This window comes from Zonotrichia leucophrys, chromosome Z (genome assembly GCF_028769735.1).
Source record: "Zonotrichia leucophrys gambelii isolate GWCS_2022_RI chromosome Z, RI_Zleu_2.0, whole genome shotgun sequence".
Taxonomy (NCBI): domain Eukaryota; kingdom Metazoa; phylum Chordata; class Aves; order Passeriformes; family Passerellidae; genus Zonotrichia; species Zonotrichia leucophrys.
The window spans coordinates 67,117,200-67,231,344 of NC_088200.1; the positions used below are offsets into that span (position 1 = coordinate 67,117,200).

Sequence of the window (114,145 nt, forward strand, 5' to 3'; positions counted from 1 at the left end):
TAGTTGGGCTCTTTCCTCTACTTCGTCACATTTTTCTAGCGAGAAACGAATTTTTCAGATTGCTACCACCAAAAGAAATTCACTATTTTAGAAAGAAGTCCAATAAGGAAGACAACCATAGCACAGATGTGCGCGCAAAGGTAAAATAAAAGTAAATTAAAGAGTCAGATGGGGGGGAATAAAATTGTGGCCAGGAGGGAGGTGGGTAGGAACGAGACGTTGTTTTAATGCAGTGAAAACGGAGCAAACCAAGCGCGCCCGCTGCCAGCGCGCCCAACACTGACCGCCAGCGACGGTGCGAACAGACCGGCAGCCCCACCTCTGTCCCCGGGCTGAGCGGCAGCGCCGCGGAACTACAGAAAGAGCATTGAGAGAGCGAGAGGGATGAAAATTATTACATATTGCATCATAGAATTGATCAAAGACTTAAAGAAGGTTTTTATACCCAACTTTATAACCCCTAAAAATGGGTGCTGGGGGTGCTCCTACTCGTGCTTGCCTTTAATTTAGGTGTTATCAATCTATACAGCAGATGACGGATGACCTTGTCAAAATAACTCCAGTCAAAACATTTTTTGCCCGAGCCGTGTTCAAATTTGTGTTAAAATGTCCTGCCTTAGACACAGACAAAGTCTAAACAGCAGCAGCTTTCCCAGGCTCTGCGAGAATGAAGGGTGGGAAAGAAACAAACTGGAACCACGGTGGGGAGAAGGGTGAAAACACATTACACGCTCACAAGTTACTTTTGTAGGCAACTGTGCATTCAGTGTGCGTGTAACACCTGTCTACGAGGGCTCTTCTGGCACTAGAGAGATGTTTTGGTAAGATAAACAGTTCGTGCATTTTGTTCTCAATGCAAGGCACAATATGTACGAACCATATACCTGAGAGATTATAGTTCTTGTCTGTTTTTTCACATGGTCTAGGAAAGAAACTGGAAAAAAGCCCCAAACTTGTAAATACTCACTGATATGTGAGCTCAACAACTGAGCAGCGGGGAGGGAAACCCAAGTTTCTAAGCAGAGTGGGGACGGAAAGTCACTAGAGATGAGAAGTTTCTCGCCACAGGTTGCATCTCCCTCATGAGTGCTTCTTGCACTGCGCTGTAACCCGGTACAAAGAGCAGGAGTGGGGCGTGCTGGTGGTGCTCGGGGATGCAGGGTCTGAGCAAGGAGAAGCTCTGGGGCGGGGGGTTCCCTCATCTGCGCTGGGACCGGTCTCAGGCAGTCGAGGGGAAAAGGAGGCATGTCACCCCGCACACAGCGTCAACTATCTGAGACAGCACCGGGACAGGTCGGGGAGGTGCCTAAAATCCGCCCCAGCCCCCGAGGGGCCAAAAGCAAGTGAAGCAAGAGCCTCGCAGCTGACGGGACGTGGCCGGGCGCGGGGCGCTGCGGCCGGCGGGGCCGGGAGTTCCCGCTCGGCTCCGGGCTGGGCGCAGCGGATCCCGCTCGGGACGGGGCCGGTCCCCCGCTCCCCTCCGCCAAGGTAAAAGCCAAAATCCCCAAATCCCAGCAGCTCTTTGGCTTTTTTCGGGGCCACTGTACTTCGGAGCTGGGGGAGGGGGAGGGGAGGGGGGAGAGGAAAAAAGAGAGGATGGGAAGGAAACTGGAGGGAGGGAAACAGCAGAGAGGGAAAGAGGTCGAAGGCTGGGGGTGGGAGGGAGGGAAGGAGGAGGGAAGGGAAGAAAGGGGCACTTTAAAAGTTGAGCCAGGAACAAAGTGGGGGAAGTTGCCAAAAAAAGAGCTCTGCATCCAGACTCGCTGGTAACTTCCCGATCCCTCCCCTCCTTCTCGTACACACCACACACACTTGTATTTTGCGCTGTCGTAAAACCCACGTGTCTCGCCCAGAGCCTGCCAGAGCCGAGCCGAGCGCCCGGCCGCGACTGCGATGCGCAGCCACAGCAGAGGGAGCCCGGTGGCTCTCAGCTAGCCGTCCCTCCGGTCCTCGGAACCTGGAGAAGGATCAGTCCCCTCCCGCGTGGACAAAGATCGGAGAAGGCTTTGCTCCCGGCCGCTGTCCGGCTCGGAGGTTCCCGGAGCAGCCGGCCCCTCCGCACGCCCCCCGAGCAGCAGCAGCAGCAGCAGCAGCGCTAGCCCCGCTCAGGTAAGGCAGGCGCGGCCCGGGCCACTCCGAGCTGCCTGCACAGCGCGGCCCCCGAGCCCGGGCAGGGTAACGCCGGCCGTGCCCTGCGCCCGGGAGCGCCCGAGTGGGGAACAGCCGCGGAGATACCCGCGTGTGTGTGCGTGTGCCTGAACTTTCCTCCGCCTCCGCCTCCTCCTCCCTGTTGTCAGCGGACAGTCGTTTGCTTCCGCGGAGAGAGGGAAGGAGTGGAAAGGAAAGGCAGTGCGTGCGAAGGGGACGGGGTGAGCGGGGGCTCTCGGGCCGAGGGCGGCGTGAGGGGCTGCCCGCCACCGCCCGCCTCCTGCTCGTGCTCCGCCGTGTCGCCCCGGCCACCGCGTTTCTCGTCCTGGGGCTTTTCGGGACGGGGCTTTCTCCTCACGGATCTGGCCACGGGCAGGAGAAGCGACGGGCGCACGGTCCCCCACGGCCGCGGCGCAGAGCCCAAGCTTGGCACAGCGTGTCTGAGCGTCTGTCCGACCGCGGGTCCCACCGCGGGGCCGGGCGGCCCTGCCAGGGCGGGGCGGGGGTCTCACGTCTTCTGTCCCCTTCCTCCCTGCTCCACAGGCAGAGCGATGCTGAAGCCAGGAGATCCCGGCGGATCCGCGTTCCTGAAGGTGGATCCCGCCTATCTGCAGCACTGGCAGCAGCTTTTCCCGCAGAGCAGCCAGCTCAAAAGCAGCGGGGCCCTCGCCCAGCTCCAGCCACCCGAAAGAGCCGAGCCCCCGGCTGACAGCCTCCGCCAGCGCCCGACCTCCCTCTCCTCCGCCTCCTCCTCCTCTTCCTCGTCCACTCCGTCTTCCTCCTCCACCTCGTCCTGCGTCGCTGCAGCCGCCGCTTCTCTGGCCGGCCTGACCTCCCTGCCCGTGACCCAGGTCCCGGTGTTCGGCCCGCTGCAGAGCTCGGAGCTCCCGGCCGGGGCAGCTCCCGCTCCCCTGCAGGGCAAGGATTTGTGCGGGGCCGGCGGCGGCAAATGCGGCGAGCGTGGCGCCGCTCGGTACCGCTGCACGGCCGAGGAGCTGGACTACTACCTGTACGGGCAGCAGCGCATGGAGATCATCCCCCTGAACCAGCACACCAGCGACCCCAACAACCGTACGTACCGTGCCCTTCTCGCCCTCCTCCGCCGCTTCCCCTCCGCGCCTGGGGCCAGCCCGGGGACGCTCCAGGCTGCTGTCGGTGCCTGCACCGCTCTCACTCCACCAGGAGCATCCTCCGTCTCGCCCTTCCCTCCCTTTAGTTTTTGCCTTGGTACCAGTTGTTTCAGGAGACGGGCTGCAGCCCTTCAGCAGCAGTTTTTCTGGTCTGAAAGCCATGTTTTTCCCTGGAAGGCACGCTTCGCCCGAAAGGCTGTGGCGGGGGTAGATTTCTTTCGGTGGGCTGCTTAGGAAAATGGATTCAGCAAAGGTTCAGGGCTACTAGCTACAAAGCTGGTCCTTTCTCGCCTTGTATGTCCCACTCCATTCCTGCCCGGAAAGCCCGGGCTTCGCTGAATATCCAGAAATCAATTACTCCTCCGAGCTGGGCAGGGGAAAAGTTGCAGTTTTCATCAGATGATCTAGGGCAAAGTTTTCCTCTTTCTTATCTCGGCGTATCGTTTCCTTTCAGACCTCGTTAACACCTCGTTGGTTTTAGTTTCCACCCCTACGGAAAAGCATGACATGGTCATTTAAAGAGAAAAGCCGATTTTCTAGACGAAAAAGTCTGCACGAGTCAATTAATTTAGGACTTGGAGGTTCTAAAGTGTTTTATACTGCTGTTGCCTATTCTACAGCTGGGAGGGTTTTTTGGGGGGGAGGGGGCTCCCCTATCATTATACATCTGTACGGATGAAAGGTTTGTCATTTTAGAAATTTCTGTCTTTTTTTTACCCTCTATCTATCAACACGATGCGACCGAGGAAATTCACTACACGAAAAGAACTATATGAGCTCCTAATAGTTCTTCAGTTTTATAACTAACATTCAAAGCACACGGATCTGGATCTGTCCCTCTTAAAACACATGGTCTCGACCCATGCACTTAAAAAAAAATATTATTGTTTCAAACACTCTCTTTTATCCTAAGATTTCTTAAAACTCTTTTTTTTTTTCGTTGTCCTTCTCAATCACCACTCCCCAAATGTCGGTTTAAGGAAGGCTGTTGAACAGAAAAACGATACCCCAAACCAGCAATCCTGAAACACATGCCCAAGCAAAACGCGGATTCGTTTAATTCAATTTCAGACAAGGAGCTTGTTTTGAAAGTTTCCATGACATCCTGCTATGTATTAATTAAACTGGGTGGGTTCTAGCACAGTCTTCAGCGCTGCGCATATGTTAGGGGGGGAAAGTTGAATCGGAGTTTGGTGGAGATTTTTCCCGCCTTCTTAACATTTCAAATGCTTCTATATTGGTTGTCGACTTTATTTTGAGCGACTTCCTCATGCTTAGTCTTACCTTGTAGTGAAACTTGTTCGTGTATTTTGTGTTCTTGGGTGAAGAAAACGTGTTATTATAAATTACATGCAGAAAATGGAATCCGAAATGCACTTCTAATCGACAACCGAACGGTTCAAACAATCCATGTTTTACTTCCCGGAGCCGCTCTGTAAACCTAAAGGGTAAAGGTTGTAAAAGGAGAAAGGAATATTACAAAGCGTTTGCGACGGGTGGGGGGGGGGATATTTTTAAGGACTGAGTGGAATAAGAGCACCCCGCAGAGTCGGAGGCGAAGCCTGAATAATTTCTTTCGAGCGCGGTATAAAAGGTGGAAGCTTCGGGGAAGCAAAGGGATCGATCGCGGAAAGGACGTTTGTGAATCGAGTCCGGCTCTGGCGGGGCAGCCGTCGCCGTGGGAAGGACGGGCAGGGGGCAGCCAGCGCCATCTCGACTTCTTTTTATGTTTGTTTTTCTCCAGCTAGATGTAAACATTCCTATAATTTACTTGTTTACTGGGCGGCTTTCGCTCTAGCGGTTATTAGCTGCCTCCGAGCGAAACTCGCAGCCCGAGTGTTTCGGTTTTCTGGGACCAAGCGCAGTTGCTTTGGGCAACTCGTGCTTCAAAAAAAAAAAAACAAAGAAAAAAGTAAACTGTCAGTGAGGAAGGAGTGCCGCAGCTACAGCCCGTGCCGTGCCACGCACTCCCAGCACTATCAGGGAACAAGCTGCAGGACACGGCCTGGCTGCCCGAGCGCGGCTGGGGTCACGCTAGCGGTGCGTGGGCAACGGGGTTTCTACAGCCTTGACTCCCACCCTCACTCCCGTTTCGCATCATTCCCACCCTCACTGCCCGCTTGAGGGGAAGGAGATGGGGGCTGTGGGTGGGATGAGGCGTCGTCTACTTTAGTTTGAGTAGTACTTGCTTGCTGCACTTCCATGTGCGGACAGCCCCAAGGGCAGCCCGGGACGGGCGGGCTCTCCCCAGCCCGGCACAGTCACCCGCCCGCCGGGATCCACGCCCTGCCCGGAGCGGGGGCGCCGCTCTGCTCCTTTGCCGGGCCCCGCAGGCTCCGTCTGTGCCTCGGACTCTAATCCCAGCTGTACCTCCTTCACCAACCGAGCGGGTGCCCTGTCTCCCTCACTTTCCCAAATAACACCCCTCTCTCCATGCCGACCATCCCCTCCTTTTGCGGCGCTCCCCGCGTGTCCCCGCTCCCCGGCCGGTCCCACCCACTCCACAGAGGCGCCGGCAGATTCCGCGTGTGCCCCGCTGGTTCTGCGGGGCCGGGGCGGCGGCCGGGCCCGCCGGGGGAGCCCGAGCTGCCGCCGAGGCTGTCCCGGCTGCTGAGGATGTCTGTCTGTCCATCCCATCCCGTCCCGTCCCTTCCAGGCTGCCGAGGCTGTCTGTCCATCCCGTCCCGGCCTCCCCGCCAGTTCCCGCTCCCCAGCGCTCGGCCCGGCCCGGCGCCGGGCGGCCGCCGCGGGAAGATGGATGGGCGGCGGTTTCCCAGTAGACACACGCCTTGATCGTCAAATATCAATGAATATGGCACGGTCTTGGGCGAGGGAAGGGGGCGGGGGCCGCCTAGGAGCTGTGGGTTTTAAATTGAGAGGGGATAAGCTAGGGAAAAGTAATAATAATGATAATAAAAAAGAAGCAATTAAGAGGCAAAACCCTGACTAGAGCCCAGCAGTCTTTACCCGCAGAGAAGTAAAGGGGATTATGCTGAAGCCCCGATAAAGTGGCAGGCGGCTGGGGACCGTTTGCTTTCCAGCCTCCAATCTGGAAGGACGAGGATATTTCTGCGCTCTGGGGCGGCAGGAGCGATCTCCTCGGGTGTGCCCGGGGCTGCGGGACCGGCTGTTCCCCCGGAGGCTCGCCCCGAGCTCCTGGGGAGGCGCTTCCGCACCGAGAGCTCTGAGACTCCTCCACCTTCGCCGGCAAGCACCAACCTGCCGCCGTAATAAATACGCCGTGTAAAACTGAAGTGTCACGCCACCAAGCACTTTGCACGCCTTTTCCCATTCAATTTATGGGGAGACAGAGTATATGTAACATGCTGTGAAGTGGATCGGTGTGGAAAATATTCGGACTTTTTTTTTTCCTTTGGACTGCTGGTAACCTGTATGATTTAGCTATTTTACATCATTAGTTACCCAGCACCCTTAAACATAGCAGATAGCCATACATTAGATTGAGGTTAGAGAAGGTGGTGACTGTTTATTTAGGGTGATAAAATGGTCCATCAGCAGTAATCTCCATCGATATGTGCCACCAGGAGATGAAGGATGAGGGGACAAGCCACAATTAATTGCCCTATAGTTTTGTAGGAGAGAGTGGAGCCGGTGCGGGCTGAACTTCGATCTCCTCTCCTGGCGCCTATTCATCATCTCTACATTGTATATGGGGGTCTCTCAGGGGCAGAGGGTGGCAAGGTTTATCTACACACAATATTCTCCTACCCTTCTCATACCTGACACGGAAATTTAATTCATTCATACCTGCAGTAGAAGGCAGGGAAAAACAAACCCACCTCCCTCAACCCACCCCACACTCGCCTATTAAAAAAAACCCGAAAGCACCTCTGAAGGCGCCCCTGACCCGCTCCGGGGCGCTCTGGGGAAGGAGGAACAACCCTGGGGTGTGCCTGAGACCCGGCCGGGAGAACGGGCAGCGAGGCACGGCCCGGGGCCACAGTCCTACCAGAGGGGACGGGGACAGCCCTGGGACAGTGGGCCGGGCTCCGTCCCGCTCTCGGCAGAGAGCTGTTAGAGTTAATAACTGAATAAATAGAGGGCACCCGAAGGGAAAACGCATCCCTGTTTCGTGGCCCCGAAAGCCTGCCTCCGGTGAGGCAGTCTGATAGAAACTGCCAATAATTTGGTGAAAGGACTTGGATGCCAGCTCACCGATGAGGAAACTGAAGTACGAGAGAGGCTGAGCTTCCCTGGAAAACTCCAGCCATCAGGAAAGGAAGGGAAACCGTCCCTTCCAGCCCTGCCTCCTGCTTAGCTGGGTACCCGGGCCCTGACAGGGATGCAGGGCCAGCCATGGTGATTTATACTTGCAAGTGAGTAATACCATGTGAAATGATGGCCACTTACACTGGATACCTGCATGCTTGCGGTGAATTATGGAGCAAAGGGTCAGAGGCCACCCTTCTTTAATACCAGCAAACTGCAGGTATCCAGTCTAACTGCACCTTTGAAGCATATTATTGCTGAGGAAAAAATGTATTTCTCTCATTTATTGTTACAGCTGGTTTGCTGGTAAAAACACTGTGTTAAACCCTAGTTTCACTGACGAAAGGTTTTTCCTTTCAGATTTGCTTTAAAGTGTGCAGTAGTAGTGTTATTTATGTTGGTGTGTGTTTAAAATTACATTTTGGGGGCAATGATGTGTCCTTTTGCCTAGGTTTAATACTTTTAAGTATACTCACATGGAGTTATTGTATTGGCGTTACACTGTGTTCATTTTTCTGGAGGCACATAAACAGTAACATCTTCCAATCCTTCCATAAGAACCATGCCAAACAGCTCCTCTAGGAAATCCTTTAATTTTCTTTTTCTTGTATCTTCCTTTCCTTAATCCTCCTTATCTATAGAATACGAAGGTATAAAGAAGGAAACTGATCTCCTTCCAAAGTGTTTGGCTGTATCTGGGCTTGCAATGCAGTATTCCCACTGACTTTACCTTCTACATCTCTAGATTTTATCAGGACATACTCTGCTCTGGCTGCAGTCCTCCTTTATTTTTCCATTTTCAGCAAGTCCTCCAATTTTCTTACATTTCTTGCATCTTCTCGACTTGATTTGGGGCTTGACTGATGCTATTGCAGAAAGCAGAATTATCCATTTCAGCCATTCTCAGTGAAGCCCTGCGCTCACACTCAGCTGCTCTCCGAGGCCAAAACTGGAGGAAGGGCGCAGGACAGCTCTCCTTGACACCCTGTCTGGCCATGCTCTAGGAAGTTCACACTTTTAGAAGCATCATTTTCGTGTGAACCCCTCCACAGCAGTGTGGGTGATAATGGCCACTCTGGTGATGTCAGGGGACCTCAACACTGCCCCTCTCAAAGCCCCGCTTCTTTTCCATGTCTTATTAAGCATGTTGGTGCAGCGTGACACGTTGTACTCTGCAGCACTCACAAAAATGATGCCATTCATCCTGCTGTGAGGCAGGATAGCATGCAAGTCTTGGAGCTCTTGATTTTTTCCCCAAAATGATATGAAGGAAATCCTTCCGTTGTCCTCTGAGGCAAAGGAATACATTGCCTACAGTGGTGGTCTTTAAATGGATGCTTTCATGTATTACACTATTACACAAAAGTTAGTTTACAGGACAGGAAAAGATGCACAGTAGCTTTTTACTCCAGGCATGGTAAAATATAGCTAGGATGGCTTCCATTCCTTATAACATTTATGAGAATTTTTAAAGATTTTATTTGCACTATTACATAGCAACTAAGGCTAAATGTATGAAGCATGAAACTAAGAAGAATTTCAGTACTGCTTAGTATTAAAGACAGATTCCTTCCTTCTCATCAACAAGACATTAGCCAAAACAGTTTCAAAAGATGTTCCATTTTCCAAATTTTCAGCATTGGCAGGACAAAGGGGAAAGGAACACAGCGGGGGATCAGATACTGTGACTGCCAAGCATTAAGACATTACCACTGTTTTTGGACACTGGAAAATAAATATCACCATGTGTGACTTTCTGTAAGGGTAAATGACAGTGACACGGGGTTTGTTTGTACTCCTTGACAATTTCTTAGTTTCTTTTTCTTGGAAATGTAGAAATAAAATGTTTAATCCAAATCCACGCACACATATTGTCAGAATTAAGTTAAGGAATTATTGTTCTAGGCAGGTACTGAAATTTTCGTGCATGAAAAGTTATGTATATCTGGCTGCCGTATGTAGGAACTCGACACTGAGGTTGTCTGACTGGAGTAAGGAAGATATTGAGCAGGTTTAATGTAAATTTCTCCAGAGATACAATTCCTCTAAGAAAGCCATTGTAATCAGCTAGTTATGAGGAGGGTTGCATATCCAGAAAATATTAAAGCAGCGCAAAGAATTAAAATTCAAGGGCCTACCCTGGTGCTAACTGTCATCGTGGTTAGATATAATTTCTTTAAGCTGTCAGTTTTCCTGTAAGATGTTTTCTTTTTGATTTGCATGAGTAGATTGAAATAAATTGATTTCATAGAGTCATAGAACAATTTGTGTTGGAAAAGATCTGTGAAGTCATCAAGTCCAACTGTAGATTGTAGAGTTCAGCCATAATCTGTTTAGAGTGTATCACATGCCAAACTGTTTTGGGTTGTGGGCTCACTTTTTCATTGTTTGAGGTTTTTTCTTCCCTTTTCCTATTTGGGATCCTTTCCTATGTGACCTCCAGTGCCAAACTGCAATGCTGCCCCTAATATCTTTGGATAGGCCAAAACCACAGGGTTTCTTGATGACTGGTTTTGAAGAGGAAAGGAAAGAAAAGATGCTGTGGTGATACCTCACTTTCCAAACTAGCTGTGGAAATAATAACAAAAAAACCCCAACCGCCCTGCCACCCCATTTCCTCCCTCTCCAGCATATACTTGATGCCTTTTATTCATCATGCCTCAGAATGGTTGTAGGAATATCTGCTGCATTCTTTTAGGACTCGCCAGAAATATCTTCCCTGGGCTCCTGCAAATCCCGCCCACCATCCACCCCCAGTTGACGTGGCTGGGAGAGCAAAACTCCTCTGCCATGGTGTTTCAGCCCAAAGGAAGTCGTTTTATGGCGGGGAAGATGTCCCTAAGGCAGGAGGAGCTGCACCCGCTTTGTGGCGGCGTGAGGGCCGTCCCCGCTGGGCGGATTTGTCCTGCCGTGCCTCTGCCTGGACCTGCTGGGGATGGATGGATGGAGGGATGGATGGATGGGTGGAAGGATGGAAGGATGGGTGGATGGATGGATGGGTGGAAGGATGGATGGATGGATGGATGATGGGTGGAAGAATGGATGGATGGATGGATGGATGGATGGATGGATGGATGGATGGATGGATGGATGAGTGGATGGATGGATGGATGGATGGATGGATGGATGGATGGGTGAAGGTGGATAGGATGGATGGATGGATGGATGGATGGATGGATGGATGGATGGATGGAAGGATGGATGGATGGATGGATGGATGGATGGATGGATGGATGGATGGATGGATGGATGGATGGAAGGATGGGTGGATGGATGGATGGATGGATGGATGGATGGATGGATGGATGGATGGATGGAAGGATGGATGGATGGATGGATGGATGGATGGATGGATGGATGGATGGATGGATGGAAGGATGGATGGATGGATGGATGGATGGATGGATGGATGGATGGATGGAAGGATGGATGGATGGATGGATGGATGGATGGATGGATGGATGGATGGATGGATGGATGGAAGGATGGGTGAGTGGATGGATGGATGGATGGATGGATGGATGGATGGATGGATGGATGGATGGATGGATGGATGGATGGAAGGATGGATGGATGGATGGATGGATGGATGGATGGATGGATGGATGGATGGAAGGATGGATGGAAGGAAGGATGGACGGAAGGATGGACGGATGGATGGATGGACGGATGCCCGGCCTGGGGCCCGTTTGCCCTGCAGCCCCTCTGCAGGGGCACCCGCCGGAGCGATGCACGGCTCAGGGCTTGTCTCCTTGCCTTCTGCTGGGATCTGTGAGCCATGCTGCGGGTAGGGAGCTCAGACAGAAGAGCACCAGGTGGAGGCAGGTGTTTTCTGCAAAACTCAAAGGTGTAATGATCTTGATGGAAATTATCTTCCACACGTGACTTAGTAATAATTTCTTGTTGCTGAATGCACCACTTTTTTAATGGTAAAATTTAAAAGACAGGAAAAAGTGTTTATGCAGTGTGTCTAAAACTGCAGAATACACATAGAAGCCATAATTTCAAGATGCATCTTTTACTGTCCTTTAGCAGCTTTTGATGAAATGAAGGGAGGGTTTTCCTTTGAAGGATCTGTAGGAAAGAGACCTACTTAATACACAGTACATCCAGTTTGGAAAGAAGAACATCTGAGTCAGGGCCCCTGAGAATTGAGGCTGTGGTTGCAGGCAGTTTAGCAAGTCTAAATCTGTGGCATAGACCAAGAAACTCCTACTTCTGTAGTGAATGCTGTGCTCTGTTTTTATAAGGAGTGGTATATGAAATTATTAAGGGAAAGATGTAGGACATGCTACAAGAATACTACGCCATAATTATTGGTTTTTCTTTGTACTTCTGGAATAAATTTGTATGAAAACATTTATTGTGTTACAAAACTGAAATGTGAAGAAGACAGCAATTTATTTCAAGAGATTCATTGTTATGTTAACTCGGCATATCTCCAGAGAAATTAATTTCTTGAACATGAAACATTTTCCTGGAAGATGTACATTTGTGGCATGTGGAATAGTGTGCAGTGGAAACACTTAACCAAAATTTTCTTTGCTCAGAAAAGAAAAGCCATGGTAGGATCTTCCCAAAATAGAGACACATCATTCATTATAAACAACAAGTTAGGGAAATCAACAGTTTTACAAACTGATCTTTTTCACAGGAATTGCTCATGAACTCAGATATGCTGTTTTGGTCTTTTCCTAGCTTCATTTACATTGTACAGGCAAAGAGCATGCATTCTCATTCAATAAATAAAATTTCAAGTGTGTGCCCAGAAATATTTGCTGCATAATTTCAGTTTTAAGATTAGATTTGTCTTTAGTAAAGTAAATGTGCATGCAGGCTCCAATTTGTCACTCATGAGGTTCTGGTTTATTTATTTTATTTTCCAAACAGACAGACATGCACACACACATGTTAATGTAAAAACCAGAGTGAATGTTCATTTAAAATAAGGATAAAATTAAATCTTGTTCCAATTAAGCCCTTGGGCTGAGCTGTCGTAAGGCAGTTGAGAGGGACTTGTGACACGCTATGACTCCGTTTTAAAATGTCTCTCTGAAACACACTGGGATGGTTTAACTGCATTATTTGCATTAGTCAAAAAATTCATCTTTAAAAACATTGTTAAAGTAAATGAATCTTGCAGGTTTGTGAATACACAAGGCTTGCAAATTGTCTGCAGGATTTCTGCTCAGCCTTTGGAATTTTTTACTGAAGGCTTTGGCGAGATCTGGGAGAGAGCCCAAGCAGCGCTCAGAAGGGCACGGCGTGCAGGGGCACCGGCTGCGCTGCCCTGGAACGGCAGTGCAGGCACAGGGATCGGCGTGGCACGGCCGTGGCGGTGGTGGTGGCCGGCAGCAGGGCACTGACAGCTTTTCCCTCTCTGTCCCCCAGGATGCGACATGTGCGCGGATAACCGGAACGGCGAGTGCCCGATGCACGGGCCCCTGCACTCCCTGCGCCGGCTGGTGGGCACCAGCAGCGCCGCCGCCGCCGCTCCGCCGCCCGAGATCCCCGAGTGGCTGCGGGACCTGCCCCGCGAGGTGTGCCTGTGCACCAGCACCGTGCCCGGCCTGGCCTACGGCATCTGCGCCGCGCAGCGCATCCAGCAGGGCACCTGGATCGGGCCCTTCCAGGGAATCTTGCTCCTGCCGGAGAAGGTTCAAGCAGGTGCCATCAGGAACACTCAGCACCTCTGGGAAGTAAGTTATCATGTTTCCTTCCTTGTCAAATTTGATCTTTTTGAAGTAAACATGGAGTGAGATTGTATGCAGTACTAGCACCAGAACTAGCCGTGAAGATAAGCAAACAAACCCACAACTCAAATAAACCAAGTAAGCAGGTTTGAAAGTGTAGCCAGCGCAAGAAAAAGCCTTACTGTGATAAAGGTAGCCAGAAAACCAGTGGGCAGCACAGAGCTCCAATTGGTCTGCATGAGAAGAGCCGACTGTTGAAGGTGCTGTCGTGTGTAGAGTCTCGGTCAAAGAGATCTGAAGCTTTTACAACACCCAGTGCTTTCTATATTTCGAGGTACAAGAGCTGATGGAGCTCTCAGGTATGGAAATTATGGAGCTCTCAGAGCTCTCAGGAGCACCAGCTGTATTATGCTAGAGCAGTGCATGTGGGTTGAGATGGAGTGCTGCACCTCTGCTGTGGCCCTCAGCCAGTCCAGGTAAAGCTACTGAAATAAGCCCAGGATCCTACTCCTCAGTCTGACCCTTTGCAGTGTGACAGAGTTCGTTCTTGCTCAGTTTAGTTCAGCTCTGGTCCTGTACCTACTGTGCCTTCACCAAAGGAAGTTTCCAGTGCTTTATGAAAGCCACTTTCAGATATCTCAAAGCCATTGGTTTTTCTTTTTTAAATATTTGTTACTGTCTTAGAGAGTGACAGGTATCACTCAGGAAAAACCTATAATCTCTGTGTGTCTGAAAGAGCCTACTCTCTTCCTAGTCTTCTGCCATTAATTTCTTTGATTTGTACTGGAAGGTATAATTTTTTATTTCTGCTTAGTCCTCTGTAGCTGCAATCTCTGCTTGCCTCAAAACTAACTGCAACAGTCAGTAGAGACTGGCCCATAGATCTGTGGTATTTGCTCATCCACACCAGATCTAAATCTTCAGAATATAAGGAATCCATGAAGATGCAGTGTTTTTGCTGTCTTCAGCGTGTGTACAGGGAAAGTGAATAGATCTTTGAAAGATATTTGGGGGTATGGAAGGGTTGGAGCTCCTATGCTTTTCCTGCATGTAAATAAATAATAAACAACACACCAGGGTCTTTGTCTCAAGGTATTTATCCAAAAACATCATTATGGCAAGAAGATTTTCACATTGAAGAGATCATAACACACCTGAATGTGATCAGTAGAACTGGATGAATTGCAGTGACTGGGAATTTTGCTGCTGCCTCCAGTAGAGATGGAATTTCTCTTGTACAGCAGATATTGATAATTTGGATTTTAACCTGTTCGTATCGAAGCCCAGTAATTATAATGGCTGTATTTTGGGGTATTTATTAATCACATATTTTTTATAGACCACTTTATAATGATGTTGGAATTCAAATTGTGAAGAAGGGTATTGTGATTTAGACAATTCCAATTAACAGAATATATAATAGTGAAATGAGATTGTCAGATCCACATATTACAATAAGTACTGAAATTTAGATAAATTGAGGCAGATAATTTTTCCATAAATATTCACAGCATGAGTTTAATTTTTAAAAACATATGAATTAGTTTTATGCACGTAAACTTGCAAATACTGACAATACCTTTTTAAATAAGCAAGATTTTTATCATATTTCAGGTTATCTTAAAAATGGGTTTGAAGCAATGAAAGAAGCTAGGGCTTTAAAAAAAATTAAAAACAAAACCAAGAAAGATACTAAGGAAAAAAGACCTACCAGTACTATTGTGTGTACCAGATTCAGGCTGTAAGTGCTTGTCGGCTGAGTTTTTGTGTGGGATTACCCTTGTGCTCTTAACACACAACACAGATTTCCTGTTGGATAGCAAAAAGAATGCATGTATTTTAATAGAATTATCTTAAAAATAAGAATTCAATTTGATTTAATAATAACATGTTGCTCATGGTCTTGAATTATTTCTGTTAATGACAAAAACTGTTATCAAAGAAACACATACTCTAAGCTCTAGCCAAAATTTTGCTGTTTCTCATTTGTTTTGTCTTTCAATTTGGCATACTTTATCTGTCAGAAGACCAATGTTTAATAAAAAAAATGTATTAAAAGAAAGTAATCAGAAAGTCTAATTTTACAGAATCTGATCTATGAAAATACATAAAAGCAAATGGCAGTATATATCTAAATAGTCTGTATTCATTTAGTCTGCATGGTGTAGGAGTGTGGATTAAATCACTATGAATGATAAATAAATATTTCATCATAGTCCCTTTATAAAATTGTGGCCTTAGTCCATTCTCTTTCACTAATATTTCCCACACAGCTGCAAATGCAGATCTGTCTACAGATCAGCTGTTCAGCATTAGGTCTTGATAGACCTTATGGAGTGAATTTCACATTTTTAGTATCAGAAATTGCATTTTATTATTTTGCCCTCGGAACTGTAAAGTTGATAGATATTTGTTTTAGTTTACAGTTCTTTGTGTACACCAGGCAAACAGAAGGGCAATTGCGAACACTTTTAAGCATAGTTACGGCTTTGGTTGCTTTTTTCTTTGTGCTCTTTGTTGTGGGAAACATCAGAAGCACTGCATTTGATGTACAGTTCAGTGCCATGGAAATATGCTTCAGACTGTGTGCACAAGTGCTCCCACCACGCGCTCGGTGTTTGCTTTGTGTGCAATGTGTGGAGCGCAGCGGCTCAGAGCGAGTTACACCCCGCTCCACTGCAGCCCCGACACCTATGGGTGCTCATGGGAAACTGGAGAGCTCTCTCACAATCAGCCAAGACAATTTTTTGTAACTTACAGAAAGATCAGTCTTTCAGAAAGCCAAAAATATTAGTCATTTCAGTTGTACTGCCTTTCTTTTCCCTCGCTTTGGCCCACTTCTATAACCAGAGTTTGCTTGTATTTTAAAAAAATACAATAAACTCTGATTTGTTTAAAACAAAAACAGGACTGGGTGTATTAAATAAACATTCTCTTTGGTAATACAGGCGTTTATTCCAGCAGTGCTTCATAATGTTTCTGATTCCTTTTTTTTTCTATTTTGAAGTAGTGAGAATAATCCTTTTGTTATTGCAAAGAAACAGAGATTTTCTTAGCAATTAGGTCTTACTGATGAGAATGAGATAATTTTCCGCTAATGTGTTTTCTAATAAAGAAGTGGAAAGGCACGCTTGATTCCAACATATATGAAAACATTATCTCAATTATTAATGTGTCCTTACTCCCTGAAGATAAATTAATCTAGTTGCTCATGGTTTCCCCTTTCTGTTTAACATCAAAATTTAATAAGAGTAGACTTAAGGAATGTATACGATATACACTTAAATTCTATTAGAATAAAACACTGAGGTTTAAACATGCATACATTTTAGTAGTCAAAATTTTTCAGGCTCCCAACTTTCAACTGTGAATTCTGGAAACAGCTAATTTGTAAATGGTATTTTCCCCTGCAAATGCAGCTTAGATGAAAAAATTTTACTGACAGACATATCAAAGGATACAGTCTTATCGTTTCCTGTTCTTCATGCGGCTGATAAAGAGTTTGCTGTATCTTTTTTTTTTCTTTCATGTGTGGTCAAATAGCTATTTTTTTTCTTGCAACAGCCTAAAAATATCAAATATATGATTTTACTTCATTTTGACTTTACTTGACTGAAATTTAGCGTTTTTGGAAGTAATTTTTTTATTATATGTGACTTCTTTTTACATGGATGAGAAAAATTATATGTGTATATATATATAGATATATATAAATATATATATATATATGTATCAGGGTGTTCATTAGTAAACACAAATTGCTAAATCTGTGTAGCTGATTTTCCCCATTAAAAATTCCCCCTGTCCCCCTGCTTCCTTCCCCCCACCAAATTAACTGGCACAAGAAAGTGTGCATGTCATCTTAATAAAGTACCACATGGGTATTTTCTGCCCTTCTTGTCTTTTGCTTCAACTGAAGCAAAAGAAAACATTGCCTTTGCCTTCTGCTGGACCAAGAACAGGCTTTTTGCTGGGATGCACTCTGGCCAGGGCCCATGCAGCAATACTGGACATTTTGGAACAAATTAATATGCACAGAGAATCCTTGTGCTTGAAATGAAGCACTCATTGCATCTATGGTGATAGATTCTTATCCAGATTCTCAAGGCTGCAGTTTTGGACTAAATTTGCTGTTACAGAAAAGCACTGGGGGATAGAATTATGTGCATGCTGTCGTTCTATTAAAGTAAAAATTATGTTTCTCAGCAATTCGTCATCTAATATTCCAGCCTGCTTGTCAGCTCTGTTTTAAATTTGTCATGTGCATGAAATTCAAGTAATTTTGTCTTGAAAAACCTCCTTAGTTACTTTCCTATTGTGTCTTAACTTATTCAGAGTAACAGCTGGTGCCATTCTGTTATTTTTTTGTTTTGCCCTTTCTGAGGATTTTGTGTGATGTAGCACCCTTGCATTTATTTTCCATTGAAAAAGACCAATAATTTTTATTTTTACATGGATTTCAAATTCCCGTGCTGTGGGAAAATACCACTAATGTTGTGGTCAGCAACTTGCTAAACTGTAAGTGCAGTAAGAAGACTCATTTTTGTACCTCAGAAGAAAATTGTGCTAAGCATCTACAAAGCAGCCTTCTATCATTGGTATTTCTGGATCATCTACTAACACATTTTCCCAGATAACTTCTATAAGTTACAAACTCCTTTCTTAAGGTCCATAAAAAGTTAGTGAGATCACAAGTGTGGAAGGTATTTTATATTTAATAATTTTAGTTCTTAGAAGAGCTAAACAAAACCCTGATGTTTCTTTTAGAAGACCTGTGACTTTTATAAGACTTTCTTATGCATTATTTTAATGTATCTCCATGGTTTTGGTATGTTCTTTCTGTCTACAGAAAGTATGTATAGTATGCCTAAGCACATGAGCTACAAAATTAATCTAATTTGGCGTGGGGACAGATTCTCTTCCTATTGAACAAAGTGAAGTTTGGAATACACTTTGGTGTTTGGAGTTGGATACAGCCCCAGAATTTAAAGAGTGTTACTGAAAACAGGAATTCTGAGGACTGCATGGAACATGCACATGTCTGGACACACACTATTCCCAGAAAAAAAATATTTTCTAAATAGCTAGATCATGCAGGGACTATCTGTTTTTCCATGGCACATAATCTCACCTTGGAGATTTCATTATGTAATATGCAAAAATACTGAAGTGGAACACAAATAAACACAAAAGCTCAGTTCTGTCCTTATTTGACCACTACCTTTCTGCATTGCTGACTGGGCACCAGTGTAATGGAAACATTAGACCTTTTAATTTAATTAATTATAAAAGTGATTTCCACTGTTGTATGAGACTAGTTTGTAAGGCTTGAAATTACAATTAATTTATGATACTATTAAGAGGTAATTATTTCGACTGACTTTTGATTCAAAATTGGTAAATAAAGGCAATAGTTTAATGACCTATACAAGTGTCCAAAATGTGTTGTGAGCCTGATGTCAATAATGTATTTATTATAGATTTGACTAAGTGAAACAGTGAAATGTGCTTTTCCAGGTGGTGGTGACACTCACTATTCTGCAGAACTGCCTCAATCACTGCTCCACACACTTTGGTCCCCCAGATTCTGTGGCATCAAATGCGCGTAGACATTTAAGTGCAGACTTCTGAGTAAACCCTTAACATAAAAGCTGGAAAATTCAGCCCAGGCTATACCTTCCCTCTACGCACTTGGCACCTTTTCCAGATAAGTTACAGAATTCCATTATCCAAATTGTTACACATGTGTGACAGAGGTTGACCTTTAGTCATGTCAATCCTTTTTGCCTAGGCCTGGGGCTCCAGCCTAATGGCTCAAAGCCTGATTTACTCACTGTAATAGGGGCAGGAGGTCGAGCAATTGTCAGCTCTCCTGCTCATACTCGTCTCGGAGCCTGGTTGAAGGCTGTTAACACAAAGCTTTTCAAAGTGAATTTACAACCACCACCACTGACATAGGCCAATCAGTACACCATAAATGTCAGGTTAGTGAGATTGAGCAGTAAGTAAAGCACTGCCAGCCCACTATTGGCTGAAATCAATTGCTTAAGGTTTAACTGAGAATAGCAATGCATGTACAACTAAGTCTGCAGAGCCAGATTCAGGGTGGAGAGTGAGTTGGAGGGTGGTTTAGGTAGAATTACCCACCAGCAACAGCCATGGCATTATGTCCTACATTTGTCCTCCTTCTGTTTGAACAATGCCTGCCCTGACAGATTCTGTGGCCAAAAAGTTCTTAGATCAGCCTTTTAGTTATAGAAATAAGATTATTCTGTTATTTTACCTATGGGAAAAAAAAGTGTGTGGGGTAGAACAGTGGAAAGGATGCTAGGAATATTTTTATTTTTTTATTACTTATTTCAGTAATACTCAGCTGTTTTTACTCCTCAGCTCCTAGAAGGTTTTTTCATAAGGAAACTGTGGCCTTTTTTCCATTGGCTTGTAACTGGAAACTATCACAGTTTTCACTAATGAGTGATTATGTACCTGATGGTCTGAATATCCATGAGATGTAGTTACCCTCAAGACTGAATGTTTTTATCATTTTGTGTAGTGACAGCTTGGACAACAATTCATTTGGCTTTGAAAGCATCAGCATTAAAATGTAGAAATCCATTAAAATGCTGTATGCCAGGATTTATAAATTAGGCAATTTCCTTGATTATTGCAATCATTTACAAAATTGATTGTCCCAGTGTGGTATAGGCAGATTTCAGCAATGATCGTTGACAACAGGCACATCCTCTAATACCTATACTCATTGTTCTTTAAAAGAAAAGCTACTCTACTGTGAGGTTATTCTCCATCTCAAGGTCAATTATGCATTGAAAAAGTCTACTAATGTAGAAGATCACACATCTTTAAAGTAGAACCACATCAGCTATTTATAGCCTGTAACAATAGCCGGAATACTTATTTTTCCTTCTGTTTGTAATTTGTTTGTTAACAGCCAAGGCATTCACTTGAATCTGTAGCGCATATACTTTTTGTGATCTGTTATTGAAAGGTAAATAATTTTGGCAAATTGCAGCTGTAAATATTTATTTGATTGAAGATTTAAAAGTCGATAGTGTGTTTTATTTGTTGCATCTTAAAGTTCTAATTTACAAATAGATATGGAGTACAGTAACTTGATGTGGGTCAATTACTTCTGCAAGACACAATCAAGAAATGATGTCACAAAGCAAATATGCTCTAGAAGTTTTCCTATATTAGAACAAGTACAATAAAGCCACAAAATGCTAGCTACCAACCACAAAACCACAGTGCTTTCTACTTGCATGGACATAAGCAATGTTCATGTTAAAAACTCTAAAATGCAGGTGCTTTCAGGAGGCTCTTTTTGCAAACTGTACACAAGATCCAGTCGTAGCTGGCAAAAAGCTGTTTTGTATCATATGCATATCAAGACTGATATCCTGCAGTAGTTAATCAGTCCTTGCCTGGACAAGATAGCCATTGATGTCACTGTGAGCTTTGATTTAAGGAGGTCTTCAGGCATGACTGAATAACTCAGTACCAGTGTAATCACAATTTCTAAATCTTTTTTATTTTTAAGATAGGTGAGTAGCTTTTTCAGATTGGCAGAACCACCTGAATATTTTGTGCTGGTGTCTACAAACAACAGCATTGCAGTAAATGTAAAGGGACCTTTGTGTAAATGTATTCATTTGACATAACAACAATATTTTGCTGTGAAAAAGTGAGGTTTGCACTGCCAGGGGCTGTGTAGCAGTGCATTGTGTTTAGTTAGATGAATATTAGAATCAAAGAAAAACATTTTTTCCTGTATCTTGTGAAAAATGTGTAGCTCATAAATTTGTTGCTTGTGCTACACTGCATATTAGTTGCCTGGATTTAGCAAGATGTACATAAACAATTCTGTATTTTATCAGTAATTCAACCTGATACTTTTGGTGTGAAGACCAACTGGTGTATAAGAAAGCAAATTTATTGACCTGAGGGTATTTCTGAAGATGTTTTGATTTCATTTGCAGAACCACAAAGTAGAGAAAAGTGGCTTTATCACAACTACCAGTTCCTGTGAAATAGAGGCCAGTGGGAGGCTCTGTTTTTCATATTGTTCACCTGTAATGGAGCCCTGGATTTTCATTTAGGCATTTTCATTTTTTAGGCAAATAGAATAGTGGTCAGTGTTACAGTCCTAAACTAGTAATCCTGCATTAACTGAAGTGTCATCTAAAATGCATATGAAGTTAGCAAATCTAAGGTTCACTGTTTTCACCTAGACTAAACTTCTAGTTCTATAAAGATCACTATTTTTGTCTTTTAAACTATTTCATATATACTTATTGCTTTTGCCACATCAGCATTCACTGTGGAAAGCAGGGTATTAGTTTTTATCAATCTATGGAAGGAATTTTATATTAGTATGGCTGACTGACAACATTTTAAGACCACAATTTTGCAAAAAGAGCTCACCATTTCAGTAAAAGTAATTTTTAAGGAAGTAATTTTAAATTCTTAAAAATTAGAATTTTGATTCTAAAAATAGAATCTCTTTTCTAGATTCTATTTTTATTATCTATTTCTGTTTCTGTTTCTCTATTTCAATTCCTGTTTCTATTCTTATTCCTATTTCTATTTTAAGCTGTCTCGAATGGTCTCTCCATTTCCACTGCTCCAGTAAAAGGAGATGAAAGAGATACTCAATTACTTTGACAAAAGTGCGGAGAACTCAGAACAGGATTTTTTTGTATAATCAGTTTCTAATAAAGCACGACTTAATTTCCAATTAGAGAGGTGAAGAGAGAGTTGTAGATTTTAGCCTGGGTTTGTGTTGATTCATTTTATTGTGACCAGCAATATTTCAGTGACAGCTGCAGTAACAAAGCGACATTTTTCTGCCACTGAAAAAATAGTCTTTCAGAGCAAATAATATGACATATTGCATTTGATGAAAAAAAAAACCCAAAATACCATTTAGAAAAACGATTTTCATCCATGACATAAGGCCATGGCAGGAAGACTGGTAGGATTCTGAGATGGCAGACATTCAGAAAGTTCAGGAAGAGATAGGAACATTTAATGAACATAAACATGTTTCTTTTCAACTGATGCAAAAGTATCATCACAATACTTGCACAAAACATAGATTCCTGCAAAAAGGGTTGATTTAAATAAAGGTGTGGTTTTCATCCAGAAGTGCAAATTGCAGATTAGTTTGAGCAGTTCTAATAGAAATGCACAAAAAGTTACACAGAAACAGAACAGAAATTTCACTTGAAGGTGTTGTAATCCTTTGGGGCAGTTATTGAAGTGTACCAAGCTGAGACTTCAGCTGTGTTTTCAGCAGAGTTCTTCTTTCTATGGACCCAGACCTGTGCATTGTTTGGTACACACCCTGACTCTGGCATTTTTCTTCCTGATAACTTTAGGTCTTCTTTCTGTGTCGGGACCAAAGCTTTTCACCCAGGTGAATCTCTTCTGTTCATGGATCAACATTGTAGAGTTTAATTTGCTGCATATCTTTCAGCATGTTTAAAAACCAGAGTTTAGAAAGTTGTTTCTGCTAAAATTTTATCAAAAAGATAAGGAAAATGAAGATGAACACTGGCATTTCCTTAGACTGCATATTAAACATGAAAATGTATAGGAAAAAGATGGGTCCCAAATAGGTGATTAAATCTTCTCATCTGCGTTGCTTCGTCCGAGTTCCATTCTCTATTCTGATCAAACCTGGATCACACTCAGGTTACTTGGAATGAAAGGCTGTATTTTAGGAACATTAACTGTTCTGCTTGTTTCTCCTGGGTGGTGCTGACGTGGCCCCAGTCTCCCCATGAGTTTTGGGCATGGGGACCCTTGGGCAGCAGCCCCAGCCTGGGCTCAGGGGTGTCCCAGCCCAGGCCGTGGCAGAGCCTGCCTTAGAGGGAGCCATGAGCTGAGCCTGGGTGGGCTCAGACTGCAGCTCTGGCCGAGTGCTGTGTGACCTCGGGGTCTGCCATTCCCAACAAAAGATGGCCCAAGGTCAGGCTGGGGTCTGTAGCCTCCCTTTCCTCCAAAGTCCATATTTGTCTGCCTCTTTTCTTAACCTTTGTGAGTTTTTGTTTATTCAATGAGATGTTAATTTTCATGCCCAAATTACACAAAAGTGACATGACCCAGCAGCAATAGCATTGCAGAAGTTTTACCTCATTGTTTAAACTGATTTTGTTTTTACTTTTGAAAGGCTAATTTGTGTGCAATTTTATAGTTTGCTGCCAAGCCAAACCAGATGGTGTCTCATTCATAGATATGGTAACTGCCATTTTGGATCACTTTGAAGGCTTTGGTGAAGTCTTACTCTCCTTAATCCTTTATTCTTGATTTATATTTCTTCCAAATTATTACTTATCTCTTCTGAAATCTCACAGGTCCACATATTATACTTTACACTAGTCATTTACGTCCTGTGGCCTGCATGTTGTAGTGGCTGTATTTGTGATCAGAAGTAGTTAGCAATGCCTCTCGGGATGCTGTCAGTCACAATTGGGAATAACAAGGAGTGCCACTGAAGAAGTTTGGCACAGGGCCTCCTGCCCCCTCTGAAGGTGAGCAGAGCACTGCTCCTGTCTCGTGCCCAGCCACTGGTTGGTAAGCTGGTCAGGAGAAATGCTCCTCCCTCGGCCATGCTTGGCTTTCATTCATCTGTTTAAGGGATGAAAGAATCAAGAACTTAACACTGCTGCTGTATCTGCAGAGAAAACAGCTGGCTGCAGTGATAGTTAAGGCAAGGTTATTCACTGTCTTGGCAATTATGATTATAGACAACTCAGTGTCTATATGGACCACCACTGTGTGTGTGTTTAACTAATTTTTAACTTTTCTTACTTTTGTTTTTTATTATTTTTTAATTTCAGTTTAAAACTTTAAATTAAATTCCTATTTATTTTATTATTTGCTTCTGTAAAAATCTGACACGAAAATTATTCTTGTGATTTTTGTGCAAAAGAATATGCTTTTATTTTAGGACTTCCTACAAAGGGAACAAACATTTTGGCATTTCCTTCTGTCGTGATGGTGATTTGATTTATTTGAAGAATTAACTGTAAGTTTGATGTTGAGAGTGTCCATTCTAGCTGCCATCTGGCATTAAATGTGGAACAAAGATTTCTCTTTAAAAAGCAAAGTTGGTCTGGATGCACATTAATATTTCTACATTAATATTTTCTTTCCATTGCTTTATTAAAATAATGCTACAGCCATCCATTGCAACTTGATACAAACTTTCAGGTAAATATCTAACAGAATCAATGTTGAGAAATTTTGTACAAGAGAGCCTGTGTAGTTCAGCATCCAAGGATCAGATTGCCATAGACTGAAAGGCTGACTGAATTTCTCCCTCCTTCACACCCTTTAAAAGTCTCAATGTGAAAATCAGAGAGCTAGATATCTTTTTTTCAGCAAATTCAAGTATCTATATAGGCTGAAAAAGCAGGCCTTTAGATCACAGGAAAAATTGGTACAACAGAAAGATGCAGGCTCCTAAAAAGAAGTGTTTGAAGAAGATGAAGAATAAGACAGCAAGGCAGCGTAATGCCAATGACTTTGGAGAAAGAGACAGGGCTTTCTCTGACTATGAGTGTTGTAGAAGATTACTGCTGTTCTTTCTCTTTGTTCTCAAAGATTACAGGAAATTTTAGCACTCTCACAAACCAAGCTAGACTTGTCTCATGAGCATTGCACTGCTGATCTATTACTCAGTTTTTGTGCTGGTGCAGTCTGATGATAAGTCATGGATATCCCCCAGAAAGACGTGGGTGAAACATTAAAAAATGATAACATCCAGAATTATTAATTTTCATGCTCATGTTCTCCTCTGGACTTTCCCCATTCTCTTGCTGATGAATTGAAACATTTCATCTAGGTCAAGGTTTCAAAACCCTAAAGAATAGCTTCATTAATATATTTGCTCATGCAAGGTTTTCTTAAAAATCTTAGTGTCCTCAGCACTGTACTGGGAAAGGTGGTATCACACCAAGGGTGGGCCATGGGCAGGAGCACCTGGGCACCAGCTTGCTGTGTCTCTGGTCCAAGCTGACCAGGCAGAAGCTTGCTGTGGACTGTAAGCCATGTGGGTGTATGTCTGCTAGCACAGTGCCATGCCCAAGGGTGCAAATCCTGGCAAGTGTAATTGTTTTATGGGCTGACACCCCATTGTGCCCAGACCGTGTTGGTTGTGATCAGAGGGAGCCGGATCTCCATGCCTTCTGGCATGACTCTGCTCTGTTCCCTGTTGGGAAAAAAAATTGTAACTATTTGACCAGCACCTCGCTGGGATTTCTGAAAACTGAGAGATAATTTGAATCTTCCACTTATAGCTGCAGGTGATTTGTCCCACAGGAAACTCTGACTGCGCTACTCACTGGGATTCAGTTAATCAAGAGCAAAGGACACAACTGCAAATGCCAGAAGAGGTCTTATATTGTATGCTTTATATTTGGGCAGTTTTGCATATATACACAAGCTGAATCAGTTCTAACATTTGCTCAAAACGCTCACGAATCTTATGGGTGAAAGTAGAATATGGTAGAAATATTAAGGTTATGAAATATTAAGAAATATTAAGGTTATTAAGAATATGGTTTCATATTAAGTCTTGAGAGTTCCAAATAAACTTCAATATTTAAACCAAACTGAAAATTAGTTGCTGTGCCTAACTACAACCAGTTGGGTTAGAAGACTGTTCTCTTGAGTGTGTGACAACTGCAAATACTATGAATGGAGGCCTGGGTGTTTAAGCTCATATCAGAACATGGCTGCAAATCTCTGAGATTTCATTTATTTGATGGAAGCTTTGATGGAAAAGATTTCAACTTTGATGGAAGCTGGTGGTGTTGAGGGGCTTACAGAAAGTATGAAGTGGCTTCCAGAATCAGGACTTCCGAGCTTTACCCTGCTCTCAGACTGTAGGAGTTCTTTTTAGGCATTTTCATTCTGTTTCTCATGGTTGTTTGTACTTTGTAGTTAGTAAAAAAGACTTCAGTGTTATTTTCCATTCAAGCAAAACCAAAAATGCTAGGAGTTTCAAAGAGAGACAAATATTTAAAATTCATACATCAGTCTCTTAAACTTCTCATTCTGGAGGGAGTCTGTTGGAAAGGCACCAAGGGCCAAGGAGAGGGAAGCTGGCTTTGTGCATGAGCATAGGCATTTATGTTCGAGTTGCCCATGAGCATTACGGCATTTAACTCTCCAGCAGAGGGTCATGGTAGCTATAAATTGTGTAATATGACTAGTATCATATGAATGAAATGTCTTTGAAATGTTACCTTGTGTCTAGAGACCACAACCAGAGTACTGTGGTAAAAGAGTACAAGGTGGTTGTGGAGGTGATCAACTTCTGGAAAAAAAAGGCCTTTGAATATAGGTCTTAATGGAGTGTGATGTATTGCCTTCATTATGGAAGAGCTTAGAGTTGGTTTGACTTCTTGGTTTAGACTCTTACATATGTAAAAGAAAATCCAGCCTGGCAGAAGGGATTTTCTATTTAATGGATGAGATGTGATAAACAAAATACCATGGCTAGAACCTGAAGCTAGATGAAATGCATCTCAAAAGAGGAAGGTAAATATGTTTAGCAGTAAAATATAAGAATATCTTGCTAAAAGAGTCTGGCACCTTTGACTTTTAAAAGGTCATTAGATGTGTCAAGCTGCACATCTTTGTATTCAATGATCTCAGCCTTTGCCTTCTTGGCCTGTGAAACTCCAAAACCTTTACTTTACCTCCCGGGACCTACATGAGGAGAGCAGGACTGTCTGCATCTTCCTTGTAGTACTTTACATATGAATCTCATCTTTACTGGAGTGTTCTCTGAGAGTTTCTTCCCTCAGCTGCCCAGACAGATTCTGCCTTCTCTGTGTTTTTTTGGGAGCCAGAGAATTGCGGCAGGACCTTGAGTCAGGGGCAGTGGTGTTAGCCTTCCATTTCACAGGCAGCTTGTTTCTCCCCTAGGCTGACTGCCACTGTCCTTGCATGCATGTCACAATCTCTGCAGCTTCAGGGATGGCTGTCCTGGCTTTCTCAAGGACTCCCTTAACAATTCCCTGGCATTATAGGGGCACCAGGTACTCATGTCACTCAGTCCTCAAGCCTATACTGGTCCTCTCCCTTTTTTCTGTGTCTTTTCCTGTATAGAAGTTAATGGCCCATGAAGTATAGTCTGGAGCAAATGATCTAACAGTCCCTGCTAGCTTTGAAATTCATAAAGCTACAAAGCCAACCAAGAAAAGTTACTGTGTCTGTGTAAACCTTATCAAAAATGAGTTCTGTTCTTTCTCCAAAGTAAGAGTTTCTGTGCTTATAAATTCCTCTCAGCCTCCTTTTATGACAGAGTGCAGCACATCAGAGGAACTGTCTGATAAAGATGGGGGGAGAGGAGAGGGATTATTATAAAAGCTGTCCCCCCGGTTCTGCCCGGAAGTCTGCATATTTCTCTTATACATGAAGTGGAATATACAGACAGCAGCTTAACCCAGATTTCCAGAGAAATAATAATGTGGAAGAAATAGCAACAGTAGCTCTGAGTTTTCTTGCAATGATCCCATTGCAAGAACGCTGAATGGACATGCAACCACGTACTGCAACCCCCACAGCTGTCACTTTGGCCAACCTTTTGATGAATTGGATCTTGATATTTACAGAATCTATTAAAATACAGCCCATCATGTGTTTGTTTATATGTTGACAAGATGATGTACACCCTGCAGGTCAAGGGTGATGTGAACTGTTTTGGTGTTCTTGTCAAGGCAGCTAAAAAAAGAGCATTTAAATAATTTTTGTGGAATAATTGTCTAAGAATGTAAAAGCAACATACGAAATTCTTACTTTGAAAAAAAAAAATCTCTACTGATCTGACACAAAAATCTGAACTTGTTATCAATCAAAAAGACTTTCCTACTTCTACCCTAATATGTTAGAAAATTGGCAGCTCAGATAGAAAAACAAATAGCAAAATTAAACAGAAAGGAATTGATTTAACTACTTGGGTGGGTATCCAGTACTACATAAAAATTTTCATTTGGCCTTGTCACTTAGTTTTTTAAACTAATAAGTTTATGCAGCACATACAAAACCTTGCACTCTTTTGTTATAAATATTTTAAGTCAGAATTAGCTTCATAAATTTAACTTTATTTCTTTGAACATCATTCATTTATGTTTGATTTTTCCTTGCAGTTAAGAAGAAAAAATACTGTCTGAAATTCAATCATTTCAGGCTAGTAGTTCTCACAGATATGCCTTGCAACTCCAAATGTGGCTGTATTGATGGTGTTACTTGTGTGAAATTAGAACCCCAAACTCATATGCTGAAGGATTTCAGAGCAGTCTTTCAACTTCACTGCGTTGTTATTAGATTTTATTCTCATATAGCAGGCTAAGAACTAAGAACTAAGCCAAGTTACTACAGAAGAATCTCTTTCCATCTCATTTTCTTAATGCTTGCTTTTTTCAGCACCTTGGAGTCGCCTGCCTGATAAATATATAAATCATGTCCCAACAAAAGTCTAGCTTATCTTCATTTTGATGCCATAAAGGAAATAATGGAAGAGGGCAGATGAAGAGGATGAGTTTCAAGGCAACAAAAATACCCTGTTTTCTTGGGTTTGTTAGGTGCAAATTGATAGATTGTTGAGGTATTCAAATGCGCCACTGTTTTGGAAAGGAATATTGAAATCTATATATCTATATCTATCTACATTGGGAATGCAGAGTGGAGCTGGGATGAAAAGCCTGAGAAAGAAGATGGTGTGAAGGTGAAAAAGGTAGAATAGGTGGATAAAGGGAGCAGGTGGGCAAGGAATGAAGAAATGGATCTGGGTAGTGTGAGAAAGCAGGGATCAGCAGTATTGCCGATGAGAAACACGAGGTGACAGTGGGACATGAGCTGTCCTGAGATATTGTGCTGAAGGAGTGGTGGTGCTGGCCCTACTGCTCCCCTTGAGAAGAGGGATCTGAGAACAGCTTTTGATATCTTGGGATTTCCTCTGCCTAAAGGCAACAGGCTGTGCTGCTTCAGCTTTGGTTACAGATTATTCCTGGGCCCTGGGGTCCCTCACTAAGTTGCTTCTTGGATCATGTCTGGGAAAGGATGCAGAGCAGTCTCTCCTTTTATCCATAGTACAGAAAGGAGGTTCAGGATTTTTCTTTTCTTTCTTTTTAAGACTGTTCTGGCAAAGCAAAGTGCTTATAACTTTGTTTCGAAATGAAAGCCAAGGGACTCCTTCACATGTCTGGAACCTTCTTTCTTCCTCTTTATTCTTTCAACTTAACCTTGTACTAAAAGCATTACTGTAAACGTTTTCCTCTCTCTTTCCCTCCTCTCATGTTTTGGTTTTAAATTTATTTCCTGTTGTGTTGCCAACAATGAACCACTTAGAACCAGTTGTGGGATTGCTGTGTACAGACACACGCCTTGAGAGAGCTGAGCTGATAGCACCAAGCCAGAGGGCTGGTGCTCTTCACATGTTACTGCCCCTTGGCCATCAGGGGTATTTGTACCCTCTACAGTGAGGTGCTGAGCTGACTTATTTCTGAAGGAGCCATTGCACCTGCATAGCACAGAATATCTGAATTTTCTGTATTGCTAGCCTGGATGAATCCTTTTGGGGCGCCTGGGGGTGATGCACTAAACTACATTCACAGGTTAGCAGGGCTTGAGATTCTGGAAGCACCCAAATTAGTGATCAGGGCTCCGAGCAGAGCTGGGCAATTAAACTGAATACAAAATTTAAGTGCCCTAGGAAGACAAAAGGTGTTCTAATTTGCCTTCTGTTCTGAGCTATTATTATGATGCCAACTGGATTCCAAAGATGTTTCAGCCGCACGGTAAGTACAAATCTCAAGTAAGAAAATCTGAACAGGGATGACAATCCTTATAAAATTTTCTTGTGTGTGTGTGCATGTGTGTTAAACTCAATCTCAAGTATCAAGCTTACAGCGGAATCAGAAAAATTAACTATCAAACCAATGACAAAACTTTTTCTTAAATTTCTGGAATGTTACATTAGGTTTTGATGTATATCATTTAAAGCACTAGGCAGTACAGTGTAAAGCAAAAGAAGGAAGTGAATATGATTTGAAAATTAAAGTCTCTGCAAAAAAATCCAATCCACTTAAACTGCATTTATTATATTTTATTTTTATTTACAAAGGGGTAATAAAGATTGCAGTGCAGTTAATACCCCTGTAAACTGCAGCATGAATTATAGACAAACGTCACACTTGAATTACATTTTCCAGATTTTCCAAGTTTGTCAAAGTGAATGCTCTTTGGACAATGTTTCTGACAGTTTAATTAATTATAATGGAAATATAACAAAATGCTCATGCCTTTAACTGTATTCTTTGGCAAGCATTGCACTTTATGAAGAACTTCATAACTCTAAAAAGGAAGGAATCCAGTATATTTGTTAAGCTTTTTCATTTTTATTAATGGCCTTTGTTATGTGGTTGCTTGTGTGGGAAGCTGACTTTTAGGCAAGAAGAATGAAAAAAATGGAAAGCCAAAGAAACCACTCTCTAGTGTCATGCTAAAGGGCTCTCATGAGCCTTTTGGGCAGATTAGTTTGCATTCAGTGAATGTGCTTAGAAATAAGGATGTATGATAAGGGATTTAGTCACTGGTTGCTGATACATAATCATAGGATGGTCTGCTTTTGGAGGGACCTTAAAGAGCCTCTGGTTCCCACCCCTCTGCCATGGACAGGGACACCTCCCGGGTGACCAGATTCCTCAAAATCCCCATCCATCCCGGCCTTGAACACCCACAGGGTAAACCTTGGTGTTAGGGTCAGATAGTAGAAAGGAAAAAGAAGACAACCACGTTGCTTGCTTGTAGCACTGGCTGCTTTCACCACAGGCTGCTGAACTGCTGTCCACAGCTCCCTGGTGGTCTGCAGGACCTTGGGAAGTGTCCTGCAGATTACATGCAGGACTGAGTTCAAAGGAGTCTCACTAGGTGGTGTAATCACGGGCTGTATTTCAGCAGCACCATGACAGATGCTCTCCATGACACAAGACAGGACCTGTACCATGCCTAGCATTGGCATTCCACTCAGATTTCTACACATGGAATTAAGGATACCTGCACACTCACCAGACAGCTGTTTGCAAATGTCCTATTTGTGTGTGCATGCTCTCAGTTTGCTTGTGAAGCCTTGCCACAGCTGAATGCCAAGTGTCAGTAGAGGGTGTGGGCACAGCTCACTTCAGCAGGGTAAAAACCAGCCTCCCCTGTAGCTGGTTGCACTGTCAGGATAATAAGATTATGGCATGAGTCACTAGATGACACTGTTACATAGTTTCACAAAATAATTTTTCTTAGTGCCTGTGCTGATACACTGTACTCTCTCTTGTGTTTCAGCTCCTGTCAGCTTATACTAGTGTAAGCATGATGCCCATTTTCTCTCTAATTAACACTTTCCAATAAGACCTTGCTGGAAGACAGAGCTGGCATTTTATTTTGTACAAGGATGAGTATGTTTTGTGTCCCCAAGACCCAAATTTGACAGTGGCGATTTCTCCGCTGTTAAGAAAAAGCTCTGCAGAGACCTGAGCCTTTGGAGAGCTCACAGGAACGTCACGAGCACCAGGGGACAAGGCCACGTTTCCACAGGGTGACCTGGCGTGGTGTCCATGCAGAGAAAAGGTCAGCAAGGGCAGCCACAGCTGCTTTTCCAGAGTCCCACCTGCTCTCCCAGAGCTCTGATGGAGTGATGGGTCCTTTGGAGCCACTGCAACCTCCATGTGGAAACCATGTCTTCCCTTGGCCCTTCTCCCATTTGAGGAATTAGAGCCTCTGGTCCTCAGTAAAGGCTTTTTGCTCCTCCATTTCATAAGGATGCAATAGTTAGACTCACCAGGCTTTATTATTTTATGCTGCCATTTGTAATGTCAAGACTTTTTTGCAGCTCAAGCAGTGATATCCCATTCTTGTCATGCTCCAGACATTCTCGTATTCTTGCCACCACATATTATCTCAAAGATTCCATAAAATGACTTGAGATGTGCCAGCTTGTCAAGACTTGAAATTGAAATTGAGTGGAAGAGGAACGCTTTTATTTATTTGTTTATTTTAAGTTTTGAGCATGCATCTGAAAAGCTTCACCAACACAGTTTTGTGAGCAATATGACCAAAACACGTGGGTTTTCCTTTTGCTTTTTTTTGCTTTTGCCATGCTGTAATCATTTACTGGGTAGGAAAGGTCATTTTAGGGAAGCAGGTTTCAGCAGCCTTAGAAATCATAGCTCTCTTAAAAAGTGCTGCTTTTAAAAAGTGTTACTGCTGTGTGTTTAATAAAAAAAATAAGGGGAAAAAAAGAAAAAAAGGGAGAAGCATATTTTGGAAAGTATGCTGAAAAAATTAGAAAACCCCAATTTCCTGACTGGCTGACAGCACGCTTTCATAATCACAATGGTGGCTAACTGCTTTAAGACTGATATGATTCCATACATTTACTTATAAATGTATTTGTACAGAGAAGGTATTTTTGTTTTTCTAGTAAAAAGCGTACTACAAAAGCCACACTTCAATGCTGAGATGATAAAAATTGTTCACGCCCTTTCCTTCTAGAGCACGAGAAAACAACACAAAAAATGGCTGAATTCTTTGAGTAATAGTCTCAGAAGGAGACCAGGGTCCGCACCTAGGGTGTGACAATGGACAGCAGGCTGTGCTTGCAGCATCAGGCAGTAAAATTGGGTGTCAGTAAGTACCTGATGTGAGGGAGTTAACCTTGGCTACCCTGTGCTGCCCTCTGATCTCCCCTGCCTCTCTCTGCTGTCTCTACAACAATGTTGGGCAATAGAGGGATGTATTTAACCTTAGTTGTTTATGGCTGTGTGAAACCAATCCTACCCTCAAGTGAGTAAGAAGCTTCATTTTATGCTGCATTTGAACAAAAGAAATCACCAATAGTGGCCCAATATTTATTAACAGCTTTCCCCATTGGAAATTCTCTCAGAACTTATTGCATTGCCTCCAAGGATGTTTCTGCACCTCTAGGCAGACGCAAGCAAAATAATTTTAATCAGGGTAATTATTTCAGTCTTATGAGTGATGTAATTCCAGCAAAAATTAGCTTACCACAGGATAGCAAACTCTCAGTAAGGCACAGTAAGTAGCTGTAAGCACATCCTCTGCTGTCATGACCTAGGTAACTAATTTACACCCACAAAACAGACTGGTCTGTACCAGTCCCAGTCTCTTTGATTGCAGTGCAGATATGCTCTAAATCAGTAAGCCTTTTTATCTCTGATTATGACTGATATATATGAAAGACTGGTATATTTTCCTATACAATGCATCCAACACATCTACTAAAACAAAGGCTACTTAAATTAATTGTCCTATTTTTTGCAAATAAAAGGCTGCCAATGTATTTATTGGGTAACATTTGTTCCCAATTGTAGCCATCAGAAGGTCAGAAGAAGTTCAAAATTGCATTATAGAGTTTTTTTGTTTGTTAGAGATGGGATTTTTTATATGCCATATATAAAATGTATTTATAAAACATTTGAGCTTTGACTATTTTAGTTCAAATCTGTGCAGTTTTATAACAGAGACATTTGCAAATTTACAGTTAAAATTATTTTGTCAGGAACCAAGCAGAGATGCATTTTAAAAGGAAGACTTTGGATAATTGCATCATGATGGATCTTTTGAGTCCTGTTTATTTTTACTCTCAAGGATATTAAATCAATACAAATCTCAGAACTGACTCTATTCACTGTGTGAATGACATCTGTGATAAGGTTTGGATTTTTTTCTCATTTATGTGAACAGTATATGTAGATGTAGCATTGAAGTTGACAGACAGTTTAAGCAGAGTTGCAAAGTTAATGGTATGGTTTACATCTGGTGTAAAATGGGAATTGCAATACATATCTTTGTAATATTACAGGTGAAAAGTGCTGCAATCATTTGTTATAACTGTGGTAAGGTCTTCCTGCTCTTTTTCTCCCATCACCACTATAATTCGAAAATCTACTTCTGCTGGTTAATATTGTACTGAGTTTTAGAGGATTTACACTGCAATTAAAAGACTGAAATACAGATGCTCTGCACTGTGGAGCGTGACATCTTCTGACACTGTTTGTAGAACTTCCATGCAATTTTGTGTTAAGAGCTGCTCATAGTAGTACAATTTTGGGTCTCATTCAGAGCATACTTACAGTGTTCAAAACTCCATTAGAATCTGAGGGTTTGTTTTCGTCATTGTTGGTTTTGAACATTTTTGGACGAAATGCACTTTAGATTGAGAAAATGTCACAAAACATGACATTTAAATTTAATACTTACAGAAAGTATCTACAATTGAACTCTGTTATTGCTAATCATTTACCTGTAGAGATTGGAATGGATTTAATTAAGAGTCAGAACTATATTGGCAGGAATACAGTAATTGCTCCTGCATTTTCACTGATTCTGATATCATGAGTAAGAAGGTAAATCCCCTGAACTGTGGAAAAGCAGGGGGGAAAAAAAGAAGAAAACAGGAAATGTAGTTTTTGTCTTTTAGAAGTGCCAGACAGTGTGAATAATACAGGATATCCTGTATATATAGTGAAGTCAAATATGAAAAGTATACAGGGCACACTTTTTTGGTATTGTCATAACAACTGTACTTTTCCAAATATGCAGCAGCTTAAATTTCCAGAGACTGGGGAAAACAATACCTGCAATCTTGGTAAAACACATGAGGTTTGGTGAGCATGTGCAAACTGTACACCAGGACTTTTCTCTCCTGCAAGGTTCCAGATTTCACCTTCTTGCTACTTCACATTTCACAAAGTGACATCTAGAAGAAGTTACATGCTGTTGGGATGCTTTCAAGAAAAAAAACCCCTTTGGGGCTCAGCGAAGCTCCGTGACTCAGTCTAAATCTCACTGTTGAGCAAAAGCTACCGGGTATTTTTGGGAGCAATTTCAGTCACCACTACAGCTATCTCTACTTGCACATTGCAGAGCACAGTGCCCCAGGACACCGTTGCTCCTGCTCTCACAGGGACAGACTGCACTGAGCATTTGGATCTTCTGTGTGCTGAACCTCCAGTGATAGCAGCAGAACCAAGTGTGTAATAACTGAAAAGTATTTACATATCAGTGTATCATACACTGGAATCAGTATCAAAGCGGAGATTATTACCGCACTGAATGTTTTGGGGACAAAAGACACATCTGTGCTAAAAACAGGCCTCATTAGTCACACTCACTGCAAAACTACCCTTTAAAGTATGGAATGCTCCTGAATGTACCTCATTATTAAGACTCTGGTAAGTGTCTTTTCCTCTCAGTCAGTTTGTTTATTCGTCCTTGATTCCAAGGATTTGCTCAATTTTCTAGTAAGTATAATATATTTCCTATCCAGATGCCACATGGGATTACTAGACAATTTACTTATCTGGACAAAATAAATGTCTTTCCTTTGAAGCCTGGAGTAACTCAGATCCTTCTCTGCTCTCTAAAGGAGAATGAAAAGTATTTGAAAAAAAGAAGCAAAATCTGCCACAGTGACACACTATCATATTCTGTTGGAGGAGCCTCAGTATTTCTTGACAGAATGAGTCAGCTGAGGCTAGAATCACAGTGCATTAACCTCTCCTGTTTCACTCCTCCTATACTCCCGGTTTCTTGGAGAATTTTTAGACCAATTTGAGCAGGCTAAGACAACAGTCCTGGAATTGCAGCAGCTCCTTGGGCTGTCTCCATACAGTGTCTTATCTGAAGTTGGCAGTGATTCTGTAATAGTGACTCCCTAAAAGTGAAAGCACTTTTTCAGCTTTGCCTCTCACTTTTTACTTTGATTTTCTGCAAAAAACATTGGCCTCTTTAGCTTACTGTTGTTAGGTGGAGTGAGTTGAATATACTAAGCAACCAAGTTTGGGTTTAGGAATGTTTTCAGAATAACTATAAAATATTAAATTTACGTTATCCACAATATGTTGGAGGTCAGTTTGCCCTCAAAACATAACGTCTGACAATTGTGCTTTCTTAGTGTGGGTTAGAAAAAGAATATAGTAGACTTAGGAAAATATCATAATTTAAGAAGTGACACATTTCAACAAAGACATAAAACTGTAGGCAGTACAGAAAAGAAGCAAAACCTTAGGAAACCATTACTTCATTAGGACAAATATTTTATGTTTTTTAAAAGACTCCTTATTAAAAAGGGTGAGCTCTAGGATATTCATGCTTGCGTGAAATCGTAAATCTGTCATTCGAGAACAAGAAGTGCTTCTTTCTGTGGATAAATTGATTTTTATTACAGCTTCATCAAATTCTTTGAAAACAGTTAGTCTGAGGGTATTGCGAAGAATTGGCTCACAGTTATTTTTAATACACTCTCATCTTCCAAATATAATGGTCAGGCCAGCCTGGAAAGTCAACCACATACAGTAAGTACACGGTCTGTGAGGCATTAAAAAGAACTGACTCATTTGTTTACTATCAGCAAGGGGTTCTTTAGGAACCCCTTGCAAAAATACCTATTTTCTACATTGTTTAGTTTCTCTGCCCTTTCCTTAGTATGTACTCCCTTTGCCCTCAAATGCCTGGATAATGCACATTGGATACTGCCTGCTCCCCACCAGCTGGCCAGGAAAGGGCTCAGATTTTAACCTGCCTGCAGATACATCCAGGGTTTATTTTCCCCAGAAAAGGAGGGAGCTGGTAGAGATCTGTGCCCCACTGGGAACCCAAAGCTTTTCTATCAGGCAGAGGGGAAGCCGACCAGTTCCTGCTTAACTCAGGAAAACTGTGAAGTCGTACTCCCTATTATTCTTTTTGTGCTTAAGCAGAGAATTTTTGTAATTTTGCTTGAGGGAGAAAGATACAGGGAAGGAGTGGAGAAAGGTTACACTTTCATCACATTTTCTGGGTCTCTCAATTCATTTAGCCTTATCTGTGCCTTTTAGATTGCAAGCTCTTAGGTGCCATGACTGTTTTTATGTGTGTCTTTAACTGGGGTACAACAGATAACTGGTTACAAATTGTTGGAGTTTCCCAAGGAAACAATTTTTCGTTTTCACATGAATGCTCAGAAAATAAAACTTTTTGAAAAAAAATGTCAGTTTCATGGGAATTTCTCATGAATAAAACTTAGGGAAAAACAGTTCAAAATTATCTAAATACGAAGTTCCTACATTTTCTAAACAAAATATGTATTTCTCAGTTCCAAATTCCTTTAAGTTTTAAGGCACAGTAAGCTTATAATTAAACTTTATATTTTGGTTTATAAAATCTTGAAATAATCCAAATTGAAAAAAGCCCCCAAAAATAAAAACCCTTGTTCCAAAATATTTTGTTATTTTTATTGCTTTGCAACCATTATGATATTTTGAACAGATCCAGCAAAATAATTTTACAGGCAGCCTTGCTAAAAAATTATTAATTTCCCCTTTGCAATAAATTTTGAGGATGCCGGAAAATCATCAAAAGAATTTATTTATTTAAAATTTTTTTTAACTTTTAGTCTTGAGGAAAAATAAGACTTGCTTTGCATAAATAATTTTATTGCTAAAATATTCAAGATGGATTATAATCACTGGTTCTCTTGGTTTCAAATGATTTTATCTACCTTGAGTTTCTTTGTAAAAAAGTGGTCATTTAAGGCCAGCAGATTTGCTACACAAACCACTCAACTACTTCTTCCTCACCTGTGTTGGCCTATATAAGCCACCTACACATTTTCACTTACACCTGTTTGGGACAAAAATTTCCCTTTTACAGAAAAGTATTTTTGGCACAAAGAGGAGAGTTGAGAAAAGCTGGAAGGATAAAGGTAAGGCATATGCTTTTAAAGATGAAAGAGAATAATGCAGGATAAGTAATAGTGAAAGAGACCAACACAAGTCTTTGGAATCAGTCCTTTGTTTTCACTCTAATGAGATATTCTCGGGTGTTTTACTGCTGCCTGATAGATTGAGGGACAGAAAAAAGGAACACGATGAAACAGTGGTTGATGGGAGACTAGAGGCAAACAAAGAAAATGTTGGGTAACATTGCTTAGCTAAATAAGAGAAAGTTACAATTATCAGTAAGAAAATTATTTCTTTAATGATTTGGAAATAAGGATAGAGAAGGACCATAGCAGCATAAATTATATTCATATAACAAAGTCTCCTCTTTGGAACCAGAGTCATGGAACCAGCATACTGCAGAGATCCAAATGTACCATTTGTAGAGCATATATGTGCTGCTTGCAATTTTAGGAGTGGCAGTGATTGATTCATTCCAGGAACAAGCAAGCCTGCCTGCTGTTGAATTGCCAACACCGTTACAAGCCAGCGCCTCTGTGTTTCTTGGACATCTCCAGTCCCAGCACTGCCTTTGTTAGATACCAGACAGCTTTTCAGAACTGCCTGAAGCCCCTCAGAATGCAGCTTGGCTCGCTGATAGCCTTTTGGAGAGAGGCTAATTTATATCTATTTGTAAATCTGTATAATTCTAAATTTTTTAAAAAAAGTATCCATGAGTTACTTGTAGCCCAGATTAAGAGCATCTTTACTGGTTATTTCTAGATGAAATCTATCTAAATATACTCTTTCTTCACATGGATCTACAAAGTGATTACCTAAAGGGGAAGTATTTTATTTTTACCATTCGTGTAATTTCCAAATTAAGTGTTTCCATTCTCATCCTTTGAGGCTCTCAGTCTCAAATTTTCAGAGCATGAAGATGTCATGAGTACATGAGCAGTTATTCAGATTTGCTGGTCATAGCCTGAGATTAATTACAGAACACAGGTTTGTAATAATGACTTTGCCAAAATCCATCAAACATTGATAATTTTCTGTATCAGCAAATATGCAAATGAAAATGATTATGGAGAGCTTGAACTGAAGAATACTTGGAACCTGTTGCATTTCATCCACCTCAATGGATAGGCAAAATGTCGTAATGATGAGTTCACCCTTTATTTACTGTATACACAGTTGGTGACAGTGGTTTTTATAACTCTAAAAATTACACTTAATAAATATGAGGAGAGACAGATTTTCTTGATTACATAAACCTAAATATTTATTCAAGATTTCATGAGAAGTTTGTCTTAATTTAAACAGAGCCAGGGCTGCTGAATGGGTGCCATTTTTTTGATGTGGACACAAAACAAGTTTTAGTAATATCCACACTCATTTAACCAGTAAATGTTTTCTACTAAGGCTTTGCTTCGGCATGGTTTGCCTACTGCAATCAAAATGAAACTGAAGTCAGTTTTCCATAGATCATATTTAAGGGTTTTATCCTTCATTGCATGAAGGATCACTGGCTTTAATTAAAAAAATCAGAAGAGGCATGTAAATATTGCTGCTGTAGTTCAGAGAAATGCAGCATTACTTGTATTTTCCCTTTTGGTATTGATGTATGTAGAAGTTGGAGACACTAACACATTGTGGATACTGCTGCTGAGAAGGGAAAGGAAAAAGATAGGCTTGAAACACAGCCTGCGAGATGGCACAAAGCCAGTGCACTGAAAAATGGCAAACGTCACATTTAACAGCTGGACACAGAAATATTTCTCTTTAATTTGGAAGGAGAAAATTTTCTTCACAGCAGGGCACTCTCAAAAGAGTACAACATCAAAGAGGGTGGGTCTCCCCAGTCAAACATCATCTGGCTCCAGTGATGGAGCAAAATGAATGAACTGTCAGGACTTTTTTCCAGTGTGTATGTTTTTGCCAAGTGAAAAGTAAAAGGTTTAGTGGCTTGTTCTGATCACACACCAAATCCTGATAATGGAAAGCTGATTCCCTAAAGTCTTCCTCTGATCAGCTGACAGGCAATGTCTGAAGAAGACCCCATATTGATTGATGGTCCACTTTGTATTGATGGCCCCTGCCACCCTTAGAGATAAGCGAGATATGCCAAATGCTTGACAGCTCTGGAGGGCTCCTGTGATTGTGTCTCAGGCAATGTTCTAATCTAATGTTGTAATCCTCACAGAAACAAACACACTTCTAAAGAAACTTAGCATGATACTTACCAACACCAGACCTGCACTTGGGAATGAAAAAAACCCTTTTCACATTCTCCACTATGACATCCACTAGCAACATCAGTGCTACTCTTTACTGCACGCCTTTTGTTTGCTTCTTGACTCTGACTTCAGCCCCAAAGAGGCTGCAAACTAGCCATTCCTGTGCTATTTTTTTCTGACAATCCTATAGTTTAACAAATTTGAAGGAATAATAGACTGTAGGAATTTTTTGATATGAAAACATGGCAACACAGTTTGTACAGCCATTACTCATTTGTTTTATGAGAAATCTCAGGCACAGTTTATCATATACTTTATTACTTGACCTTTTAATCATCATCTGGGGAACTTGACATTCCAGACATTCCAAAATATTCCAAACTAAAAATATCACTGTGCCTCATTATTTAAAACTCACAAAGGAATTAAGTATATTTTCTAAGGTATGTAATTTTTACTGAAATTCCTCATTTATGGTAAGCCTTAATGAGAAGTTTAGAAAAGGATTGAAGGAATTATCTGTGGAGCCTGTATTGTAGTAGTAAATGGGTGTTCTGCTGTGATAGATGTTCTACACATACACTGTAAACACAGTCCCTATCCATATTTACTTACAAACTCAGAGTGGAGATAAGCAAATGGTGCAGAAAAAATGTTATCAAACTCCCTGTTTTCTGCAGCCGCAGGATCAAGACTTTAAGTACTTGCTGTAAGCCATGTGACAAACCATTTTCAGGTCAGGAGCTAAACCCAGGCATCTGCAGAGCAATTCAAGTGCCTGAATGGAGGTGTTTAGTGGAATTTTAAATCCCGGAAAGTATCTAAGACATGCAGACAGGCCTGACAAGTAATGCCCAGTACTTTAGGATAACTGCTTGTCTGCTGGAGCAGTCACTGGAGCTTCAGTGGAATACTTGAACTCACCAGAAACACTAGTCAACACACCTGAACTTAATTTTACACTCTTAACCTGAACTTAATTTTACACATCTGAATATAACTATATAGTATTTCCCTAGTCCAGGAACAAAGCCTTATCAGTGATCACAACTCTTACATGAGGCAGCAATATATGTTTAGAACATAGTAATGCTCTTGACATTTCTTGAAGAGGAGGCTACTTGTGGACAGGCTTTCTTTTCAGGGAGCATTTTCACATGTAATGCATTTCTGCCTTAGGGTTGGGATTTTTTATCTAAGGTTGGATGAGACCATTTGAGTCACATAGTCCAACCTCCCTGTTCAAGGAGGGCTTCTTAGAGCACGGTACTCAGGATTGTGTGCAGACAGCTTTTGAATATCTCCTTAGAAGGACACTCTGCAACCTCTTGTTTCTTCTCATTGCTCTAATGATCCTGGTAAAATTGCTCATGGTAAAATTTTTCTTCCTATTCATGTAGAACATCCTGTACCTCTGTTATGACCATTGTCTCTTGTCTTTCTGCTTGGCACCACCAAGAAGAGTGACTCCATCCTCTTGACACCCTCTCTGCAGATCTCTTAGAATCTCAAGCAGTTCTGTGCTTGAGAAGAGAAGCTCCTTTATAATCTAGTTCTTAAAATACTTAAAGGAAATGGTGTTGGAGCTTTTAAAAATCCTAAAGGTAAAGAAAATAATGAAAAGCCCCATGTGCTGCTAACTGAAACCAAAGTCAATTATAGAATGATAATTGTGCCATATGTTCTATGCACTGTATTTCAGTATTTCTGAAAATATCCCTAAGCACTGAGTCTGAGAATTTACATCTAAGATCTGCTGCCTCTCTAGAAGTACTGATCCATGTACAAAACTACAAAAACACAGTTTGGAACAGTGTTTTGAAAAAGTGCTTTACAGAAATTATAGGAATGAGGGACAAAAAGCTGTGCCATTCTTGGGCCATCGGCTTCCTCTTACAAGCAAGATAAGCATTGAATTTAAAGAACACTCTCCATAATTTTGTTCTTTCTTATGTGTAAGAATCAGGGCAAATGAGAATGATTTTCATTTATGAGTTTCTTTTGGTCCAGAGTGAATTCTCTGAGGATGACTCTGAGTCACCCCAGGAGTATACACATGCACACTTTTTTCAGCTGCATTGTCTACCTTGTTGCAGAATGATTAGATCTGCCAAAATCATTCTGGGATATTTGGTTATGTAAAGGAATGAAAAAGAAAATGAAACAAACACTTTTTAATTCCAGTTTTCAATGTCTAATAGTTTTGAGAACCTCCAAGAAAATGGCCTAAGCTCTGCCATTACCTTGCGAAGGAATCAGTGCTCTGTCTCCAGAGGCACTGGGAGCAAGAAAGAATCACTATAACTGTACTGATTCTCTGGCTCCCAATATAATTTTAAGAGCTTTATTACTGAGTAAGTTCATTGATTCTTTCCAGTCGAGTCAGAGTTTTCAGTTATTGGGCCCTTACTTGCAACTCCTTCCCTGTTATACTTACCAGGATTTGCATTTACCAGTCAACAGGTGTGAGAGTCTTTCTGGGTTATCTCAGCTTTGATAATTTGCCTCTCTGTTCTTAAACATCTTTTCATTTTTAGTGTGGTTTCTTTCACAGTCTTTCTGAAGAGTGACCAGAGAGCCTAGATTGGTAAATTTTTTCTCTTCATGCTTCATGTTCCACATAGAAAAGACTGGAGAAAACCACTTCAGTCTGTTGCCTCCACATGGTCTCCTGGTACCAGGGCTGCACAGAAAGCCAGGGTAGTGAGCAGGGAAATAACCACATTAAACAAAAATGTCTTCATTGCAGAATGGCTTGTGGCTGGAGTACCACACCTTTCTTTGTCCTGTCACTGGACCTGTCAGGAGAGTGCAAAATCACACTCAGGGAAGGCCCTGTGATGTCTGTAGGTACTGCAAGAGCACTGGTATTTTACAGATCTGTTTGCATGTGTTTCCCGCTTCATGCATGGTGTATTTTTCTGCTCTGTGTCTTCCTCTCATTGCCCTGCTGTTGAGTAACACTGTTGCATTACATTAAATTCTTTCCTATTCCAGGACCTCCACAGGCTAATGTCAAAACAAACCGCAGAGACTTGACTTAAAAAAAAGTAATTTTATGAAGTCCACATAATCAGCAGGGCATTGCTTTCATGACACTTTCTGGAATAAGGCCCCAATCGTCCGACTCCTTACACAGATGCTTGGTTTCACACACGAGTAGTCCCATTGAGATCAATGGGACTACAACATGTGCAAGAGTGTTTGCTGGACTGAGGTCTAAGTGAGAGATGAAGCCTTTCACCTAGCACAGACAGTTCAAACCAATGTTTATAGTTTCATATGCCATAATCCTTTGAGAAACATTAAAACTAAATTGCTTTTAATATTGTTTGGCAAGTATTCTCTTTTATAAAATTTGCTAGATGATGCCTGCTAGATTAAAGAGAAAAACATTGCGCAGATATTATAAGATGTATGCTCTGTATCAGATATGGTTAATTTTAGAAAATTGCGTTGCATTGTGTGAACAGCCAAAGAAGACCATTGGCTGTCAGGATATATTTCTGTGCTTTTTCATAGAGGGGTTGCATCCAGTTGGACAAAAATTTTCCTTTGACTTTAACTAGTGAGGCTTCCTGATATTTCCTCCTTGCTCATTTATTTAAGACTTTTTTTTTGTCAATTGCTTTGCGAAACTTGATGATAATTCTAAGTATAAACAAATTGCATGTGCCACAAATACTCCAACAAAGAAAAATCATACTTTGAGTGGACTGTTGCATTTTCTACATGGCAAGGAAATACCATCAATTGTTATTATAAAAATAGAAGCACTTCAAAACAAGTAACTAGTTATTGGCATGGATTTATTTCATATAGATGTAAAGATCACAGTAACTGGCTTTCATTTTCTACATAATAATAAACCAAAGCATTCTTATCTCCTCCTAAGACAACAAGCTTGAATGTTATCTGAAACATATTTATATTTTTGATTCTGCTATCTGCCTGTAAATAATCTGAAGACATACTTTAGCTGGTAAAGCAAATCAATTAGTCTTATCAAGAAACAGTGAAATGTATGAGAAGTATCTATAATTAATGTCTTTCTGAAATAATGACCATGCAATTGAGCAGGGAACCTGTCCAAACATTTCCACTTATAGCAGAATGAGGTTGATGACATACATACTACTATTGTTTCATACCAGTTTTACATGTATAGTTTAGCATAGTATAGTATAGTATAGTATACATTACAGATACAATAATATTTATTAGGCATCAAACCTGGATTTACCAGAATGTGATGAATATTGTCTTTATTTGGGCTGTTCAGCCTGTTTGCTGTATAGGCAATGTAAAAGATAGCGCATAATTTGCAACATATTTCAATGTCTGAGATGTGGTTTTTGCAAAGGATGTGATTATATAATATTACTATTGTCATAAATCAGCACCAGTTTTTCTTTTTATTAAACTGTTTGGAGTGTTTTCCATGCATTTTAGTTTGTGTCTGAGCTGCATTATATTTCATTTTTCTTTTATACAGTGGGACTAAAGAGTTCTTAGAAAGCTTGCTGAATACCCTTACTTGGTTATCAAGTTAGTGAAAGAAGTGAGAAAGAAGTTATGGTTATATGCATGATTGTTTCATTCAGTGTGTAACAAGGAGAAGACACATACTTAGAAGGGCGCTCCTGTCCTAAAGCAGATGTCCAGCACCTAATATTAAGGCATTAAAAGTCTAAAAGCATTCATTCTTTGAGCACTTGTTACTATCAATATGAACCCAGCTGTATTTTGATTTTCAGCCTAAACTATGCTCCTTAAATGTATTATTTTCAAGGAATTGTTTGTATCTTCTCTCTTTCAGTTCATGCAGCATCTTCTGAATGTTTCCAACTTTCTAGATAATGAGGTCCTTTGGCAGTGTGCTGATTTCAAAGCCAGCTGCTAGGCACCAGCACACTACACAAAGTCCAACCTAAATAAGTAAGTTATCAAGTCATGCATACAATCCAGTTTGCTTTCAGTTTGACATGATTAGAAGCTCTAACAAATAAATAATGTATCGTGTCAAAATAAACTCTGGAGTTCACTGGCATTTTGCTTAACAATGACTGCCTTAAGCAAGTCAAATCACTGAATTTTACTGTTCACTCATCTGAGTTTCAGGGCTTTTCAGGAAATAGACAGCTATTCCTTCAGCTGTATGGGAGAGGTAACCATCCTTGTAGTTTGTTCTGTTGGCTGTAGAGCTGTCTTCTACCAGTAAAGCCACTAACACTCTTCCCCCCTCTATGGCAGCACACGTGTATTCAGTTTTACTTGCAATACTAGTTCATTGCAGACAATGAGTAAAGTGCTGCAGAGTGAATTAAAAAAAACTTCAAAGAAGATATGGCAGTTTTCTTCAAAAGGAGATGATGTTAATGACAGGATTGAGTGTTTATGGGCAGGAACTAAGAAGAAGGCCAATATAGCAGATATTCTGGTGGAAGTCTGTTTTAGACCATGCCGCCAAGATGAAGAGGAAGGTGAAATATTCTGTAAGCAGCTGGGAGAAGTCTCATTATTACCAACCCTTGTTCTCCCTGGAGACCTCAATTTAGCCAATGTTTGTGAAAATGGAACAGTGTAGAGGGGAAAAAATCCAGGATGATTGTGGAGTGTGTGGAAGAGGACTTCCTGACACAGATGGTAAGGGAGTCAGCTATGGAATGTGCCATGCTGTTTGTGAACAAAGAAGTATTTACAGGTTATGTGGTGGTCAGAGGCTGTCATGAGCACCATGATCACAAAATGATTGAGTTTTCAAATCTCAGAGATGTAAGGAGGAAGATCAGCAGAGCTGCTGTCTTGGACTTCCAGAGGGCAGACTCTGGCCTGTTGAGGGGACTGACTGACAGAGTCCCTTGGGAGGCACTATTGGAAGGCAAGGAGTCCAGGAAGGTTGGATGTGCTTTGAGAAGGACATCTTAAAGGAACAGGGGCAGGCTGTCCACATATGCTAAAAGATGAATTGGTGGGGGAAGAAGATTAGCCTAGTCAAACAGAGAACTTTGGCTGGAAGTTAGGGGAAAAAAGAGAGTTTGTGACTTTTGGAAGAAAGGGGCAGGCAGCTTCAGAGGATGTCATGAAATTATGCAGGGAGACAATTAGAAGGGCCAATGCCCAAGTAGAACTTACCTACTGTAAAATAAAATAAGAAAGGTTTCTATAAAGTGTTGCAACTTAAGGAGAGCCAGGTAGAATCCCTTTGGTGGATACATGAGGAAACAGTGACAAAAGATGGGGAAAAAGCTGAGGTATCTTCTGTGCCCCAGACTTTAAAAGTAAGACCAGTTCTTCTCTGAATAACCAATCCTCTGAGCTGTAAGATAGGTGTGGGAAGCCAAATGAAGCCCCTGTAATCGAGGGAAAAATTGTAAGAGATCTGCTCCATTTGGATATACACAAGTCTGTGGGGTCAGATGGGATAGGCACAAGCCTTGAGGAGCTGGGGGAAGAGCTCACTAAGCTATTTTCAATCATTTATAAGTGGCCATGGCTCATCAGGGAGGTTCCGGCTGACCAAAGCAAAGTTACAAGAGGGTCAGGAAGAAGGATGCAGGGAACAGCAGGCCTGTAAGGATGGTCAGGGTGCCAGCGGAGGTCATAGAGCAAATCGTCTTGAGTGCCATCGTGCAATCAACCAGGATTGAGCACAGTCAGCAGGGATTTACAAAAGGCCTGCTTGAATGATCTGGTCTTCTTCTGTGAAAGTGTGACATACTTTACAGATGAGGGAGAGGCTGTGAGTATTATCTACCTGTTCATCAGTGAAGCCTTGACACCATTTCCCACAGAAGTCTGCTGGAAAAATTGGACATGATGGCCTGTACTCTTCAAGTAAAAAGCAGAAGCTGGCCACGTCCAGAGAACAGAGATGAGTGGTGGTAAATCCAGCTTGTGGCCAGCCACAAGTGCTATTCCCCAGGGCCCAGTGGTGGGGAACAGCCCTGTTCAATATCTTTATCCATGATATAGATGTGTAGATCAAGTATATCCTTTGCCAGTCTGCAGATGACACCAATTTACATGGCAGTGTTGATCTGCTGGAGGGTGGTGGATGGGCTCTGCAGAGAGGTCTGGACAGGCTGGATTGACCGGCTGAGGCCAAGTCTGTGAGGGCAAACAAGGGCAAGTACCAGGTCCTGCACTTTTGTGACAACAACCCCACATGATGGCACAGGCTGGGGGAAAGGAGACTGGAGAGATGTCCTGGTGGAAAAGGACCCGGTAGTGCTGTATGACAGCAGCTGAACATGAACATGAGCCAGCTGTGCCCAGGTGGCCAAGAAGGCCAATGGAATCCTGGCCTGTGTCTGCAGCAGTGTGGTCAGGAGGAACAGGGCAGGGATTGTCCCCCTGTACTGGGCACTGGTGACAGCACACAAGTCCTGTGTCCAGTCGAGAGTCCTTCACTACAAAAAAGACATTGAGGTGCTGCAGCAAGCGCAGAGAAGGGCAATGGAGAAAGGTAAGGGTCTGGAGCACAAGTCCTGTGAGGAGCAGCTGAGGGAGCTGGGGTTGTTGAGTCTGGAGAAAAGGAGGATTGGCGGGGGGAACCTTACTGCTCTCTGCAGCATCTGAAAGGAGGCTCCAGGGGTGCGCGAGCTGGGGTCTTATCCCAAGCAACAAGCAACAGGAAAAGAGTAAAAAAACCTCCAAATGTGTCAGAGGATACAGTTTAACTTGGATGTTAGGGAAGAGTTCTTCACCAAGAGGGTTGTCAAGCACTGGAACAGGCTGTTCAGGGAAGTGATAGAGTCACCTTCCCTGCAGGTATTTTAAAGAAGTGTAGCTGATGCACTTAGGGACTTAATGTGGGACTTCAACCCTGCTTGGCTTGGCTGTGCTGGGTTAAGGGTTGGATTCAATGATTTTAAAAGTGTTTTTGCAACCTAAGCAATTCTATGGTTCTATAATTGCACACCTTTTACAGACTGTCAGCTTAATAGCCAGGCTTGTAACCATTATCCTTTTCGGCATTGTTTTCAACTCCTGTTCAGGTTAGACACCTTTAGAAGATGTATTGTTTTCAGATCAAAAGCAGGGTCTCACAATAGTGAGATTTGCCTAATATAGAGCTTATTGAGTTCTGATGTCCAAGATAGCAAAGAAGAAGCTTCCAGTGTAACTGTGGCTTGTAGGCTCATACGCTGTTACAGAAAGGACATAACTTGTAAGGATGCTGCCACATCTAACATGTCTGGTTACAACTCTTTATACCATATTATCAGTAGTTTTGGGCACATATTTACTATCTTTGCATCTTGAAGGCAAGAGTAAATCTTCTTTAGAGAGGACAAGACTCATAGTAAATGATTTGAAAATTCTATGATTTTATGCATGTGATATCAATGAGAATAGCAGTGAACAGCAAAATGCCAGAGTCTCTGCAATGGTTAGAATAAACTCTTGCATATTCTTTCTTCACATTTCTTTTGATATCCTGCAACATAAAAAAAATATTCTAATAGCTACTTTTACAATATAAATGTGTCTCCAAAGAAACATTTTATTTTCAGGATCACTCCATTCCCTGACTGCCTGAAGTGAAAATGAGCAGCCAAATAATTATCTGGTAATACCTTTCTTACCTGACTAAATGGAAAAATAAATGCAAGAATTTCTAAAGATGTAATAGCAGGCCATGGAAAGAGAACAAGGGAAAGCAACAGATAGGGAGGGAAGAATTTAAAAAAATTGGTTTTTTGTGCTTGCTGTTGCTTCTGTGAAATAGTTTTTAATTGCTTCATAACTGAGCTTCCTCTGCAGCTGTGCTGCTACATTTGAACTTTTTTAATCTAAAATTTTGTGGCATCAATACCAGAAACTGGGGCAACAGTTTTAGCACTAGAATTAGATTTGCCCCAATGATCCAAGTAAGCAATACTGATTCTATCATTGAAGGTTCTCAGAAGTCTCTTTAGCACCCACCTTGTCTTTTATTACTGCTTAAATCTTAGATGGTTCATGTTTATATTACTTCTGTTATTTATGTTATGGCTGTTCAGAGATTTTAGAGCATCACTTATATGGCATGCAGTGTGCTTTTGAAGTTATGTTATTACTGCCATTGTGTGTTGCTCTTAGAATTATCATTAAAGTATCTATGTCCTCCAAATAATTATCCTCAACCAATCCAGCCATTGGAAAATGAACCTGACCTTTATTTATGTCTCAATTACTTAATAAAGGGGTGTTTGCAAGGAAGGGAACAGAAAATACTGAAAAGAGAGGACTTGTATTCTGATGACTATGCTTTGGACTTAATTTCTTGGAAAATGAAGCAGTTTCTGTTGTGTTCTGAAGTCAAAGGATGAAATTCACAGAGGAGAAGTATGTATCACATTCTGAGTCTCTTGATCTGCAACATACCAGTAAAATATCTGTAAACAGTCAAGAACCTATTAAGAAGATAATTAACTCTAAGGCAGCTGCTAAGGGGGACCATAATGCAAATCAGATGAAGTGAGTGCAGACTTCTTTTATCAAATTCCAGTCTGTTCCACAATGTGGTTCATTCCATTACAAAACAAACAGAAAAGCACAACAAAACCCAGACCCTTAATATCCAGCAAAACCAAGAGTTATCAGAGGCCAGTATGAAGCTTAGATAACACTTCCAAGTGCAATCAAAGTAGAAAAATGAAATAACTGTGCTTCTACTACTTGGATCAGTGACTATGTGAGATACAGAAAAAATAAATGCAGAGTCTGAAGGGACTTGGAGAAATGGTATTCTATTTTGCCATGAGGGTATTGCAATGTGTAAGAAATTTATGGCAGTGTGGATGGATGCAATGATCAAGCAGTCAAAGGCTTCCAGTAACATAAGTTTATCACAGGTTTCTGCAGTATTTTCTGTAATAGAAAGTATGGCTGTTTAAGGATGTATGCTTGTGTAATAGAGATGTGGGTAAATATGTATATCCATTGTTTAATGTAGTGCCTGTGTTCACAGCTTGGGCTACAGTTTTGTGTTTTCTCTGTTATGGCAGATTATGCTTTGCTCCCTCATGAGGGTTTCTTCAGGCAGTTATTTCTTCACTGGTTTCCTGATTTATATAACTGTAAAATGAATAAGAACTCCTGCATAATGGTGAAAAATACTAACCATGTCTGAGTTTTGGTTTTGTTTTTTTTTTTCCTGATTTTAACCTGTGTTGTGCAACTTGACAAATAGATTCAACACAGTATTGTTATTTACCTTCCAAGCCTAGGGCTTCTTCTTCTTTACAGATGGGTTTACAATCCTGTAAGAACAGGGCTAAGAATGCTGTTGGATAAATTATGACTATGCAGCAATGTCAGTAATATCCCAATATGCCCAAGGAGGGCAAAGTGTCACTTGATGCATCAATACTTGCAGAATAAAGTATTTGAAAATACTTAGTCTTACAGCACAGTCCTTCCAATTCCAGATCAAGGCCCAGGAAAGACCCAGTCCTATGTTATCATGACAGATTTTAATATTTCATATAATTTAATGACTGTCTATTTTATACAAAGCTCTGGGTAGAGCCCTGTGTGCTAAGACATGAGCGTCACTACTGATTATAGCAGACCTCTTTGTCTTTCCTGTTTCATATAATCTGGGAATTAGGAAGTTATCAGCTCTTTATTTATGGGAATTGTGTCTGCATCATGTTAAGTCATATATTGTTGTGTGAATAAGCAGCATGTAAATGGATAGGTAATGAACACTGCTGAGAATGGTTGCAGAGATATTGCCAAAATAGTTTCAGCCAAGTACTGTTAGTCATTAATTTTTCCTTCTCTTCCTTTTTATACGCTGATGTCCTGTAGAACTTTTCTGATTTCTTCACAGATTTATATAGTTTAGCATATTTTGCTCATATATTCAGCATACATTAAGATGTTTGCTTAAGAATAGGTCCTTGCTGATAACCAGCATGTTAGCATTTATGCAAAAATCAACTTAATCACTGGGATTAAAGTATTTGTTTACTTCTGAGGACCCCTGATTCTCTGACTTTATTCCACTCAGTGCATGTTGGGGTAGCATCTTGCTTACGCAACACAGGAGTATCTGGCCAGGTTGCGTCTGATCCTTGTCATAGACACTCAGGAAAAAAGGATAAGAATTGCCATAGATACTTGATTCCTGTGTCTCTCCTGCTCTTGCAATGGACATATTCCTCCTGATTACTCACAGTCCCTCTTGGCCAAAAGCAAAAGCAAGGCTGGTTCCTGAATTTGACACTCTCCTTTGGTGGAGGGAAAAAACCTAGGTTTTGATTCCTATGTATATTTTCGTGTGAACTACAGGAAACCCTCTTTTAAAGTATCAAATATAGTCACACAGTTTCTGAGATTATTCTCTTGATAATGAAATAGATATTCAAGGTTGTTAATCTGAATATGCTAGAAATGTTCAATTCAATGTAATAAATGTGCTTCCTCTTTAGTTAACAGAATTAATACTTTCAAGAAGATATCAATTTAGGCTCATACGATTTCAAGGGGAATAACATGGGGGGAAGGATGTTAAAGCAAATGGTGTTCATAGAGGAGCAAAAGGCATGAAAATGAGATTTACTTCAGATAGGCACCTAATTGTTCAGATGTATTTGTGAGGTTTGCCAAATTAATTGTGTAACAAGTAAAAACCTTTTGAGATCACACACTTTTAGTAGGATTAGACCTATCTAGATAATATTTTTAAGCAGTCAGGGGATAGGTATGCATGATACATTTATCTTTTAATTTCAGAATCTCCAGAGCAACTCTATTCTTGACTTCAGAGGGAGCATCCACTTTTGAATACAAACATATTACCTTTTTTTTTTAAAAATCAACATAACTGGCTCTCATGTCCTTAGCAGTGATGTCATGTTTAGGAAAACGATTCCCTCAGGACTGGTTTCTCATTTTGTACTTCAAAAAAATTGTGTCTCAAGGGAGATCCAAAAGGCATCATCAACTCCATTTTTCCTTCTAGTCTCATTTGTTTTGATATTATGAATCCTATAACTCTCTAACATGTCGTGTAAGGCTGCTGAAGTAAATACTCTTGCTGCAACTGAGATGTGAAGGAAGGGATCTTTGTTTAGGGATTGCTACTGCCCCTTGCTCAGATGTCCCAGCCATTTTATTGCACACTTTACATCCAGATTTTCTTGTTTATCTGGCAGTTCATTATTTAAGGCCAGCTTGTCAGAATCAGTTAAATATTCTTTGGGAAACATGGTCACATCTTTGAGACACCACAAATATTTTTAATACGAAAAGATTGGCTTGATAAGAGAAACAAGATAAACTTGCATCCCCTAAAAAATATTTTTCTTCTTTTTCATGTATATGTCTAAAAGTATCAGTACACGGATGACAAGCCTCACGGCAATAAAGTCCTGGAAAGAGAGACACCAGCAAAGCAGTGAAAATGATTGCTGATGATTTGTTCTAACTACATGACCTTGTGCCATCTCCCCCAGATATATGACCAAGACGGGACACTGCAGCACTTTATCGATGGTGGAGAACCCAGCAAGTCGAGCTGGATGAGGTACATCCGATGTGCCAGGCACTGTGGGGAGCAGAACTTAACCGTGGTTCAGTACAGGTAAAGTGAGTCTCGATTCACCCAGTGACACTAAATGAGGGTGTTTCATCAGGCTGTGATCATCGGGAGTACTGCTGCCTTTGGTTGCAAAGAGAGCATCCCAGCTGGGGAGGATGTGCTGGCGTGGGGCAGCACGCATGGGGCGAAGCTCCAGGGAGCGAGGGCAGCCCTGTGTCACTGGTGTGACACAAGAGAGATCTCTAAATCTCTCTCCAAACAGCCGCATCAGAGGCAGGCCAACACAAGCAGTGCTCCACCCTTAAGAGGGATGCATGTGATAGGGGAGGGGGAAAAGTGGCACCCAGAGGCATCCTGAGGGTCAGCCACGAGTTGTGCATGCACCTCGAGCTCTTTTGTTGAGCGCACCTGCTGGCCAAGGCCAATAGAGCTTGTGCCTCTTATGCTGCTGGCCAGAAAAAGTCAAAATGTGAAGAAAAATGTAAAGAAATTATGATACATTTTGCTTTGTACTTGCGAATATATCCAGAAAACCCAGACAACACATTACATAAATACATGACCTCAGCTATAAACAAACCTTTTGCCTTAGAATCAGAAGCGACTGCTTGGCCTTATTAAATGTGGTAGGAAGCACATCAAAGAATGCCCCAGGCTTGCCAGTTGCAGTGAGCAATGATTTTTGCTGGTTGCTTTAGAGAGCAGAGTTTCTTTTATTTAGGAAAAATCTTAAACTTATTTAAACTACCTTTAAAATTAAAAATAAAACATACAAAAGCAAGCTAAAATGAAATATATAAAGTTTGATTATCCCATAGGGATCCAATTTAACAATGGTAAAATTGTTCAACTGCATTTTCAGCTTTTTTATTCTCTGGCCAGTTGACTAAACAATGCTGCAGTTAAAAAATAATAATCCTATTTATACATTGCAAATCTTTTATTATATACTTAGGTATCTGCTATCTATAGCTTAAATACCGTAGGATTTTAAAGAAACACACTGGGTAATGAATAAAGATTGTTGTGATGAAAGAGTATTTTTGTAGGTATCTTGTGGACTATTTCTCTATGTGCTGATGTGTGCGTGCACATACATATATAAAAATAAGAAAAAATATATGCGTACACACATATATATATAGATGACAAAACTAAATGAAAAGTGAACATGAGAAAGTCATTACACATCTGTCAATATTAAGTGGATTTTACAACTCTCCTTTCATGATGGAGTTTTTACTTAGAGTTCCCTCTGTTGATCTGTTTTCGATTACTTCAGATCTTTATAAAATGAACTACAAAAACACAATTTAAAAAACTGGCATCCATCACCAGTGACTGCATCCAAGTGTAAGAAAATAGAAAAGTTGGACACTGAAAAACCAGCCTAATTTTTATTGTACATGGACGTCCTCCTCGCAGAAAGTCAGCTGGTTTAAATTCATTCTGTTATGATTTGTAATATCTAAATGGAATTTTCTTCAAAGTGCTCTTGATTGATTGACCCTTAGCTGAACGTTTTGTTTTTATTTTGAGGCTGACAATAATGTTTGTTGGCATGTGTTCTGCTTCAACTGCGTTGGGACGCCATGAAGCTATCTTTATGAGTCATCCAACCACAATACTAAATACATGTCAGCAAAGGAAATATTATCCGAAAAGAGAAAAATCCCTTTGATGTACTTCAGCATGCAGAGATTTCTGCGAGTTTTGGAAGCTCTGCACACTTGTAAGGGACGGTGTACACTTACACTTTTTTTTCCCTGCCTACTCCAAGCCCCACAGACCACCCATTGCTCAAAAACAGTTCTGCTCTTTCAGCGGCAAAGTGTGTCATTTGGTTTTAGCACATTCATTTGCTGGGCTGCTGTGTTTATGTTAAGGGAAGCCAAACTGAGAGATGAAATGTTACAAGGGTGAAGTACAAAGTAGACTCAATTTTTCTCAAGTTAAGAGATGCCGGTAATTTATAGCGCGGCTCTGATTTTCATTTTTATGTAACAGTGGAAAGAATTAACTAAATGCAAAGCTCTGTCAAGAAAGAGAGACAGAGAAGAAGAGGAGGAGAGGGAGGAGGAAAGATGAAGGGGAGACACAAAGAGGAGAGTTTTTGTCAGATATTCATAGAAGGCTAAGAAAACCGTTCTGCTTAGCTAGCAGTGCCCTCCTGAGACAGGGTGGCAGTAAGCGAGGAAAATAACAAGATAAATGAAATTTTTGCAGCTGCTAGTAAAATATTGAGAATCTGCACTTTTTTATTGATCTTTATGATCCTGTTGCCAAGAGCCACTTTGCGGTGACAAAATATGTTGACAAGTGCATATCTCACTGCCATGAAAAATGTGGTAGAAGATTCTCCTTATGTCTGCAGTGTTATACAAGGAACAAATTGCATTGCTACAGCCAATTCTTTATAGAAAGTCTAAATTTAAGGCCTACCAACCCTAAACACTTTTATCTTGAACTTCAGAATAATGTTTGTAGCAATTCTTCACTCAGAAAACTGGTTGAGGCCTAACTTTTTTTTTGGTCTGTAGATGTTTTTCTGCCTTACATAAGCGGTTATAAAAAATGTTCATTTCTTGGTACTTTGACTGTATCACTTTGGTATGTAATCCTTCAGCAAGAGTGGACTGTTCTTCTTGTATATATTGAATTTCTATCCATCTCAGAGGAGTGTGTTTTACTGTTCCATGTGAAGCATAAGGGAAAAGCCACTGCAAACTGATAACATTTGTCTTTTATCCTGTGTCTGATTCCAATCTAGCACAGTTTTTGCTGCCATGTAAATGTCTTAACTGCAGAAGTATCACTCTGAAGCTATTTACATCAGTGCAAGATCAGGACAAGGCTCTTGTTTTTATGCTAAAGACATAAGGATTTTTCCCTTTGCCCGCCACGTTCCCACTTCAGTGGTCTAGAAATACCCAGTGTTCTATCACAGGAACAATGAGATACACACTTATGGTAACACTCATTTACACATACTAAATTATTGGCACTGCCCTCACATTCCATGTAATGGAAGATTTTAATGCTGCATGATCCAATTAATCCCATTATTTAATTTCCCCCAAGTCAAAGTCTGTTTTTCTCAACAACCCAAGGTCTCTCTCTTAAAGGTATATTACTGCCGTGACAGGTCACTCCACACACTATCTCAAAGGTCTTGCTGAATGTATTTATTCGTTTAATTTCTCTTCACAGAAGAAATGTTGTCTACCCTAAAATATGTTAACTTTTGCAGGTGATAAATGCAAAGCTGTTTAAATGGCTGTACTTGCTGATCTGTGTACATCACTCAGATGATTATACCATGTAAGCAGAAAGTACCATTCTAAAATCCCCCTGAAACACACTTTGCAAGAAAATACCTGTATTTTAATGGTATCTTGGTCCTTCTGAAACCTTAGTGTTTAATATATGCTAGATACAACTTGTCTGTAATGTTGTTAGCCTGTGCTACAAGAACAAAGTCCTTCTCTAATGACAGATTTGGTTTTAACACAACCAGTAGGTTATTCATTTAGTTATCTGCAGAGATGCTTCCAAAACAATGAATTTCTACTGTAATAACATGTATTACAAGACGAGAATGCTCTATTCCTAAATTATGCCATGTTTTCTTTCTTCTTGATTAGGTCAAATATATTCTACCGGGCTTGTATAGATATCCCCAGGGGCACTGAGCTGTTAGTGTGGTACAATGACAGCTACACGTCTTTCTTTGGAATCCCCCTCCAGTGCATTGCACAAGATGAAAATTGTAAGTACTTTCTTGCATTTCTACCTGTGTAAGCCATAATTCCTCTTTCATGCCTAACCAGATACATCACAGAGCATTTTAGAGGGGGCTCTGTCCCAGGAACTTCAACACCTGTCTGGATGGAGCTTTGAGCAATCTGTTCTGGTGGTGTCCCTGCCCTTGGCAGGGGAGCTGGAACTAGATGATCTTTAACCATTCTATGATTCTCTGATTCTATGGCATTTAATGAAAGTTGCAGTATATTTAAGGTGAGGTGATACACTTACACTGCAAAATTGTGGTGTGGTTAGAATCACTGTTCTGCATCAGTGATTAATTAATGTATTGCAAACAAGTTTGTTTGGCTCTCTCAGTTGTTACTAGACCTATCACAAAACACTGTGTTGCCAAAAAAGTAATGCATTGCAAGCCCACAGGGCCTCTGTTGGTGATTCTTTTTTTCTATTACCTCTGAGCATGTTGAGAAAAGCTTTGACTGGCAGATTAAAGAGGTTAGATCCTTGTGGTTAAACATAAAACCCTACTTTTAAAAATACCAGCTGAATGTAAGCACACTGAAATGACAATAAATCTCTCTTCCATCCTGACCATTCCCATTTTCATCCATTCTTTTACCTGTTCTCAACATTTTATTTCTCATTTGCTAGGGATACTCATGAAACTAAGCATGAGTAGTTACTTTTAACACAGACAAAATCTAGTGCTGAATACCTATGTCTGTAATAAAAATGGGTGATCCAGACACATCCTTCAGTTCTACTGCTTGTGTGTGAGACTTGGTTAGAGCTTGCATCCATTCCAACTATATGTATCTATATAGTGGGAGAAAACAAGAAGGGACTGTTGACTTTGGTCTAAAATAACTCTGTGACTGCCCACACTCAGTAAATGCTGTATAAAGTGCATGTTTTTGGTCCTGGACTTGGACACTTTAACAGCCTGAACTGCTAGGAAGAACTAGTGTCTTGTAGCAACTTAAATACTGAATCATGCAGCAACTTAAACAGCAAGATAGCAGGGATTAAACTGTCGAAAATAAACATCCTTTCTCATCTTGAGTTTTCTGTTGAGTCTGTTGAGTTTGAGAAAAGTTTAAAAGAAATTTAGTTTCTGGCAGAAATATTTGCTGATAAAAGCCATGCTCTGGAGTGTACAATTTAGAAATATAATTTTTTCTTTCAGAAACTCAAGAATACAAAAATTTTATTTGAAAATCATTATGGATAATATCTATAAATATTGTCTCTTGAGATTTCTCTGTGAGACAAACCAGAGTTTCATCCATAGAGACACTGACATGAGTAGATGAAATTAATCTCTGACCTTGGAGCCATCTACAGACTGGTATAGGACTTCAGTCCCATCTAAACTCCCAGAATGTACCTTCTGCTTATCTTCTGCACAAGGGTATTGTCAGCAGCACAAGTTCTGCCTATATTCCTTAGATCTATAGTAGCCTGATCTCACTGCTTCTGTGGACTTTTATACCACAATTTAAATAAAATAAAATAAAATAAAAAGTTGATCTCCTTCTTCTGACTATATTGAGGCAAAATGATAGTATACAAGTTGCTCCTGATACTGAAGACACATAGAAGATGTATTCTGTGGCTGGAAACTTGAGATAGACAGATCCATGGATGCAAACCTACTTAGAAATGAGGTTCTCAGATACTACAAAGAAGAACTGATTAGGATGGACCTCAACTGACATAAATTAAATATCTTCTAATAATATAATATTTGAATTGTTATGATTGATCATAGATATTAGAACAGAACTCTAAAGCAACTGGCATGATTTAAAATATTACCAAATATTAAGTTGTGGTTGTTTTGGGGATTTTTTTGTTTGTTTGTATTTCTTTTACATTAAATAATATTGGCTGATTCCGGCTTAAAACAAATTGTCATGTTTGCTCTTAGAAATCATGATTTACTCATATTTGCTCTTATCATCATGATTTACCAAAACACAGTTGTAGTTTCTAATCATCAGTTTAATACATGCTATGTACCTATTTGTACATATAAACAGTTTGTAACCAAATTTGTGTAGAGACTCATATGTATATAACATATTTAATTTAAAAATTTCCATTAAAATAATAGCGCATGGGCCTGAGTCTGCCAAAATTAGAAAGCATTAGAAGTTACTCTGTGCAGTGGCCTAAATTATGTTTATTTTTGCATTGTGGTGCAAGCTTTTGTCAGCTGACTATTTTTCCACAGGAACAACCTTGCCTCATTCACTGTATGATCTACACGGCTCTCAAGGTGTGAGGCAGCTGTTCAATTTCTTCTGCTTGCTTGACCTCCTGCCTTTCTTATCACAAAACATTCAAATTCAGCACTAAATCACTTCTCTGCGAAAATCATATTGCATTTGTTGCTGAAATATCTGAGTGCCTCATAAGCCATAGTTAATTGATGATCATAAGATTAGAAACAATTTTCATGGGACTTTAAAACATTTTCATACCTGTTTTGTAGGTGGGAAACTGATGCACGAAGATCTCTCTGCCTCTACTTTGCAGAGTTTCATGGTGACCTACCTGCTATTAACCTCAGGCATGAGATACATGATGAAGTCCCTGACTTCTTACTGCATTGGCAGTGTGACCATCTGTGAGATGCAATGGTGTAATATCCTTAGAGGCCGCCCTCTTGTAGGACGAGGGAGCTATTGCTGCAGTGGATATTTAAGCCCTCTTGTATCTCAAGGAGGGTCCTGGCAGGGATTTTTTTCTCCATGCTCTCAAAATCCATGCTTGCCTGTGATATAGCAGTCAGACATGCTGACTGCAACATGCAGAGTCAGGGTATCACAAGAGGTGCAGCTTTTTCTTTCAGATGACAATCCCACTGTGTAATAGAAGTATAACACAGTCAGGCTTCTCTGGGTCCTTTCAGTCTGACACTCCCTTGCATGAATTTTCATTTCAGTGTCACAAAATCAGCACCATCCATTCAGATCACTGTCTCATTCAAGCCCTTCTTTTCTTTTTTTTTCCTTTTTTCCTTTTTTTTTTTTTTTTTGTACTTTGTAAAAATAAAACTGTTTCATTGTAGTGTCAAGAAAATGGATGTTGATTTTTTTGGTGTCCCAAAATTGTATTAGTTTTAAAAAGGCATAAAAAGGATCTTATTTACTTTTCTTGTTTTCTCCCAGTGAATGTCCCTTCGACTGTAATGGAGGCCATGTCCAGACAAGACACCCTACAGCCATTTAATAAAAGTAGCAAACTATCCCCTGCCACTCCACAGCGATCCATAGTATTTCCACAGACTCCGTGTAGCCGAAATTTTTCTCTCCTGGATAAGTCTGGGTCCATCGAGTCAGGATTTAACCAGATCAGTGTCAAAAACCAACGAGTTCTTGCAAGCCCAACTTCAACAAGCCAACTAAATTCTGAGTTCAGTGACTGGCATCTTTGGAAATGTGGGCAGTGCTTTAAGACTTTCACCCAGCGGATCCTCTTGCAGATGCATGTGTGTACGCAGAACCCTGACAGGTAAAGCCCAGGCTCTCTTTATTTCTGTATCTACTGATAGCCAGATCCACTGCTTTCTTCTTTTATCAAGCTGTTATCATTTTCAAAACCAAACCATTATTATGGGGAGCCTGTATGACATAATTCATCTGCAGCTGCGTGAAGTAAGCTGATAAAAACTATTGCTTACCTTCACTATTTGTAAAAACATTCAGTGCCTAAATGTGCAGATAAAAGGAAATAGCTAAGGATATAATCTTGTTTTTAGAATGGTTTGGTACATCTGATGGAGGCAACAAAATAGAATGAAAATTTATGAATATCATAGATGGAAGAAATGAGGTCAAGATAATTAAAAGTCTCTCTGTCTTCCAAAGATAATCTAACTTGCTGCTCAGTGGCTGTCACAGTCATTTCAGGGTTCACCTATAGTGTGCAATGCGTATGAACTTAATTAAGTACTAAGAGGTAATGAATTGGAATTTTTTGCTTAGTACTATTTTTCTTCATAGCATGCAAACCCATAAATCGTACAAAGCTGTCAAAAGGAAATACCTACTCCACCAGTGATGTGGAGGAAAACAGATGCCACTTATTCAATAAACTAATATCCACACAGAAGAAAAATGTTGACTAGATACCTCAGAGTCAAAGTTGGTTTGAAAGTTTGTCAATACAGAATTTTATGGCTGTGAACTGAGGATGAAATTTAGCTGAACAAGTGAATTAAAATTTCAGGTACTCTGACCGGTGGCACAGTAAATATAATGGAACCATTATTTATGAATCAAAGCTGGTTTATTTGACAATTTTGATAGCTGGCAGGACAAAAGACAAAAATCAAATTAATTCAATAAAAAAAGGCCACCCGTATTTTCTCTCTTCTTCAGCTGTGAAGATTTGAGCATAACAGCTAAATCCCTGAAAGGTGTTTCAAAAAGCAGCATTTAATTGTGAATTAGAGTTAAAAATACCACTACCAAAAAAGCAGCAAAGACTGAGTCTGTGTATGTGTTTGTGTGCATGTCTGTCTCCTCGTGTACTTTGTGTGCAATCTACATGTACACAAATGCTTGTGTGATTCTATGGGTATGGAGAGAATAAATCCATTTTTCCCGAAGAAATGTCAAGCATGTTAGGGACTAATTAGATTCTAAGCTAATATTAATAAAAATTAAAAATTGATAATATTGTGAATGTGAACAGGCTCTTTCAACACTTTTCTGGATTTCATGCTTGCCTCAGCAGAAGCAAATGCCTTGCTAGGGAAGCTGGTAATTTAGGTGTCACAATGTAGAATATGGGTCCTGAAAGGTCTGCTCTCCTACATTCCATGGGCTTTTGTGCTGCTGGTACTAAAGCATCCTAAGCATACTGTAAAGCATAAAATGGTGCATTCTGGAAGAGTCTAGACACTGGAAAAGGCATGTTGTGAGGTTCTCCACATACTTTTTCAGTGATTCACCTAGTCAGGTGTGACACCTAGATTTCATCCTTTGTTTGAACCAGTGACTTCCTTTGTGAAGAAGCAAGTTGCAGATAATAGTTAATGCAAGAAGGATCTCTCTTGATGGCACTATTCTCCACTCTAAGTGACAGCTAAATATTTATTTTGTCAGAGGAAGAAAATGAGAATAAATCTGTCTTACCATTAGATTTTTCATTGTGGAGGTGAGAGAATAATTTTTTTAAATTAATTTTATTCCTTTTTTATTTATTTCCTCCAGCAGCTTATGTCCTAAGCAGCTTATTTCCTAAGCAGCTTGTGTCAAATATTGTCTGAAACACAGACTGGGTTTCTGGTTCTCAGTCTTAAAAGTAGTCATTCTCATTAGTAGGGTACTGATTCATGGTGTATTACCTCTCAGTCCCTCCTGTGCCCACACAGCCAGCATCTTCCTCAGGAAGGTCTGGAGCATTGTCAGCTCAGAATACCCTAGGGCATAGTAGGAAATCATCTTGCTATGACTAAGGTCATTGCAATTCATTCCATGCTTGAAATTACCATAAATAACTGTCCTAGGATCTGGGTTATCATATCCTTGCTTGGAATCCTTTACAGAATGAGCTTACATCATAGGAAACTTTTTGTCTTTTAGTGGGTGCCAGTTATTTAGTGATACAGTGTGTAGAAAAAAGTGGCCTTTGGTTTCTTAAACACTTTGCATTTTTCTAGATGAAAAATTTTTACAGTGTTGCACAAAATTTCCAGGAGACATGAAGGTAAGGTATGATTTGTGAAAGAATACCTGCTTGCCAGCCCCAAGTACTGGATGCAGCTCTCTGGTTTTTATTTTCTCAATGACATCTGCAGCACTGCTCCAGCTGATAAACAACTCCTCATTTATTGTCAGCAATTTGTAAGCACACCAGCCACTGCATCTTTGATGTGACTGAAACAGCAGGGCCTATCATCTCTAGGAAATAGACTTTAGTCTTTCTGTTCTGGCTTGGTATTTGTTTTGCAACAGTGCTGTGCAGGGGAAAAAACCTTTGAATCTGTACAGGAGTCTAATTCATGGTCTGAAATACAAGAAAAGCAGACTACTTGAAGCTTGAGAAATCCAAACAAAGATAATACAACAACTGAGATTAAGAAAACATCTAAATGAGAGCAGACATAAATAGGCCATAATATCCGTAATTCCATGAAGTAGTAAGAAATAAATGATCCTATTTATCAGACAGATCACTTAATAAATAAAAATAATTTTAAAACATGATGAATCCCAAATAGGAGAAATTATTAAAATCTTCTGCTGTTCTTTTTGTTTTATTTAAAGATTAAGAATTTAATTTAAAATCACTTTTAATTTTTTACTGGTTTACTTATATACTTCTCTCCTTCCACCAAAAAATTTTAAGTCTGTTACATTTTTTAGGGCTTCTCTTTGAAATTAATGGTAATTGGGGTTGAAGTGTGTGTGAGAGGTGGAAATTTAAATTTGTAAAATCTTGAACTCGAGGACCTTCTGAGCCTTTGAGACTTGCTTAAGCCTTGACCAGACAGAGAGAGTTTGAGAAGATATTTCTGGAAGCAAGAGTTGGAAATCTTTTTTCGTAGGTTTTTTTGTTTATTTTGTTGGGGTGATTTTTCTTTGTTTGTTTGTTTGTTTTTTTTCTTTTTAAAGTTTTTTTAGGTTTTATTATTATTATTATTTCCTCCCTTCTTCTGCAGAAATTCCCAACAATCCTGTTTGGAAGGCTCAAAAACGGGGTTACCAAAACGCCTTATTACAATGAACAATTTTTATTTGGTTTTTTTAACAGCAACCACTTTTCTGATAATGACACAGTCTTTTTTAATGACAGCAGTCTTCCACATCACTCTGATCACCAGATTCAGGATACATTGGTGTTCAGGGAAGGTAGAAAGCTTCAGTTCTCAAGACATCTGTGTGGCATATTTTCATGTACAACCTGTACATCTGTATGATATATATTCTCATTGATTGCCAGGGATTCAAGCTGAGAATCTGAGGGAAAGCACACTCCATAAATGTGTTCATGGATGATAGATTATGGATGTGATCTGGCACTCACAATTCTTCTTTAGTCAGGAGATATTATACTCAGGTTTTGCAATATCACCTCAATATTAAATAGTAAGCATGTTGGGTTTTGTTTTGGTTTTTTTAACAGAAAGTTGAAGCTACCAGCTTAATAGATGCTTTTCTCTAATATCATGTCTTAGTCCATTTTGTGTTTATATTTTCTTTATAGGTTCTGTGTCTTTGACCTTGATGCCCTCCCCAAGTGCACTAATTGATTTGAACCTCTCCAAAACAGACTTCTAAAAAATAAGTGTTTTGAGCAAGAGTTGTCTATTTCGGTGTATTGAGTATTGCTCTGTTAAAGTGCTGAATTTAATGCTGGTTCTTGCATAATTCTTGCATAATCTTCTCATAAAGTGCCCAGTACTCAGAGCTAGTAACAATAACAGGTCTACAGAGCAGAAACTCTTCCTGACAGCCTCAGAAGCTTGCATATGCTCCAATGCTGGCTTTCTACTTTGGTTGGTTTCTTCCCAAGCATTTGTAACAGATGATTGCAGAACTCCCAGCAGGTCCAGCTCTGCCATCCCTGCTGCTGCATGGTACCTGAGGTGCTCAGGACAGCAGCTGTGCTGCTTGAGGGGAGCACCAACCTGGCAGGGGATGTGGAGTGCAGTGAGAGTAAACCCCATGGCTCTGCTGATGCTTGGGATGTTGCTGTGTGCAGGTTAGCAGTATCCTGAGGTGTCACTTTGCTCTCCAGCCTTAATTCCACTTGCTAGAAGAAGGCATTCCTCAAAAATACCTTCCTCTGAGAGCAACTGTGACCTAACTCCTCTGACTGCAGCTGTGCTCTTAAAAAGCTGTGCCTTGTATAAAGGCCAGACCCTGAAAGCTGATGCTGGCCCCACTTCAAACTGCGCTGCTTGTGGGGTTTGTGCAGAGGCTGTGGCATGGCATCCTCCCCCCTATACCAATGAGGAATGCTGTCCTGGATTCAAGGGAGCCTTGTGTCCCACTCTATGAGACTGTGAGATCAATCACTTTTTGAAGCTCAGGAGCAAAGAGGAAGTCAGGAAAAACCACCAGGACGCCTGCATGGATGAATGGGGAACTCCTGGATTAATTCAAAGACAGAAAGGAAGCCTCCAGAGAATGCAAGCACAGACAGGTAGCCTGGGAGATATACAGACAGGTTGTCTAAGGAGCCAGAAATCCCTTCAGGAAAGCTAAAGCCCTGATAGGATTAAATGTGGGCAGGGACGTCCAGGACAACAAAAGCTTCTATTGTTACATTAGTGATAAGAGGAAGACCAGGGGAAATGTGGGATCTCTCTAAAGGGAAGCAGGAGACCTGGCGACCTAGGACATAGCAAAGTCTGAGCCAGTCAGCAACTTAACTGGCAAATGTTCCAGTCACACCACCCATGTCACTGAAGGCAAAAGCAGGGACTGTGAGAATGAAGAGCTGCCAGTTGTAGAAGATCGGACTGAAGACCATCTAAAGAACCTGAAGATGTGCAAGCCCCTGGGGCCTGGTTAGAAGCATGTGCATGCCCTGAGAAAAATGGTGGATGAGGTGGCTAATCCACTATCTGTCATATTTGAGAGGCCATGGCAGTCTGGTGAAGTTCTGCTGATTCAAAAAGGGGTAACATAACCTCCACTGCTAAAAAGAAAGACCTGGACAACTACAGGGCAGTCAGTCTCACCTTGGTACTTGGCAAGAGCATGAAGCAAATCCCCCTGGCGACTAGGTTAAGGAACATGGAAAATAATGGTGTGATTGATGACAGCCAAGGTGATTTCACTAAGGGCAAATTTGTCATGCCTGACAAATTTGGTAATCTTCTACAGCAGTGTTTACAGAGTTGGTGAATAAGGAATAGAGACTGAGGTCATCTACCTGGACCTGTGCAAAGTGTTTGCACCCAGCAGCCTTGTCGGTGAAGTGAAGAGACAAGGATTTATTTGATGGTCAGATCTCTCAATGGATAAGGAATTGGCAGGAAAGTTGCACTCAAAAGAGTGCAATGGCTCCGTCTCCAAGTGGAGACTGGAGATATTCCTTAGAGGCTGCATTTGGGCTGATGCTATTCAGCACAGCAGTGAGTTTTGGTGACAGGGACAGAGGGATCGAGGGCACCCTCAGTGAGTTTCCTGATGACAGCAGGCTTTGCAGGGCAGGTGACATGCTGGATGGAAGGGATGCCACCCAGAGCGACCTTGGCAGGTTGGAAAGGTGGGACTGGGTGAGCATCATGAAATACAACAAGAGCAAGTGAAAGTGGTTCAGGGCAATCTCAAGCACAAATACAGACTGGGTGGAGAATGGAGTGAGCACATTCCTGAGGAGAAGGACTCAGATATGTTGGGGGATGAGAAGCTGGACATGGGCCAGGTGTGCACTTGCAACACAAAAGGCAACATGTCCTGGGCTGTGTCAAAAGCAGGATGTGATTCTCCCCCTCTATTCAACTCTTGTGAAACCCCACCTGGAGCATTGCATTCAGCTCTGGGGATTCCAGCATTAGAAGGATGTGGATCTCCTACAGAGAGTCCAGAGGACGATCCCAAAGATGATCAGGGGCATGAAGACAGGTTGAGAGATTTTGGGCTGTTCAGGGTAGAAAAAAGAAGGGCACAGAGACAACTTACATGAGCTTTCCAGTACACATAGGAGCCCACAAGAAATCTGGAGAGACTTTTTGTGATGGCATTTAGTGATAGAACAAGGGATAATGGCTTTAAACTGAAAGATGGTAAATTTTGATGGGATGTAAGAAAGAAATTCTTTAGTGTGAGGGTGATGAGGCAGACTTGAAATTTTCCCAAAGAAGCTGTCAATGCCCTGTCTTGGGAATGATCAAGGCCAAATAGGATGGGGTCTTGAGTGGAAGATGTCCTATAGGAATGTGCCCCCTCTTGACAGAGTGACAAAAATATCCTTTGTCCCCTTAAAAAGGAAATAAGCACAGAAGTTTCTCTCCTCAATTAGGTGAAAAGACACCTCATAGGACCCGGGGGTCTTCACCTCAAACTTAAGGATAGCTAATTGGGCAGGAGCCACAATTTACTAGAAAAAGAAGAGATAAAAGAAACTAACTGCTTTTGTGAGGTGTTTTACCGGGGGCAAGGACCTTTTGCACCTGGTTCAGTTTTTCTCTGCAAAGAGTTTTGTTTATTTTGCCTTTTATTAAAACCTTTTTGTTTCCAACACTGCCACAGAAGCCATCCTGCTGATTTTATGCCTTCTAAGGTAGCTGAGCCATCTTGGGTGTGAAATAGATCTCCAGGAGCTCATGAGACATGGCTTGAGGAGACTCATATTTCACCATGTCCCTGCCCATAGCAAGGGGTTGGAAACAAGATGGTCTTTAAGGCCTCTTTCAACACAGACCATTCTATAACTCTATGATCATGTTGGCTTTTTACTTCTTAGTCATCAACAGGGAGAAAAACACTTTCAATCACATGCCAGTCTCTCAGCCGGTGCTTTTCCAGCTCTTTCTGAGGAAAAAGAATACAGCGTTGTGCTATTTTGTCTCACTGGGCTGAGTTTCAATGACAAAGTTACAAGTATTCAGGAACTTGCCCTTACAAGAAATTTCTAAGATTACACTAGAATTCCATGTGCCCCTTGAAAAGGGCAAATTCACTTCTGACAAGGCCAGACTAAAAACATATTAATCATAAAGGAAATAGCTTGAAAATGCAGTGGAAAATAATGATTGGATTTTCTAAGGTTCTAATAATTCAAAGAGTTAATAGTTTATGATGTAGAAAATAAATTTATAACACTTAGATGCACTTAGGAGTCAGAATTTGGAAAATATATTCTTTTGACAGAGGAATAGTAAAAGACAAATAAAGCTATGTCAAGTTTGCTAAATGAAAATCTAGAAAGAATTAACCTAAATGTACACCTGTCTCTCAGTAGCTATTTCAGATGAAAGCATATGGATTTTTCTAGTCTCTTAATGTGCTTTGTACATATTAGGAGTTCTACATTCCTTGCCCAAAGCATGAGCTTTGGTGAAGTTCAGAAAGCCTTCTAGGGAAGCCTGACTTTTTTACTGATCCCATACATGATGTGGTTTCACCAGAAAAATAGCAGCTGCAAAGTAAGGAAATTTTAAGACAGGAAAAGTTCTCACCAAAGAGCAAAATCATTCAAGAGACTGTCTATCTTAGAGAGCAAAATTTATTCCATAGTGTTTTAATTTTGGAAAATGTGTTTGCACAGCTTGGAAAAGCTCAAATTATAAATTACCACAAAACCTGAAAACTATTACATTAGAATTGCTCTCAGAATTTCAGTTTGGATGGCCTATATTCCTATATGGGCCATCATAGAGTCAGAGACTGTAGGATTAAGGTTTCCAGAAAAAGCTGGTGGATTCTGAATGTCAGTAAACCTAGATAGCTTATCAATGATGCATGGGATTAATAACAATAGTGTAAAATTTTTCCAACAGGAAAATTTTATTCTGGTTAAGTAGATTTCCCTTCTTTAAGCTCAAAAAGAAAGATGTGAAGCTAAAAGCTCCTATGTAACTCGGTGTTCTATAAAAAATATTAGAACTGATTTGATGATTGTCGGAACATCACTCTCATCTGCACATGGCTGTAATCAGTTTAGCTGCCCTTAACTGTAACTTAAAATTACGATCTGGTAAGATTTTGATTCACGTGGATACTGTGAAGCTCAGGAAAGTACAATATGTGTATTGGTTATTCCAAGGAAATGAGTTTTTCTGAGCTGCCAGTGCATTCAGTCCAGCAGTGGATTTTTGAAAGCACGGCCCACGAGGACCAACATTTCTGTCCCTTTGTTGCTGTTCCTCCTTGTCTGCAGAGCTCTGTCATAGCGAGGTCACCATCTGAACTCATTGTCCCAGTGCAGGCAAAACTGATGGCAGAAGACGCAACTGCTGCATCAAAGGCAGGCATGCTCTGCCCATGTCAATGCACTCACTGAACCGAGCACAGCTCCTGCTCAGGTCTTCAGCACCACTTTCATTTTTTTGGAAAAATAACATATTGATTTTATCTTCTTCCAAGAAAAGAAAAAATTTCGAGCACAGGAAAATTGTTACCAGAGAACAGAACGATAACTTCTATACTTATTGAATGTAATGATATATTTTTTTTCTCTTTGAAAAATAGTAGCGTCCAAAAGTTGTCAGAAGTTGGCATATTTAAATCTGCAATTGTGCAAATTAGAGCATTTTTAAGATGTTACAGTATTTTAATGCATTCTCAGGCTCTCTTTTTAAAATTAATTTTGCCTAATGTATGTCATTTATCTAAGCTTTAAAAAAATTAGGCATTCTAGCATTAATTAGAATTACTTGTATATAAACTGGATAAATTCATCCTCTGCAAAGAGAAGGGTAACTTCTTTAACAGTTTTTCTCTCAAGATGTGGATCAATCAGAAAAATGGAGTCAAAGTGACCTAACAATTGGTGATCTTTTGCAGGGATGATTTACTTGAGTGTAAGCCAGTGAAATGTATTCCGAATATTTTGTAAAGAAGACATTTATTTTGAGGCAATGAACCCATATTGTTTGCCATGACAATGTTCACCTATATCTGGTTTGAAATTTTGACTGTTTACAGACAAGTTGCAGTGTGAATTTTCACTGCATTAAGTTAATAACATTGATTTATTTATCACTTTAAAAAATAAAAAGATTAATTTGCTTTATGTCGCATTGCATAATTTTTTGTGGTTGCTGTTAAAAACAGATAACCAGAGGCTAATAGATGTTAATGGTCTCCTTCACTATTAAAAAAAATCAATGTTTCTTGGATACAGAATATATTATTGCTTTATTTTGCTTAAAAGTGCTTGATTACTGCATTCACAAATTATCTTTGTTTTATCAACTCTTGAAATTTCTTACCAAATTTGATAAATATTTTCTGTGCAAATTAACTTTGGACTCCAAGAAAGGTGAAAACTGGACATGTTACTACTTGTCTTTCAATAAGAGAAACCGAAAAACATTTTCTTGGTTTTTGGTTTTTTTAAATATTATCTTACATATTTCTGTGTATCTTTAAGGGCCACATCATCTAAATTACCTTTCCACAGCTTTCATACCTTACATTCAAACTTGTTAGAGAGTAGTTAGATTTTCAAATGCAAGTAATTAAAATTGTAAGCTATTGAGTTATTGATGAATACTGAGCTATTAATCAAGCTAAAAAATTCTACAATCAGGGTTCAGTGCTCTGAAGCACTGTAAAATAATAGTATTTGTGTTCAGTGATGCAAGTAGCCACAATTAAGCAGTTCACTTGACAAATGAGATAGTTCACTTTATTTTGCACTTAATTGAATTGTACATGCCTGGTCACCATTGTCTCTTTCCCTTTAGTTTTGGTTTCTAGCCATTTAAACATATACATTTATTACGGAGAGAGCAATTAAGTTGTGTGGGCTATTGGCTCTGGAAACGCAGACACCAAGAATTAAAATGTTGTGTAGGGTAAAAATCATTATTATCCCTCCAGAAAAAAGATCTTAATTTTCTTAGCAAGCAGTCTGATAAGCACTTAGGACTCTGCTACTAACTTAAAACAAATGTGAAATAGAAAAAAAACCTAGTAGGGTGTTGATATAAAGCCACTTTTATTGAAGAGAAATATATAGACATGGTTTCTTGGCATTTTATTTTAGTTAGCATTTCAGAAGACCGGTCGCACATTGTTGTTGTGTATCCTTTTTTTTTTTGTGTTTGCAGTCTGCTTGTTATGATTCTGAATTTGTAACATATCAGTCAGTTTTTTATGTTTGTTTGTTATGTTTATTTTTAACATGACGTGTTGTTGAAAACCTGAGTTCTGTGTTTCCTTCCGAGATCCCCAAAACAGACATTTTCAATCTAGATGGGAGAAAAAATGTTAATGAAATGTAAAGATTTTCAACTGAAATAAGAAAATAGAAAGATAATTTTAATACAGCAGTCATTTTTTCCAAGTCTCTTATTGAAATAAGTGATCTCTAAAATCCTCCAAAGCAATATGCGGAGTTTAATTGTGAATAGCTACAGAATAACGACAGGATGTGCACATAACCATCAGATATGCATTTGCAAGTAAGGCTGTAGCTCATACTAGCAGACAGAGGATTACACGAGTCCCTCAGCTCCATGTGTGTGGATCTTTTTTTTTTTTGACTAAGGAGTACCGTCGAGTTTGAGAGAACTAAGGCAAGCAGATGTGTACTGCAGGCTCACTAGTTTGCTGATTTATGGCTTTTGGTCCCATAGACTCTCTTTTAATTCCTGCCCAAGAATTTCACATTTGCTAAAGAGGTTGTGAAGTTTTGGGTTTGTGCTTCCCAAGAAAGACCCAGAGAAGCGCGCCCGCTTTTCTCTCTGGAAGCCATGGGGAAGATCAGGAGCCCCCGTCCCGTGTGGTTTCCTGCTGGTGCCAACACACAGCACTGACGCTGCCGTTTCCCTTCCCACCGCAGGCCCTACCAGTGCGGCCACTGCTCGCAGTCCTTCTCGCAGCCCTCGGAGCTGCGCAACCACGTCGTGACGCACTCCAGCGACAGGCCCTTCAAGTGCGGCTACTGCGGGCGCGCCTTCGCCGGGGCCACCACGCTCAACAACCACATCCGCACGCACACCGGGGAAAAGCCCTTCAAGTAAGTACTTGAGGCCAGCGGCTTTTGCCGGCTGAGATTAGGGGGGGAAATGCCTTTCTGCTGCTCACCAGCATCGCCAGCACTCGGCTGACGATCCCTTGAAAGCCAAGGTCAGACCATGAGGTGCCACAGGGCTTGCAAGGGTTGCAGGATGAAGAGAGAGGCAAGAAATGTTGACTACATGTCCAGAAGGCTTGATTTATTATTTTATGATATATATTACATTATTACTATACTAAAAAGAATAGAGAGAAAGTTCTCAGAAGGTTAGCTAAGCTAAGAATAGAAAAGAATGAATAACAAAGGTCTGTGTCTCAGCAGAGAGCAAGAACAGCTCTGCTGTGAGTGGTCAGTAAATCCAAACATCCACGGGAGACCAATCACGGATCCACCTGTTGCATTCCACAGCAGCAGATAACCACTGTTTACACTTCGTTGCTGAAACTTCTCAGCTTCAGCAGGAAAAATCCTAACGAAAGGATTTTAATGAAAAGATGTCTGTGACAATGAGGTAAAACAGCTAGTGGTGCTGTTAAAATCAGAATTTATATGGCTTTGATTTTGAGTTCTGTTTTCTAATGATACCTTGATTATTTTAATTAAGTGAAAAGCTGCTGCCAGAGAACCACAGCTGAAAATATGATCAAGACTGAGACAGCCCATGTTGTAAGAACATTATTATGATTCTTTGATATCTATATGCTGAGGTAGATGGAGCTTCACTTAAAAGCTAATTTGGCTCTAGTTATATAGGGGGGGGAATATGCACCTTCTTTTAGTCTCAGAATCACTGAATAGAAAATGTAACTCTGTGGCATAAGTTTTGAAAGACCATAGTAATAAATTGAAAGTGTTCAGCTGTCCAAAGTATAAGAAAAAAATGTCACCTAATAAAGATGATTTTACATTAGACAAACTTTGTTAATTTCTGAAGTTTTCAATTACTGATATTAAAGCTAAGCACATACCAGTCTCAGAAATCTTCCAGAAGTGCTCATTTCCAGCAATAGTACAGCTGATCCTGATATTTTACCTTCTGTTGTGCAAGACTCTGCCTACTAAAGAGGAAGGGCTCTCCAAAGCAGAAGAAATATATCCCATGTTTGTGTCTTTGTCTTGGCTGAATTGACAGGCTCAGAGTACATATATGTGGTCACTGGAGCAATTCCACCTAATGTATCGATATCACTTCTTTTGGAAGCTTCCTGGATGTTCCTAGGAGGAAGGGGAATATGTGTAGAAGGTGTGTGTCTCTCCCAGTTCTCCGAGTACTGTCTGTTCTCTTTCTACTTTTCTTTGTTTGACTTTTTTTTTTTCCACTTTTGCCAGACAGTGCTTTTGATCTGGTTAGTGTAAGGGAGCTCGGCCTGTCAGAGCCCCTCATAACAGCCCCACAGAGATACTGGTGAGCACACTTTGCCTCCATATAAGGCTGGGAGGAAGCACAGCCTCCACACATGTCTCTGCTGGGGGCGAGGGGGCAGAGCCAGGAACAAAATGCTGCATATCCAGAACAGAAGAATTGGCATGTCAGGAATCATGGCTAGGATGTCGTGGAGGCCCAGAACATCTAAATATCGACTTCTCTTGAGCCAGTCTGTTGAACGCTCAGAGCCCACAGAAAGTGAGCCAAAAATGGTGTGAGCAAGTCAGATTGATTTTATCTAGTTGCTGTGTAAATAGATTTTAGTAATTAATGGAAGGGGTTTCCGGGTCAAAATGGAAAATAGATTTCGTTTAATGTTAAGGTGTTACTTATGTGTAACCTTGTTGACTCCACTTAATTTTTTTCCTTAACGTCCTCTTTTTGTCATGTTTCCAATAGATCTGCTATTTTGCCCAATTTAGAGTCATTATTTTTCCCCACTGGTATACTAATTTTTTACCCTTTTCAAAAATGGACTTGATTACAGCACAATTTCATTTGTGAAAGAGCTTAACATATGTAATGCAACTAACAAGAGGTCTGGGATTTGTTTTTTGTTTTGGTTAGTTTTTGTGGGGGTTTTTTGGGTTTTTTGATTTTTTGTTTTTTTGTTTGTTTGTTATGTTTTGCCCTGCTCAAGTGGAAGCATTTGAGTATTCCAGGATGTATCTGACTGTTCCTTAAGTTGCGGGACAGAGCAACAAAAAAAAAAAGTGTATACTTTATACTGGTTCTTTATGATGCATGGCATCATTTCAACTGTTCAAGGTGTTTCTTTAGTTTCTTCCTCAAGCACAAGAAACAGTAGCACCATTTTCTCTCTGGAAGTCTTGTTGAAGTATTTTCACTAAGCTGACTAGTAACTTGATGTGAAGCTGAAACTGGAGCTGCAGATTTTGCCATCCCTGCTAGTCAGATAAGAGGACACACGAGCCTTGATGCTGCAAGCTGTTCAAAAGGGCAGATTTGTCTTTCATGCAGGACTACTTGTATTTGAGAGAGGAGGAGCAGAAAATTATCCAGAAATCAATCTATCATCTCTGATGGAGAAAAAAGAAAGAGCTGCAACTCCTCTTGGTGTCTCATCACTGTTTGGATCCTCCTTTGGAAAAGGGTTGCACAAGATCTGTTAGTAAGAAAGTTTAGGAAAAGACCCTCAACAAATTCTATTAAGCAAGAACCATAAATAGAACAAACAAAATATCTGTCTCTTGATCATGCAATTCAGGTTTTAAATGTTTGTTTATGAAGAATTTTGAGTATACACTTACACACAAAAACAAAAAAAAAGACAGAAAAGCCAGCTGAAACAGTGTTTCTGTACCTCAGAGAAGTTTGTATTTGTGGTGATGTACACACTTCTTTTAACTAATATTTTAATATTAGGAAGAATTGCCATGCATGGATAGTGATAAATTACTTAAATTCTAGCTAATTTATTTAAAATAACTTAGCTAATTCTAGCTAAACTATTTTGAAATAACAGGTATAATTTTGAAGGTGCTTCTGCTGTGAACGCAATCTCATGATTACTAATGCAGTAGGGCAGCTGTTTTCATATGTGGTTATAGACAAATTACACTCAACATGGATTAAATCAGCAATGTTAAAAGCCAAGTATATTTGTATGCATATTATTTCCAGAAGCTGGTTTTAAAAATGGTGAACACTAGTGACAGTATTTTCAAAAATATTTTAGATTAATTGTTTTGTGAGAGGATGTTTGGGATTGGTTAAAAATCTTTCTCTGTGAGAGGCCATTTTCTTTGTAGGTCCTAGGTAAATTTGGATGTATGGTGGAAGACTTTTCTATTTTCTTTTCATTAAGATAACAATGCTAAGTGAGGTTATCTGTAGTCAAAGCTTTAGCTGAATTTGACTTTTCATGTCATCACAAGCTATCAAGCCAGCCACACCACTGTAATGTTTTTGTGTATTCTTATCTTACTGAAGTCTCCACTACGGCTGCTAGTCTGGGAGCAAAGATCTTAAGTAAATTAAAATGCAGGAGAAAAAGGAAAATTATTTGTCGCCTCTGTTCCCTTGATCTTTTTCTCACCCCCTCCCAATTTTCATTTGCCTACAGAATCAGGTTTATTCAAAGATCTAATATTTATCAGTCAACCCTAAATAACTAAGAGAAAAGAGTCTTTCAGCCTCCAACAGCTCACATATTTTACATTGTTACTTACTGAAATACAAAAGTGGTCAGCATTCATTTTAGGTTGAATATGTACGTTGTACCTGCAGTGACATCTCAGAGTTGTCAGGAGGGATTCTCTTTGGTTCATAGTTTTTCTTGGATTTTTTACACCCTTCCAAAGGAGTTTAAAATGTACTTGTTGAATGAAATTTTGAAAGCATCAAATTAATGTCTTTTTTTTTCTAAAATAGGCCCTCAGCATTTTCTCCACCCAAAGCCTTTCACAGAGGTTGAGCATAAAAGTGAAAATTAAACCAATCCTCGGTGTCAATGTTTTGAAAGCACTGTGAAGCAAACAAGCAGATGTAACAATGAGGGCTATCTAAACAAAATCAGAAACCCCAGTACTGTAGAAATATCCCAGGACTATTGGTGCACTTTGTGAACTTAAGAACATTTCTGTTTACCACCTCCACCCAAGCAAATCATACCAGGAAACTCTGTGGAAGAGTGAAGCCTTGAGGCTGAGGAGGTTGAATGCTTTAGGACATTGCTCCTTACAATTACAGTGTACACAGACATTGTAAAAGAAGGCAACATGGATCCAGTTTTCACTGATGGTATCTAATTGTTTGAGGACTTTGGAATTGCTGTGGACCTATATGCACCTGGGGCTGTTTAAATTCCATTCAAATGCCATCAGATGGCCCTAAGTGGAAATTAAATTGTATTTCAGTTAATAAGTGTCATTATTGCCAATACATGTGTCTACAGTGCAGGCTTAGCCAAAATTTGGTGTGTCTATCATTCAGGCTTGGGCTCAGTCCCATAGTGGCTTGGTGTGTGGGCACATGAGCTATGGAGTCTTTTTCCTTTCTGACAATTTTGTCCACTGTTCAACTGTCCAACACAACATTAAACACGTCAGGGTTACATACAGGAACATGCACATGAAAACTCACCAACCTCATGGGCAGAGCTTACAGGAGTAGTTATTCTGCTATGATGGGCTGGGAAAGAATGGTTAGTAGAGTACATCACAATCCAGAAGAAAAACATTCCTGCTCCTCTTCCCGTTCCTACCTACTGTGAGACAGTAATGCTGACTAGTGTGACGCTATTATCTTCACCTTTTCTATCAGTTTGTATCCAGCAACAACTTCTCTGGACCACATTGAAAAGAGGAATCAGGAGTCTAATACACATCTCTGCCCATAAGCCAGGTACTTATATATCCAAAACTATGGTCCTGAAAACACCACCCACATGATTTCAAGTACCTAGAAAATCCCAAGCACCTTGGGTAATATCTGAAGGTCATCCAGGTACAAGAGAAAGACAGGGGAATTAAGTGCCTTGTCAGAGGCTTTATTCTGACTTTTGCCCAAGGGCTGTGTAAATGCAGACATCACAGTTTGACGAGCAGCAACACTTGGCACCCACAGCCTTCCTATTCATAAAGGGTCGGTGCTCGTATCAAGAGATTTATCCCCTTTCTCTTCTCTCTTTAGCATCCCTCTTTCCTGTGCTTGATATTAGTGTATCAGCCTGTAGCTGGGAAGGTAGAGCACTCCTACAACAGAGGAATCTTGTAGATGAAGGATGGGAAGTTGTGTTTTAAAGAACTGTGGTAAACCTTGCTCTGCACTTTCACTAACAATGCAAGGTGCCAAGTGAATGCCTGCCCAATTCCAGCCTCCCAGACAGGCCCCAGAAAGGACAAGGAGGCCTGCCACAGCAAATGGTTTTGGTGGGTAGCACTGTCTTTGGATCACTCTATAGCCGTCATCTAAGTCACTAATGGTGCCCTAGGCATCCTGTTAGCCCTTATTTCCTTTATTTGGCCAGGCTCTTAAAATCAGGGCATGCCACACCTGATTTTATAGGTTATGTTGCTACTGTATCACTTACAGCTTAGTTAGACAAGGATCCAACCCTCCTATTACTCATCAAGCAAAGTACTTGTCTTTGTGGACATCAAAATAACCAAACTATCAAGTTCAAGTAGACAGTAATATCTCATACAGACTAAGTTAACCCCCCAGCCTTAAAATTGATTATAATGCCTCTGTGATAGATATATATGTATGTATATAAAAATAATACAATAATTTGCAAGTTTGTCAGGCCATGAAAGGTAGTATATTTTGACACACTAATCCAGTAAGTAATCAGTTTTCTAATAAACAATCAGCAGTGCACTAATGTGTCATCAGCACTTCAGGAGCTCTGGAGAGTGGATGATCTGCACATAGACGTTAATGAATACCCCAAAAATCATTAAGTAATCAATACTTCTGAGTTATTTTCATTGAGCTGATAGGTCTGATACATTAAAGCTGACATTTTACATTTGTCAAGATCACAGTGCAGTTTTTAACAGTGGCATAGGATGCTAAAAATATTCCATGAAAGACAATCAAGGAAATACAACTTAAAAGTGTTGACATTTCAGATTGGTACAGTAACCTGGATGAATGACTCTGTAATGTCTGTGCTAAATAGTCCTGAAGCAGAAATTTATCACCAAAAATTATTAATGTGAAGAATATCCACAGTTATACATGCGTGTAAATATCTTTTTTTTTTTTTAATAAGCAGATCACTGACAGTTCACTTTCTATCATTCACATCAGTGAAGAGAGAAAGATTAAAATGAATTAGCTGAGTCCATTGCTTTTCTCACTTCTCCTTTGAAGGTGAATGATTCATTGCAGTGATATTTTTATGAAAACCTTTTCTGGAGATAAGACATCACATGGTACCATTAAACTGAAGATGGCTTTTGGAGCAAGCACCATACAGAAAGGGTCTGCTCCATCCCTGTTTGTGACTCATCAAACCCTTCTCTAATGTTCAGAATGCAAATCAAGAAGACAGCATTTGGGAGATTAAGTACAGTAGTGTGTCTTTAGAGCAGGGATAAGGGATTAATTCCAAGGCAACCATAGCCCCTATTCTATCCTCTGCAGAATTCAATGGCTTTGTTTTTTCATTCACACAGTATTTTTCTTGCAGATTATGGTTCTCTAAGAGAGAACAGGGTAGAAAGGGAAACAATATAAAAGCAAAGCAACACTGATGGCTGTTATGAGTTCTTCCTCAACCCACAGATTTCGCAAATAGTGTGGATGCCTGTAGATAATTAAGTAACCACTATCTCTACGTGCCTTTTAAAAATGAATCCTACTACATGGTCAGATCTGATAAACAAAGAGTTTTCTCTTGTTCTAGGACTGAACGATTACTGCTTTGTGATTTCTCATCCTCCAATAGGCAATTGTGGATTTTAAAAAAGCAGAAGGTGAAATTCTATTTGTCATCAATTTCTCTTCGGGGATGCAGAGCAGAAAACTGCAGACAAGCTGCCTCTTTGATGGCTCACTCCTAAAAATCTCTTTTTGTTCTTTATCTATTTGAACTGACAGTGATCAGAGCTACAGCAGGACAGGCCTCTCTGGAGAAATCACCTTCCCCCTGTCTATTGACAGATTCCTCTGTTCTGAATCAGACAGGCCTTGTCCCATCATAGGCATCAAGGCCTTGGAAGTAGCCACCAATTAAACCTCTTGAGCCAGTAAAATCTGAAGCCACTTTTGAGTGTCTGTTCTGATTAGGCAGGATGAGACAAAGCCCGTCACCCCCCCCAGAGCAGCTCCCTGGTCTCAATTTTCTCTCTTGCCTTCACCAGGTGCGAGAGGTGTGAGAGGAGCTTCACACAAGCCACCCAGCTGAGTCGACACCAGAGGATGCCCAATGAGTGCAAGCCAATAACAGAGAGCACAGAATCAATTGAAGTGGATTAACTGATTGACTGGTTGGAATTAAACTGCAAGGAAAGTCATGATTAAATGTCACGGACACTTAAGCAAAACCAAAGATTTCCTCTGAGCAACTTTCAATCAGTCCCAGAAAACCAAAAGCAGTAATAAAATAAGTAAGATGTTAAGAGATATTGATCCTGGCATGGAAGTGAGACCAGGAAAGAGATTATTTATTTATGACTAGGGATGAGTCTTATTTCAATTGACAAGTTACTTGGGACTGTTAAGATTTCAAGTCCCTTCATGTATTGCTTTAATTCTAAAAGCCTTTATAATTGTTATTTAATGCCAAAGTGAGGAGTCTCAAGGGTTCTTCTGCTCATAGTTATGACTGAGAATGCACATGGACTTGTTTATTGTTGCACCTTTTTTTGTAGCATGACTCAAAGGACCCAGATGTAATCTGTACATTTAGCTGGGCTGGGCTAAGTTGATCTTGACATGGCTGAAATAGAAATTGCTGTGTGGGATGGAAAGTGATCACGAGCTGTACCTGGGTCAGTGTCAGCCACCTCAGACCAAAGGGCATTCCATTTCCATAGTCTCATGCCTCACACTGTGTGCACTTTTTCATGCAACTAGTTTGCATTGGCATTGCCATAGATATTCTGGGAAAGAAAAAAAACAGTAAAAAAATGGAATGTTGTATATCTGCAAATATACATTACACAAAGAAACAAGTAGGAAAACTGTGTCAAACTTATAGAGCTTTCAAATTCAGTCAAATAGCTATGAAAGACAGAGGTGGTAAAAAGTATTTTAAACACTAAATATTCCAGTCCATGTGTAAATAATATTACAAGGAGCAGAAAACCGAGAAGATACATTTGGTTTGGGTAACTGATTTAATGTTCTAGGAAAACCAATCAGAAATCCAAACTATAGTCCCTTGATATTTTCAGTCTGTTATCTGGATCAAATTGGAAATGCTCCTGTATTAGATGAAGCTTTCAGTACCCTTGGGCTGAGCTTCAAAATAAAAGATAAATCTGAATCGAGATACTTTATCAATTTCTTGGAGGCTTCATAGCATTCACTTCATAGAAATTTGCCTGGTACAGTGAATGTAGGAAAGCCAAAATATTCCCAATATAAATGTAAAAAGCTCACATGTCACTACATTGGGTTGATTTAACAATTTTCATATTGGCTTTTTCCCATGCTTTTATCTATGATGTATTTCAGATTTCACGATTTTGTCTAATCAAATTATGTTTTCACTTCTAGAAACCAGCGGCGTTTGTTTATATATTGATTGTTTCAATGCTAGAGCAGTAGGTTGACAAAAATGTTTAAAAAAAAAGGAAAAAAAACCAGAAAAAAACTAAAAGAAAAAAAAAGAAAAAGAAAAAAGAAAATAAATTAAAAGAAAAGAAACAAAATCACAACTACCAAGAAGCAAAACCTAAACAGTCTGAGGTCATGCTTTATCGTAAGGTAATACTGCAAAATACAATTGTGGAGAATATGGGGATTAAAATAGATTAATTCAGTTTTGCACCAAAACTGAAGTGCTGAGTAGCTCATAAGGGCTCAGTTGATTATATTAAATATTTTAAACACATTTATGGGGATGATTTTAAATATGTAGAGAATAAAGTATCCAGTTCTGTAAAGGGCTAGACAGAATCAGCTACAAATTTGACACCAGGTTCAGACCATTTATGAATTCTGCAAAGAGCTCAAGCAGAAAAAGAGCTTACAATAAAATTAAAATGCATTTAAAAGGAGTTTAAAAGCTAAGACATCCATACTGCATGGTGTTCATTTATTATATTGTAAAAACCACACTGCAGAATCTGGAGTTTCCAAAGCTTTGCAGGGAATTACTTCAGGAGTATTTGTGTTTGGCCATTGAAATGTAAAAATCGTGATGGGGGAAAAAAGATTTTTTTATCATTATTCTAGCAAATACCAGATTATCTCACAAAGAAGGTTTATTCCTATGAGTTTTCAGCTCTATTTCTGAGTGCAGAGATATGGGAAGTGAGCGATTCTGTCACCTGCCTGATGCTATCCTCAAAACTATGAGAGACTCTTAGCTACTATATAAATGTGTTTGTTTGTTTGCTTTTAGGTTCAAAGAAGCATGGGAAGCTGGGTAGGACGACTTGTAACTTAAAGGTGACTATTTGAACATTGTTTTGTTTCTAGCAAGGTTAATGCAACAGAAGAAACCAAAATAAAATCCTAAACCTTTCAAACACTCATGCCTGGTAGCTCACATTTTTCACTATTTAAGTGACTTAATGTAAAGTAACATTCTGGAGGGGCACCAACTTTTAGTTAACTATTTGAACAGTATCTATTGATCATTTCTGCAAGCAAACAGTTAAACAAAGAACAAGAGGTCAGAAAATTTATAAACGAAGTAAGTGGGGAAAATGTCAAGCTCTGAAAAGGTAATAGGAGCTATGTTAGATCAGTGAGTTGTGCTGCTGCATTATCTAACCCTGCTCCCATGGTCAGGGATGAGGTTTGCAGCAGTGAAGAGACTCCACTGTATTTGAATCATGTAGTGCAAAGAGTACCTAAGTATGTGCTTACAGAAATGGCAAGTTCCCTGCTGGCTGCAGGTAGGCTTACTTGTATGTTTTCATTTAAACATGTCTAAATATTCTTCTGAATGGGTGTGAAATAAAGGTCAATTGTTTCAAGATTATATTGGATTTTTAAAAAAATGCACTAGAGTAGTATGTCTGCAGAACTTATTTTATTTTCCTTCCAGATAATTCTTTCTAGTGTAAACCACTATGTTGTTCCATATGCCTAAAGACAACTTCAATTATTGTATTATTTTATACATTGTATTTTCACAACAACACATTTGGCAGCATACAAAAGCAATACAGTGAGAACCCATGATTCCATAGTGGCATTTTCTTGAGTACCACATTTGGCATTCTATTACAGTATGGCAAATAGAAAACCAATATGAACACAAAATACATTCTAGGTTTGGGCTAAACAGAATTCAGTTCCTGTCTGGACTTCCCAAATACTGAGTGAGTTTCAATTCATGTATCAGCAGAACTGTACATTTAGGTCTATTATGCATACAATATGTGTTTGCACACAGTAATCTGAAGCAGTAAGTGTAATTCAATTATCTTTAAATGTAGTGATTATGTGCCTGCCATTTCAGAATTTCTGAAGCACTTGGCATCTCTGTTTTGTAGTCTGGTAAAAAATACAAGCTTTTGGTTTTTAATTTTTTTTGTCCAACCCTGAACATGTTGGAAATCATATTTAAAAGTTGTGCCTAGTTCTGATTCTTTTTCAGTGTGGAATTAAATTTTATATGTTCATAGAGTTATACCTTTCAGAAAGACTTCGGGTCCTTTATAAACGTACTTATAGCCCCTAAAGATGATAATTTTAAATACAATTTGATTTTCTTCCCATGAAAGAAACTTGAATTGGGAATAATATAATAATTACAGCACATTACATACGAGAAACTTACAAGAAATTATGTGTATACTTTTTACTTTTGGTAACATCATCTCTCCTTTAAATTAAAATTTATTTTTTGTATGGTGCCATTGCGTTATGTGATGCTGAAAAAACAGTGTGATTTCAAACAAATAAATGAGTGAATGTCCAATATTAAGTCTTCATTGCTTTTAAGAGTAATTAAGTTGCTCTCATTTTTTAGAAATTACAATTAGAATGCTATTCTGTTCCTTGCAAGTCCTTTCTGTGGAAAGATTCCAGAAAATATAATATTCTGGGACTCCATGAATTTTTTTTTTTCTTCCTAGATTTTGGAAGTTTCGACATCATCAAGTCAATCTCAAAAAGCCCATAAATCCACCCTATAGATGTAGAGTATGCTGAAGGGGTCCTGTGTTGTAATAAAAATTAAAATGACACTGTAATTAGAAAGATCAACAGTTCGCTTGCATTTTTTAAACTTCATGAAATTGCCTCTTTTTTACTGTAAAGGACCAATTAAGTCATGCATGTAGCTGTATTCTTGTGATATCAAATGTAAAGATTACATTGTGTTTAATGAAAATAACAGGCACACATTTAAAAAGAAGATGAAGAAATGTAAATATATTTGATTAATAAAACATTTCTATTACTGTACCCTAAGACTTTGTTTTATGTTAATATTACTTATGGAATTTTTTCTGTGCTCTGCAGAAAATGAAATATGCTAGAGTGATTGTGCATTGAAGGTGGCCTCAAATAATCAGCATGCCTTGCTGAGGTTGTCATTATCAGCTTCCAAAAAGTGTTGGTGACTTGGAAGTTGCAACTCTTGCAGACAGAAGAGAGTGAGATCAAGTTTAAGTCTCTTGGTCACTGAGTCTCACAACTCCTACGGATGTATTGCTGAGAAAATGCCACAGTTATGCTCAAGCAATTTCTCAAATGTATTTTGGAATACTTGTCTATAGATTATGGTGTAGATCTATACATATTATAACTAGGTTTTTCTATTTTGCCTACTCTAGTGCTGGGCTTTTTTGTGGCTGAGTAATTTTCTTTTACCTGAATCCTGATTAAAAGGACCACCATCTAGTGGACTAAGACAGAATTTCAAAATTCCAGTTGATGTGGACTTGGAACTCATTCATCAGAAGTCACTCTAAAACCATAGCTAAAAACAGTAGCCATGCTCCACTGCAAAGGACCTTCAGTGCCTTTTTCAGGATTATTTCACTGCCATTGTGTGTGTCAAAGAGCAGTGATTAGTTTGCTAAGTTACCCCTTGTTCCACTTGACAAAGTATCACTTGAGTATGCAAAAAAATGTCAGTTTCTGTAATTTTTCATGTTGTATGACCTTTTACGTAAGCACAAGAACCACCATGGTAGAATCATTGTGCAAAACTACTGTATTTGAGAAAATACTCAGGTAAATCTGCCAGCAGACTGCCTGCTGATTTGCAAGTCGCAGGGATAGTCAATCATTCAAGGCAAATTTCTATACATCTGAGGAAAGTTCCTTCTAACAAGAATTGCATTGAGTCATACAATATATGAGATTATATCACCAAACCCGCATAATCTGTCATGAGCTAATGAGGCACAAATGTCTAACAGAGGTGGCGGGTGGAGGAGTCCTTTGGCTGGTGGCCCAGTCTATGATATAGAAAAGTCCTGGGGTCCACCACCTTGAAACTCTTCGGGTGCATGATTTAGAAGGGGTGAGACTCAGGTCTGCTAATATTTTTCTTTTAACTCATTTACTCAACTTTTTAAGCGGGACTGAGGACCAGCAGTGTGCTGCTGGCTTAATTTGCCTCTGAATGTGTTCACTGAGATCTGGGGAAGAAACAATCTGATATTAAAGTACAAAAGACCAGGAAAGTTAGATAGCATCAGTTTTAATGGTTTGTTTTTGTTGGTTTTTTATCCAAATAAAGCGGACACTTGCTCTCAAACAAGACATCAGCAGTAACCAACACACTGCTTGGGCAGCCTCCTTGGCACAAAAAAAGCATCTGCTAGTTAAAACAAGTCCAATGACTTCTTAACACCACAAATCCAAGCCACACTTGAACTGATGGCACACAGATGTTGAAACAGCGCTCTGATCTCCATGTACTGAGTGTCAGTTTCCCCATCCTCAGACTTACTTCTTTTCATACTTGCTAAAATCAGCCAACAAGACATTTTGAGAGAGACTTGGCCTGCCTCATGTTCCATGGTTGCAGGGGATCTGACAGCCCTTTGGACTAACAAATATAATGCAGGGTGCTTAATACTCCCAGATGCCTGGTGAAAATAGATGCCAACAATTGTACAGCAATAATTAGGTCCCCAAAATCTAGATGTGCCAAAAGCCAGTGCATCAGATGGGGGACTTATTTTTCTTCTTAGTATTTCCCAGTGGCGACCCTGAGGACAATCACCTAGTCAAGGGACCTGCTAGTCAAGGGACAACCACAGGCAGCTGCTTTGCTCTGAATCTGAATCACTTATATAGGTGTAAAACAAGAATCACAGATATCTGAACATAGCCACAGGTGACTTCATATTCATGTAAGTAAGGACATCAGAAAACTAATGGTGTAGAAGACCTGGATAACCAAACAGGGTTGGAACTGGTCCAAGGACATAGGAAGGGAGGAGCATACAGTCTATCACAAGAGGAATCAGAATCTTCCCACTCAGTGTGTCTCATTTTAGAGCAAGGCATTGACAAACCTTCATTTTTTTAAAAAAATTATTAGAGTTAACATAACTTTATGTTTACTTTACCCACTCTCTTGGAAAAGAGTATTAGTGAAGTCTGGGCCATCCATTAGAGTTGTAGTTATATCACTACCTTTCTCCCCATTGTTGTCTTCTCCACCAACCACAGCAGATGAATGATACCAATATTTCTCCATGGATTTAAAATTTTTCCAGTCTTTAGTCTTCTCCCCCCTCCCATCTTGCCTGTTATAAATTTCATCTATTATACTTCTATTTTTCTTTTCCCCTCTGACATTACTGTATTCAATCATTCTTCTCATCTCTAGAGTTTCTCCAAATAAGTTTGCAAATGACCAGGGGAGGAACTTGTATTTGTTTATATTGGCACAACAAGTCACAGAAATACATTTTTTTCATAATCTTAGCCTCAATAGAATGAGTCAAACTATAATAGTCATGCAGAGTTTTCAACCTGGAATTTATTTTTTTTTTAGGAAGCCAAGAACATTTTAGCCTAAAGCACACACTACAAAGATCAAATAATTCTTCTGGAAGCTATTTAGCTTTTTTTTTTTTTATTAGCCTTATAACAGGACAGTTGTTTTCTGTATTTCCCACAGCATAAAAGAAATTATATACACAGTAAATAAAAATTTTCATCAGAAAAATATTTTCTATCAAGCAAAAAAAGGGCACAATAAATGCAAACACTGAACCATATTTGTAATGCCTGTGTGTTTCTTTGGGTCCCTCTTAATTTTCTTTTTTTTTTTTCTTTAAAATATATAAAGCCAATTTCTTCTACTTACCCATAAAATCCTCAAGAATGGGATAAGGTATTGCTGTAATAGTAATTGCATTCCTTCTTTCTGCACAAGGAGGTTCTGCAGTAGTGTCTGATCAGTCTGTGATAACAACACCGTGTAACTCCCATCTCAGTTTTTGGAACAGATATGTGACAAAGATATATGTTCCATGACCGTAGGCAGACACAGCTGAAAACAGTATCTGACTATTAACATCAGTTGAGCTTGCATTTATTTAAAAGCTAAATATAGGACAATGTTTGCGCTTGTCTTTTTTGGGAGGCAAGCAGATCTGGGGCAATTAAGCCCTGAAGGAAGTTTAGAACCATATTGTGTCAGCCCTCCATCTTCCTAGCTTTGCTTTGCTCTGTGTCAATAGTAGAGCTCCTAGAGAAAGATCTTTCTTCAAGTACACATTATCAATAAAAAATTTTCAGGTTGCTTTAAATTTTTTTCTCTCAGAGTTTGCTCTCTAGAGAAGTAAAGGGTTTGCTTGAAGTGGGGGGGAAAAGAAAAAAAGAGAGAGGAAAACAAGAAGAGAGAAATATCTTCTGTAACTTTTAGGGGAAAATAATTTTAAGCATCTCTATAAAACGGGCTAATTTGTGCAAGACTCCTCTCTTCGAGCTCATTTTCATCTAAAAATATTTCAAGAGATGTTTTCTGCTTAGATCTAATTAATGAAGGAAAAAATTATTAACATTTTTATACTATAGATCATGACACTCTGTAGAGTTTAATGTCTGGTTTTTCTGTGCAAGCTTTTGAGTAACACTGTTGATTTTAAAATCATTGCTTTACTATTTACTGTGGCTGGAAAAATAATTTTTCTCTATCAGTCTTGCACGGTCATATAACCTTAATTCACCTCAAGTCCTAATGGAGGGAATGCATTGTGCACATGATATGTATTAGCAAGTTATACTGTAGATTATGGAAGAATTTTAAGCCAAGTGTGGCTTTTCTCTTCCCTCTCCTTTGTTTGCTGGCACCTTTCTAGTTTAGGATTTTCCTGTGTTAAATAAGGCTGCTGGTTAGTTCCCTTTCTGCCAACAGCCTAAGCACAAGGGCTCTTTACCCACAAAATCCCACGGCAGTCCCATGGATACCTCAGTAAGTAGCATGCTTCTAGATTGTCTTCAGATGTAAAAATTCCCAGATCTGCTTCCACCCCAGTAAAAAGCAGTACAGCTTCCTTTATATTATTGGTTCGTTATCTGAAACAATCCCATGGTAATGATCCAGATGTTTGTTTTGGTTTTACCTTGTTTTCTGTTGTGATGTTTGCCATCATGGAAATCACACGATTCAGAACTTGCAGGAAAGAAAGGGAACTGGTATCAATCTCAATTTCTTTGTGCCTCAGTTTGGTTTGTAGCCCTCTCAAATTTGATTGTGTCGTTAAACAGCACAAGTAAAATCACAGGAACCAGTACAGGTTACCAGGTTGAATTAGGAGATAAACCTGAATAAAACAGCACAGCTAATATATGTTGATATAGTAAAGACATTAAAAATTATCTTTCATTTCTATTACAGCAAATCTGAGGTGTCACTACACTGGATTTTTCTTCCTAATCCCTGCAGTTTTTACATGTGTAGTAAATTAATTGTCAAAGCTCCTTGAGTGATGGCTTCATGTAAATTTTTTCTGGAGGGAGGGGAGCTGTTTTTCACAAAATGCTCAACCTATTCAACCTACTTAGTGAGGCTGAGATGATGCAATCTATCCTCAAATCTGTCACAACCATAGCTGTAGTCATTTAAAATAACCAATCCAATCATCCAGCTCTTGATTGTTTGATGTTCTTTCTGGCTTTACACTTTTGATTAAGAGGCTCAGCAAAGAGGTGAAGTTGCAGAATAGCAAAGGGTTCCTTGACCTAAAGAACTTGAAGTCAGCAGGTCACTTATAGTGACTGTGATTTATTGAACAATAAACACAGCCTCGCCAAATCTCTTTTCTTTCCTCACTGATCTATTTTTGTGGGCAACATATTCTTGTTCAGAGGACACATGCAGTGAACTTTCAGAAAAATTATTCAGCTTCAATGTAAAATAAAATGTACCTGTGATTCTGCCTAACTATAATCACGTATTTTAATAGATTTGTCATCAGAATTAAATAAATAATAATAATCCGTGCTACTGAAGAATACAATTATTCTGTACTAAAACAAAGAAAAACACTAGATCTCATTGCATTAAAAATAAAACTTCAACAACAAATTTACTCTGGAGAGAATAATGTTAAATTTTGGTCAGAGAATAAAGAATATTTTTTCTTGCATATATTTTTTGTTTAGGTATTGTGCCTAGTACAAAACCAGGGATTTGCCATGAGAGAAGAGAAACATGTCTTTTGAAGCTAAAATATCTTGTATTTTTTTCTGGGGGGGGGCATTAAAAAGAAAATAAAGGAAAGGAGGGAGAAAAGCAACAGGAAAAAATCCTAATTGCATGCATCGTTTAATTTGTAACAATTTTAAGAGATGGCTTAAGCTAATCACACATAACTGAAGATCTAGGCCAGATTTAAGCCATGATTGTTCTATTCTTTTTTGCCTATCATGTTTTTCTTAATAAGTGTCTCTAGTAGTCAGTAAGTAGTCAGTAAGTAATCTTACTCATCTGTGAAACTCATGGATGTCACACTCTCTTCCTTTTATGTGTACAGGTACACATGCAGGCATTCACCCTCATTCTCCCTCTCTCTAATCTTTTTTATTTCTTTCTTCTTTAAAGAATCAGACTTTTCAGAAGTGAAAAGGAAATGCAAAGGTAAGGGAATAAAGAGATAAAGTTGAGATCTTGTAAAAACAAGGAAGAAAATTTCTACCAGGAAATCTTACTGCCTAAATGTAATAACCTTAACCAGAATATGTATATGTCACAAATAAATTTTCATTAAATTTACTTTAGAAATAAGTGTTTTATTTGTTTCTGGCTTCACAAAACTGCATTTTGCTGTGCATTAAACCAAGGTAATCTCCCATATGATAGGTCATCTGACTGTTCTTACACACGGTAGTACTTGGGACTTTTTGACAATCTTTACCCTGCATTTAAAATTAAATGCACCATAAAGAAATGAAAAATAAGCTTATTTTAGCCAAAGCCTTTCCAAATGAGATGGATGACTGCTATTCTGCTCCAAGAGATTTCATCCAGCATATCCTGCCTTGGAGAGGGCTATTGCACCTTCATTGCTCAGCTGCCCTGCTCTGGGGTCTCTGCGAGCCCCGTGCAACTTCTGATATCTAACAGCGTGAAAAACTGAATGTGAAACTTGCAGAGCAATTAAGAGCCCAAGAAGAGGAAGACCACATTTTCTATTCCATTACAGACTTAACCATGATCAAAAAGGATGTATATATAAAAAGATAAACAAAGAATGTCAATATCAATTGTCTAATAAAGATAATCATGTTTTCAGCAAGAAACTTCAGGGTTAGAAGCTCAAGCTTTGTGTTTATTTGTTTGCTTGCAATGGAGTTTTAAATGAGTACAGCCTGATGTCGACAGCCAGTAACCCAGGGGCTGGCACCACATTTTGTCCAGGGGCTTTTTTTTGATGTGCCCACACATGTCACTATAGATCTGCAGTGCCTGAGAGGAAAGGTGCCCAACACCACTTCTGGGACCATTTACGTGACATAATTTATGTTTTTAACGCTCTTCCATGGTACCCCTGTGTTTCCAAATGCTTAAAGCTACTAGAAGTAAATGATTTCTTTCCATTACAGCTCAAAGTGCCAGAAGGAGAAATTTAAACACAACTAAGATCAACATTGTGAGTTTACTTGGCTTCCACATCTAGCAACACAGTCATAAATTTCTTAGGCTTTTTATTTGAGAATTTAAAAGGTCTTTTAGATTCAGCAAGTTTTCTATAACAATGTTTCTCTATATGGCTTGTAATGCTGGAAATCCCAAGACTTGCACTGGCGTTGTATTTGATCAGAGGGGTCACTATGTGGCCAACTACTTTCCCATTCAAGTGCTGTTCCACTGTTGACCACTGCGATGGTGGCAACATCAAAATATCGAAAGCAGCAAGGAATGGTGTAATTTCAGTTCCCAATTCGCTTCTTTCAAGTATTGTTCATGCTTAGTAGAAATGGTTTCTTTGTTTAAACATCAGAGTTTTTGTCCTTGGAACTACTTTCATACCCAACTACTGTTGGGTACAGACATGTCTAAGAGCCTTATGACTGACTTTGCAGTACTTAAAAACCCAGAGTACTCCGGGACAGGGACACTGTCATTGACAGGAAATAAGTGGGCAACATTTTTGGTAGGGTCTCTTGATGTGACAAGGATTATGAAAGATTTGGGTCACACTGATGGTGGCAAACACTGACTTGTATCTGTCTGTGTCAGTGAAGCCACCCAAACACTGATGGTTACTTTGCAGTCACTGAACTGCAAATCAATGCAAGCTCTATTGCTGCACATCATATAACCAGAGATGTTGTTTTGTGGTGTCTGTGGTAACAGGCAGCTTTTGGATGTCCAGTAACACTGGTTTAGTTCCATCAAAGAACCCTTTATTATTGTAAGTCTATGCCAACTCCTTTACCCCCAGTTAGATTACATTTTCCTCCTTAAAAAAAATTCTGTTGTCGAAGTCAGTGAAGTGTTTCACCCAATTTGCAATTAAGCAATATGGAAAGTATTTCTCAAAGAGTCCACTATTATTTGCTGTGAGTGACTTAGCCTCCTAAGGAAAGACAATGCCAGGTTTTTGGGCAGCATGAAGATTGCCTCAGCAGTACTGTCAAAAAATATGACAGTATTTCCTCCTGCCCTGGAAAAGGGGAAAAATATTCCAAATATAGATCGACCTTATGCCACTGAAAGTTTATAACTGCCTTAGATAATGTTACCTCAATTTCTGCTGGTCTACTGCTGTAAAGATCACAATTCTAGAGCTACTAGGACAGCATTACCTTGTTACCTATGAAATAGAGAAGTTTTAAAAATTCCTGAAATCCTTTGTGCACTGCCTTTCCTCAGCCCCCTGCTCATTTACTGAGGTACAAGAAAACTGAGCCTTGGAGCTATTTTTTGTGATCACATCCCCAGGCTTCCTAAGGCCCAATGTGCAATGAAAAGGTTCAAACAACAGATACAGGAAAGCACAAAGATCATCCACCAGCATCCATTAATTTTGTTCACCCCAATGGCATTGACTTTGCTCTTGGCTTCATGAGTCATCATTTATGATCTCAGTAATTTACTGCAGTGGGCATCAGATATACCACAAAATCAATGAAAATGAAGGCAAATTCAGAACTAAGATCAGGACCTGTAAGTCACTAATGTTCGAAAATGATGGAGTGAGAATTATTGCATAGATTCCTATCGGCCTCAACTGTCCATGGTGTAACTTGCCTGAGTGCAGCAATGCACAGATTCTTTATTGTACAGGAATCAAGCTGCAGTCACTGCTGAACCACCTGGCCTCCTTAGCACTTAAAGATGTACTGCAAATCAATTATGAAAATAGAGTTTAGTCCATATTTATGGGCTGAATGTCCCTACCAGCCAGGCTCTAGGGGACATTCAGAACAGAAATACATTTCAGCTGCTCCTTTAAATAATTAGTTTTCCTCTGTGAAATCCTCTTGATAATGCTTGGTTCCCAGCAGATATGTCTGAATTCATCATCCTGTGGTACTGCAAGTACAATGAATTGCAGGGTAATACTAGTGACACTTAAATGTCTTCTACTCATGAAAAGTGTGACCAGAAAACAAAATTTCATTGTGCCAAGAAGGCACACACAATCTCTATTGGATAATTTCATTTGTCATTCCATAAAGCTATTCTCAAAAGGCCTCATTCACTGCTTATATTTCTTTTTCAGATACACTTAGCAGAATAAAGAAGATGTTCTTCATAAATATTACGTTAGAATAATTTGCAAATATTTTTTAGAGCAAAGAAATGATCAAATTAGGCAAGTTTTGGATATGGTATAAGAAATGGAAATTCACCAGCCATGAGGCCAAGGAGCAGTATAACTGCATCTCTACAGTACTGTTTGTCCTTGCCAGGAAAGCTATTCCCAAATAACCCTACTCCTTAATGAGGTTACTTAGGAAGACAGAAGCAAAGGAATTAATTGAGAATATATTTCCTATAATTTTACAGTTTCTTCTGCTGCTGGAACAGAGCAAAGCACGTTCAAATGCTATCCACAGCTATATGAAAGACTGGTTAGTCGCTCTCTCCTCCTAATGCCAAGACCCACCCGGGGACCTCCTCATAGAACAGAGCATGCCAGGAAAAAGGGCAAGGGGATGATGGTGAATCAGGTGCAGGAGAGGTGCTTGTTTCAGAAAGAAAGAAATGGGAAACAGATTAAGAAACAGAAATAGAAACAGCCTAAAGAACGCCTTTGAAAGGTGTAGGCGGTGGGTTGGAAGAAAGCTCCTCCATAGGTGGAAAGAGTGTACTGTTAGGAAATAATTTAAAAGATAATATGATGGAAGAAAATGTCTTAAACTCCAGTTCAAAGCCTTATTTAACTTAATAAAGCTTAAAATAATCCTTCAGGTTGTGTCAGGGAGAGGTGCACTGTATGGCACATGCCACAGTTTTACCTCCTTTTGATCTGGATCAAGGATGTGGCTGGAGTGTGCAGAGGCAGAAAACCCAAAAGAGGGGGCTGAAGTAGGGAAAAAGGGTCCAAAACTTCCTGGTCCCCACTGCATTTCAGAGTCAGATGGGACATCTCTCATGGCAACTGGGCACTGTTAAAACATCTCCCAGATTATATTGAGCCTTATCATTGGAAGGGCTTTGTTGATTCTTCCCCTGCAACGACAGTATATTAAGAAAAACAAATTTCAAATCGAAAGTAACATAGCACAGTACTTTAGGAAACAAACTCTTTTCCCTTTAATAATTTGGATGCCAGATCTGTTACAGAAACTAATCAGATCCTTAAACCTGTTGTATTCTAAATAAAATTTTAAAAAATTAGAAAATAGGAAAAAACTGAAAAGCAATTCCAGAGTCAGTTATCAAAGGACATAGGACAGAAGGAATTTTGTCAGCTGTCAATTTCCCTTGCAGTCCCTCTTTCATGAACAAGGTAAATCCCAATGACTTCACTGAGATTTTATGCTCTCAGGGTTATGCTGCTGCACTCATTTGTCTGTAAGACAATAACATTTCCTGACTCAGGGCCTTTAGTCCACCTTATTGAAAGCCATCCACATGATTCACAAAGTCATTGTGATAACCCCAACAGCAAAATGAGGTTGGTTCATAATGCCACAGAACTCTAAGGGATGCTTCAATTTATATCCTGTGCCCTAACTGTAAGATCTCTGTCCAATATTTTGAGATTATTAGAGGATTTTCATAAGGGAAAACAGGCATTTGGCAAAATCACCGTAAAAATTATCCTTTTTGCCTGCATTGAAGGCTACTTTCCGTCGGAATTAGCTTGCTGCAGAAACAAAGAAAAAATAGAGAAAAGTACTCCTTGAATATTTTTCTTCCAAGTTCTGATTAAAAAAAAAAAAGATAAAAGAGAGTGGAAACAAATTATAATCAATATGTTTCATTTTGTACTGCAGAAAGGAAAATGACTGTTAAGAGCCTATGCATAACCTTAAGCAATACCAGATGTGGTACAGAGAGAAGTATTAACTACTACTCACAGTTTGGGGTTTCTTTCAAGACAGTTAAGAACAGGTAAATTTGATGGGTGAAAGTGTTATGCCAGAAGGAGCCAGTTAATGAAGCAGAGTCAGACCTGTCAAAAAGCAAATACAGTATGGGGCTCATGCAATTTGTAAAGCATTATGTTAAACCTCGGACTGGCAATTTGAAACAAGATAAAAGGAGAGGTTATTTTTCTCAGTTTTAATCCAGCAATAGGGAAGTTTAATACAATGCTGTGAGGACATGATATAATCACCTTCTCAGCCCCAATCAGACCAGCAGTGTTCTGTTCTGTTCTGTGACCCATCCATTTCCCACGAATGATCCAGAGGGCTGAGCCTATAAATTCCACATGGTGTGAAAAGGAGCCAGAAAAAATGCAGTGTAACCAGGCTCCCTGAGGGATTTTTACCAGCTACAGCCCCCTTTTCTGGGTAAGCACCGTGGGTGCTCTCCTGAAGTGCATTCCCATGTGACCTAGAAGCAATCAAGGCAGAAGGATCTGCAGGCATTTTGAAGGTTCTTTTAAGTGTTTTGGTTCTTTGGGGGTTTTTCTTCCCCCCCCATCCCCCACTTTATAGGAGATGAAAGATATTGCTGTGTTAAAGTTGTAATTGTGGTTTGGACACTGCTCATGTGTGATTCAATATTCTGAAGGACTGGACAGTGCTACTACAGTGCAAATACTAAATTACAGCCTCTACTGTGATGCATTATTCACATGTCATGCAGTGAATAGTCCTTCATTCTCACCCAGGTGGAAATCAGCTCAGACAGTGGTTAACAGATCCTTCAGATCTATCTGAAGCATGGGTTATCACAAAAATAAACAGCCATGCAAATCTTCTCCCATACCAAGGCACAGAGAGAGTTTCTAGACAACTGCATAAATTCTAGTGTGCATTCATCCAGACAAAATAAAACAGCAACAACCAAAAATAAAAATCCAAATCAAGCCCTTCTCTTAAATAGTAGACTTCTCTGGACAAACTTTCCCCTTTTCACTAGTTCTAGATTGTGTTATGAAGTCTACAAAAACAGACTCCAGGGAATGATCCTTCACAGACAGGCAGCCAAGCTAAATGAGGAAAGGTTTTTGCCAGCTGTAATTTTTCTGATCTGTGATCTGTGCAGTATATTCTAAAAAGCCAAAAATATCCACATACTCTCAGAGGATAGGTCAGATCTAGATGGAAGACCAGAAAACTCCAAAAATTTCAACTTCAGAGCTAGCCAAAATAGGGGAGTTCAAGTTTACTAGATCTCCAGTTTTAACATTCAATTTCTGCAAAACCCCTGTCTGTAGTGCTCTCATCTTTTCTTCTCTCGTATCCTGAGTGAAACACTGCAACTCCCACTGCTTTTAACAAAGGGCAACCAAAATCAGGAAAATCTCTAACAGTGGCTGGGCATAGAAAGGGATGCAAAACTGCACAATAAGGCAAAATTTGAGTAACTCCAATATGGCTAGAGAACAGCTTGTAAAACTTGCTAAATGACCTTCTGTAAGACAGCAGTCAGTGAGCAGTCAGTTCCACTCCCAGGGCTTTACTCACCCTTACTGGTGGTACAGCCTCAGAGACCTGCACCAACTGTGGACTTGGCTGTACATGCAAAGTCTTTTAAAGGCTCCTCTCATTTTTCCTCTGCAATTCAAAAAATGCACCCCAGTGCCTTTTAATACTGTTGCAGTAGGTCAGCAGCCCAGCAAAACACACAGAATCCCACTAAATGCAATGAATTGGAGTCATCATTCCCTTCATATATATTTGTGACAGGTCTGTATTTGTGTGGTCCTGCTTCTAGTCAGAGGAAAGTACTAAATAATTCCTGTGAATTCACATAACTTCACCACTGCTTGAGCTTGTTTACCCACTGACCACTCCCAGCATGTTACATAGGTTATATTTCTTTCAAAAGGTTAATTTCCTATCTTTTACCTCATGTCTACATTTGAGAAATGATTATTTTAAATCATGTTGCTGAAGTTGTTATCATCCTCCCAAATTTTATTTAAAAAAATTTGGAGGTTTTTATACAGGAAATCATATCTACATGCTATTCAAGATATTCAGCCTGAATCCTGTGGTCCTCATTCAATCTTTATCCTGGCACAGCTTTTACTGAGGTCAATGGGCTTATAGCCTGAATAAAGACTAAAAGCTGTGAGATGGGGCCCACTGGGCAAAATTACTAGAGATGGACAAATTAGTTTGGATAGACTAGAATTGAAACAAAATATATGCTCAAATTCTAGACTGAGCTGGAGCCAGTCTTTTGCATTTAGCTGAGTGTATAACTTTTGTGAATATTCATATTCACAGCTTGGGTCCCTACATCCTGGCCTCCAGAATGTGTGAATTGCTACAGCCATCCTTTCTGCCCACCATGCAGGCCCCATGGCAGGAGAAGGCTTCCTCCCCACAGGAGCTCAGCTCAGTAGACCGGCAGCTCCAGGGCATGAACAAGGCAGCCCTTGCTGCAGGGTTTTGGCTTGGTCTTCTTCCTGCAAAAATGTTGTTTTAGAGAGCCTTAAAAAAAACAACTGTCTGGATTCCTGCTAAAGAGCGACTGAAGCACACCTCTCTGAACATGGCTGCTGTGCTAGCTTCTCTTCCACATTCACACAGCTCTGCCACACCCCTGGAGACTCCAAGGCTGCCTTGGGGGGTCTCTTCATGCCTCTGCAGCCTGCAGCCTGAAGCAGGAAATTTGCTTTCTTCCAGGGAGCTCTTCCCTCCACAGCCAGGGCACAGGAGAGTCCTGCTGAGGCACCACCAGGTTGTGCCAGTGTCAGGCGTCAAGAGATTTTTACTGGCTAAAGCAGCATGCACACACCGCTTTGTCTTTCATGGTTGTCATTTGTCTGTTGCAGAGGACATGTCTCTGCCTGGGCACATTTGTCTTAACTTAGAATGGAGGGTTGAACCCTAAAGCCTTTACTCACGTACTCACCTTTGCACCTAGGAGTGGAGGTGAGACTACAAAATTCTTCTGCTGCTGGTAGGACCTCCAAGACAGCCAGATCTCTTCACAAAAATCTAGGAAATTCAGATGAAGTCTGGTTGCTGTGAAAAGTCTATTTTGTGACCAAAATGATCAGACCTGTGAATATTTTCAAAATCAGTATACACCATGGCCTGACTTTTGCCATTTTACTAAATGTTACACTACTCCATCTGTGGGCTCTGTGGACAAAGATAGCCAGGGTTAATTTTCATGCTCTCTTGGTGGTGTGAAAGAGCATCAGACCATTTATGTAATTTCTAGTTGGAAAACTTTCTTTAAAGGTCTGATTTTGTGGTGGAGTGACTGGAAAACATTCATAAGTATTTTTGAAAATATTGTAGACAAGTACCATAAGGTTGATTTTCAGATATTACAGATATCTGGTGATAAAATTTAAAAATAAATAATGAAGCATCTCCTCCAGATTACCCAAAGGCAAAGGTACCTGCTATATATTAACACTGTCAGCCACCTCGGCATTACAGTGGATTTTTAATGTGTTTCATCAAAACACTTAAAGGCACTTTTTAAAATATATGACCCACTAAATAAAAAAACATAGGACGTAATCTTCAAGGCACACTGATTAATGCAAAATTGACTTGAGCAAATGCAGCTTATGGCCATAGTCCAAGAAGCTCTCTTCATGCTAAAGAGTTTCATACAATAGTTTTCCATTTTCAAAATCACATCAATTTTTACTTACAACATTTTGAAAACGGGTACAGCAACTTTCAATCAACTGTCCAGCAATAATTTAAAATCCCTTACTATTAAATGGCAAAAGTTTGAGTCATGGGAATAGGACAATGGTGTAGAGAACTGATTTCCTGACTGTCACCAACCGAGGCCTGTCAACTGCTGTGCAGTATTGCCTATACAGAGTAGAGATGGAGCAAACCAAATTATTCATTGTGGATAAGTTATGTGATTAATATTTCTCTTTTCCTCCTTTTTTTTTTCTGTGTTTCTGATTTCTTCAGATATTCTCATGACAGATAGAATAAAAATATTTATGCTGTCAAAACTCATAGTAGGATTTGTGCTGAAATGCCCATGTGTCAACAAATGCTAAATGAGTATATTACAGTAATCAAATCATATGAAAGGCCCTCTGCTTTACCTATGCAGCACCACCGTGGGGAAAATGGCTGTAATTCTTTTCTATCATTATTTCCTGTAGTAATATTTGATTGTCAACAATTAAAAGCAGACACTCAACTGCTGGGTATAATGCAAGCAGGCATAAACACTGCCTTTCTCCCAAAAGAAATACTTCAGTTTAAAAAGAACCTTAACCACCATGCAAACACTGGGAAAACACAGATAAATATTTCCTGAACGCTGCCTTCATGCAAAAAGAAAGCCACAATCAGGGTGCATGCACCCTGCGCCCAGTGCTGGGGCTTCAGGGCTGCTTGTGGAAACACCAGCAGCTCTGCAGGCTGCAGCCTGAGGCTCAGCCAGCGCTGACAACTGGACAACTGCCTTCTAATTTCCACCTGTGAGGGGAAAATTAACTGAAATGGAAAAACACAGCACCTGCTCTGTGTATTGGCTGGAGTGTCTTGTGATGATACCGGCACAAGCTCGTCACAGAAAGAATGTTTTTCTTGCAAAGACAGTGAGAAGGTCATTCAGTGTGTGCCATTCTCACGATGTTTTTTCAAGAAGCCTTAAAAATGGTAGAGGAGTTGGTATTGCCATATTTTTCTCCCCACCTAATCTCGTGTTCTTCCTCAGCTTTGGGAGATGCAGAGTACTGAAGATGTCTGTCAGCTTCTAAGAGGTCATGGCTGCCTGGTGACCTCCTGGTAGAAATCAGAGATAGGCAACATGGAGGTGTTATTTGAGGCACCTCACCCATAAGTGGATCAAAAGGCATTAAAGGTCTCATGAAAGCGCTCACCACAGAGAAAGAAAAGAAAAACAGGAAATGAAAAGAGAAGCAGAGAAAATAAAAGTTCACATGAAGTTTTCAGGGTTCCAGCATCAATATTCTTTTTATAAGACAAAAATGTTTGAGAGCTTTTTTTATGAAAAGGAAAGTCTGTTTTATTGACTGATGAAAGCTTTATGATAGCTCTATGATTTGGTCTATAATTTCTAAATTGTTCCTAAACTTTTCCCTTCAGAGAGTCTCTGATGGCAGCCTGGGGAACTCAGCTTCTAAGGCTAACAACATCCCAGCCACCACCATCCTTCTGAAAGAGGGATTATGGTGTGAGCATAGCTGTGTCTTGCTCATTCAACCTGTACTGAACACACAACATAGGAAAAGATGTGGGCAGTGTGATGTTCAGTGTGGCCTTGCCAAACAGAAATGGTGTTCCTCTTGGTAAGTGGAATTGCTGCAAGGTTTGGTTTGCCAGCAATCTGTTTCCCATGCAAGAAAAGAGACTCACATTTTTCTCATGTTTTCTATGAGTGAAGAAAGATGGAAAAAGTTGAGGCCAGGGCAGGTGAACCCCTCTAAAATGAGGTTTGCAATGAGGCTTAAAAAATCATAAAATATCCTGAGTTGACAAGGATCCATAAGGATCATCAAAATTGAACTCCTGGCCCTGCATAGGACAACCCCAAGAATCACACACCGTGTGACCAAGAAGGTTGTCCAAATTCTTCTTGAGCTCTGTCAGGCTGGTGCTGTGACCACTTCTATGGGGAGCCTGTTCCAGTGCCCAGCCACCCTTTGGGTGAGGAACTTTTGCTGATCACCAGCCTAAATCTCCCCTGACAAAGGGGGAGGTCATTCCCTTTAGGCCACTCCCTCACATCCTGTCACTGCCACCACAGAGCAGAGATCAGTGCCTGCCCCTCCTCTTCCCCTCACAAGGAAGCTGCACCTGCAGTGAGGTCTCACCTCTGTCTCCTCCAGGCTGAACAGACCAAGGGACCTCAGCCACTCCTCACATGACTTCCCCTCAAGGTCCTTCACCACCCTTGTGGCCTCCTTTGGACACTCTCTAATGGCTCAATGCCTTTTTTGTGTTGTGGTGCCCAAAACTGCACACAATGCTGAGCATGAGGCCACACCAGTGCAGAGCAGAGCAGGACAATCACCTCTTTCAGGAATTTTTCATTAACTACCAGAATAATCTTCTCTGTAGTTTTACCAGTCACTAAAATGAGTCTGACAGGCCTGTAGTCACCAGGGTCACCTCTCTTGCTCTTCTAGAAACAGCTAACATGCTCCATGACCAAAGCAACATCTATGCATTTGGGAATAATCAGAGCTGTTATCTTCTGAAATACAATCTGTGGTTATTTTTGAGAATGAAACTGGCTACTCTAAAACTGATGGAAGTATCTTATATGCAAGCAACATGTACATTGGGAGTGTAGCAGCCTACAGGGTTGTCGTGTGTGGGGACCAGGAGAGCTTTGAAACCTAAAGTCTCTAATGAAGAACTTGCCCTCAGTGGGTCAGGTTTTTCAAAAAACATGGAGTAAGGACATATTATACTCCACAATGATTCACAACTGCCTCTGGCAGTCTCTGAAATAGACTGGAAGAACAATCTTGACTATCATAGCCCAAGTAGTGGGTGGGAACCAGGGGTCATTCCATCAAAACCCCTTTCTCAGCTGTGCTGGATCACAAGAACTGAACACTGGAGTTGAGACAAGAGCTACAAAGTTCCTCTTTGCACAAAATGTGTTGTTTAGATCCCCTTGCCGTCCTGATACATGAACAATTCTGAAAAAATGTCATGAGGCTTCTACATGGCTTCAGAAAATGAGAGGGGGGAACAAGGCAGAGATAGTACATATTTTTTCATTTTCCACTGATAAGTTTCCAGTCCATGGGAAACCATCAGGATATTATTTTGTGCATGTGTGGTGTGAGAATAGAGACATCTTTCTTCACAATGAAAATGCTTTTTTTTTGGTACCGGCACAGTAATAGATGTGTCCTCCAATTTACCCCAGTACTGTAATCTTTTCCTCTGGTGATTTGTGTGTTCTTCTGGGTTTTGAACTTACGAAAAACTGGTAACATTGTGCATATTCTACTCATTATTTTATACAGGGAGGTTAATGAGTGTATGCAACATGATAACTATGGCAGAGGACCTTTGTGGGCAGTTGCCAGCTCAAACACCAGTTGATCCAGACCAAATAAAGTTGTTCTTTAGCATCTTGAATTATATGATGCACTTAGGGAAAAAAAAATACCATTTCCCTTGTAGAAAGTAGTTTACAAAGGGTGTGAGATTCCCAGGAGCAACTGGGGACCCCCAGGGCATGGCTGACGCCTGGGTGCTGAAGCACAGCGCAGATGAAGACTGAGAACTGCAGAGCGACAGAGGGTTTGGGTCCAAGGCTGCAACCACAGAGGCTTCCTCCATCTCCACTGAGCAGGGAAGTGGTGGGTTTGTGCTGTGGAAAAGGTCAGGGCTGTCTTTGTGCCTCCCTGCTGTGCATGCACAGCACCAGGCTCCGAGCACTGCTTTTGGCTCCTCTCAGGTAGGGAGGAGAGCAGTTTTCAGCTAGTCAAGAGATTAGTTTTTTACCCCAAGATCGTTATTACCTTTCATCCAATCAACCAGTCTTCGTTTCAATGTAGGACTACAAACAAGAATTAGAGACTCTTTGGTGCAGCTTGGTAAGTGCGCAGGATGGTTCGTATGCTTAAGATAGCAGTCTCGAAGCTCTCTCTAAACGTGGCTTGGACTGCTGCTGAGACACCCTTATGTTCATTATTTCAATGGGGAAAAATGAGCTGGAAGTAGCTAAACTTATATAATGTTTTTCTTTCCTTCCCCTGCCCCCATTCTCTCCAAACCTTACATTCTTTTGTGTTGTTCAAGTTCCCCAGTGCTTTATATGAGGATTCAGAAGTCTGGTTCTCTGGAAACAATTGTTATGTCAGCTGACATTAACACAGCAAGCACTTTAACTATTTTTCCAACATATCCATCAAGTTCAATGGCCAAAACATTAATTCTCATTAAGCTTCAACAAAGTTTCTCATTTTCCTTTAATTCTGTCACCATACTGCCTCCATGCAAGACTGCTTTACAAATATATGCAGTCATTTAACTAAAAGAACTTATGAAAGCTTTTTCAGTGACTTTATATAAGTCACTGAAAATAAAGCCCATATATTTGTGAGTGTTCTAGGCCATTTATGACACAAATTTGAGCCTCCCCTGTCCTAAGCTTTAAAAAAAGGCATACATGTTTTAAATCAGCCAAAATGGTGAAACTATATATTGTTGTTACTAGCTTGGAAACTAGGCATACCCCTCCAGAATTATCAGAAAATATGAAGAAAAAATAAAGATTAACTCAGCTGCTGAAACATGGATCAAAACCTTCTTGTTGCCTGCAATGGCAAGGACTACCCCTAAAGATTCATCAGCTGGCTTCAGAAGCCTTAGTTTTGGTTTTGTGCTCACTGGACAAAAGAAGACGTTGTTCAAGGACGTTGAGCAAGGACATTGTTCATGAGAATACAAAAGATGGAGTGTTACTCTCTTTTTTAGTCATTATTAAACAGTTATAGATATGTATCTCTTAATAATGAAGATGGGCTACTCTAATGGTTCAGAGTTGTAACTGGGCTGGCCTAAGGCCATAACCTGTATGGAAACCTATCCACTAATAAATAATAGAAATCCACTATAAGATATCATAGTTTCACAGTGGGCAGAGGCTAAAAAAATACTAATAATATCTCAGCTATTAGTATAACAAATGATAAATGTTCCCATTTTAGAAATAAAATGCAGTAAATGTATTAAGCAGTGTCTGTGTTTTCTTTTTAAATGAAGCATGCAGCCCCATCCCACTTACCAAACCACATTTTTACCTTCAAGTATCACCCAAAAATGTGTGTAAGAACTATGGCTGGGGAAGTAAGATGCTGTTCTTGCCCCTAAAGAGACGAATCACGACAGATTAACTCCCATGTCCTTTCTGGGTGTGCTGAAAATTTATAAAATAAATTCCCACCAACATTAGCAGAGGTTAGTATAGGCAATTGACCTTGTAAATCAAGAATAGAATAGGCCCTATAATGTATAATATTTTGAGGTATTTATCACCTTGCTGAGGCAGACAGGAATCAAGCATGTAAATCGTTGTAATGGTAACAGTAATTCTACATCCCAGTGCCTGCACATCAGTGAGAGTGCCCCCGGGGCTGCAGGGGGGGTTTTCCCTCTGCACCCCCTCAGGCTGCCCCAGCACGGCTCACACCGAGGGCTGTGGTCCACGGAGACCAGCACAAACAGGACAAAGCTGCACACTGGATTGCATCCTCTTTCTCATTACTCCTACAAGTGCATCTCTAATTCTCTATGCCTTTTGATCTGCTCACAAGTTTTCTCCAGATTTCTTCCCAGCTCTGCAGGATTTTCTTTCCTAAGGAGAAGGTATATTTAGGTTATTCTCAGTTCAATCCCATATCATGATAGAAAAATGACATGAGCCATGGCTGCATATATATTCAAAAAATTTCAAAATATTTGAAGTGGGATAAAATAAATAATCCTGAGGCAAATGATATCTTGAAGTCTCCAATTCTTCTAATATATTCCAGAAATGCACATGACTTTAAGAATACATTGCAACCTTCAGATAATTGTTAATGCATGTAAGTGTTTTGCAGGAAAAACGACATTTTGTGTTATCTGCAAAAAGCCCTTTTGAGTAAGAGTCCATATCTCCAGGTATTTCTTTTAAAGGGGAACAGTTTAATAAAAATAACAAAGCTAGAAACCAAGAACATTAACTTTCACTTTGCCTAGCTACATGCTAGTACTCTTGCTGTAATTATAACACAGAGGTCATTCCAAAGGAATTACCAGCCTTCAAATGATATGAGACAATTATTCTCCAGGGAGTCGGACAAATTCGTAAGACAAATACAGTTGAAATTTCAGACATCAATCTCTTTTTTAACATAGCATGGGAACAAGGGAGCTGTGAAATGTAATTTTACCCTAAGGCCCAACAAATGATCGCATTAAAATGATTTAAAAAAAAGACTTCACATCTATTATACCTCAGAAGTGAATGTAGTGTTAGATTTTTCTAAGGCTTCCTGTGAATTACAGAGTTTAATAGAATCAGTAAAGAGCCCCTTACAGATGCCCGTGTTCCTGGCTGGCGGGGCGGTGTCAGGAGGCAGCCCCACACACTGTGGCACGGCTGGGGAGCAGCGTGGTGCCACCAGCCTGCTCCCACTGCCGTGGGGCCACGCTGGGCCCTGCCACACCACCTCCCTCCCCTTGGCTGGCACCTTCTGCAGGGGTAGCTCTGCACAAGAGGGCATCCCCCAAGGCAGCTCTCTTTGTCCTGCCCAAATGTTCCCCAAACACGAGGAAGCTGAGCTGGTCTCATGCACACCTGTGGCAAGAAGCTGTGCTGGGTGGGAGCCTTGTTTCCCTGATACTGACAACCACAAGGGAAATTTAAAGGGAAAAGTACTTACAGCCACCTTGAAAAGCTTTCAGTGATCGCCCATTGTGAACCCCAAGGATGCCCGCTAAAGGTGTGCATTGCCTGGGAGTGCAGGAGGGGTGATGGAAACCCAAAGGGCGGCAGCTGTGGATCCACTGCTTTTTTTATACTTCAGTCCATCAGATTTACATTGCTTCCCACAAGCTTGGTTTATCTGGAACCCTGTATGGCTTGAGCCCATCTAGAATACAAATCTAGGACTGGTACCACTTCCAATATTCATGTGCAGAAAGCAGCAAACTCTTCTGTTCCTGCTTGTAAGGAGTCTCTGGAGCTATCTTCTACATTTGCACAGGGCTGGTCATGCCAGCCTGGATTTGGGGGCTGCCTGTGTGAGCTGGGCAGGATTTAGCCCAGTATGTGTGCCACAGCCAAAGTGTTGAAGTGGAAAATGGATATTAAGGAACTGCTCTTTGGCAAGGGTTTGATTTACAGAAACCTATAACAGTCTCATTCTTCAGATAAGTGCATTTCTCCAACTGCTATTACTCAAGAAAACAGGCTCCTTAGAAATCTTTACAGCCGACACATTGCAATGTGACCTTGCACAACTTGGCAGTGAAGCTCTGCATGTTTTTATTGTATTTAAATAGCACCATTAGTTTTATTCATATGAGGAAGTTAAAGTTTAGCTTTAGTGACATTCTGGCACTGCACTGAGTCCATGTGTGCCCCTGTAGGGGCAGGGTTTCCGAGGAGCAGAGGAAAAAGGGGTGTGTGAGGAAGAGCGCATAAGTTTGTGCACACACAAACATGCATGAGTTTTTTTCCAAGGATGTATTCCTGTCCCTGTGACACTACGGTCAACAGCTGCCTGAATTATCCTATTAGGCACAGCCTCTGCAAATATTTGTGAAAGAATGCTTCTCAAATGGAAGGTGACAAATTAATGAGAAATGCAGACGCATCCTGGATTAAATGAGTGCAAAAGTAGAGCAGCACCTGTCTGTTTGATGAGGATGGTCGACAGGAGAGCTGTGCTGAGCTTCTGTGGTATTTAGAGTGAGGAAAGTGATCAAAACTTCACATTTCCATTTACCAGACCAAAATATTTCATTCTACTCCCACAACAGTGTTCTAGGGTAAACTTTCCCAAGAGATATAGTGAATTGTAAGGAAAAAATTAGAACACTGGTATGACGAGTGATAGACATCTCAAAGCTGCGCTATGATGTCTCACTAGCAAACAGTCCACCTTATTGTGGGAACACTTTGAGTGTCTAGGCAAGTTCCCAGAAGAATACAAAGTTATGAGTCCCTTATGCTACATAGTTTCCTAAGCTAGCTTTAAACTAACATGGTATTGTATTATTAGTCAGGCAAAAATGAAGGGAGTAACACACGCCAGTAAAAAAAAAAAAAATAAAAATCCAGACATGCATATACATATTTCATACATGCATATATCTTACCACATGACACAGGTGGCAAATCATTCATCGTTTGCCTCCTGTCGGCATTTTATTTTGAGGGCGCAGAAAGTCCAGTGTACTGCCAGTACACCCAGTAGCTTTGAAAGCTGGGAACAAAGAGTCCACTTTTTGTCCATGAGAAGGACCAAATGAGAAGTGAATGTCACTGTATGGCAACAGCAGAACACACGGAGACACAAGAGTGAGTTATCACACCTTTTATCACCCACAGGTGATAAAAAAAATTGCATGAAGATCTCTTTGTAGGAAATCCAAAACTACATTAGCCAATCTCACCAGGTTCTCTTGCCCATGACAAGTAAACTGCAAGATCTAAATAAAAAACTGTCATGCCTCCTCACTGCTGATGAGGAGGAATATAGATGATATCTTTACTCTTTACTCTTCCCATCTTTATCTGATTCCTAAAGTATGTCGCCATTGCACACTCTCATTTGTTTCCATCACCTTTTGCTCTATTCACATCAAATACTTGTTTGCCATGAGAGGGACTGGGAAAGGGGAATTACCTGAAACACCATTCTTACAAGAGCCAGAGCCACACATGTCCATAAGGACTCTAGAATTCAATACAAAGCAAAGCAGTTTAAATGAACAGATTTTATTATTCATTCTTATAGAAAAAGAGGAAAAACTGAAAAAAAAAAAAAGATTGAAAGACTGATTTCATTGTAAACCAGTACAAACCGATTCAAAAACTGCTGTACTTGGATCAAGGGTGTATCTAAACTATAGTCAACCCAACAGTTTAATTTTCAAAACTTGGCTTTTAACATTGGAGGCATGAGATCAAGCCAAGATACACTGCCAATAAAAGGCTGGAGCTCAAAGCCAGTGTAGAATTACAGAGCCCAGAAGGTTTACGGAAGTGTTTAGTGAAAATTGTTTGCAAATGGGTTTAGAAAAAATTTCTCCCTCCTGCTGGCTGTTTCAGGATCTGACCCTCTCAGACTTACTGAAGAATTCCCTTCCCATCAACCTGGCAGGGATACATAGGATTTACATGTGGGCAGGCAGGATGCTTAGTGCCTAAACCCATGTCCTCAGATTAAGCTAGAGAATGTTAGATATGGTTAAGTCAATGCAAGCATTCTCCAGCCAAAGGGACCACTGGGCCCTATCCAAGTACAGCTAGATTATATAGAAAGCCCCCTGATAAACAAAAATGAGGTTGCATGATCTAATGGTCCCTTCTGAACTGAAATATTCCACCAAGACTGGAGTATTTAGGACTTTTTTTCCCATTTATCAGATGCATTGTTGATTGGAATAGTTCTACAAGGCATAGGAATAAACTATGAACAAAGAATTTTGCCCTGAGCAAAAAAGATTTGTATTTGATTTCACAACTTTGTTTTTGTACCTGATATCCACTAAAAAAAAGAAATCATGGGGCCTGCAGGAATTGTGCTAATCAACGGACAGTAAATTTCTACCTTTAAAAAGCTTTGTTGTCTCTGTACCCAGTGCAGTCATCCCATACATCAGAACTTGCACAGAAATGCATTTGACAGTACCTCTGCTCTAGAGGAGCCATGGAATGAGGTTGCTATTGTTAAATGCAGAGTCCCAGTTCTTTTTAGGGCAGATGAGAATAGAGATAAACAGCAAGATAAGCAGCTCTTAAGGGTCACAGTGAAACATATGTTCATCTCACTGAGATGCACTGATTTCTATTCCTTTGGTCAATAGCTCAGGAAGGTGCCTTTTAGTAAAATTAAATATGTTTGGCTTGTAAAAGCATCTACAGATTCATGATTGCTTCCCTCTGGTTTCTAATGAGTTTTTTTGTTCTGTTTTGTGGTTGTTCTGTTGTTTTGGTAGAGTGGGGGTTTTTCACCTGGAATTTTGTTTTTGAGATTTTTCGCTCTCTTTATACTTACTGAGCTCATGTGTTTAATTTAAACTTGGAGAAATACACTAAAAACCCAACCTGCTCCTGCCTTCTAATGAAAGCCCCAAGTTTGGTGCTGTGTCTAACATTCATAAGAGCCCATTCACTGTGCTGTGGAGATAGAGACCTTATTAACCATGTATGAGGTAGCTTCTGCCAAGAGTCCTTAGGGAATCTCTCAGAAGTGCTGACACAGCTCAGATCAAGGGTTCTCTATGAGAATTTTTTAAAATAACTCTGGGTATTCTCTGAAATATTTAGCTGATTGAGGAAGTATTATTGTTTACTGCTCATTTCTCTGTATTTGTTCTGCTAGGACTGTTTAGCACCCATTTGTTTCTCAATATAAATTCCCTAGGATCCAGATTAATAGAGTAGGACGTTGCTGTCCTCCTCTAATAGCAATAATGCAATAGGTTTTCTAAGTTCCTCCAGTTAAAGCATGGCTGGTCCCAGACATGCATTGTATCCTTGGAAAAGTATAGGAAGATGTGTTTCCAGCATTCTGCCAGTGTGAATTACCAGTCTGATCTGATTCCTTCCTCATTTTTTTGTGTAATTCTCCACTTGGCACCAAATGAGCAAGGAGTGTCTAAGTTACAGATATTTGTATTTCTTAAGCCAGACGAATTGCTATCTAGGCTGGCAGCTCTGAACAATCAGCCTGGCATCTGTCATCAGCCCGGTCTGCATTACTTTGAGGGGTGGAAACCACTGAACACCTTGTTTCATTCTTAGCCATGTGTGCAAAACAGGGTTTGTAAATTCTGTGGTTTTCACCCAAAGTGTCATCAAAGTATGTTGGGCCTTTCACACTGACCACAATCTGAAGTGTCCTCCTAGAAACTCAAGTGAGAGTTTGGAGGGATGAGAGGTGAGCTAGCACCAGAGCTGCAGGCTTCTGCTGCAATCCAAGATAAGTCATATGACTATTAAATCTCACTAAAAGTCACAAAAACTTCACTCTCCTCTGACAGGATGAAAAATACATCACCTGGAGCCACAAAGCTGAAACACATCCTGGCCATCACTGCATGGTGGCACCGGTCTCACCACATCCTTCACCTTGCCGGTGTGACACACAGATCACTTGGGCAGCAGGCTCAGCCTCCTTCTCCAGGAAACCAGTCCTCACTGAAGAGAAAATCCCAAGTCAAGAGCACTCTTGAAAGTGAGTAATCAATGCTGAGCTGTGCTGGGCAATCTCTTAAGCTGAAACCTTTTAGTCTAACAAAGAGTAAATGAGACTGTCCCAACAACACTCCATCTGTTTAAAGCCAGCTGTGCACATAAGTACTCTCCTAAATAATGGATCTTAAGGAGACTGATAATGGTTGAAAGCACCACACACTGATCACAAGCATTTATAACACAGCATTTATTCTCTCCTTGAGTAAAGGAATTCTTATTATTAACTGAAAGTTATGTTTAAAGTTCAGCAATGGGCTAGCTGAACAGCTACTGCTGTTTTTCACTAGAAAACACATTCCGTGCTTACCTGCAGTTCTGTTCTCTCTAATTGATTCTTTCCTAAAGGTATTTCCCACTACTCCACCTCCTTCCTTTGCTCTGATTAACAATTGTAGCATGATCTCATCAGCCCTCGACAAGTATTGATGGGCCACAGTATCATGAGGCTAATAAAGTGTGTTATCCAGTATTTTCTGGTGACACATAAAAACTCCCTTGTGAAAGACACAGGAGACAGAATATAATATAAATGCTTTTCTAGTAACAGCAGAGTACTGTGGGCTGTGCAGTGCTGGGTACGAGCACGTTTTTCAATAGAGCTCTATGTGGCAGCACTGCTCAATCACAAGATGGGGGGACGCAGGGGTGAGGGTAATAGGGACCCTACTCTGATGCAGCCAGGACAGAGGAGATGAGGTCAGGCAGAACCCAGAGAGCTTTGTGCAAAAGCAAAACCCCCAGGCACCCTCCCTGAGTGCTGCCCCAGCACCTGAGCAAAGCCTCTGAGGAGAGCAGACCTCTATGGTGTTGTGTGCACTACTACCTCCTCTTGTGCTCCTGTGTTCTTTCTTGTGTTGCCCTTTTTATCCACATTGCTCTATTAATAAAGTAACATCATTAGAGCACGGTATTAAACATTTGCTGTGCAAGACCGTTCCTTTAAAAAGGGTGGAAACAAAAATGAGTGGTTTTGTTCCTCCTCCTATTTGCAATTACTCCCTGAGCATCTGTCAAACATTAAACAATAAGGGTATAAAAGGCCAAATTATTTTCCTCTCTCTGCCATGACACAAGTGTCAAGCCCAACAAAGCCACATGACATGAGCACAACTTTGTCATTCAAGGCCAAAGCCAAGCCTTATTGTCACCTCTCTCCTCACCTGCTGACCGCTCTGGATTCTCAGCTGCCCCGGGGTTGGTGGATGCTGGTTCCCACCATGGGGAAGGGTGATGAGACAGCCCTCCCAAAGACTGGGTGAGTACCCAGCATCTCTACAGATCCCCTGTTTGCTCCAGCCTGCCTGGGGCACTGTGCTTGGCAGTGTTGTACTCACCTCAGCATTCTGAGGGAAACTGGGCTGAGCCACTCTCTCCCCACATTCCCAGTTCAGGATGAGCCTCACAGACACACTGCGCAGGTAACTCCCAGACTCAACTCTCCCCTGTCTTCATCTGCCAGTGAAATGACAGCTTCTTATTTTTAAAAAAAGTGTAGATCCTGAAATTCCCATTGTTGAGTGTAAGGCAGAGGAGTGTCACAAGGTTAGCAAATCTGGGGCTTGCCAGTGCCGTTCTTTTAATGGAAGAAAAGAGAAAGAAAAAAATCCAGCAAGTGGTATAGCAAGAAAATCCCTTTTTGATCTATCAAGCCTCTTTCTCCAGCCTCTGTGAATGCCTCACCTCCTGCACAGTCTCTGAATATAAACCTTGCCCGGCACACTCAGGGTAATCTTTTCACATCATAAAACTTATAATCCTCTTAAAGTGGTTTCGTAGGGTTTGAGGTATGATGCACTTATCAAATAACTGAAACAAATAAATCAGCTTATTTAGGCTGTGGTCAGTGTGTGCAGCTCTGTGTGTGCAGGGAGGAAGCCAGTGCCATACCAGCATTTGTATACATTAGCAACAAAGCTGTCTGTGACAAGCTGTCCTCTGCACAACTAAATATTTAGTTGCATATCATAAGTAACTTCTTAAGTGATTAAAGAGAGAGGGTGCTCTCTGTCCGTGCTGGCGCGGGGCGAGCAGCCGGCAGGCGCGGCTTTGTGGAGGGAGGGAAGGGAGGGAGGGAGGGAGGGAGGGAGGAAGGAAGGAAGGAAGTGGCGGAAGGAAGGAAGGAAGGAAGTGGCGGAAGGAAGGAAGGAGGTGGCGGAAGGAAGTGGCGGAAGTGGCGGAAGGAAGTGGCGGAAGTGGCGGAAGGAAGTGGCGGAAGTGGCGGAAGTGGCGGAAGTGGCGGAAGTGGCGGAAGTGGCGGAAGTGGCGGAAGTGGCGGAAGGAAGGAAGGAAGGAAGGAAGGAAGGAAGGAAGGGGCGGAAGTGGCGGAAGGAAGTGGCGGAAGGAAGTGGCGGAAGGAAGGAAGTGGCGGAAGGAAGTGGCGGAAGGAAGGAAGTGGCGGAAGGAAGGAAGTGGCGGAAGGAAGGAAGGAAGTGGCGGAAGGAAGTGGCGGAAGGAAGGAAGTGGCGGAAGGAAGGAAGTGGCGGAAGGAAGGAAGTGGCGGAAGGAAGGAAGGAAGTGGCGGAAGGAAGGAAGGAAGGAAGGAAGGAAGGAAGGAAGGAAGGAAGGAAGGAAGGAAGGAAGGAAGGAAGGAAGGAAGGAAGGAAGGAAGGAAGGAAGGAAGGAAGGAAGGAAGGAAGGAAGGAAGGAAGGAAGGAAGGAAGGAAGGAAGGAAGGAAGGAAGGAAGGAAGGAAGGAAGGAAGGAAGGAAGGAAGGAAGGAAGCTGCCCGGGCACACCCGCGCTCCCTCCCCGCAGGTTCGCCACATGGGGACAGCCCTGGCTCGGCCAGGGGTGCACAGCCTCGGACACGCTCTTCTGTCACCCTTCTCTGCCCAGAAACTGGCTCTAAACAGGCTCCAAGCTTATTTCTTGCATATTTGTACAGAGCTCAAGTTTTCAAATATTTCTTGCTAGCTTTTATTGGTGTTAGGGCAAGGTTTATTTTTAACGTGCCTGTATTTATGGATTCCTGTGCTTGCATATTTCTTGCATGTGCAAAATTAAATTAATAAAACTATTTCATGTTGAAGAAATATAGAATAGATGTGTCCGGTTTGATATATAGACATCGTGGAAAAGACATTTGTACATTCAAAACCTGTTCCTTTGTACAATTTAAATTCAATCAACAAGCTAGAAAAGCAACCCTAAATTTGCTCCCAGTATGTTTTCCTATGTGTACAATAAATGCTTTCTTCAGATGTCTCAAGCACCATCACAGCAACCCTCACTTAAAATGTTGTGGTCGTTGGAATATAGACACATGCTTAACAGAGTATGTTTAATTTGCTTTTTGAACTAGGGAGAAAGCCAGCCCGTTGTAGGGACAAGGGCTGAATTTTTCTGTGTGGGGATCTCTCCTCTTCCTGCTGCATCCTGTCCATTCTCTGCTCCTCCTCCCCAGAAGATATTCCAGCTTCTACTTACTCTGAAGAGAAAAACTCCAGAGGCAATTTGAACTATTTTTAGGATTCTTCTGTTTCAGTATGTGCCATGTGCAAGAAAAGGGCATACCACAATCAGGCCATTACCCCACAGGGATGAAGTTGGGGGGAGTCTGATGGTGACAGTGTCCTGCATCCCTCAGGATATGGGAGTGCCTGATGTGTCCAACACATTTTATCTTGTCTCCAAACTGCTCCTTGCTGTCCCATCCCTCCCTCAGGTGCCTTTGCCACAAAGGATACTCCAGCTCAGCCAGAGTTGTCCTGGGCATCTGGGCAAGAGCTGCTGCAGGGCTTGGGAGCAACTCTCATGGGAAGAGCAGTGGCCCAGCCCTCCCTATCTCTTGTAGAGATGTTTGTTTATAATCAGATGCTGGAAATACAAAACAATTTTAGCTACCAAAAAAATGTACAAGAGTTTGCTGTGCTGTTGATGACATAGAGAATTTTTAAGACTTTGCTTCCACAAAACACTTCTCAGAGATTTTGTTACTTGCATCTGGGAGAGCGGCACAGGGACAGAAGCACCAACATTCTCTTTTCTAGTATATGTCGGGTTAATAGGAAAATTAAAGCTCAAGTAAATATTCACCAGAAAGTAATTTCAGTCTGTCATGAAAATAATCTACGTTTATAAGTTATCTAAAGTAAAGTGAGCCGTATTAGCCTCCGGCAGCTCTGAAACCATTATGAATTATTGAATAAGTAATCTTTTTTTTTATAGTTATTGACATAATAAATATATTTGCTTGAAAACATCCGGAGCTGCATGGGCATAGAAGTATTTATGATCCTGTGCTCTTTACAGCACTGTTTTACAGGGTACTGTCAACTGTGGAGGGGAAACAGGAGGAAGAAGGTTTCACCTCTGCTGTTCTTGTCAGCAGATACAGTGTTTCAGTCAGCCCCATCTCTGCAGGCCGTCATCTCCATGGACCAGGAAATAAATAAAAATATCTAGGTGAAAATGGTGTAACTTGATTTCCTGGTATTTTTTTTTTTTTTTGCAATGATTCTTTAGTGTCTGACAAATAGACCTGCAGTCCCCCAATACTGCTAGAGTAACAAGGAGCTGCTTAGTTAACATTAATTTAGTAACAGAGAGAGCTTAAATTAACATTAATTTAGTAACAGAGAGTGAGCTTTAAATTGCCACCAGATCCTTTCTGGAGGAAATTAAAACATTATAGAGTTTCAGGCCCAAATGCACTGTCCAAGTGGTGGGAGATGTGTCAGGCAGGGCTGAAAACCTTTGCCTGCAGCAGAGAGGCGCAGTGGCTGCAGTCTCATCAGAAGCTGCCGCTGCCAAAGACACTTTGCCAAGGGTTGGGTGGGACCCACTGTCCCACAGAGGGCAGAATCTTCTCAGCTGAGGGAGATCTGCTGGCACAACACCGAGATGCAAAGCGGAAGGTGCTGAGTGGGGAATTGCGGTTGGGAATTGCGGTGTCCGTGGGAGGTGCAGCATCCTGCCGGGGTGGCACGGCCAAACCCTGTCCTTGGGCACCTCTGGGGCCACGCACTGGCATCTGGAACACTCCAGGGTGCAGGGAATTTGCGGGGAAAAGCTCTTTCTGCAGTAAAAGCTGCATTATATTTTTTGCCTGTCTCCTTTAGGCAGTAAATGTATCATCAGTGGCTCTTAAATTTCCTGAAGTAAAAAAATTAGCAATTACTAGCCATGAAATCACAAAAGTGCTTGCTTCTGTGAGAGTCAAAAAAAAAAAAAAAAAAAAAGAACAAACAAAACAGCAACCCATTTTAAAGAGCTCTTGTCCCTGGAATGCAAGGCCAGACAAAGATTTAGCCTCCTTTTTAAAAATTTAAGTCTGGTAGAAGATCATGTCAAACCTCAGACACTCACAACAAATCAGTCTTTATTCAAATGTGAAAATTTAGGCATAAATTGCTGGCTGCTTAGCTCTCAAAAGAATGTCACGTTACAAGAAATGTGATATTTTGAAGAGAAACAGGAAAAAATTTATCAAAGTTTTTGTTATTATTGCATTATCCTCCCGCTTGATCTACTAGCTATAGATACTTGGTGTCTGCTTAAGTGCTTTCCATTCTTCCCATAAGCAAATTCTGGTTGAAGACTATATATCATTTTACTCTTGATCACTGCTAGTCTCAGTACCTCATTACAGCAGACCACTTTTTGAAACTGAGCTATAGCCCAGATAAATGATTGTATAAAGTTTTAAATAAACATACAACATTTATGTTATGTTGTTTCTCAGGAATGATTTATAGTCATTTTCTTCATCCAGTCCTGAGCTCTGGACATAAAAGACACTGAGCTCTCTGCTGTTTATCCAAGCTAAATCCTCTGTTTGTTCTGCATAAGCGTTCTTGATTCTATAATATATTGCAGGCTTTAGCTTCAGGTTTATTCCCTCTGGGATGGTGGAATTAGATACATTAACTGACAAAGATAAGGTAGGGACATTGTAGCTTAATAGCCATTAAAATAGATACTGTGATAATAAAAATGGAGTTAGAAAAGGGAGTCGAGGTTGTG

The 114,145-nt window shown here is 40.5% G+C and overlaps 1 protein-coding gene across 1 annotated transcript; it reads left to right on the forward strand.

The window, feature by feature from the left end:
• Nucleotides 1-2,699: 2,699 nt before the first annotated feature.
• PRDM6 (PR/SET domain 6) lies at nt 2,700-78,696 on the forward strand. Its single transcript, XM_064736115.1, has 7 exons — nt 2,700-3,219; nt 12,900-13,207; nt 52,637-52,764; nt 56,367-56,491; nt 59,664-60,006; nt 70,969-71,145; nt 78,406-78,696. The coding sequence occupies exons 1-7, from the start codon at nt 2,700-2,702 to the stop codon at nt 78,518-78,520; spliced, it is 1,716 nt and encodes a 571-aa protein (XP_064592185.1). The 3' UTR covers nt 78,521-78,696.
• Nucleotides 78,697-114,145: the final 35,449 nt, after the last annotated feature.

Excerpts from the sequence above, each read along its gene's own strand:
- PRDM6 (XM_064736115.1), top strand. The coding sequence starts at position 2,700 with ATGCTGAAGCCAGGAGATCCCGGCGGATCCGCGTTCCTGAAGGTGGAT. Across the intron at positions 52,765-56,366 it reads TTAACCGTGGTTCAGTACAG|GTCAAATATATTCTACCGGG; the intron begins GTAAAGTGAGTC and ends CTTCTTGATTAG. Across the intron at positions 56,492-59,663 it reads CATTGCACAAGATGAAAATT|TGAATGTCCCTTCGACTGTA; the intron begins GTAAGTACTTTC and ends GTTTTCTCCCAG.